This window comes from Stegodyphus dumicola, chromosome 10 (genome assembly GCF_044657685.1).
Source record: "Stegodyphus dumicola isolate Sdum_Otavi_A_Nest chromosome 10, ASM4465768v1".
Taxonomy (NCBI): domain Eukaryota; kingdom Metazoa; phylum Arthropoda; class Arachnida; order Araneae; family Eresidae; genus Stegodyphus; species Stegodyphus dumicola.
In genome coordinates this window covers 168430064-168561208 of record NC_140777.1, presented here as the reverse complement: position 1 = coordinate 168561208, position 131145 = coordinate 168430064, and the positions used below count along the sequence as shown (strand labels likewise).

The 131145-nt window shown below is 31.3% G+C and overlaps 1 protein-coding gene across 1 annotated transcript; it reads right to left on the bottom strand.

Annotated features, from left to right (window-relative positions):
• Window positions 1-28056: 28056 nt before the first annotated feature.
• Window positions 28057-125573, bottom strand: LOC118203531 (protein FAN-like). The gene is made up of 33 exons (XM_085825840.1): window positions 125216-125573; window positions 122013-122111; window positions 121204-121282; window positions 115745-115800; window positions 112295-112385; window positions 99585-99653; window positions 87848-87892; window positions 87457-87509; window positions 83381-83513; window positions 81903-81974; window positions 79279-79387; window positions 79096-79189; window positions 78792-78874; window positions 77824-77903; window positions 77601-77691; window positions 74272-74335; window positions 74049-74157; window positions 73742-73811; window positions 63087-63218; window positions 61158-61200; window positions 60670-60839; window positions 51748-51844; window positions 51575-51633; window positions 48110-48177; window positions 47948-48015; window positions 45101-45162; window positions 41325-41386; window positions 38800-38850; window positions 35850-35985; window positions 32256-32294; window positions 29398-29500; window positions 29093-29202; window positions 28057-28778 (listed from the first exon to the last, which is right to left on the bottom strand). Exons 1-33 carry the CDS (start codon window positions 125245-125247, stop codon window positions 28681-28683), a joined length of 2727 nt encoding a protein of 908 aa, XP_085681966.1. The 5' UTR covers window positions 125248-125573; the 3' UTR covers window positions 28057-28680.
• Window positions 125574-131145: the final 5572 nt, after the last annotated feature.

Below are 131145 nucleotides of genomic sequence, written 5' to 3'. Positions count from 1 at the left end.
GCGACTTTTAATTTGTGGGAATTTATTTAATTTACTTAATCCTTAATTTTATTTTCAAGCAACTTTTTCTATCGCTCTTGCTTTCAACCCACGCTTTCTTGCCAGAATGTAAATGAATTACCTCGCGTGTATTTAAATGAGGTAGAAAGTAATTAGTATTTATGGGAAAGTTTTGGAGGGTGAATTTAGATGAAAAATGATGTGCACTGTAGAAAGTTAAAATCAACGCGTCCAGTTACAATTTCTGATTATTCGGAAACGAAAAAGGAACTTTCCGCTTTAAAAAGGACTCACTTTTTTCAGTGAAATTGTTCCTGTCGTCTCTCAAGCAAAATACCTTGGAATGTTGTTTGACGATCGCCTCACATTGACTCAGAACGTTAATAACGTGAGAAACGGGGCACTAAAAACCATTAAATGTCTTTATCCCATCAATTGGAAAAATACTCTTAATTAGATTCTGATAAGAAGAGACTCATTTATTTTTCTGTTATTTGGCCAACAATGGCCTACGCTTCACCGGTCTGGATGACAATTGTTGACTAACTTATTCTGGATGACAATTATTGGAACTTAAAAAATTACAAGTGGTGCAAAACAGGTATAAGGTATTTCTCCCGCCTTCCTAGAATGCCTTCGTGGTGTGGTGGTCTGCACGCTGGGCGCGTATTCCAGAGGTCCGTGGTTCAATTCCCGGCGAAGGCTTTACTAATTTTTCATCTTGCCTGCTTCCAAAAATACCTAATGTCGCTACAGTGGCGCCCGAACTTAAAGGGTGTTGGATGATGATTCTCCACACCCAGGATTTGGCAATTGGGTCCCCTAAAACCCCACTCGCCCTTTAAAAGGGGGAGTCTATAAGGTATTTCTCCTGCCTTCCTAGCATGCCTTCGTGGCGTGGTGGTCTGCAAGCTAGGCGCGTATTCCAGACGTCCATGGTTAAATTCTCGGCGAAGGCGTTGCTAATTTTTCATCTTGCCTGCTTAGTGCTTTGGGATTCATACATTATTTGATAATCAAAACAGTTTTAATAATAGTGCTGCATTAGCATAATTTGATTCTTTTTAATATGTCTATACTTTCACACTAGATCTTAAAATCTCTTAATATATTTTGAATCTTGTTAAACGGAAGGTGGTGTTGTTATTTTCAACCACTTTCCGACCCTATTGTCGTATTGTCACCACAATTAATTTGATTTTTATAGGATTAACATTAGGATTTTCATTCAGCTGATTCATATATAATAAGTTTGAGTGTGTATATGTTTTGGGGAATACTGAAGATTATCGATTTCTTTGTGCATTAAACTCTTTAATTACTCTCTTTAGTTTGCTGCTAAAAGGCTTAATGGCTAATTTCTATTAATGGTATATAATGCAAGTATTATTAGTTGTTTTGTATTTCGCAGATATGTAGATTTATTCTATATGTAATGGTACGTTGTAGTATATGTAATAGTTACTTAAATAGCACTCGACAATAGTATAAAAAGTAATTGGCTTAATAATATTAATAGCGTGGTTAGGTAATCCTAAATATTTAGTGTATATGTACTATTCAGGGTTCTTTGTATTGACTTTCTCATGTACTTATAAATGTATTTGTGTATTGTATGTATTTGTATATAATTATTTAATTGCTTATGTATAAATGCATTAATGTGTTGTCAATATTTATGTAATGTGTATTTTATTATTAGTTATTATTGTTGTAAACGTATGTTAATTTGTAAGATTAAGTACCAGAAATACTTACAAGTGATATTATCTCAAAATTATGTATGAACTGTTGTTACTGAATATGAACTATGTGAACTATGGGCAAATTAAACTTGTAAAAATTATGTAAGAGCTGTTGTTATTGAATATGAACTATGTGAACTATGTGCATATTAGACTTATACTACTACTGTAATAATGACATTGTGTACTATTGGCAATGATGTATATTACTGACACTATTGTTAATGTAACATCACAGTTACATATAGGAATAGAATGTTAAAGTTGCATATGTATATTTTTCTAAAATCGTATATAATTCAAAAGGTGTAATTTGTATATTACTGTGTATAATATTTGGAAAATTGATAATAAATGCCGTTGATCAGCTAGCCCCTACCTTGGCGGGGGAAGGCTGCTAGTTGTAGATATTTCCGCTGAGCTGATATATTCTGTTTGGTATATCACCTAAGGTCGGAAGTCAGCTCAGTGGTATAAAATAAAATAAAAAATAAAATCTTGCCTACTTCTAAAAATATCTGATGTCTCTACACAGGTACCCTGAGTATCATTACAGATGCCCACTTTTTTTGTAAGGAATAAGTGTCTTTATGATGACTTCAAAGTAGAATCCCTGCGAAGTTCTTACGCAAGATAAATAAGCAGTTCTATCAGTATGCACAAGATTCCAACATTATGAATCACTTCAATCTCTTCAGCTATGAAATTCTGGATGAAGATCGACACTTGCACCCTTTCACAGCTTTTATATTAAAGGAAAACCAAAATTTCCCTGCATAGGATTTAAAATTGTTATTATAAATCCATTGTGATTCTAAATTCAAGCATTCTAAATTTTTTCCTACTCTTCGTAGGACTTTTTACTGTTTTAGCATGACATATATTTCTAAATATTATGTAAATAGTGGTTTATTTTCTGAGGAAAAGTATGCATTTTATGTTTCATGTTCTTTATAATTCCGTAAAATGTGGTTTTTCACCTATCTCGCGTGACAAAGGAGTCACCAACTTTCCTCCTGTTCTTTGGACCCACTCATGCATTTCTATACTTGCATCGCTCCTTGAAACACCTATGTTACGATAGCCGATATACAGCTTGCATATTTAAACAAGCTAGCCGCGACGACAGCGGCAACTGGAACTGGTGAATTTAGAGTGTTCCCCCTGCCTGAAGACTACGTTTTTATCTTTGATTTAATAGTGATTAGATTTCTGTGGAATTGACAGCTTCTTGTCATTAAGCTTGGTTATGCCGACTTTTATGAGTCAGTGCGTTAAGTAACTTATGAAAAGCAACTTAATAATATTTAATTTTAAGTTACCCGTTACCTTTTGAGTTAAACCAAAACTTTTGGCTTTCATAAGCACAAGTTGGTGCCATCAGTGAATCATAACTGAGTTAATAAAGTGTTCTTTACATCCTTCTCTGTACATTCTCGTACTTAGGGGTAATTCCCTACACAATCTGTTAATATCTGTTAGTTTATACGAAACGTTACAAATTTCATTCATTTTATCTCACTTCGTCGTACTTAAATGGATCTTTCTATTGCAAGGACAAGCAAGTTGTCTCTGAATTTTATTTTTAAAAGAAAGTTATAATTTGGCGGATTTAAAGATGTGTGAAAGATAATTTATGATTTACCTTTTTCTGAAGTTCTGAGGTAAATAATGAAGCAAATTTGAACTTAATAAGAGATGTGATACAAAGTGTGGCGTAGAATTGTATAACAAATTTAGTTAAAAATTACAAATTTGAGAATCTCTCTCTTCATGTGTGCCAACGTTCTTCTCTAAAAATTTGTTTCTACATTTCTTTTACAAATTTCATGTCTAGTGAGTTGAGGTTATGTTTTTTTTGAACGTAATACTTCCGCGAGTTCCTTATGTCTTTCAGAAACCATACTGAAAAGCAAAACATTCGAATGAATATTGTTTAAATCGAGATCTGAAATTTACTGATTCTTAGTAAATAAAGCAAATAAATTGTATTTATTTATTTATTTTATCGATTTGTAAACTTTGTTTCAAAAATAAACTTTCATTTTTCCTTTATTGAAAAGCAGAAAACGTAATACAGAAAGCTGCATGCATATATTTTAAATTTTATCGATGTATTTTTCTGAAGGTTTCCTTTAATTATATTTTATCCTAAGTGTATAAAACTATTCTCATCATTTGAGTCACGTTTCTACTGAAATACATAATTTTCGTTTCACAATAGATTGTTCAATCATTGCCTTTATTTCTTTTATGCACCCTGAATGTGTAAATTTCTATTCATGTGTAATGATTAATAAAAGCAAAGCTTCGTATTTAAGTTGTATTTATATTCATGTGAAATTTCAACAGGACTCAAAGAGAACACTTGAATTAACTAATTCAACAATTAGTATCAAAGAGCTCAGCAATTTTTTCAAAAAATGTGTTGAAGGTTCAGAAAACGGTCATTGGTTCAGGAGCAATAACATGTTTCTGAATTCGATTCGGTTTCTGAATTTTTAAAAGAATATTCATTTTCTGAACTTTAAAATTGATAAATGATCTAAAAAGAGGAAATCGTTAACCCTTTGTTGCATCATGTCCACTCTAGTAGACAAAAGTTATATTTGTTTATTCTTCTGTAAATGCCTTAACAGATTTCATTCCCGTTCTTATTCATTCTATATTATCAGAACTTTCAACTTTCGATCATAGATTGCTGTATAGCATCACTAGGCAAAGCATTGCTATTTGGAAAATGGCTGCTACTTCTGTTTCCAAGTTAGTACAATTTTTCATAGTAAGCATTATATAATATTGCTTACATTTTCTTATACTGCTATTTTTTATTCATAATTAGCAATTTTAGACATTTTATTTTAAATGTCAGTTTGAGAAAATTCTCTAGTGGGTAGATAAAGATCTACCGAAAAGAATGAATTGAAACCCAAATGTACTGCTTATCAAGCCAACACCACTGGAAATGTTTATGTTTGGCAAGGAATTTCTAGAACATTTGACATTTGAATCCAATAGGTACAGGTTACAAAATCGTAGCAAATGAATTCAATCACAATCGACGAAATGAAGGTATTTTGGGGGATCTGTACGGACATGTCAGTTCTAGACTTACCACTTAGAAGATGGTAATGATCACTGCAAACAAGGCAGGAAATAATTTCAAATGCAATGACCTTAAACCGTTGGGAAGAGATTTGTGTGCATGTACGTATATGCATGCTGTCCACTATAGTGAACAAACTGTAGCAATTATTTAAAACGAAATTTGAATAAAATTAATTTTTTTATTATTATTAAAGTTATTTTAAGTAGAAAAAATACAAATTAATTTCGTTTAACTTCTCTAGATTATTTGTATGCAACAAAGGTTTAAAATTTCAAAAAAAGTAATTGTATATGCTTTTTCTAATCAAATGTTCAGCTACCATTTCTTATGAAGTGATTGAAAAATAAAGGGCACAGAATTGTTGAGTAGCTTCTAAGGCATCGAGACCAATGCGATTTATGATTCGCAGCTCTGATGGTCGTTTTCTTGCCTGTTAATTCGGAAATCACTCAAGAATACCAGAATAAGCAATTCTTGTTTACATTAGATAAGTTGGAGAGAATCACGAAGTCGTTTGTAGAGCCAACTCATTTAGCTCATTGGAACCCAGGTTCAACTACAAATATTTATTTGTTGGGCCTGTCCTTTTCAGGAGACGCATGCTGTGACTATGAGCTTAAAAAGGGTTAGAAATTAATATTAAACAAACCAAATGCTTCTGAGATGTCCTTGTTGAGCAAGCTGGAAATCATTCTCTAGGTTTCGCGGATGGCATACTTACTATCTTATACAATCGTTTGGAGAAAGTTGAGCAAAGCATTGAAGTGCTACCCTAAAGCAAAATATTTAACTACTATCATATTAAAACTAACCATTACCTAGAGATTCATGCTGCTAACAAACTTCTAGAAACATATGTAATGAAAGAGTATTAGCTGTGGATTATCTTATGGGAGGATGAAAAAATCTGTGGAATCATAAATACGCAATCAATTTGAGTCTCTTACAGTCTTACACCAAAAAGGAATCAGCTGCACTACTTAAAGAGAAAGGGTACCCACAAACCGTAACCTAGCTATTGCTTACCACAGATGGTTCCTCTGACTTCGACCTCAGTAAAGGAGACGTTGGCGTCTATTTTTTACACGTAAACGGTGAACATGAATCCCATAACATTTCTATAGGAGAAATTGCATCAAATTATACCTGCGGACTGGCAGATATCAAGGGTGGATATTTTTCGGATATTTTGGATATGTTTCGCTGTTCAGAATTACAGGGGCATCATCGCTCCAGATGATACAGAGGGGCAACTCTCAACTTGCCCAGGGCATTGTTGTCCTTATAAACACAAGAATAGCTGTCCCAAAAGCTTGCAGTCTACAGTGAATTCCAGCGCAAGTCGATACTTCTGGCAATGATCAAGCCTACTATCTCCCCAAAGAAGGGAGTTTAACATTTTCTGATAATAACAGCCAGCCGAAGACTCATCTCCTAGCAAGTTAAGAAAACTTCTACTTCCAAGCTAAACTGGAATATTCAGAAAATATTTTTAATTAAAAAAAAAAAAACTTTACGCTATTTATATTTTTAATTACAGCAAAGTATATTTACATTAAATTTAAACCACAGAAAATAATTTATAAAATCACAATACTAGCTTGGGGAGCAAGTGTGTTGAGGTCAGAGAAAAGTCTCTGGAAAAGAAAGACCTTTTTACTGGGCAGGTGCATGTATTGTTTAGTAATAAAATAACTCTGTGATTTCAAAACCCCTTATCTATATCCTGGTAAAAATGAACATTCCTATTTGAGAAGCAAGCAAACGCCATTGTGAAGAGCAGTGGTTTCAAGGCGCGACCACCGAGTCTCTAGAGCATTGTGGCACAATGCTCTAGTGGGGCAGTGGTCGCGCCCTGAAACCACAAAGTAAATGCCATACAGATAGAGGTTTTTTTATATATATGCAGTTTAATTATTGCTATTTTTTATTGTTTATGATAGAAATCGTGATGTGGGATGAATAACTTTTGAAATTTAAAGTTGTTTATATTAATAAAAGGAAGTTATTTTGTCTCATTGAAAGCGAATTTTAAAAGGCATCCGATTTGAAGTATTAAGACCTAAAACATGTAGGATTTTGTAGTCATTTTGTGTTATTTAGAGGTAAAAGATCAGTAATCAATTGATTTTCACTCAAAAATTTTGGAAGGAAGAGGAGAAAAAAATTCGAAAATTGGTGGTTTCAGGGCGCGACCACCGCGCGTCAAAGGGTTAAAACCATAGCTATACTGACAGCAAAACACTTCGAAGGAATAGAATTCCTGAATCATCATGATATCCCCTCATGATGATTCAGAAAGTTAAAATTGCTGCCCTCACTGCATGTCCTGGTACACAGCTTTCTCCAGTATACGTCTTTGACTGTCCTGCCATACTGGCCAAGCTCTTCAGAATTGATTTTGTACTCCTGGTGTGCCAGATCCTACATTCTTTGCGGATCGTCGACGTATCCAGGGCTGTTTTAGATACATTTGGCCCGATTTGACCTTTCCGCAAAAACTTTTGGATAAGGCAACAACATGAAAACGCAAGATGTTTGTAAATGTATATATGTTTTTATTAGAAAATCTTCATGTCACATAAGAAAGGATGATAATGAGTGACCGTCATGCATTCCGGTATGAAATGCCACGTTCTACTGGATCGTCCCGTTACCATCTATTGATTAAAATGCAACTTTTCTGACAAATAAAGTTTTCATTATTATAAAATCCAATAGCTTTCTGCGCATTTTTGTGAAACCCGCTCCGTATTACAATTCATACTTTTCGAAACATTTAATTTTTCTTTTTCCGATACTTTTGGATCACCCAATATATATGACAAATCTTAGTAAAATTATCTCCTTATAGAAAGGAATGCTTTCGCGAAGGACGTTCTAAGTCAAACTGGCTCTATTCGCTTCACAAACAATATGTGTAATCAAATCATTTCACCAGGAAAAGAGCCTCGACTCGAAACTCGAACGGGCAGCCAAAATGTTTGCATTTATATTTTTATGCAAAATATTTCATACGTATAATTTCACACATATTTCTTTAAAAAATTATAATTTACAACGTACTCTGAGGCTGTTGTTTTCTCCTAATCTAAGGTAATTTATGATAATGTAGCAGGAAATTATTGCTGCTTAGAAAATTTAAAATGTTTCATACTAATAGATAATGCAAATAACATCTTCCGTCCCATTGTAGTGTGTGTGTGATTATGGCAAAGCCTCGAGGGCTATCTACCTAAGGAAAGGGATGCCTTCGTGGAGGGCTTTCTAAGGAAAACTAGCTCGTATACATGTCACACATGGGAAAAACCACGAAAAGGCCCATGCAGCCAGCCCGTTCGCGGGATTCGAACCTCGGACCGAACTACCAGTTTTCAGCGACTTTACCGCTTCAGCCGCTGGTGAGCACCCGTCCAATTGCAGAGACATTAGGATTTTTTTTTTTTTTTTTTTTTTTTTTTTTTTTTTTTTTTTTTTTTTTTGGAAGCCGGAGATGAAAAATAAGCAAACGCCTTCACCGGGAATCGAACCACGGACCTCTGGAATACCGGCCCAGCGTGCAGAAGGAATTAATGTCATTAAAAATGAGCGTGAGAAATCCTAAGCTAAACCAATTCGATAATACCACAGGATTTATGAATAATATTTGCAAGACTAAATTCAAAATGGAGATCAAGTAACCAAATATGATTAGCTATCGATACTTGTTAATTTCACCTTTTCGAACGTACGATTCTTGTTCCTTAGTCCGAAAATACAGAACTGTCTTCATGTGGCCAATATAAGACAAACTATACTGACAACATAATTTCCCAAGAATTAAAATCAGATATGAGATCTTTATGAACTGAACTGACAACTTAGAAAGTAACCTGAACTTGAGTTCCTCCGGGATGAACACAAGCGAAGTTTTTACTCATAGAAAAATGAAATGAAATAAGGAGAAAGATATTATGGTTACTTCTAACAACGGAACTTTTTTTTCATTGGCAATGGAGTTTCTTTTATGTTTGTAAGAAGAAATCATTTGTCAATAGTAGAGTAGTTGAGACGATTTCGGAAGGCATGCACCACCACAAAACTACAGGTGGTATCTTCATCGATGTAGCGAAGGCTTTTGACAGAGTATGGCTGGACGCACTCACAAAATCCCCAGCCTGGGCTTCCCAGGCTACATCACCAACATCATTAAATCTTACCTTACTGGTAGACACTTTGTCGTTCACATCACTGGTACACTATCCACCCGCCGCGCCATAAGGGCCGGTGTCTCTCAAGGTAGTCTTCTAGGATCTACCCTATTCGATATTTATGTGAACGACATTCCTAAAACACCAAACACAACATTAGCTATGTACGCGGATGACTAGCGATCCTAGCGCAAAGTGCATTTGTTCGTCCAGTAGTCCAACACTTACAAGAACACATACAAGCACTTGAGACTTGGCTTAAACAATGGAAAATTGAAGTCAACATTCAGAAAACTAAAGCTGTGCTCTTCACCAAAAAGAAGAAAAATCAACTGGCACCTATAAAATTCTATGGCACTGACACCCCTTGGTCTAAGCAGGTCCCTTACCTTGGGGTGATCTTCAACAATACTCTCACATGGGACTCACACATTTCACATATTATTCATAAGTTTTGAGTGCGTAAAATGAAACTCTGCCCCTTAGTTGCTCGAAACAGTAATTTATCCTTAGAAAATAAGTTACTTGTTTACAAGTCCATTTTGCGTCCCATGTTGTGTTATGCTTGCTCGGTATGGGCGTTTGCTGTAAAAACCCAACGTATAAAGCTCCAAACTGCACAAAACGCAGTACTTAGACAAATTACTGACTCCACATGGTATGTGAAAAATAACAGAATTCATGAGGAACTTAAAATTGTTTATTTAAGATCATTTTATTATAAACTTTCTAAAAATTTTCACGAAGTTCAAAATAATATTCTGACAACCCGGCAATTAAAATCTGTACGTATGATTATAATGATATTGGTAATTTGAATCGGCTACTTGCCATTCTCAATGTATGGAACATGTAACTTTCACTTTTCTCTTTTTGATGTCCGTGTATTTTTATTCATGTACATGTAACTAATGTAATTGTTATGTATCTCACTTGGCACTGAGAGACTTGCACTGACCATTCCTATTACTGATATATGTATGTATATATATATATATAAAAGAAAAAAGAAAGAAAATATTTAAATATTTTTATAAATATTAATATAATAATATATATATACATATGTTAAAAAATCTTCAAAAAATGTTTATTATTATAGTTATGCATTTTGTAATGCTTTATATAAGTATATTTCTCTTTACAATCAAGATTCGAAAATACTTATGTTCTACAGGGGATAGGGTCTTTGAACCCAGGTACCCCGGTGTTTGAACACCATTACACTGGATCGCTTTGTCAATAGCAGTCGATTTCAAATAAGTGAGTTTGTAGAGACATTAGGTTAATTGGAAAAGCCGGAGAGATGAAAAATCAGCAACGCCTTCGCCGGGAATCGAACCGCGGACCTCTCAATTACGCGCTGAGCGTGCAGACCATTACACCACGAAGGCTCGCTAAGAAGGTGGGAGAAATACCTTATAAGTTCATGGCAAAAAGAAGGTTCTTATGAGCGAACTTTGAGAGCACTGTGTACATAAGAGTAGAAAGAATCCATTTCTACTTTCTTGTACGAAGTAAAGCAAGTATTGTAATCACGAAAAATTTCGGTTATCATATTTCATCGAAAATATCCATTTCAACTGCTCACGAAACCATTTAAACGATGTTTTTGGATGATATCTGTACGTACGGACATAATAAAAGACTATTTTTGCCAAAAAGGTTTGTAAAATGGATTCAGAAGAAATTTCTTTTTGATGTCTGTACGTACATACCTTTATATGTGTCTTGCAAAACTCAAGAATGAGTAGCCGTAGAACGTTAAAATTTTGTATATGGGACAGCTATAATAAGTAGTTGTGCACCTCCCTTTTTCGTTGCAATCAGCTGCACCAATAATATATATATATGTATATATATATGTGAATTTAAGATCATACAACATTATATATATATATATGTTCTCACTCTGTTATCTGGCTCAGTGAGCTTAGCTGTTTTATTCTCATATGTTATTAAATTGTGCATTTTTTCCTTTAAAAGGTATTGAATTATGTTCCGGTTATGGTTTTATACCTTTAGTTAATCTGCATGCAATAATTGTAGAAATGTCAACAATCTAAAAGTTTAAGTGGCGAGTTAAGCCCAAATGAGAGGCCATTTGTTTACATTTGAAACTCAGTAGCATAGTGAATTATGTCAATTTCTGGACCTTCAATTTATTTTTGCCAAGTGAGACCAAAAGTAAACTTTCAGTTTTGTGCACCGAAAACTCTGCCTCGCCCGGTGGCCAAATAGCTTGTTTGTAAAAAACAAATTGTAAAAATTGTTTTTTTAACTGTATTTATTGTTTTATATCTTTCTGTATTTTACAATTTTTAAGGAAGAGGTTTTGAGTTTTTACGTATCTTTGCTTTACCGCGAAGTGGGAACTGAATTAATTGAATGAGAAATATATCTCTAACGCATTCGAGGAAATAAGTTTAAATAAAATGCAGCAAAAAATATGCATAATTTAATAGGCCATAGAAGGAAGTCATATGCGGTCTCCGTTTCAGATTTTTGTTTTAGAAGATAACATGATTTAGCATGGAAACGTAAACAGATAGGTAATGGTTTAGCATGGAAACGTAAACAGATAGGTAATGGTTTAGCATGGAAACGTAAGCAGATAGGTAATGGTTTAGCATAGAAACGTAAGCAGATAGGTAAAGGTTTAGCATGGAAACGTAAACAGATAGGTAATGGTTTATGATAAATAGTAATGCTGAAATTAAATTCATTGCCGGCAAAAAAAATACCAAGGAAAAGAAATATCACAGTTAATTTGAAAATTGAACTAGATGGCTGGATCAGTCTAATTCATCACATATAAAATCTCGTTTGTTAAAGTTGTAAGATCTCATTTAGTTTATTAACCAGTTATTTTATGTTAAACTGCTTTCCTATCGTCTTTGTTTCCCATTTTTCTGCCAGAATATAAATTTTTAGCTCGCGTGATAATAAAATGAGATAGGAAATGGTTAGGGAAGTCTACTACGGTACCGAAAAGCCCGATTTCGAATCCCGGAGAAGGCATGAATGTCTTTAAATGTATAGTGTCTGTGCGGCATGGCGGCACTCTAAATATTCGGCGAGCCGAAAGTCTTCTCGAGTGGATTGGTGGGAGACCACCGGATCCTCTCCGGGGTGCTCTCTCTCTCAAAATTGCTGGTGGAAAATAGAAGTCCAACCTCTGTTCGGAGTATTCTTTGGCAACCATTGTTCCACGTATTATGGACAAAACAACAACAGGAGACAGTATTTAAAGGAAGATCTCAGAGGGTAGAATCAGAGAGGATTCTGCCTGCTGAAGACTACGTTGTGAAATTAATTCCCTTGAGAGTAGTATTCTGCTGCGTTGCGTTTTTCTCGTCATTAGGCTTGTCACGCCGCCCTTAGGTCAGAGCCTACTTGCGCGTTACTGTATTTGTGTAGCCGTTAGACCGTTTTATTTAGTTAAGCTTTGATTTAAGTTATAAATGCTATAAAATGTAAGAATGTGTGTTTTCTTCTGTTGATTTTTATTTGAGTTAAATAAAAGGGACCTTGACACCCTTTCCCTGTCGTTGGGGTACTTTCCAAAACATAATGATAACTAACTTATAACTTAAGTTATCTCTTAAAATGAAAATTTTACTGAAAAAAAATTAATTTCGAATTAAAATTAATTTTATCATGTATTTTTTTTCTAGATGCATTTTTTGGAAAGGAATTAATGACCGGAGAAAGGATATATCTACGGAGGGTATTCACATCAGAGTTTTGCTATTATTTTATTTGCTTCATAATAGTGCATAAAGAAACAAATATTACACAGCTAGATTATTTTTTTTATCTACAATAGATTTAGCATCTTGCAATTAGCTGCAATAATCACATAGAATTACAATAATTTACTATTTTCTATAGGAATACGTTAAATATGCAACATATAAAGATAACATACATAAAATTCTTCGAAACCGTCGATATGGGCTGCAAGATGTTTTCTTCCCATCTGATAAGAGATTCTTTGTAAATGTCTGAAATTCGAATTAAATTTTTATTTTCCTTTTTCGTATTCAGTAACTCCATTTCTTCCCTGTAATAAATAGCTTCTGTCTACGGAAGAAATAAAAATATTTTAACTAGTTTTGAATTCGCTTTATGTATATAGCTTAGACTATTAAAAATATTCGGAATATTTTCCTTTCACAATTCATGCTTCTAAATACTACTAGTACATGCCTGAAAATCCGTCTCTTCAGTTTTTCGCCTTAAAATCATTTTTTTTTTTTTTTATTTGTGCCTTACTTGATTTTTACCATAAACAATTAATTACAAAATACAGCAAAGTACGGGACTTGTTTTAAAATTTACTTTTAAAAATCAGATTTTGGCCCAACTATGCATGATATTTTTTTTTTTTCTTTTCCAGCTGACCTTTTCTATACTTTTTACATTCTGTAACTCTAAATTTGTTCTTTGCTTAGACTATTATTGAGAAACAAAGGAAGGCTACTTTGTATTTTCCAGACTTCGTCCTTTAGTACTGAAGAAAAATTTTAAAGAAAATAATAGATTCATTAATGTAAGAAAACTAAAAGAAATTAACAGAATCGTTCCCTTGAAAGGCACTTTACAGCAATACGAGGATGACTTTTTATCAGTAATGGGGAAAGCTTTATATTTATAATCATAGATATATGTATTGTTACGAAATGTACAGGCGCGGTAGGATGCCTTCCCCGCAAAGCAGTTTTAGGTTGCCATAAAATGGCAAGGGAAGGCAGCGTTGCAACATTAGGCGAGAGGTCGCCCATTTGGCGACAAAATTGGCGATATACCATGGACGGATGGAGAACCTTCTGGAACGAATTCTTACCCGTTTAGTCCAGAGTGTTCTCGCACACAAGCCGAAAGCTATATAAACCCTGCTGGTCCGCAGTCAGTTAGTGTGTGTGTGCCTCGTCTAGAGTTCGAGTTAGTTAGTATCGAGTTGGTGTATCGTCTAGCGAGTCGATCGAGTTGACAGCCTGGCAGCGAGTGCCGAGTGCGTCGTCGAGTGCACCGAAGGAGTCTGTTAGTGTATTGCGGTTAGTGCATCGTCGAGAGAGCGTGTTTAGCTCCGGGAACGACTGAACCGAAGAGTCGGGAGCTGTGCTCGTGTGTCGTCGAGTGCATCGCGAGTTGTAGCGTGGAGAGTCTCGAGAGTACGTGGAGTTCCGAGAACGACCGAGCAGAGTCGAGAGCTGTACTCCGGAAAGCAGAGTCGGGTACTTTGCAGGAAGCTCTCTCCACCGTGATAGCCTGATAAACTAGAGGCTGCGCCGCTGATCGTGTCAGCGTATTTATAGTAGATCTTCGACGACTGTAAAAGTGTTTTGGAGCTATCCTGATTAATACTGGTAAAAGTGTGTTTCGATACTTCATCAAGTGTCGTCGTTATTCATTCCAAATCTACAAACCCTGTACGAACGTTAAGGAAGAAAATAACGTAACAACTGGTGTCAGAAGAATCAGAAGAAAAACGCAACAGTGTATAAAAAGTACAGATTTTTTGTTTAAAATAGAATGCTTTCTTGTGATTTTTAAAACATTTAAAAATACATTTGTATTGTTAAATATCTCATTGATCAAAAAAAGGGACATAAAAATTTATAATGCATTCATAGAAATGTTTATTTAAATATCTCACGTAAAATTCCACCACTCTTTTTTAAAATGCATAATACATTTTGCATACTTCGTTATTGTGTAATATCTCTAGAGAGAGCTAATTAAAAATAGCTTATTTTTTTTTAAATACTGCCAGGAGTTTTCTAACATTTCCGATAAAACTTTGCGAAACAAAATTCACGCTTTTTTATGCATATGTGTGATTATTCGATTAATTTCAGTATTATTCAATGAAAGAATGTATCCCCATATTGCGCTGTAGAGTCATTTGGATTTTTGATTCTGAAGAAGTGAAAATAAGTGGAATGCCCTCGCCTGGACTCGAACCCTGGATCTCTTGAATACGCATCGAGTATGCTTCCAATTACAGTATGAAGGCATGCGGAAAGGAAGGAGAAAATACCTTATCGTGCAATATTTTTAAAAAATGAAACCGATGAGAACATGAAAATACTGAATTTGAAAATTGTACAGCGAATATGGCAACTTATTTGTCACTATAGCTGCTCCTAACAATGCACAAAAAGAATCTGCTTTCCATCTGGATAATTCTACAGACTTGGCGTTTCTTAATTAGTTACAAAGATCACCTGATATTACACATTGTAATTAATTTCTATGGGGATATCAAAAAAAAAAAAAAAAAGATTCATTGTATATTTAATATTATGCAATTTCTGCAACACCTGGCACAGCTAGGATACGTACGTATATTTTAATATTATGCAATTTCTGCAACACCTGGCACAGCTAGGATACGTACAACAGATACACCGAAATTATTGACGTATATTTTAATTGAATCTTGTGTCGTAGTTTCTCGATTACTAGTGGCCATAAAACAATTTATAAATCGTTGTAATGTAAGTAAAATTTTCGCTTTTTCTTTCATTGTTCCACTATCGAAAATAGTTTATGCTAAAAGCGGCCCATTAATCAAATGCAAACTTCATTTTATTTATATTTATAATCCAGAAAGTGTTACTAGTCAGAACAAATCTCTTTAATTGTTAATTGTTTAACGAAATTAATTTGAACTTAAATTGTTGCCTTTCTTACGTCTTTATAATAATTACGTAATACGATCTTAAAAGTGGCACTTAATACCATGATGTACTGAATTTTTAATTTCCTTTTCAGACGTGAGTTTTGGTCCTCTTTTTAAATTCCTACTATTAGCTCACACTTTCCCTATATCTGTTCAAACTTTCTGTCGTTAATAAAATACTTTTTATTCATCGAGTTCAAATACATTTTTTTTAAACTTGTAGTGAATGGCACTTGATGTTAATGCAGTTTTTTCACAAATTAAAGTCAATTCCTACTTATTGATTCCTGTTTATCAGAACTAAAGATGTGCTGTTTTTTAAGTATTATTATAAGACTTACAAATAATGACCGTTTATTAGGAATTCTCACGTGCTGTAAAAGTTAATTTAATAACAACTTATAAATAATAGTACACGACTGTGATCAATGGGATTGTAATATTTAACAAAAAATAAGTGGCAACAGTAAGACAGAGTTCTAAAGATTTTTAAAGTACTTGGAATTAAAGAATTTTGCTTTTATAGAGTTGGATGAAGCGGATGGAATGTCCCATTATGCAGCGAAAATTCTCCCCATACAGCTATGTTAACATGATAACAATATATGTTTAAAACATAACCCTTTAAGCCAAAAGTGTTGGCTTTGTTAAGCACGAGTCAGTGCCATCTGCGAATATATTGAGTTAATAAAGTAATAAAAGAATATACCGAGTTTATTACTTTACACCCTTTCTCTGGACCTTGTCTTAATTCAGACTCAAATAACTCCTAACACAGTCTTTTAAGGTCTAGTTAGTTTACACTCGCTAAGTTTTTGCTCTATGACAGTGGAAAGTTGACCGAGATGTTTAATTTTGAAGCTTGGGTTAACCCTTTCCGGCACGCTACCTTTTAAAGTTGGAGTTTTGATTAAAAAAAAAAAAAAAAAAGGTAGGCAGTCTAATTAGGCCTAGAGGAGTACACAAGTAAAATTTTGTGAAGATAGCACTTAGCTTTTTATTCTGTGAGTGTGTCCAAAGTGGGCACACTGATTAAATACAGCTTCGAAAAGAGTGCTGAAACGAGCATTGCTGTCAATGAACTGACCGATGAGATGCGGAGAAACAAAGAATACAGACTCTCAGTTGTCCTAGATTATCGGTGAGCCGGTCTGGGCACAGCTAGAGTTCGCCGTTTGATTTTAGGCAATATTTCAAGGTAAAAATTTAAAACTAATATAGAATAAGGATATCAGCATACAGCCAAAAAAATAACATAGAAATTTCTTTTCAAACAATTCCTTTCATACCTTAAAAAATTCTGGAAGATTTCTTAGAAAAATGAGGGTCTTAAAAAATTAAACATGGCTAAAATATATGGACTGGTTTGTGTTGAGCTGCCATCTACTATAAATAAAGAAGGTTCAGAGTAACCTATAAATCCTTTTTCATTCAGTTTTTCTGTGCGTATAGAAAGAAATTTTTAGGTGTGTCCAAACCGGACACACTGTGCCGCAAAGGGTTAAATTATCTTGTAAATTCAAGGGCTGTATGTGGATTCAAAAGATCAAAATTTGAAATTGCATATAACTAATAATAAAATATCAGCTTAGAAAATACTATACGATATTAATAGGTTAGATCAGCATATGCAACTTTTCACAGAAAGTTTTGATGAATACAAAACTACTCAAATGTACATCTTAATTTTTAGCAAACAATCCATTGCAAAACAATTCTCAAAAGTAAAGAAGCAATGTATGCATTGTTTTGAATACAAAGAAAAATAAAAGATGGAACGATATTTTTTACTGATTAGTAATCACAATGTTGGCTTTCAGAAATTGAAAGAAATAACTCTTTGTAAGATCAGATATTAAAATCAACAACAAAAAATCAGTCCAACAAAATAATTGCAAGGACACAGTAACAAGAAATAAATAAATAAGTATGTCATGAAACTAAGAAACACAGACTCTCTTTCAGTTCGAAATAAAATCAGAAAATGTAATATTCGTAGATAATAAAACAAAGGTTTCACTAATCCACTGATTTTTTTTTTTTTTTTTTTAATTTTTTTCTACTTTTTACGAGCTCCGCCCGTAGGCACGACACGGAAAGGGAGGGATGCCCCGTGGAGGTCTTTTTAAGGGCAATTGGCTCATATCCATGTTACACATGAGGAAAACCACGAAAACGTCCATGCAGTCAGCCCTTTTGCCAGGACTCGAACCACGGACCGAACTAGCAGTTTTCAGCGCTTTTACCGCCGGTAGGCCTAATCCAATGATTTTAGTTTAATATTTTTTCTAAATGTCCTCAACTGCTACATACAATTACACAGATTACGTCTATAAATGAAATATTTGAGCTGTCTATAGCATAGTAGTAGTTGCTGCACATATACTCGTCATTAACATATGACTGAGCAGAACTATTCCATTTCTTTAGTCTCTTTAAGAAATATTAGCTTTTAAAACACCCCCGAGGAGGTTCAAATCCCGTGAACGGGCAGGCTGAATGGGCGTTTTCGCAGTTTTCCCCATGTGTAACGCCTATACAAGCCAGTTGCCCTTAAAAAGTCCTGCATGAAGGCATCCCTCCCTTAGGCAGAAAACCCTCGAGGCTTTTCCTTAATCAAATAAACCAAACAAAATCACCGCAGAGAAAACAATAAAGTGGGTTTAAGTCTGGTGATCTTCGCGGTTATTCCACTGAAGCACCATGTCTAATTATTTAATTTGAAATATGACGGTTATTCATTGTGATATCCTCTAGAAAATCAGATAATTGTTCATTTAAAATATCTGCGTATTTCTCGCCAGTTAAAAACAGCAAAAATTAAATTCCAGAATCAGCATTTTGATTTCATAACCTCACGTCGGCATATTTTGAAGCATAGGATCGAAATATGGTCAAAATCGGTATATCATTTCAGAAAAAGCCCAGTTTTGTGTTAAAATACTTATGTCAGAACAATGCTATATATAAATCTAATCTGTATCCTAAGTTACGATTTTAAGACATGAATAACCTCAAACGGCCCAGCAGAATTATGAGATAAAGAACTGCCGCCATCTTTTTCGATCAAAAAGGCTTTAGGCAGAATGTGCTATTGGTCTTTACACGGGATTTGGCAGTGTATCATTTTAAATGTCTGAATCTATTTTCAAATTGTTGCAACAAAATATTATCACCCTGTATTTTAAAGAAATTAAATAATGAAGAATATTATGAACGTATGTATGTTTCTAGCACTCTCTAAAAACAACGATACCTATAGGGCCATCAAATTTTGAACAATGTAATCCTCTACTCGACTTGTACGCCTGGAAGGCCGAATTTCGCATTTTACATTTCATATTTTGTAAACATTCAAAGAATATTTAACAAACTCCATGACCTGAAAGTGAGCATTGGTAACAATGTATGGATTAAAACATTGTTGTCTGCAGCTCCGGAGACTGGCTGCTGGAAATTCTGAAGATATGTGTTTTTAAATATTTTGTGATTTTGCTAGTCAACTGAATTTTGTGTGGTGTGAGAACATGTTTAATTAATTTAATTTAACACAAGAAACGTTAATAATTAAAAGACAAAAAAAAAAAAAAATTCTCGCAAGCCATCTCACTAAGAAAACTATATATTGATATGCTAAACTGGAAAACAAAGAAAAACTTATGGCAACACTAAACATTGCACAGGGAATTCTAAACATATTCTGCTTTTAAAATTTTTGCGATTTTGCTTTGGAATTATATATGGCGTTAAGTGCAAAGAAATTTATGCTTAATAACAAAGCTAAAAAGACATAATGAAATTGATTATAAAGAGGAAATGCAACAGCAGACTGGTAGACCGCAAGCTGAGCGACAGTGTAGAAAACCTTTAACAAACCGTTTTGGGCGACTGATAAAATCTGAGCCCTTTCAGAATTTTTTTTTAAATTTAATTTTTTAAAATTAGCCCAGAAGGCCTATTAATTTCGTTTTGGCATCTTGAGCTGAAAACTTTAAATGTCGTTCACTTTTCAAATTGTTGCCACCAAATATTATCACCTTGTGTTATATTTAAATAAATTAAATAATGAAGATTCTGCATAAACATATATATGTTTCGCGCAATGTGATAAAATAATAGTACCTAATGCCATCAGATTTTGAATAACATAATCTTCTACCGAATATGGGCATCTGTAAGCCCTAATTTGGAATTCGCTTTATTATCGATTTGATAATATGTAACACTTCAACAAATTTTCTATTAATAAACTCAACGATTTCAAAGAGAACAATGGCAAAACTGTACGGAAAAAAAAAAAATTTATCTCCAGCGCGCGAGAGTGTTTATCGAAATTCTAGAGATATGTTGATGTTAAAATTATTTTGTGATTTTGCTGTTGCATTGAATTTATGGTTAAGTGCAAAGAACATTTAATGTATAAAGGTAACACACAAAAGGTTAAAAGAAGTCCCTTTGGGCGTAATTGTAAAATCTAAAAGCCTTCAGATTTTGTTTAAATTTTTTTAATTATTGTAATTATTATTACTATTAGTTCAAAGGGGCAGTATCCCAGAAGGGCTATTAATCTCAAAACGGCATTCTGTAGCTTTTCACTATAAACGGTGAATCACTTCTTAAATTTTTGCCCCCAAATATTATCGCCCTGTATTATATTTAAAGAAATTAAATATAGAAGAATCTACATGAATGTATATATGTTGTCGCATTGTGAAAAAATATATATGCTTCATTCATGCATATAAAGAAAGCCCCAGTGATCTTTCTTTATCACAGTATATTGTTCTTAACCATTGGGGGACATAAATAAACCAGTTTGTATTTTTTAACCAGAAACTTGCAAAATCTGGAATTTTATTAATATTATCAATGATAGCTTATCCTATGCAGAACGGTGTAGGAAGCACATAACTCTGAAGTTTTACGTTTTGGTTTTGGTAGGCATGCAAAGTTTATATATGAAAGCTTCCTGGCCGAAAAATAGTTAAATGTTCAATTTATCGTTTGGATTTGGCATTATTATCGGACAGCGTAATTCAGAAAAGCTCGTTAATTGTTATGATGATATTACGGTTGCAATTCAATAAACAAATAAAACCCATAAGTAAACACATATATGAACTCTGAATATGTAATTATTGGGCAATCACCCAACTCTGTACTTGAATATTTAGGACAAAATGTTAGCAATGGTACACATGAAATTTGCATTTAATTTGACATTTCTTCAAGTTTAATATATCAAAGTATCAGTGCGTCACATTTTAAGTGAAGGCACACATTTCAACTTACTTCGTTTAAAGTATCTCTTTAAACCGAATTGTCTAAGTCTGACTTGCCACTTAACCGAATTATTTGGAAAGAGATCAGTGCTAATGTATCTCAGTACTTAAAAGAGACTGTTTTTTTGTCATCTAATTTGATATTGCATCTTTGTATTTTAATGTGTCTCATGTTTTTGATTTTACACCTACTTCACATCTCATATCATTATCTAAATTCTATATAACTTCATCTCAACATTCATCTTTATTTAATTATTTTGATTTTGTAACTCTTCTATTGTTTTGAATTTGTGACTATGTAGAGACATTAGGTTACTTCGAAGCAGGAGAGATGAAAAAATGAGCAATGCCCTCGTCGGAACTCGAACCACGGACCTCTCGAATATGCCCCGAGTTTGCTGTCCATTACATCACGAAGGCATGCTAAGAAGGTAGGAGAGATACCTTATAAACTCCCCCTTTTAAAGGGCGACTGGGGATTAGGGGACCCAGTTGCTAAATCCTGGTAGTGGAGAATCATCATCCACCACCTTTTTTTGTTCAGGCGCTACTGTAGAGACATTGGGTTAATTCGAAGCAGGAGAGATGAAAAATAAGCAATGCCCTCGCCGGGACACGAACCTCGGACCTCTTCATACGCACTGAGTGTGCTGACCATTACACCATGAAGGTTTGCTAAGAGAAATACCTTATAATATGCAATTCTTGCATGGATTTAATTGTGATTATCTGTAATTAACATGTCTGATGCTAATAATCTCTCCAGGCTGTTGCACCATAAAATTTACTACAAACACCATCACCTTAAACCCATCAAAATTTTTGGGCCTTAGATATTAATCACCCTGTTGTATAATTAGGCAGTGTCTATGTTTGCTTGGAATATTATCTTCTTTGAAATAAACTCCTTTTTTTGCGTTATTGTAATTGCGACAATATTTCTTTTCATAGCTGCAACTGTGACGAAGGCACCGAGTGCTTATACGACAGAGATATTCTGACCGACTCTGAAGGAAATAAGGATTGCTTACACAGCAGGAATCTGTTTTTAAATTTCAGTCTATCTGCCTACCAATATGTTTGCAAACCTACGCAAAATCTTTGCACATTGGACAAAACAGGAAGCAGATTCCACAGTTCTGGGAAGCTCCATCTGGAAAGAAATAGATCACCTCTGAAGTACAGCTTCAGAATTTTACAATTCACCCTGAGAATAAAGCAGCTCATATGAGAATCAAACAGCTTGTTTTGAAAACTGAACAGTTGAACTGGAACGTTGGACAGGTTACGATGAGGATTAAAGAATCTTCTCGAGAATGAAGGGACAACTTATTAACCCTTAAGAATATTTCTCATTGAATCACACTGCTTTGCCAGCTTTTCAATAATCCTTTTTGTTCAATATTTATTATTTCGGCTGAAATGCTATTTAGCTTACTGCTTTTTTTTTTATTTATTTAAAGAAAAAGAAATCCTCGTGCACCACAAAGTATCGCACGAGACTTACAAATCGTAAGTGAAAAAGGCAGAATAGTAAGTAATATCATCAGTTTTCAACAATGCAATGAAATCATAACAAGGAAAAAAAAAAACACAAGTAAATACAAAAGTATAAAAATGTATAAAGAAATCATTAACAGTGTTTAAAATAAAAGTCAACAAAATCATTGAAAGCTCGGTAGGCCGAAATCGAGGATACAAAATCATAACATTTCGGCGGCCAATGAATTCCAATGAATTTCAATCTACATTTCAAAAGATTTCTTGCTTTATCAAGCAGTGGGCAATCAAAAAGCAGGTGGAAAACACTTTGCTCAACGCTAAGATTGCAATTACACAAATTGGAAGATATCAGCTTAAATCGTTCAAGATAAACATTAAACTTACCATGTCCAGACAAAAATTGCGTAACTTTAAAATTGAGCAACAAGTCCTTACTTTTCAGTCTTTCAAAAATAGTTGGGAAGAATGCTTTTGTAACAGATCCCTTATCAGAAGAGATATAATCACAGTTCCACCACTCAATCATTTTAGCTTTGAATGTTTTTTTTAAATAAGATTTTGGAATATTTACATCAACGTTAATATCATTTTTAGTTGCATTCTTAGCAAGCCAATCAGCTCTCTCGTTTCCATAATTACCCGAATGACCACGGACAAATGTAAAAAACACTGAAATACCCCTCTTCTCCAGATCTCCGAGAGACTGCTGTATATTGACAATAATATTACATAAAGAGGTATTTTTAAGAGATTCCAGGGAAGAGAGTGAATCCGTACAGATTAAAGTAGCTGGAACCACTTCCATTCTGGCTAATTATCCACTTGATTGCAAAATTAATACACAGAAGTTCAGAAATATATACAGTACATTCATTTCTAATGCGAAATTGGTGACACTCAATTTCAATATCATCTTCAAAAATAATATAAGCAAAACCAACTTTATCATCAATCCTACTACCATCCGTATACAGCACAAATGAGAATGAATTAACATCAGTGTCCGTACTATCCAGAATCTGTACTGGTTGTCTTACAGAAGGATGTGGTAGAACAGACAAGGGCAATAAACGACCAAAGTGAGAATTGGAGTAATTTGCAAGACTATTCTTATAATCTATAAAAGTCAGAATAAACAAATCCAGTGGTGGAAATCCGGAAAGAGAGAAAACAGCATTGTAACTAATAGTTCGGTAACCGCTTATAACTCGCAGCAAAATTCGTCTTTGAACTCGAAGCAGGCGTTTAGAGTTAATTTTCTTTTTTAGAGACAATCCCCAAGCTCTACATCCATATGAAATAAGGGGTACAATGCCTTGTTTATAAATAATTGCGCTAACATTCGATTTAACACCAAAACTATTACAAGCAATTCGATTCAGCCCACGCTGAAGTCTCTCACATTTATTAGAAATGTAGGAAATATGCTTTTTCCAGTTAAATTTGCTGTCCAAAAAAACACCTAGATATTTAATTTCATTCACCCTCTCAAGGGGATTGTCATTTAAAAGCAATTGATATCCTTCATAAGTAGTATTTTTTCTATCAATAAACATGGCCTTGGATTTTGCATGGTTAAACTTTAACTTAAAATCTATTGACCAATGATAAATGAAATCTATAACATCTTGGGCGAGACGAAAAGCTTTTTGCATTTCTTTTCCTTGAAAAGCTTACTGCTTGGTGATTTTTTTTTAATGGGCAATAAACGTGCCAACATGGCTAACCCGATATTTTGAAGCTGTGTTGTTATTCTGTTGCCACTAAATGTTATTGGCCTGTGTTATATTTAAAGAAATTAAATATTGAAAAATCTACATAAATTGTTCTTGCATTGTGAAAAAACGATAGATACCTAGAGCCATCAAATTTTGAATAACATACGTTTCCAAAAGAATATGGGCATCTGGAAGCCAAAATTTGGAATTTGTTTTATTATCTGTTTCATATCTTGTAATGAATTTTTTAATCTTAATGAAATTTTGATTAACAAAGTCAAAGATTTCAAAGCAAGCAATGGCAACACAGTACAGGGGGGAAAAAAACAATTTTATCTCCAGCATGCGAAATTGTGTATCGGAAATTCTAAAGCTATGCTCATTTAAATATTATTTTGCTATACTGCTGTTGAATTGAATTTAATGGTTTAAGTGCGAAGAACATGATATTTGATAAATAAAGATAACACACGAAACGTTAAAAAAACGCCTCTTTGGGCGTAATGTAAAATCTGAAAGCTTTGATCATTTTTTCTTTTTTTTAAATTTTTACTTGTTAACTTGAGCAGTTAATTCAGTTGCGGTTTGAATGTTCTTATGTGGTGGTTCTTAACCAAGTGTTTTTTTTCCCTGTGGGTATTTGCCATTTTTCTACATATATTATGGAAACTGTGAATAAAATGTTAGTAAATTTTCTTACAGATGGGGGGAATGGGTCTAAAAGGGTTTCTCCTCCGAGATAACTTCAAAACATATACATATATTGCTTCAAAAGAATAAAGTTAAATTTAATTTTAAATAATTCTCTTGCATCATTGCTGCAAGGAATGAAATTTGAATTTATGGTTAAATACACACACACATATATACATATATAAACCCCCTCAAAAAGACATTTTTCCTGAAAAGGGTAAGTGAAAAAAATTTTTCTTGTACGCTTTGTTTTAAAGTCGCTCATGTTTAAAATTTTGTTATCTTTTTGGCTCAATCCTACAAGATAAAGCTGAGGTTGCGCAATTCTCTGATGCTTTTTAAGTGAAACTAGATCGATATGTACATGGGTAAAGCCAATGCAGTGCGCAATGCAAAGGTTGTGCACAATGCCAAGTTTGTGTAATTCTCCGATTTTTTTTTAAATGAAAATAGATCGATGTATACATGGACAAAGCCAATGCAGAGTTTGTGCAATTCTCTGATGTTTTTAAAGTGAAAATAGATTAATGTGTCCATGGCCACGATGTCAAGTTTGTGCAATTCTCCAATTTTTTTTTAAATGAAAACAGATCGATGTGTACAATAGATTAATGTGTACATGGGCAAAGCCAATGCGGTGCACAATGCTGAGGTTGTGCTCAATGCCGAGTTTGTGCAATTATCTGATTTTTTTTTTAGGTGAACATAGATCGATGTGTACGTGGGCAATCCCCTTGGTGGTTGACTCAGGAGAATTCCTGGGAAGTACTGGCTAGGATCTGTACTTAGACAGTCTCAACCACAAGGGTATAAAATCAGTCTTCACAGAATGTGTCCGAGTGTACTCGGGACGGTGTAAGGCTCGGCAGGGACCGTGCTAGTACTGCCCCTGTGCTGTGGGTTCGAAACATTGTAGATTGTATTAAGTGCAGGATGGCATTTCATTTCGATTGGCAATAGCCTGAGGCCGGAAGTTGTCCTGTCACCAGAGTTGTACATGGGCAAAGCGCCAATGCAGTGCACAATGTCAAGGTTGAGTGCAATGCCAAATTTGTGGAATTCTACGATTTTTTAAGTGAAAATTCATCGATGTGTACATGGGCAAAGCCAAAGCAGTGCACAATGCCGAGGTTGTGCACGATGCAGAGTTTGTGCAATTCTCCGATTTTTTTTAAGTGAAAATAGATTGATGTGCACATGGGAAAATCCAATGCAGCGCGCAATGCAGAGGTTGTGCGTGATCCCGAGTTTGTGCAATTCTCTGATGTTTTTTAAGTGAAAATACATTGATGTGTACGTGGGCAAGCCAATGCAGAGTTTGTGCAAGGTCTCTGATTTTTTAAAAATAGATCGATGTGTACATGGGCAAAGCCAATGCAGTGCGCAATGCCGAGGTTGTGCAATTCTCTGATATTTTTTAAGTGAAAAGAGATCAATGTGTACACGGGTAAAGCCAATGCAATGCGCAATACCGAATTTGTACAATTCTCTGACTTTTTTAGGTGAAAATAGATCGATGTGCACATAGGCAAAGCCAATGCAGAGTTTGTGCAATTCTCTTAATTTTTGTTAAGTGAATTGATTGATGTGTACATGGGAAAAACCGATATAATGCGCAATGCTGAGGTTGTGGAATGCCGAGTTTGTGCAATTCTCTAATGTTTGCTAAGTAAAAATAGATTGACTTGCACATGGGCAAAGCCAAGGCAGTATGCAATGCTGAGTTTGGGCAATTCTATGATGTTTTTTTAAGTGAAAATAGATCGATGTGTACATGACACCAAGTTTTTCGAATTCTTTGATGTTTTTCGAGCGAATACAGGTCGTTGTGCACATGAGCAAAGCAAGGCTGTATGTTATGCTGAGCAGTAATGTAACGTAGTTTGCGCATTTTAAATTTGTATTGTTGTTTTAATTGCAAGTTATACTTTAGACATCTTTTTTTTTTTATTTAAATTGTATGGTTTTTAAATGTTGATAATGCTTTCCGAAAAATATCGATAATGCGATGGATCTACTCAATAATACTTAATTATAAATTTAATCATTTTATCTTCATGTCATGTTGTTTATGTACAATAAATATCTTTTCTTTGTATTTGCTTTCCTTCATGGTGTTGCAATTTTAATGGCCAGCAGTGTAATTTCGTTTTGTATTGTTCGTCTTAAATTACTTTATGTTTGACAAATTTTGTCGAGACAGCGAGTTTCAAGATTTAAGTGTTTGCCTATGTTAAAGTTTGTTTATATCCAAATAATAAATACAGACATAAATAAGGAGAGAGATATCTAGTACAATTAAGTATCTAGCAGTTCGGAAATGCTAGCATTGAAGAATGTACAGATCTAACACCAGATTTAATGACGCAGAGCCAGATTAAATGACAATGCTATCAAATCTTCTATTCAGTTTTAATAAATGCACTCTGCATTTCTTGTAGGAAGTACTAGTGCAGCTGTTTCTACTAATTTTGCAACTCTGTAAAACCCTACACTGCTTACAAATTTAATCATTTTATCTTCATGCTATACTGTTTATGTACAACAGATTATCTTTTTCGTATTTGCTTTCCTTCAGGGTGTTGAAATTTTAATTGCCAGCAATGTATATGTAGCGCATATGTTCGAAAATATATTAAAACAAAATTTCATACTGCATAGTAATAAATTTCACAATTTTTATACTCAAAATTAAGTTTCTTTTCTTTAAAGTAAATTTCAATCTATAAAATGTATTCATTAGATAGATTATGTAACTGCAAAAGAAAATAATATACCTGCTTTTCACAAGTTCAACTGACTACTTGTATAATTACTCTGGCTGAAGTTTGCTCATAAATTTATGCCAGTCATGTGTATATTATAATACACATTAACTTGCACAAATTTTCCTGGAAAACTATAAGCAAGGCTATTTTCAAATAAATGTAAATCAGGTTTAAGAAAAACTAAACACAAAAAGCAATACATATTCTGCATTTTATTATAACAGATCAGGTTTGTTCTTAAGTTTGTTTGCTAGTTTTTCTGGGTTTTATCCATCAGATATGATTATTTTTTCATATATTAATATCTGCAACTTAATATTTATTATATATTATACAGCATGTAATCAATACAAAAGGAGTTTAAATTCCTTTATTTACATAATAGATATGAAAGACATTTTATTAAATAAGAGCATTTTAAATAAAAAAATCTTATACAAACAATAAAAGTATTTCAGTATCTCTCACAGACCTAATGACATAGGTGCAAACCATTTGCATCATGATTTTAATAAAAACACAAAAAGTATTCAGTATAATATCTTTATCACAAATGCAAAAGGCACAATATTCTAGATTTTATGCAACTAAGCTGAGTGTGTGCAGATCCAAATGAATTTACCTCCTTTCATCTGAATTTCATCTCAATTATGTGACCAAAACAAACAAAAGCACAGCTACAAAGACAATTACTATTAAATTTAAGATATGTCACCCTATTTCAAATGTTATCAAAGTCTACAGAATTAAACATTTATGGCCTTCGGAATAGTAAACAGAAGTCATATCTTCTATTATCATTAATACATTAAAATTTACAGCAAAATTAATACTGCAAACTTTTCATAATACACTTCCAATATACAGTATGAGAGGAAATTAGCACAATACCAAAGTACTGCTTTATCACATAAAATTTGATTTATTGGAGCAAAATATACAAATGAGTTCACAATTCATTTAATGGCATCAAAATGCTTAGCTATCTTGGATTCGCCATGCTTTCATATGCAAGTCTTCTCCACCGGTAACTAATATTTCACCATCATCTGATATTGATATGCAAGTAACAGCACCTGCATTAAAAAAATTAATTAAAACAATTTTTTTTTTTTTTTTTTTTTTTTTCAAAACTGAAATCATCATCTGAAAGGTTACAACATGCTTGCAAAGTTAGATTACTTATCTATTTCAAAAAATGTTTTGTCAGATATAAATGTTTTTGAATATAAAACCTGATGCTTTTAATTCAAAAATTTTCATATATAAGCAAAATGTTTTTCTATTATAAAGGAATGAAAATAAATATTACACAACACAAAAAATATATATAAAATTCAGCTAAAATGAGAGTTACAAACGATTTAAATGAGAATGTAAAATATTCTACCTGTATGAGCAGGCAGCGTATCCAACAACTCTGCTTTGAAGAGATCCCACACAAATAGATTTCCACATAAAGAACCAGCAACAGCAACACTCCCAATCCAGCAAAGACATCTAAGTAATATAACAATCAATAAGAATGTACTGTGGGGCACACTATATTAAATAATTGTTGTTTACAAATACATCTTTAATCTTGAGAAAGGGAACAATGATGCACTTGATAATTTATTTAACTAAGAAACAAAATGAAAACACAGATAATATGCTGATTGAAGAATAAAAAATTTAATATTAAGGAACATTTACCTCAGCTCTTCGTCAGATTCTGTATTGAAGAGCAAAGTAGCTGTCTTTACATCTATCACTTTTAATGTTCTATCACTGCCACATGTTGCAACATTCCTGCAATCTAATGGAAAAATTTAATAAAACATGTTAGGATATAGTAGCTCAAATTATATGCTTCTTAATAAAAATATCACACTTTTTACTGTATTGGTGAAGTTTTACACTACAAATGAAATCTATGACTTTGATTAATTAGAGTAACATCAAAAATGATGTCTACAATTAATATGATGGAAGTTAAAATATATATTATACTTAACTTAGAAAAAGTACTATTAAGAATTTTAATGATATTAAGCTGTTCAATCTGAAGACGAAAATTCATTTGATTACATAAATTAATATTAAAAAAGCCAGAAAACAATGAAAAAATAAACATAAGAAGTTTTAAATGATTATGATGTCATTTGCTATCACATAAATTTTCCTTTTTTATATTTTTCATAGACAGTTTTATTTTATGATGGTTTCTGACAGCAATTTTTTTTTTATCATTTCACAACAGAAAACTTTTTTTTTTTTCTATTTCCTTTCTTTTTTTTTTAATGGTTGTTAATACTCCCTTGTCAATCAGGAACTGACTGTATATTTAATAAGACTGGATAATATAAAATGTTACTATATTTTAAAAAAATTTGAGATACTTTACATTTGAAAAACAATAAATAGTCATAATTACATTTTACTTATTCAACTTTTAAAATACATTAATAAATCTTTAAAACAATACTCAGAGAATGATACATAACAACAACAATATGCAATGTAAAAAAAAAAAAAGCCAAAGTATATGCTCAAGAAAAGTTGTAAATGAAATTTTTGATACATCTTGTTTTAGTTTAACTATCTTAAGAGCAGTTCACAAAAGTAGTTTGAGTCTCGAAGACTAGTTATTATTTAGAATTACCACAACCCAAAAGGAGACAACCTCAAAAGCTAGTCAGACTGGATGACAAACTTTCCATAACTTCTTTAAAGAAAGGTATAAGGAGGATTTTTTTTCGTATCACATAGAGATGCTACACATTTTGGGCTTGATTCAGTTAGAGTCTTCATGGCTCAGTTTTCAAATAACCAAGCCCCCACTGTTACACCCTTATTAATTGCGATTTATGAGTGGGACACCAAAATGGATTAAACAGTAAATACCACATTAAAACCTTTTTTTTTTTTTTTTTTTTTTTTTTTTTTTTTTTTTTTTTTGTGTGTGTGTGTGTGTGTGCTGATAATTTAAAGAGTGAACACAATTACTTGTGAATGAAAATTCCATACTTTTTAATTTGTGCTATTTTTCTCATACACTTTACAGCACAAAGATACTTAACAGTATCTATGTTCTTTTAAAAGTAAGGTAACAGATAATGATGAAGTAATGAGATGAATTTGACACTCTCTGCCTTGCTTGTTATGGATAACATTGCTGCATAACTTACAGAACTACAAGATGACTTCCTTGATGAACTTAAATTCATCATGATCTAGTTTCTTCCTCATACCACTACTTTACTACAGCCCACGGATCAGCAGATCGTTTCAAATTTTAAAATGCTCTACATCAAATAATCAACCCCCACTGTTACATAAAAGCAATCTTCAAGCATTGTTTTAGAGTAACTGAGAGAGGAGGTTGCCAAGAGAATCATGGCAGAATAATGTTTCTGCATAAAAGAAGCTTTCCCTAAACAGCATTGTCTAACACAGCTCTGAGGTTTGAGCAAGTGCTTGTGGAGACTATAATTATTGAGACTGTGTAACTAGCCAAGATTAAAAGGTTAGAGGTGGACAGCAATGACATTGATGAGCTACTGAAAGAATATAGCCTACAGCTGATCCTTTAAGAGCTTCTGAAGCTGCATTATGTATTACAAGAAGTTATGGAAGAGATTTTGTTCTGGGATAATCAAGCTGTGGGGGAAGCTGTTGAAAACAGCCTCAGCAAAGGAACAATTTTCCAGGAAAATAAGGAGGATACTGGAAATATGGGAAACTTTTGTATTGTAAGCTAATAAGCATCATCAAAATAAGGCAGTAGCTATGTGCACTAAAGTTTATTTAATGATACTGGGTCCCATTTTCAAAAAATTTTGAAACATATGCAAAAAATGTCTTTAGACAACTTTCTTATATATATATATATAAAATAGATACATTATAAACAATAAATTACATCATTATAAATTTGTTTGAGTATTTTTGGGGGAATGAAATAAATTATCTTATTTTACATTAATTCCTATGGAAAAAATAGTTTTGCTTAATGGGTGTTTTGTATTATAAGATTTGGAAACCAATTATGCTTCTTAAGAGAGGTTCGACTGTACAAAGTATTATATCTACAGGGTTTCTGAGAAAGATGTAATGGAAAGGAATGATAGTATATCTGAAATCAATATGTTCATTGCATTATGGTTCACAATAGGACAATTTTGCTCACTGGGAACACTGGAGCTGAGCAGATTTGACTTCTTTAGATATGCCCAAATTACAGATACAGAAGGATTCAATCACACCGATGATGCTTTAGAATGTGTGAAATGAGACACAGCCTAAGCTACAAATAACAATCACATAGAGATATACTAAAACTTTTTGAGTTCTTCTTTCCAGCTATGTAAACCATTATACAATAAATACATTAATTTTAGATATATGCATTGCTTTTTCATCAGTTTTGTCCTCAGACACAATGTATTTTAGTAAAATCTGAAAAAAATTTAATATCCCACATTTTGCTGTCATAAACAGAAAGAAAAACAAAACATATACACAAAATAAATTATTAGAGGGTAATTAAAAAACATTTATTTCACATTTACCTGGGCTAAACAAAACAGCGTGTATAACACCAGTGTGATCTATAAATAAAGTAACACTGTAAAATTTCTGAAAACAGCAGACATAAAAGTAGAGGAAAAAATATTAAAAAATTCACACATATGTACAAAACAGTTATAATAATTAAGGACTAATTTTGATATAATATGCATAAAATTTATTTTGAATAAGAAATATTTAAAAAATATGTCAATTTATTAGCAGTATGTTAAGTTATATGTACTAACATAGACTAATGTGCTAAATGAAACTACATTTCACATTATGCTGTGATAGCATTCTGAAATATAATAACGATATAGCAATGCACACACACAAAAAAAAAATTCACCTTAGCATTAACTAATTTATATGCAGCATTATTATGAATCAAGAAAAATTATTGATGATGGTGTGACTTTAAGAAGATACATAAATGAATTAAGTGCTTTTCTCGGTTAAAAAAGTCACTTTTTATTTAGATTTTTACCAAAAATACTGAAAATAAATGTATTAATAGTGAAAAATATGATAAAATATTAAATTATGAAACCTTGATTTAAATACCAAGATTTAAAAAGCTTTTGTTTGTTTAACTGATAGTGCTCTGGAATTAAATTATACTTTAAATTTTGTTTCCCACATTAATAAATATTTTAATTTTTACATAGTTTTTGAATCAGCTCTATTTACACATATTTATAAAACGGAGTATAAGTCCGTTTACGGAGTTAACGGAGTCCTGCAACCCCTACTAGACAGCAAGTTATGGTTATGTCTTAAATATTCACAAAGTGCTGAAGAAAATTTAAAGTAATTTTTAAATATAATTTAATTAATTAGTCTTACATAAAAGCAGAGCTTGTGGTGTAGAGGAAACTACCATCTGTGGCTATTTAACTTTACAATGACAGACAATTAAATCCAAATGCTGATAATATATTCAATATATGCAATAGAACAAGCTGGCTCAACATGTCAGACACATATAATTGCCAGGAGATCTTTCAACTAAGTTTCAAGTGTAAGTTTCAAGTGTTTTCAACTAAGTTTCAAGTGATCTTTCAACTATGTTTTTAAGTTTCAACTAAGTTTCTGGTGAAGAACACAGAAAGAGGAAGTTTTATTAAAGACCAAAATAATAATAACTGGTTAATTAGCATCAAATACTCTAAGAGGTATTTAAAATTTGTATAGTACAAAGGCTGAAATCCAGAAACGTCAGAACTTTGGCAATTGGAGTTAAAAAAATTTTGGATTTTAGATTATTAATTTACGTAGCGTATTCGGAAACTAAGTACCGTTTAATTCTAGCCTCGTCGCAGCGCTGTGGTAGGCGTCCCGCGCATGCACACTAGTCTTGTTCACTGACTTTCAATTGTCGCCATTTTGGTTGCTCTATGTTGTGTTTTCAGTTTGCTGTGCACATTCAAAATGTTTAAGACAATTAGCTCTCCTGCTGACTGTGAGATTTGTGCCGTGATTAAATTCTTGAACGCGAGAAATGTTAAACCGGCCGAAATTTATCGTCAAGTGACAGAAGTTTACGGTGAATACGCGATAAGTGATGGAATGGTGAGAAAGTGGGTAAGAATGTTTAACGCAGGTCGAACAAATGTCCACGCCGAGGCTCGGAGCAGTCGGCCTTCTGTTGTCACCGATGATTTGGTAAGGAAAGTTGATGAAGCAATTCATGAGAACAGACACTTCACAATGTCAACTCTTTCAGAGGCATTTCCACAAATTTCACGTACTGTTTTGTTCGAAATTGTGTCTGACCGCTTGAATTATCGCAAACTGTGTTCCCGATGGGTTCCAAAAATGCTCACTGATGCTCACAAAACAAAGTGACTTGGTAGTGCCTGACATTTCTCACGTGGTACAGTGATGAAGGAGAAAACTTTTTAAACCAAATTGTGACAGGTGATGAAACTTGGGTGTGTCATTTCATACCAGAATCGAAACAACAATCAATGGAGTGGAGACACACTCATTCTCCGAAAAAACAAAAGTTCAAAGTGACAATGTCATCACAAAAAATCGTGCACTGTCTTCTGGGATAGGAAAGGCGTTTTGCTTACTGAATTTCTTCCCAGAGGTGAAACCGTTAATGCAGCACGATATTGTGAGACTTTAACAAAACTAAGGCATGCCATTCAAAACAAACGAAGAGGAATGCTCCGTAAAGGAATTGTGTTGCTCCATGGCAATGCTTAGCCCCATACTGCTGGTGTCACTCAATCGTTAATTCGACAGTTTCATTGGGAGCAGTTCGATCACCCGCCGTACAGCCCGGACTTGGCGCCGTCCTACTATCACTTGTTCCTGCACATGAAGCGCAAGCTTGGTGGCAAGCACTTTGGATCTGACGATGACACGAAAAATGCTGTGGAGTTGTGGTTATCAAAACTGGCGGGAAGTTTCTTTGACGATGGTGTACAAAAACTGGTCACCCGCTCTGACAAGTGTATGATCATTGGCAGAAACTATGTTGAAAAATAGTTTAATACATGTATTTTCATGTAAAAATAAAATTGGATTCGAAAAAATTGTTTTACTATTTTTTTTTTTTTTTTCAAAACGGTACTTAGTTTCCGAATACGCCTCGTACAATAAAAATAATCGTGTGTTGCTCCATCTCTGAAACACAATCACAGAAAACTTCATTCATTTAAAAGTAGAAATAAATTGTTTTTAGCTTTTTACGAATAGCAGGAAAATTAGTGCTTCATTTACTGTTTAGGTCAGATGGAAAAATGCTACCCTTGCACAAGGCCAGTGACAGAGAAGGTGCAACTCGTGTAGCTGCATCAGGTGTTAGAATTTAGGAAAGTAAAAATTTTAAATTTAAAGCAGCACCAAGCAACAAAAATTAGAGAAGGAAGAATTTTTAGAATTCAAGATAAGCACTAGAATTTATAGAGGCAATAAAATTTTTTGAATTTTGGGAGGTACCAAGAAACAGGATTTGGAATCTGTAGAGATTGCACCAGGCAGCCCCTTCAACAACTCTAGAGCCTAAATTTTTTTACTATTTACCTAATAATCATAGGGTCAAGTTTAGTCTTAATCTTTATCATAGTCTTTAGTTTTGGGAATAATTTGGGAATTATTTGTGAAAACTTGCATATAGCTCACACATTCTTTCATAAATCAAATCTTTTGTACAGGACATTCATCAATTTTATCTCTAGACTGCCAATACATAACTTATGAATAATTATTCTGAATATTTATTATTTTCTGCGAATTAAAAAAAAAAAAATCCCTGAACATCTATTTATAATAAATGATAATGCACTATTCTTTGCTTAAACAAATTATTTTAAATGATTTACATTCTCTCAAATAAAAATTAAAATAAATTATTATATATAATCTGAAAAATACTCAATTTAAATATAAATTTTACATGAGAACAATAGCAGGATAATAATTACACAACTTTCAGCCTTATGAATAGAGAAAAGGGAAAACAGTTAATTCTCCTAAATTGATTTAATAAAAATCCAGATGTTTTACTTTATTACAAAATAGTTTCCCAGTAGGTATTTAGAAATTTTAAAAGCTAAATAAGCTGAAGTATGAGTACTTACAAAGATGTTGGCCCAGAAGAGCATATGAGGAAAGATCCCATATATATATGTGACCATTACATGTTCCCGTAACAAGCAAAGAATTTTTTTCATTCAGGGTCAAACAATATACGCTAGCTTCATGATCCAGTTCAGCCTATAGGAGTAACACATTTGCTTCATAATATACATACACAATATTAAAACATATTTTGACTAATAAAAATAAGTTAAAAATTAAACATCAATAGCAGATGCTATGTTTTGTTTTGACTTGAGATATGTATAATTTTGTTTTTACTTTGAAATTTATTTTTAAAATGCATCTGGGCTAAATCCTATCACTATGAAACCATAAATTTAGATTTAAATTTTTGAGCAAAATATTGGGTAATGGTACGAAGTTACCAAGGATGATGTAAAAGGAGTACATGACAAAAACAATCACAAATTTGTAATTATTAAGCGAATCAAAGCAGCAACATGCATTAATTCATGTTTATTACCTCAGAAAGTCAGAACATTTTAATATTTTTATGAGGTCACAGATAAGAATAATGATACCTCAAACATTTTACTCTCTTTCAGCCTTAAATATTTTATAGTAAAATCTTAAAAAGCAGTTTAGGTAAAGCAAGTTTTAAGATTATAGAAAAAATTGCATCAAGAACTATAATTCTGATTTTGCAAATCTTACAGATCATCTTCATGAATAACAGTTCCTTATGAATTTGTGCTCAAAACACCCATGGTAATAGTAAGATTTGATTACCTAATGACACATACAAATTATCTACAACATAAACAGACTTATCCATGATTAATCAAGGAACTGTCAATATGGCTAATGCTACACTAATTCAAAATAAGAATCATCACAAGTCTTTACAGAGTACGTATTTTTATCTTTTTAGCATAATGCAGCGTATTTCATATTGAATGGGACAAAAAGAAAGCACATCTATGAATACTGTAATTACTTTATTTTGATGAATCAAATTACTGTAAAACTATAATTATTCAAGTTTCTATAGATGATGTATGTGTACCCATATAGTGACATGTAGCAAATATATATGTGGTATTAGAGCATCTGCGGTATTTGTGATTGGATATCCTTTGTTAATGATTCCAGCCCTTCAGTTATCCCCTGCTTCAGCTGCTGTTAAGTTCTGGGGAAATGCAGGCACAAATACTTTGCCTTTAACAAAACCCCAAAGGAAAAAATCACAAGGGCTTAGATCTGGAGCTCCAACAAAGAAATGCATATTGCTTGAAACACTACAGCCAATCCAGTGATGAGGTACACTAGGGGTTGGCAACCTTGTAGCTATGGTGTGCCAAACCAATCTACCAATATAATTCAAAATGCACATGTAATAGAAAATATTTGAGAAGATACACAAATTAAAATGACAGATTATTCAGCTACTGCTAATTTAGCTTATAATTTTGAATTAACAAATTTTTTATTTTACATTAATGGAGGTAACAAAAATATCACATGCATGAAAGCAGGACGATATATTTAAGTTGGTGATATGTCAATGAAAGCAAGGAGTTTAAAAAGGCCAGACTTCAATATTTTCAAGTTTTGAAAATGAAGACGTCAAAAATGAAAGTATATCTGAAGAAGATTCTAAATAAATCAAGTAGCTTATTTATATTAGAACCTATTTAAACAAATAAAAAATTTTTACTATTTTTTAATACCTTGTTAACATTTTTTATTTTGTATTTTGTCGAAAACAACTAACATGAATAATTTAAATAAAAGAAGAAAATGTATGCACAGTTCACTATGGATATTTCTTATATCTCAGAATGATCTTATAAACTGTAGTTCAAAAATTCATATTCAAAAATAAACTCTAGTTTCTCGCTTTGTTTCAATCAAAAGGCACAGTTATTCGGTACACAAAGAACCCTTCCCCTGTAATGAGTAGTGAAATAATGAGAAATCAATTAGTAGTATTGTAAGACTGTAATATGTCTAAATAAGAACACCAAAAGCCTGATTCTTATAAAATAAGTTCAAATTTATGAACTTTCTGATAAGTGAAATTTCTTTCTTCTAAGTCCATTTTCCTGAAATTTTATTAGGTAAACTTATTCTTGCAGGTTAAACAAGTTTGTAAATTATTTAAAATGAATGTTCTCTATTTTCATTGAGAGAGGGGGAAAAAAACTCTTACATGAATTTATATCAATATATATATATATTGAACCAGCACCAGTATTTGTAAACTAAGAACGCTTGTAAAACCAGTATTTCTAAAAAACTTTAAAAACCAGAATCTGTAAACTAAGAATGTTTCACTAATGTTGCTAATATTAACATCAACTCTACTAGACTCGATTTTTGTTAGCACTAAGATGAATCACTAATTGGTCGTTCAGTTACGCATAATGCTATCTGTATAAATCAAGCAAAACTTAATTAACACTCTCCAGTATAAATTATTTTTATACTTCAAGTGAAAAATTTTCAAATTCAGACCTTAAAAACTGGCAAATTTTAAATTTTCATAGTGTGCATTCTATTATTTTATATGCTTCGCAGTAATGAACAATATTAACACAGAAACACTACAGCCAAATTTTGAATACCAAATTTTAACTTCCATTCATCAACAGAATTTTTTTTAAATATTTGGTATTCAGCAGAATACCCTTTATGAAAACTCAAGAATTTCCTGCATCCAAGATAAGAACAGCTCAAGTTTATATTTCATTTTTACTACTGTAGGAAAAAAAGATTTTATTTAGTATATATAAATGATATTAGAAAATTATAAATAAATCAGCATAATGGCATTTAATACATACAACTTAAAGTCAGCCCTAAATGAATTCAAAACTTTAATTTAAATTTTAATAAACAAATAAAAAATGCAATTCAATTAATAAAAAATTTGAACACATGCAGATTTAAAAAACAATACACTAAATGACTTAGAAGTCTACTCACACTTAAAGCAAATGCATGGCGCACACCTTCTCCAGGATTGTAGTGCCAAACCTGAAATGTATACAGAATTCTAAAACTAAAAATAAAATAAATTTGCAAGAATGCTTTTAATAAGAATATTTTCTTTTCCATTATTATTTCTGTGACTGAGAAGTGCAACTGTCTAAATAAAAACTTGGAATATCCAGGAAAATTTCATTAACCCGTTCGTGACCAAGGTCGCGTGGACGCGACGCAGCGATTTCACTCTTATCAGCCCAGCGTCGCTTCCACGCGAAGAGCTCCGATTGATATGGAGAGACCAGCGTCGCGTATGCGTAATCGGAACGTTTTATTTGAATTTTTAAATGCTACTAGATGGCGTTAAACGGCAACGGGTTTCACAACGGTCGACTCATATGGTATTTGACCTTCATGAACGGGCATTGGTTTCTGTTCTATGCTTCTGTATTTGATATATTTATTGATGTAAACAAAGTGAGAATCATGGCTCTTTAAAGGGCTGGGATTTATTGCTTGCTGTGTTTATATTTTGACAGATTGTGGAAATTTATGGAACGTTTATTAGTTGAAATGTTGGAGTAGAATTGCGTTTGTCTTTTGAGGTTTGACAGAGCGAGATTTCGAAATAGATGAATTAATCAAATAGTGAAATGGAAGAAAGAATTTCTTCTAGTTAATATAAACAAACTGGGAAACACGGGTGTTTGAAAGGGCACGTGTGAGTTCAAGTGACTTGTTTATTGCTTTGTTTTTTTCATTAGGAGAATATGGGGGAGTACATTCAGCGGATTAGCAACGGGTAAGAGTAAAATATTTATGTTCGGTTTTGGCACCGTTTTTTTTTTTTTTTTTATGTGTGTGTTTCGTAGAAGTTTAGGGATATGTGATCGGAAAATTCAGTGAATTTATTTGCATTTAATGACAAAAAGAAAAAAGTGCTGATGTTATCAACTATACATGACGGCGTTATTGTGCCAATTGGTAAAAAAGACCGAAAGACTGGAAAGGACATTTTGAAGCCACTCTGCGTTGTGGAGTATAATCACAATATGTGGGGTGTTGACATTGGCGATTCTATTATTCATCACTATCCAGCATTTAGAAAAACCGTAAAATGGTATAAAAAGCTGTTTCTTGGTTTGTTAGATATGGCACTTCTAAATGCAAATGTAATATATTCGAAGGTAAAAGGCGAGAAAATATCTGCTTTGGAATTCAGATCCAGAGTTATTCATCAAATAATAGGAAAATTCGCTAAACCAAGGAGCTCAAAAACTTGTTCAAAATTACCGGGCATTCAACCATTTCGTCTAACTGGTAGACATTTTCCAAAAATTTATATTGATGGGAAAGGAAATAAAAGTAGAAGAAGATGTGTCGTATGTGCTAAAAAAAATTGAAAACAAACATCATATTATAAGTGCAAAATATGCAATGTTGGACTCTGTGTGGATCCTTGTTTTGAACTATATCACACACAGCAGAATTTTTAAATTTCGATTTTATTCAGAATATATTATTATTCTTAATTTCCTCTTTTTTTATTTTGTGTTTGTAATATTTGCAGCTTTGTTTTATTGTGTATAGTATTTGTTTTCATGTGCATAGTAATAATTTTAGCTTTTTGCATATTTCATTCATTTGTATTAACGTTATATTTTTTATTTTAATACATATTAAATAGAAGTATAGTATATATATAATTTATAAATTTGGAGTCTTTTTATTAAAATGCTGATTTTATACGAATTTTTTTGTAAACTTAGGCTTAACTGCTTAAAATGCGCGGGCCGGTAGTGACGCTCCGTTTCAGAGCGTTCGTTCCCGTGACTGAGTTTTATTTCCGGCGCGCTGGTCCTCAATTGGTTAATGATAAACTAGACTCCTAATCTACATAGAATATACTAATTTATTGAATATCTTAACATATTAAGACAGAATATGTTTAAAGTATTTTACATCAATGAGTCTGAATGTTCACAAAACTAGCTAAATGTAACTTCACCAAAAACTAGTGATAGGGAGAACAATAACAGCTACTTTTATCTAAAATTTTTTGTGGAGATCTAGACATTTTAATGAGAAAAATATTTAGTGTGCATGTAAGGGAGGAAGAGAGGGAAAAAGTAATTAAACTAGCAAATATTTATAAACAGTAAATATTAAATAGTAAATCCAAAACCTCTCTACAAATAAACAAAAATTATAAATTGTTACATACTAAGAATATGCATCAGTGAAATAAATACCACAATACACGACAAACAGCAATATTAACGCAGAGAGCTTGAGACTTTGAATACATGTACATAAGACATATATCTATCTTTATGCTGATTTTCACAGATTTACACTTCTAACACTGAGTAGATTCTGTCTTCATTCAAATAACAGATTTTAGAAATTAATAATTTAAATTTAATTCTGGAGAACAATTACACAGTTTTATAAAATATTAATACTATGTTGCAGCTATTTCTATTTTTTTAAAAACAATTTGAATATATTTAATCCCAGTTTACCTTTGCAGTAGAATCCATTGATGAAGTAGCAAGAATTCCTTTGTTGAAACAAATGCCTGTAACTGAGAAAATTAAAGCACAATTATTATTACTCAATTTATAAGCACACAAAATTATTTATTGCATTATTCACAATATTATTCCTTTTCCCAGTCATGCCTTTCTTCAAAATCTTAAATTTCTTGTTCATCGAATTTCCTTTATATGCATGAAAATATCTGCTTCATACTTCCCTTTCATTTGAATACATGATGTGTTCTGCCAAAATCATTTACATAGTTAAACTGTCAGAATAAATTCAATATTTCTAATGCAGGTCAAAAAACTGGAAACTCATGCAATATTCTCTTGAATGATTCGTTAAAATCCTAACTGAAATAAAAGTGTTTCTCATCAATCATCTTTGCTGTAGCAAAGCTTTACTTATTAAGACTCTCTGGAGTTCAAAAACTTCAGACAACTCTTCCTTTTTCCAGATAATTAATAGTCAAACCTTGTTTCCATTAAAAGACTAATTTTGCATGCATTATTTTCGATAATAAATAATAAAAACTCTAACATTTCTGCTGTTAATTTCTAAAACTGTTATTTTTACGAATCTACCCTTATTCACTGCTGATGTAAACAAGCTTGCTTGTTGATAAACGAATTGAGTATAAACAAATTAATTGCTATGAGGTGAACTCAAATTGAAACCCAAAGTTTGAAAAGTTGTTTAGCCTATCTACTGTTGATAAGTTCGACCTTTTTGAAATCTAGGTCTTTTGTTCAGACATATCAGAAAAACTCTTGTTAAATTTGTCACATTGAATTTTATAAAAAGCGAACTTTTGTTAGCATTCAAAAATGAATGCAAACAAAGAAGTCTTACCAGAATTCTACTGTATAACAATATTAATAAATTAATGCATACCAAACATCTACATCATTATTTTTTTTAAGTTACAGTTTAGAATAAGGTAAATCCATAATGCTAATTAGTAATTGTCTTTACCAATAGCCATCTTTTTACAATCACCACCTCTGCACAAGATCAAATTTCAGAACTTTTCTCTGCAGAAGTCTGAACTATGGGTAATTGTCTTAGACAGGGTTCATTATTTATCTTGAACTTAACCTCTGCAATTGCAAGTTATTGACCGACAAATAGGCTAACTGCACGCAAGTCCCCCCCCCATGTGTTATGGGAATACAAGCCAGTTTCCCTTAAATCGCCCTCCATGAAGACATCTTTCTCCTTGGAGGATGCTCTTGCATTGCCATAATAATAGCAAGACATGAGCCTGAAGAATTTGTTATTGCCACCGAAAATTCATGGTCATTTTTAGTAGCACGGTTTGTACGATTTTGAGGATTTTCTTTATGGAAAGGACTTATATTTGAGCTATTTAATGTTTTACATACTAAAAGAACCCATGATCGAGCCACATCTGAAATTTCAAATCGATTTTCCAACTGACATTTGCATGACAAAACATAAAAACCTCCAGACAAACTTTCATTTTCATATATTAATAGCCCAGAAGGGCTATTACTTTTGTTTTGGCACTTTGCGTTGATTCACTATAAATAGCGAATCACTTTTTAAATTGTTGCCGCCAAATATTAGATTATTATATTTAAAGAAATTAAATAATGAAGAATGTGCATAAATGTATGTATGTACGTTTCTTGCATTGTGATAAAACAATGGTACCAAGAGCCATCAAATTTTGAATAATACGTTTCCACCCAAATATTGGAATCTAGAAGCCCAAATTTGGTATTTGTTTTTTATCTATTTCATATTTTGTAAAGCATTTATGAGTTTCTGATTAAGGAACTCAACTATTTCAAAGCGAGCAATGGCAACAGTGTACAAGGGGGGAAAATTATCTTCAGCGTGCGAGACTGCATATTGGAAATTCTAAAGATATGCTCTTTTAAATATTTTGTGATATTGCTGTTGAACTGAATTTTATGGTTTAAGTGCAAAGATTTTTTTGGATTATTCAGTTGTGGCAAAGCACATGAGAGCTATCTGCTTAAAGATAGGGATGCCTTTCGTGGAGGAATTTCTAAAAGAAACTGGCTCATATACACGTTACACATGGGGAAAACCACGAAAATGCCCATGCAGCCAGCCCGTTCGCGGGATTTGAACCTCAGACCGAACTACCAGTGTTCAGCGTCTTTACTGCCCGGCCGCTGATGGGCTTAAGTGCAAAGAATATGATATTTAATAAATAAAGGTAACACATAAAACGTTAAAAAACACCCCTTTGGACGTAATATGAAATCTGAAAGATTTCAGATTTTCTCATATAATTTTTTACTATATTTCTGTATAGCATTATTCTGCTTGGAATTGCCGGGTGAATCGGACAACACACAACAGCGTCTGAAAGTCATTACCAAACAGCCAATGTACAGCATTATATTAACACAGACTTTTCATACAAATATTGAGTAGATAATGGTAAAATGGAAACGATATTTCATTACTGGATGGATGATTAAAGTGGCCGATGATTCTCTTGAAATGATTTAGTTTCTATAATTTGAATGATACATCTATAGAAATCAGTTATATACATTTCAGATTCAAAAATTACTTTTACTTATATATATGCTTCACACAAATATAAAATAGTTTGGTTTATTTATGGCAAAGCACTCAAGGGCTATAAAGGGATGCCACTTTAGAGGACTTCCTAAGGGAGATGAAAATGAAGCCATCCCATTTATTGGGATTCTCTGAACCGAACTGCCAGTGCTCAGCAACTTTAACACTCGGCCGCTGGGCGGGGCATTCACACAAAAATAAAAATGTCAATTAAAGAGAAAAATGTAAACAACTTAAGAATAAACTAGTTTAAAAAAGATGATAGACCTTGCATATACTATAAATTTTGATGCAGAATATTAAAATGTTGGCCTCATTTAAACATATGCTTTAACAAACCCGTAGAAAAATGAAAACTATATGGGTAATCAATTAGAATCAGTATGATTTAAGATATTGTTCCTTAGATATTCATACTTTGATATTTGCTGCCACTGTAATGCAATAATTATAAAAAGGTGTTTCTGAGGAGAAATTTGGATAGGGGGGACCAGAATTCATATGTATTTTTTTCCACTTTCATATTCATTCATTTAATAAATTTTATTTTTATTAAATTTTAGAACTTGATCCTGCATCCTAATGGCTTGATTAAATTTTTTAACCATATTTCAATCATTTTTATACTCTCATGTGTCACTATACAATAATTTGAAAATTCTATGCCCTTTTAATCAACCGTTAAAAGGGGGTGAGAAATTTCTTTTCATTTCAAAAAATAAAATATTTTGAACTCTTATAAGTACTTTCCCTTATCAAGATCACAATTCTCTCTCTCTCATACATACACCCACCAAAAAATAAATAAATAAAATAAGATAATAATAAATAAAATAAATAAAAATAAACAAAATAAAAAAATAAAACAAATAAAAATAAATCTAAATTATGACAATTTATGAAAAAAACTTCAATGCAAATGCATGCAAAGCAGATATAAGTCAAGCTTTAATCATCAAAATTTTTAAGATACAAAACATAACAACAAAATATCATCAAATAATTAAGCAGACCAATTAACTTTGATTACATCAAACAACACGATTTACATATAGCTCAGAGTATATAAAGAAAAACATATGCCAACTTATTTAATTAGTAATCATCAATAAACGAACGTAAAAGAAAAGAATTTCAGGCAATATTGGAATGAAATTAAATATTTACATACCAGCATCATCATGAGCCATAATAGCACCCAGTAATTTTCCATATTCAACATTATACAGATAACTGAAACAGAAAAAATTAAATAAGGAAATATATATGTCTGTAAAAGTATAAATGCAAATTTTATCAAAACAATGCACTAGTGTCATATGAGACATGGTGAATATTAGTTTTAGTATTTAATTCGAGTGTCTACTCTTTCAAAGCATCTCATAATTTTGCCAATTCATGTAGAGACAAAGATTTATTTTGCTAATTTCAGTTCTGCTTTATTTTCAGGACACCCGATAAAAAGTTGAAGTGATAGTGAGCAAATATTGCTTATTAGTTTGCTTGAAATTTCATTTTCACATGAGTCATTTTTAACTGAGGCCACTGAACACTGGTAATTTTACCTGGACTCTAATACTGGCAAATGGTCCAGCTGCATAGGTGTTTTCATGGTTTTCCCCAGGATAATGGAAATATGAGTTAATATCACTGATATATATATATATATATAATTTATTTACTAATGGATTATTTAGTATATTATCTCCTTTGAGAAAGTTAATAGAATTGTAGCTGAATGAAGTAACATCATAATCCTTACTTGAGTAAAAGACGAAATACCTTCACATTTATTAATTACTGTTAACTGATTGGAGGGGTTATTCCCCTTGAAAAGTCAACCAATTTCTGATCAATGATGATAATTACTTGGTTTGTTGATTAATTTTCACAATTTTAAATTTTCCAAGTTCAATTTTTTTCATGATTCATATCTGATGTTCCTTTAAAAAAATTTTTCAAGATTCATTTTTAAATGCTTCTAAGTTACTTCCAACTACAATTCTACTAACTCTCTCAAAAGATATAATATACTCACTAATCCATTAGTAAATAAATTATTATTATTTTATTACTTTGCAGCTTTTGAGCAAGTATTAGGCAATTTATAACGATTTATTAATATACTTACTTTAATTCAATCTTCAATATATACATATATATATATATATATATATGTAAGATAAAAAATATAAAAGCAAACTTCTAATTTTAATTGGCTATAACCTCCTTTATTTTTTTATTTAATTTGGGGACTTCATCTCTCTGTCTCAAAAATAGCGCTGAAAGTTTAAACTACATTAAAATTAATCATGCGATCTTGCAAAATACTTACAGAGGAAATGAAACTTAAATCATCAGACAAAGAACAGTATTTCTTTTTATAACCATCCACTTTCAGCACAAACTCTCCCATTACAGAACTTAATGGAGAATATAATTCTGTAATTCTCTCATGACAGAATTTAGCTCTAACAAAACTTTTTTTATTTGAAAAGTGTTGTTTCAGTTTGTTTTCAATTCCTTTTATACAATTTTCAGACTTTACAGTTTATGTTTGAATAAATAGTGCTCTGTAGCTTTTCATTTATAAAATAATAATGTGTAACTAATATAGGTATAGTAGGTGCTGTTAAACATGATCACGTTTGTCCACTACTATTTTGATAACGTTAAGCAATGAGAAAAATATGAATAAAATTAAACAAATTTAATATAAACATAACTAGAAACATATAAATACCTACTTTCAAAGCATTTTAATTTGGAAAAAAAAAGTATGGAATAATTGACTGCATGCAGCCGTCACGTAAATTTTTATTTATGAACTGTTCATATTTGTAATATTTCAGGACTTCTTTCTAAAAATTTGTAATATTTCTTGAACCATTAATCTTAATACTCATAGAATATCCTCATCACAGCAAAAGAGAAATTTAAAAAAAATTAAGAGCAGCATTCCTCTGACTCAGTTCTGGAATTAGTAATAGTGGTTTAACAAGTCAATTTTTTTTTCTTAGATCATTATGCCTTTTATTGGACTCCATGATAAAAATGTCTAAACAGAAGGAAGAAGCCATGATGATATGTATACCCCCACAAAAAAAGGTGATATAAATACCATCATGGCTTTTCTCTTCTTTGCAGAAATTTTTTTAGTTCCTGAAGAACAGTGACCTGTACCTGCTCACCCTCAAAATCAATATAATCTAATTGATTAAAAGCTACGTGCCTCATATTATGTTTTACATTGACATGTTTCTCTTCTCTCTTGAAGTAAAGATATGTTGTGAGATGAAAAAGCAAAATCATGTATATATCCCCCTTGTCATTGGCTAATTCTGGTAAGTTCAGTCAATCTTCCTAAACTTTAGGAAACAGGTTCTTTGCATATAGTTGCCTTAAATCAAAATTAAGCTGCTCATTGACTTAATCTTTTATTTGGCAACATGCCTCTATCATTTGGAATTCACACATTTTTATGTTATTTGGCAACTCTGCCAAAAAATTCATTTTATAATGATTTGATTAACTAACATTTTGATTAGAATAAATGATATAATTTCCATGTTTTTTTTTGGGTATGCAAAGGGCAGGACTTTAGCAATTTGATAATTATATTTGAATAACAATATTAACCACAATCATGTTAACCAGCACCTATTGCATATGTAATAATAATAAACACTGCAGTTTCTTATTAAGTTAAACTGAAGCAATTTGCAAACTTGACTTAGAAGTTTACGGGATGCATTATTTTTGTAACTTGGCAATTACTGCAAAAACTCTTTGTGCAAAACAGTGACAATTAAGTAAATATAAACATACTTGCTTTCCTGTAATTTCTAAACACTTGAATGATTTCATACATAATTTATAAATTTATATTTTAATAAATATATTTCCCAGATATAGCACACAATGCAATTTTACTGGTTTCTTAGGTTAACAAAATGATCACTCTTGATACATGAAACTCTTTGAGAACTGCAATAAAATATCAAAAATTATATCTTACACATAATTATCCCATGATCCAACAATAACTGTTCGATCATCTTCCATAAGAGCACATGATGACAATGCCTACAAAAAGATTCATGTTTTGATAAAGGTTTCCACTAAATCATAAAATACCAGCTAAAAATTTTGTAAATTTATCAGATTACAAAATAATTACCATAGTGGAAACATTTATACTTCTCAGTTGTCTCTTTTCTTCTAAGGAATACATTTTTAACAAACCATCTGTTGAGGAAGGGGGAAAAAAAAGCATTTATTAATTTAGAAAAATATACCTCAGATATATAAGAATAGTAGTTAAAACTTTTATTACACCAAATGATGTCCAGTTTTATTTAACTGTCTAGTGTCTGATGCCTTTTGATGTTAAGGGATACAGAGCACCTAGCTATCTCCGGGAGCTCAAAGTTGGTCTTGAGGAAAGTAGCTATAAATCGATTAGATTTTTAGGAATACAGTAGTTGTCCCATGAAAACAGATGCATCCTAGACATATCAACTAGTTGTTCAGTGTCAGCAAACATGTATCTATGAAGTTTTTGTCTTTGATAGACATATACATCGCAGAAATATTTCGAAATTCTTTTTATATAGATACTGCATCACCTCCCTTGACACAAAGGAACAGCTTAAGAACTTTATGGAAAAATCATAATAGACATTTTGGCAGAAGTTAGGATGGACCTTTAGATGTGCATATTTGGTCCTATGAAGGGCATTAGTAAAAGTTTGAGCAATGACTCAGAGTCCATTTCCGAGATTCAGATTTCAATCTTGAGTGTTCTATGGGGTAGATGGGATAATAGTCTTTTCAATATCTTAAGCCTGTACTTAATCTAGATAGCCTGTCAAAAACAGATATTTTTGTCTCTAATACAAGGGTTTTTTTATGCTTTCAGGATTTTTAACTCCTGTGGTATTACCAGCTGATTCAGGAAGTTTGGGCTACCTAGGTGGATTGGGATTTTCCAATGTAAGAGAGCTCAAAAAAAATTTTTTTTTTTTTTTTTTTTTTTTTTTTTTTTTTTTAATAGTACAGTGAATTACAGTTCTTAAATCTGATTTAAAACTATCCTGTAGACTATTATATGAGAACAAACAAACTTTGACTTAACACACTTTTTGGTGACTAGAGTTTCTTACAGAGCAGGAATGACAGTCCACTTTAGTAAATTTTCTGGAAGAGAAATCTCATGTTTCACCATTAAAAAAAAAAAAATGATAACTCCCTATACTGAGCTTTTAAGCTGTGTTTTATGCATATAGCAAAATATGTTGTATAAGCATTATTCCAGACATATCAATTGACTAAATTGAAAAATATTACTGGTCTGATTTGACTACAATTCTGTCATGGACAGAGCACAATGATCAATGATGAATATTTGATGGGAATTATCACAAATATTTGTGAAGCATATCAGTCGTCTTATATATTAAGCAAGTTAAACCCACCAGATGTACCCTCTTGGGGTTGTATCCCTCATCATATTCTAAAAACATTTTAGAGGAAGGGTAAAGAGATTAAAGGAATTGAAGGTTAGTTGGCCAAGCCTCAAATTTAAACCTAAGGAGATACATATTTCTTCAGAAATCAGAGAAAGTAGTAGTATTAAACATTAGCATAAATGCTGACATGCTTAACTAGTATGACAAGTTTTCTAAATTCTCAGCAACTGTACGACTTTTAATATGGATTCAATGATTTATTATAAATGGTAAATAAAGCAACATTCTCATCATCAGTTGAGTTAAAGCCTTCTAAAAACACTTTGGGTCTACTAATGGAGAGAGAGAGAGAGTTTCTCTCAGATTGGGGATGCAACAAATGGACTCTCAGTCATCAGGAATGAGGCAGGACTAGAGAGAGTAAAAATAAAGATATTACGAAGACATAATGAATTAAGATTTAGATATCCAACTTGCTTCTGTCAAAGCACCATACTGTGCTATGTCAAATACGATTAAAATAACTCTCATGCGAATTTTAAATATCCATATCTATGATAAGAAAGGAGTACTGGATTATTTCAGCTACATAGACAATTAGATCAACAATAAAAAAAATACATTACATACAAGAGATTTATGGCAAAATTAACTTATTAATTTCCTTTTAAATGAGTACAGGATGCCCAAACTTTTGACATTACTGGTATTGACTATTGATATGTGTCATTCTTTAATTCCTGAAAATAAGACTAAAACATGGGTAGTGCCCGTCAATTTAAGATTCTATACATTTAAAGCCTGTGACTTCCTTAAGAGCAGACTGCTTTACACAAGCTTTAAAAAGATTCATTGCCCAATGAGGCCATCCAACACTTGTCTGTAGTGACAACAGCACAGATCTCACTGGTGTTTCTGGCAAAATGAAACAAACTGAGTGGCAAAAGACAACTGCTCATGAAATTCTAAATCTGACTAAATGGAAGTTCATTCCCCCAACTGCAAGATGGCGAGACAGTTGTTGGAGATGACTCCTTCGCATAATAAAAAATCTACTTGCCCAAATTTTTGGTAGGTTGTTTGTTACCTATGAGAAACTGCTTACAGTTCTTTGTGAGACAGAAGCCATGGTAAAGAAACGCCTGCTAATATACAACTCCGATGACTCCGGGGAGTTAAAGCCTTTGAAACCTTCCAACTTTCCAGAGGATGTGAAAGAGACTGGAACTGTCAATTTTGGTCACATAGATCAGGAAAAAAAAAACTGTTAAATACAGCCAGGAGCTGTGTGAACAATTCAAACAGAGATTCCAAAAGAAATATTTATGTCAGTTGGTGCATAAAGCTAACAAAGTTTTAAAAGTTGAAGAAGTGGTCCTCATTGGCTCCAAAAACTGTAAGAGGTTTAACTGGCTATTTGTCATGATTGATGAACTGTACCCAAATGGGGATGGCTCTATGAGAGTTGTCAAAACTCCATTTTGTCACCTTGGTCATTCAATTCAAAAGACTACTCACTAGAAGCTGATTCTTCCAGAAATCCAATTGCATCAGATGCAACAGCCCCCTCCATACCGAGACCAGTTAACTTATCTTTTCAGCATTAAGTGACTGCTTACCAATGCTGTCACTGAGTGAAAGCTCAATTCAGGATGATGTACCTAGAGGTTTCGAATATTAAGATGTGGCAGAGTATTCAAGGCTCCAAAGAGACTGGATTGTTAAACTGTTGAACTATGATATTTACCTCAAACATGGTCAATCAAGTTAGGATGATAATATACCTTAATATCCATAGATGGTGGAAGCTGTCTACAAGACTGTTTTATGAATAACTTTTCAGATTTGCCAAAAAGTGTGCACAGTACCCATGTAGAAGGAATGCATTTATTATTTCCCAAATAGTGAAAACATACACTCTGATTAGTAGACTCAGTATGTCTAGGTATTTTTAAATTTTATTTTTATTATGTACCTGTTCAGAACAACTGCTGATGGGGAGTCTTGATTTTGGGGGGGAGGGTAGATTTTCTTACATGCTCATTATTTAAAAACAAAAGCTGCAATTAACAGAGTACATACGATGAAACTTATATCAAGAGGAAATTCATACAGCTTAAATAAACAGAATTATTTTCATCAAATATATAATACGATAACAGAAATTAACAAACCTTTAAAAACTGAAAATATAGATTTTTGATCTTTTGTAATGCAGATATCAGTAATGATTCTAGAAATAAAAGAAAAATTATTAATTTGAAAACCTTTCCTCTAAATAGTAATAAATTGCACACAATTATAGCTATAGATTTGATATTACAAAAAAATTTGTAACTGCACATACTCTTTATGAACTTTGCAATCAAGACAAAGAGAAAGCTTAGTTACATTCTTAATCCACTTAGAAGAGTGATCAAATTTTCCACTTGATAATGAACCACCTGTGCAGAAATAAATTTTAAAGCACTTCACTCATAGTAACATAATTTCAGGCTTTAATATTGCTTTGCCTGACAGACATGAAAACACTTAGAAAATATAACATTTTTATGCAGTACACTTTAGGAAAAAATACAGGTTACTAGACTTAAAAAATCTGGTGATTTAGAACAATGGAATTGAAAAACAGTAAGAGTTTGGAGCACTATATAATAGAATTCTAAAATAATTTCCATATGTATATTTCACTACTATATTTTAAAACTGAAATTTAAAGTTTTTGCATTTAGAATTTTATGCCCTTGAAAGAGTATTAAAACTTTCAAAAGGAATTATAAATGTTTTCTCTTATACTGATTTCAGATGTGCTATAATCAATTATTGCACAGAATAATGTTTTTAGATAAGAAGAGCCAACTGGGATAGCGGTTAGTGGCACTGACTGCTGCACCGAAGGGCTTGGGTTTAAATCCTGGAGAAGACATGGATGTTCGTAAATCTAAAGAGTCTGTGCGGTATGGGACACTCTAAATATATGGCCATCCGTTAAGTCCTCTCGAATGGTTGTAGGTAGGGAAGGAGGAATGGAAGACCCTCGGGTGCATTCCCCCAGGATGCTTTCCATCAAAACTGGGGGCAGAAATGAGCAAAAGTCGTACTGTCACCTGTAGGAGCTCAAGAATCTTGCCAACAACAGGCACAATCTTGCATTCCTTGCCCTGATGAATTTCGCGGGCTTGTTCTGATGTTACTGTTACACAAAGATAAGTCACAACAACAGATAAGATGAAAAAAACATATGATAAGAATTCTAAATTTATCTTCACATATAAATTAAAATGGAGAAGGGGAATATTAAGTATATCAAAAAACACAAGAAGGGGGAAAGCTAACATTAGCTTCCACATTAAGTACTTGAATTTATTTTTTGTACACAAACTTAAATAAGTTCATTAAAATAGTTTTACACATAAATATCACACAAATCAATAATTAGCAATAGGAATTGGCATAATATAAGTAACTTTGCAGCACTGTACTTTCAGAGATCAAACAGAATAATCTTTGGCAGTAAATGTAAAGAATGCCAGAGGGGGAAGGGCTTACTTGAGGATTCAGAAGAAACATGAAGATTTTCAAGCCAAATCATAGATGATATAAGCAAAACTCTTCATTAACAGACACACAAGTGAAAAGTAACTTAGAATCAAATTCTTTAAAGATAAATAGTGAACTCAAATTAGAATTTAAATCATAACTGAAAACACAGATTTTTTTAGATGTGTAAAGTTTCCAGATAATCTACTTTACAAACAAAAGACATTTTTTGAATAATTTTCGTTATAGAAAAATGAAAAGAGTGGATTTCTGAACAGAAATGGAGGATTGAGCAAGATGGTTTGGCAACAGAAGACATGGAGATTTTTTTTTTTTTTTTTCTGAAGATAAGTTTCATACATCTTGGAGCAAAATTACAAAACTTGCCTTGTTTGACTAACCTATATCAAGAATCATTGGCAGAGAATGCTAGAAACTCCTGCCGCTAGAAAATGCTGAAACTAGGAGTTTACATACTAAGATTCTTCATTTAAGTTCACAAAAATTTCTCTTTAGTCAGTCATTCTGTTTGAATTGAACCATTTTGCTCATTCTTTCAATATTTCTGATGTTGAAAGACATCTCAATTCCTTCTTCAATTGATTTTCAACTATCATAAAATTGCTCAACTGATCATAAACTTTCTTCATTGTCAATGCAGCATTACTATAAAGTAATATTTTGTATGAATTGCTCAATTACTTTAAAACTTTCTTCATTGCTAATGCTGCATCACTATAAACTAATATTTTGTATATTTTAAAGTCCATTTTTGTAGTTTGATGAAAAATTTCATACTTACATATAGCTGATGACCCAGGGATTATGCTATATATTAAAAAACAGCTTTCCTCAATCTTTGTCATGTATAATTACTAAGATTTAAAGAGCTATTCCCATAGTGAAGATCTCCCCTTTTCCATTGAAGAGTATTTATCATATTTTTTTATAACTCACACAGAAAAAATAGCAAAACATAAAAAATGCCCTTTAAAAAAAAAACAATGCGCAGAACAAGTCTATCTAGCTGAAGTTCCCCAGTTAAGTAAAAAATCCCAAACACAATCCATAATATGAGGGAAAAAAAGCAAAAGTTTGAAATATTTTTGAACAAGGATAGAAAGTGACAGATTTATGCTATCTTAAGGTTGCAATAATATAAGGTAATTAATTACAACTTATCACCAAGTTTATGTCTTAATAAGTACTACAGAAAATGATAAAAATTTATAATTACAATCAGTTTTTTTTAATTAATTGGGATATAGTAATACTTTAAATTTCCAAATGGCAAATCAAATTACAAGATGAAAAATATCAGGAAAAACAGATGTTGATAATAAGTGACTGAGTGATGATGATGTACGCTATGATCACAACTAAGGGAAGGGACCCTACAACTTTGAAATGCCCATTTTAAAGTATCTTAATACAACAAAAGGCTGTTAAAATGAAGACTGACACCACAAGGTACAGTTACTATGAAGTGTCTCAGAATGATAAAGGTGGGCTCTATTCATAGGATACATAATATTACAAAGATGAAAATTTGATAGTTGTAAATACCAATATAATAGATATCCTTTCAGACAGTCATAACTTGCCAGTAATTTGAATTGGGCTTCAGCTTTACATTACAAGAAAAATAGACATCTTCACATTTCCAGCACTTTGGATTAGAATATATGAAAATAAATAATAGTTATTTATTGTACACTTGTCTCCTATGTATGAATTTTTCTGAACAGAAAGTACAAGCTGCAGTGATAAAGGGTCTTAACATTGGGATAATACATGTCTCAACAGTTGTATTAAAAAGCCAGCCAATTTACAGTACATCGGGAGAAAAAAAAAAAAAAAAAAAAAAGAAGACTTATAGTAAATTGACACTTAAAAGTAGTGGTTTCTTGCAGACAAAAAAGAAACAAATTTATTCTTTGACTGAATTTGCCTTCAGTAATACTTGGCATATGATAAGATAGCACAATGCTTCAAAATTTAACATGCTGCTCATACCATTCAGTTTCACAAACAGCAGTACAATACAATAAAATCAAATAGGCATACAAATTTTCTGCAACTTCTAATTTAACTGAAATATTCTGCACAACTACTATCATTTAAATGCACAATTCCATGTGCATATATATATATATGAATTATATAAATGAGAGTATCAGAAATAAAAGTTACAAAAATTAAAATTCTAATAATAATTTTATTAAGCCAAATTTCCGTTAAAAGTTAATTATATTAAGTACAGTCAAAAGTCGTTAATCCGGACTCGTCGGGACTTCGGCGATTCCGGATTATCGATTTTTCCGGATTATAGATCATCAGTTTAAATCTCGTACATGGCATGCAGAAATTCTAAAATTAAAAATATGAAACCGTAATTTATTTAATAAATTACGGTTTCATATTTATTATGAACCGTAATTATGATCTAAAGGGTATCAAAATTTACAAAAAAAAAAAAGCTTAATATTTATTTGTTTACTTTATTAAACATTTCTTTCAATGTAAGTTGTTTAAGTTGCTTCATTTTATGTGATAATACTTTCTCTTTAATTCTATAAACAGACATAATTTCTTGTTCAGTTACAAAGTCCCGTTAATTGCTGTGCCGAGAATACCGACTAACTTGTCAATCGAAATTTTTTCGTTTTCACTAACCTCTCTGTCACATTCTTCATGTCTTTATCCATTTTTTGCAGCAATTCCACTTTTTGTTTGTTGGACATCGAAACATACTTTCGTTTTGTAGATCCTTTGGAAGTTCTAGCATCGGAAATTCTATTTGACATAGTAATTGAAAGTTCAAGTTTACTTTTATAAAATTGCTCTTACAGTCTGCAAAAAATAATAAGCGGGATCCAATTCGAAGATTAAGGAACAACGCAATCATTAACATTAACTGAAATAGATAATTAGATAATGTTAGCTTACACCGTCCGTTATACATTAAACGCACAGGCGAAAAAGTATTCTGCACTTGCGCATACGCATGTGCGCAGTAGTCAAGGTCTTATGCGCATGCGTAAAATGCCTGTGCGCATGTGCCAGCGCGGCACATGCGCAGAAAGTTTTTAGCTTTGAGGTCCGGATTATGGGTGTCCGATTAATGACTTTTGACTGTATAACATATTTTGACAGAAGCACCACTATTAGTTAAATAGGTTTAGCTAACAGACCCTGCATCATAAAAGTCTCCCATCTGAATAATGTCATGAAGTTTCATTTCACATCATCAACATCATCTCTGAATTATTTGAGGAACATATTTCTTTAGGTGAAATAAGTAAAAAATCACTGGGCACTATACCATGTGCAGTCTGAAACTAGATTGAATTTTTACAGAAGAGACATTAAAACATGTATCAGCAGTGTGCTGTTAACTGAACAGGCAAAAGTTGTGTTATCAAACTTACTTATCTTTTTCGTATACCCAATTACAATCACCGAAAAGTTTACTGTATGCAGCAGCATTAATCGTTCCCAGGAGGCATTAACTTAATCAGGAGAATTCTGTGCCTTTTCCAGAAAACTGCAGCCATAATTTTGGGGACCAAAAATTGTGAAGGTTTGAATTTTTGTTGTTTGAAGTAATGCTGTTGCTTGGTAATAGGTAAAGCACCCAAATTTCACAGCCAATCACAATACAATCCAAAAATCCAGCGTTTCATTTGCAAAGTACATGGGATAGTTGGGCATGTAATCCTTTTTTTTTTTTTTTTTTTGTTTCATACTCTGGGAACAAAATTATGGATGAAAATTATGAGTGTCAGTGACTTAATTTATAAACTCTTGAACTTCATAAATTAAGTCACTGATACTTAGAAAAGATTTTATGCATATCTTTATTCATCTCAAACTGATCAGAAAAATTCTTTTTCAGTTTTCAGAAGAAAATAAGATATATACATTGGATAACAACTGATAAGATATATGCATTGGATAACAACTGTACGTTTTATTTAATTATTACTCATGATCATCCCCAGTTCAACACGAGGCTAATCCGGTTCTTATAAATCACAACGTCAGAGATTAAAAATAAGCTGCTGCTTCTTTGTTGATCAAGAATACCGTCAACACCTTCAAAAATTCATGACACTACTTCCCAGTCTGTTAATTCATGTCGCCATAAATAGCCATTTAAAAAAATTTAAAAGCATTCATAAAAAAATCAGATTTAATAGAATTCTGCAATAACATATTTTATAGAATAACAAAATAGGCTTACAAGGGTATTTTAAAAAAGTCAATATTTTATAGCATTTTTGATTTTATCACTGCTGTAATCTGTTATCCATATTATAAATAAGATATTGGCAATAAGCTTGAGAAATCTTTGTACACCAAACGTGCTTTTATTGCTTCACAATGGTGTAGTATTAGATAGGCGCTTTACTGCAACTTTATTTTTCACAATGCACCACAGATTCTCAATGCTCTTCAATTCTGGACTGTTACTTGGCCAGTCAAGCAATCAGTAGCACATCTAGTAGCAGATATAGAAAAATTCTGCACACTTAACTCATCAGAAAATAACACCTCATTCCACTGTTTTCCTTGCAAGTTTATACGATGATAAAGCATAATCTGTGGTCCAACTTCATCTTGAAATAGTATCCAAACTAATTTTGGTGCTCTTTGCTGCCACAATAAGTCGAATCTTATTACCAGGGTTGCCACTCAAAGAGGAGAATGAAATTCCCTGACTTTTCCAGGTTTTCCAGGTATGTTTCGAGAAAATTCCAATCTATCCGCGTAATGTGCGTTGGCTGTGCTAAGAGGTAAATTAATTATGGTATTACTTGTACTGTGTAGCAAATTCACTTAATTATTCAATAAATCCCAGAGGACATTTATTCTTAATTATTCTTGGTACACTTTGTTTGATAATTTTGTTTACTTTTCCGCTTAAAAAACTTAATAAAATTTAAGATATATACATTGGATAACAACTGTACGTTTTATTTAATTATTACTCATGATCATCCCCAGTTCAACACGAGGCTAATCCGGTTCTTATAAATCACAACGCAATGCTAAAAGTTAGGTTAGATTTTAGGTAAATTTAATTTGTGTGAGGTGTATTCTTAAAAGGCACCTTAACACTTAAAACACAAATATAATTATAATGTTTTCTCCACTGAAGATTGAAATTTGAATCTACCCAATCTGGAATAAAATAAGGCTTTTTTTGCAGACATTCTGCAGCTAAACGAAAGAAAGAAATCTATTTAATGATATTTTTTTACTAAATTGAGGTATTTTATATTTATTTCGCAGCATACATAAGGAAAAAATATGTGCATTAAATTCCGTGATGTCATCATACTGCTAGAATTAATTTCAGGATTATGCCAGAGAAAATTTTCTGAAATTTGGAAATATTATTTACTAATGATAAATAAATTAAGAGGGAAGAAGCAACATTAAATGATATGAATAACACAAAAATAAAGATAATTACTTAAAAATTTAATTAGAAAAATCAACGATATTTTAGCGAATATAGTTATATATGGTTATCCTAGATGATTGATTACTATTTTTTTATTTTACTGCAAAATGACAAGGTATTTATTAAAAAGAAAAGAAAAGAAAAAAAAGATTTTGCGGTAAAATCCTAGTATATGATACGGCCTTCGCATGATTTTGAAAATTGTCGCCAAGAACAAAATGACCCGTTTACTGCTCATCATCATGTCGCCAAATCCCGCTGTACCATACATGGAGATTATTCTGACCAAAGAACGTCTATGTAAAAAGTGGAGGGAAAATTTGCCAAGGGATTTGACGACGGAACGGCCAGAATTTCCCTCTCCGCGATGTGTACAGGAAATTGTGAAACACGTGTTAAGAAGAATTGTTCTTTGACAAAAAAATAAAACTACGAAAATCCATTTTTAAATTATTGCGAAAAATCCAAGAAGAAACGTTTTATCAAAGAATGTTTTTTCTTGGATTTTTCCCAATAATTTTAAAAATGGATTTTCGTAGATTTTTTTTTCCTTCGACAAAATAACTAATCCATGAATTAATTTACTTGCGCCAAAAAATATTTTCTTTTCCTTTAGAGTTTAAAGACATTTTAAACGATATTCATTTTATGAACTCTTGATAACGTGACCTTCGAACTTCGACACCGGTTTCGAGCTTTGGCGACAGATATATCGCGCATGCACAGCTGTTTCCCGCTATGATGGAACCGAGCCACATCTGTTGCAGAGAGGTTTTCCTTCTTTACAATACATATTTTTTAAATTCTAACCTTCATGGTACCGTATACTAGAATTAAACCCATTTTGTTTTATACGAGAACAGGTACTTTCTTTAGTTCATGCACTGCACTTGCGATTCTCGAGGTTACTGGAAACCAAAAGTTGCGGGAAACTTGCTTGCCTTTCTAAAAAGACAATCAAATTGGAGCTGCGAAAATTGGCTCTATGCTAGCTTCCCGAATGACACTCACGTGATACACAATTCGCCAAAAAAGTTATCTCTTCCGACGTCGGCGCAAAACTCACCTTTTTTGGCGGGATCATTGTATGAAATTCCCTGACTTTTCCAGATTTTGACTAAAACACTTAAATTCCCTGACTTTTCCCTGAATTTTTTGGTCAATTTCCAAATTCCCTGACATTTTCCAGTTTTCCAGGTAGCGTGGCAACCCTATATTACAGAAGGTTATTGGAGACCATGAGACCATGTTCTTATGACACAATTAACATGTGCACTCGTTTTTCTTGAAAGAATGCTTCTTTTAAGGTCCATAAATTTTTCTGAAATTTTTAATTTACTGACAGCTCGATTAACAGATGTCTTACTAACATTTACCCTCTTACTTATCTCATGTTCAGAAAAGCCAACTTAATGCAAGGCCACAATTTCTTCGCTTGTTTTTTTTTTTTTTTTTTTTAAGTATGCAACAGTTTGTTGACTATTATAATAACTACACAACAGCATTGTCTACGGCAAAATCCAATAAACAACTGGCAATAAACAAGTCCGGTACATATATTTATAGTAGTACAATGCGTCTGATGCAATCAATACGAGCTGATGCAATGATCTGTGAAAATAATGGAATATGTTAAAATACTAAAAATCAGCTACTGGTCTTAAACTTTTGCATGTAATAACTTACATCTTACTTTTGGTAGGATTTCACACCACTGCTACCAATTCAAACATGTTTCATTCAAGTGAACATAGATGCAGGAATGTTAATTAAATAAACAATAATGTAACAGGTTCAAGATTTCCACAACTTAGCCATTCTAAATGAAAGAACATGCTCTGGTGACCAACCAGTGATAAATTCTCACATACATGTAAAATCAAATTAATATAAAAATCAATAAATGGTACTTTTCTGACTACTAATGAATATAATGCAGAGGTAATTTTTTAAAATATGCAACACAATTATAAAATTCACAGCTAAATAAGAATTTAAATACACCTGTAGTTATATGTGAAATAACTAAAGAATTATTGTAGTCTGTGAAAAGGAACATAAACAAGAGGGAAAAAAATTAATACTGAATTTTGTTTTACAACAGAAAACACTTTGGAACATGACAGAAAGCATTAGAAAATTTGGCAAATTTTGTAAAATATCACATTCAGAGAAAAACAAAAGTTAACATATATATATATAATCATGCATATCAACATTGATAGATATTTACTTAAAAATGCAATTTGATCTTACTCCTGCCACTCTTAATTGTGACTAGATTTTCAAAGCTATCCTCAATAAGATCGTCAGTTGGTGAAGGCATTCTTCTGTGAGGATGAGGTTTCACAAATAACTGCTTTGGGATTTGTCCAAATTCCATAATCTGAACTTCCAGAGAGTACTTCTGATTAGCATCACAAATGCTAGAAAAGTTAGGAGATATTTTTAAAAATATAAACAATAACACAGCTGATTAAAAAAATATATCATTTAACACACACAAAACCAACACTTTAGTTAAATCACCAAATTTTATTCCAAATGCATATGCACATCTAGAAAACAGCATTTGTTCATTAAAGTATACCCTATAATGACCAAAAAGTATCTTTAACAACAGTTGTCATAAACTGCAAAAAGAAAACTATTAAACAATTTTTTTCCCTCCTTAAGTCACGGTGAGATAATGAAAGAATGCTATTTCAAAAATTATTATACATAAAAATTTTAATTTTCATTACCTGTCTAAATCCACAGAACCTTCATACGTAAGGTAGTAAAATACTGCAAAATAAAAAAATTAAGATTCATGTTGAGGTAACATTAAAAGGAATCAATAAGAATCAATAATCTATAATGTAAACAAAATAGATACTTTCTTAGCAGTTCAAAGTTCAAGTAACAGGGAATTCAAATATGAGCCAGATTTTTGTTATGTGCATGTGCGTATTTATTTTTGTTATGCGCATGCATGTGCACATGTGTACTTCATGTAGCATATTGAGTTGACCTTGGATATTCTGTCTATTCCATTACCTATAATGCAGTGGGGGCTCAATCTTGCCAGTCATAGTGTTTGTAAGTGATAATCATCCACAAATTGCTTTGCAGGTAATATGAAGAACAATGTCTGTCCCAAACTGAAATATTTGAATGATCCAAAGCTTTTTGGACCAGAAGAACTGTTTGTAAGTTTGAAATTTAACCTTTATGCTACAGAAAACACTTTTTACATGTGACTAAAGATCAAGTTACCACTGCACTGCTGGTAATATGTGATGGTAGGAATGTCCAAGATTACCTATTGCACCACATGAACCACCATGCGAATATCCAGGAATCTGGATCATATTTGAATGGATTTTGGTATTTAATCTTAGATTTTGCTATATAAATTAACAGGTCATCCCATATGTAGTACAGTTTTTCAGACATGACTGATTAATACATTGTTCTAACACATTTAAACAAATGATTTTCACTGACTTTAAATACTACTAAGTAAAAAGAACGTCATTTAGATAAATTCTGCTTACAAGCACATAGTACTTATTGGTTGCTTTAATGATCTTTTATGAAAAGAGCAGTAATGGAAAAGGACATCAGATACATCATAGTTTATAAGTATAAAAAAGGCAACAGCACAGCAAATGTTGCAAAAAATTAGAAGGAAATTTTTGGTAAAGGTGTATGCCAAAGATGTTTCTGCACATTTCAAAAATGTGACTATAGTCTGAAAGACGACAGCTACTGAGGGCACCTTGTCTTTATTTCTAATGATGCGTAGGAAGTTTCAGATGCAAGAAATCCGTGGCTGCTCATCATCATTTGAAAGAATTCGAAATTATGTCTAAATTTGGCAGTATGTTCCACATGAATTTGTTAACGTTAATCAAACAGAATGTGCAAACATCTGCGCTGGTAATTATTTATGGAAAAAGAATTCTCCTTATTTAAACTATCTAGTGACCAGCAGTTCAAAGCTTGCAAAATTTCACTGACAGACAAGAATACAATTCCCATGTGGCACCTGAAGTGGACTTTCAAGATTTTTCCTCCAATAAGCTAGCTTATTTCTTTAGAAAGCTACCCAGACAGTATAGTGGTTACGGCAACCGAATATGATACCAAAGGGCCTGGGTTTGAATCCCGGAGAAGGCATGGATGTAAATTGTCTGTCTCTTCATAGGAGATAACTGTGACTGCCTATTAGGTTCCTTCATAATAACAAAATGACTACCACTTCTGACCTTAGTAGTAGTAAAAGACTAAAAATGGCTAGTGCCTGCTATGAAAAAAAACTATCACAGCACTGAAAGAAAGTCACTGATTTAGATTGAGAAATACATAATTGATCAAATTATCATCTTACTTATTTCTTCTAAACTTATTCAAAAAGACTGCATAGATTATTGCATGACTTAACTTAAAATAAGCAATAATTCCTCAATATTTTTGAAATCTTATATAAGGAAACTCTAAATGCAAACACTTAATTCTTAGTTTAAATACTAATTCATGAAGAATTTAATTATTATTTATTATATATTTTTGAATTATTTCAACATATTTATAATTAACAAATAACAGTTTATATCACGTTTACTTCACTCCCACTTCATATTTTAAAAGTACCCATTAAATTGCATAACATAACTAAGAGGTGTTACCATTATCTGCTTTGATGGCTTCTTCACCTCTTTGTTTGTAACCAAAAATCAAATCAATCCAATGATTTAAATTAGATGAGACAAAATCTGATTCTAAGGCCTCTCTTAATATCCTCACAAAATCAGCAGGATCTGTAAAATATAGGTTGCAAATTTTATACCAAATAAAAATGGGCCAACAAATTTACAATGAACTTATCATAAGCAATAAACAAACTCTTCAGTATTTTATGAACATTACTGGATCATAAAATTTACAATACACTAATAATAATATAGTACAAAGTCCCAGATCGGGACTTCCGCAATTCCAGATTTCTCTGGATGTCAGATCATCAGTTTAAATCTAGTAAGATGGCATGCAGAAATAATAAAATTAAAAATATGAAATTGCGATTTACAAAATAATGAAGTATTTATGATCTAAAGAGAATAAAAATTTACAAAAAAAGCTTCATATTTATTTTTTTACTTTATTAAACATTTCTTTCAAGTTGTTTAAGCTGCTTCGTTTTTTGTGCTCATACATTCTCTTTAATTCTACAGACAAACATAATTTCGTATTCAGTTACAAAGTTCCATCGTTGAAGTCTTATAATTGCTGTGTCTAGAATTCCGACTAACTTGTCAATTGAATTTTTTTCATCACTCTGTCTGCAGTGGTATTTTCTGGATCTAGAATCATACTACAGATTTCGCCATCCAGTAAGTGATTGATGATTCAGGACTATTATCATCAGAGTGAAAAACTTTTATATCCTCTTCATTTAGTACCACTTCTCCACATTTCTTTACAAAATCTGTTAATTGGAAAATTTCACCTTTGGTTTACGATATTCGAAAACCTTCAGTTCGCGGCTATTATCATAAAATTTAGCTAGTTAGTTAACTATACAAATTTGGCTATGTATTATGAGATTGGCGTCTAAAGATGATTACTGAGATTGACGACTTGTTCCACTAAATTTTATCTTGCTGCTATCCCGCACTGAGACAATTAAGCCTGAATTGTATTAGTTTAGATATTTATTATACTTATGTCTATTTCTTGCACATGCTTAATGCTTATCGGAGTCCCGAAAAAATAAATTCATACATAAACTTAAGGCTTATTGAGGGCCGGAGCCTGATGCAGTCTCTGTGGCGCTTAAATTCTGCTACTAAGCGCCTCCCTTTGTCTTCTGCCACCCGGTGCAGCCATATAAACTCTGGTGCTGGTTCTGGGTTTATGTGAATAACAAATCAGTTATTCTTTATTCAGATAGCACTAAATATAATCTTTTGGCCTATGAGTATCATTAACAAAATTTATTTTTAGCATATGGAAAGAAATTTTTGTTAAATTTTTCCTGTCAGCATTTCTTAGCGCATTTAACTTAAGTCTGTAATCATCACTAAGCGTATTGTCAACATAAAAGGTTGCCTTGCTGTTTCTCAATTACTAATATAAAAAAATGTTTAGATATCTCTCCATGAGTCATTACTCAATTTGTCATGTGTTGATAAACATGCAGTGATGAAAGCAAAATATAATAAATAATGATTCACCAGGTTGGCGTCAGGGGTATAAAATATTAGTAGGTGTAAAATCAATGATGTATCTGTAGAATGTTTCGGTTTGAGATGCAAGATTGACAGCTATAGAGCCAAATTATTGATCATACAAATTTATGCTAAAATGATCGTTTCTTCAATAATGAGGTATTTTATTTAGTACAGAAGTGAAATTAACCCGGGTTTGATCGCGCTGGGTGTCTCACACCCAGTGACTCCTATTTCTCACTTTTTTTTCCCAACCTTTTTTCTAAAATGGACGAGTCTTCATGTAGCTGCCTCAAAGGTCATAACCTTGGAAGGGGAGAATCAGCGAAAGAATTCTAAAAATAGATCTTCTTAAATCGCGGGGCTTGGGTATCTCACACCCAGAGCGAGCATTTCTGTAACTGTTCTCAATACAGGCAGATGTATCTAAATCGTTCTTTCGTTATGGCGCGTTACCGCACTTATAACGAAGAAATGCGGTATTTGAAAAATTTACTGGATACTGTTTCTTCTAATGAAGAAAATATAGAGGAAGATAGTGATTTTTCAGGTAATCAAGAGCCATATGACGAAGAATATTGTAGTGATCATGATTCTTTAACAGAAATTGAATCTGATTCTGAAAACGATGTTTCAGATTCAAGTGAAGATAATTATTTTATCAGAAGAGATAACATAACAAAGTGGAATAAAGAGAAATTCAAAGCTAATGCTAGAATTTCTGCGAAAAATATAATATCAAAACTCCCAGGAAGTACACCCATTTCAAAGAATGTAACTTCTCCTGTGGATGCTTGGAACCTCCTTATATCTTCTGATATGATAAAGAAGTTATTGCATTGGACTAACAGTTTTATAGAATCGATTCGAGAGCGTTTTTCACGGGAAAGAGATGCAAAAGAAACTAATGAGGCTGAAATTAAAGCATTTATTGGATTGTTTTATCTCATTGGTTTGCATAAATCATCACATGTTCACCAATGTTGAATAGAAATATTCCGTACAACCATGTCATCAACACGTTTTTATTTTTTATTGAAATGCATCCGATTTGATGATATACAAACTCGCCAGAGCAGAAAAGAATTAGACAAATTGGCCCCGATACGTGAATTCTTCGAAAATTTTGTAGAAAACTGCCAAAAATCGTACAACGTTGGAGAGTACGTAACCATAGACGAGAAATTAGAATCTTTTAGAGGGTGATGTCCATTTCGCCAATACATGCCAAAGAAACCATCGAAGTATGGAATAAAAGTTTTTGTACTCGTCGATTCGAGAGTGTTCTACACTTGGAAAATGGAAATATATGCCAATAAACACCCGAAAGGTCTATTTCAAGTAGATAATCCTCCCAGTAGAGACGTAAAAAGATTGATGGAACCTCTGTATAATTCAGGAAGAAATCTAACAGTGGATAACTGGTACACTTCTTATCCACTTTCACAAGAACTTCTGAAAAAAAAATATAACAATTGTTGGAACATTGAGAAAAAATAAGAAAGAAATTCCTCCAATATGAGTACAAAAAAAAGGGACGTTTACTCTTCCGTGTTTGGATTTCAGAAAGAAACGACTATTGTTTCGTATGTACCAAAGAAGAGTAAAAATGTTCTTCTGCTCTCAACAATGCATAACGATAATGCAATAGACATCACTACTGGAGAATCAAAGAAACCCGAAATAATAACTTTCTATAATATAACGAAAGGAGCTGTCGATGTCGTCGACAAAATGGCTGCGCCTATGACGATATTTTATGCAATGTTGAATGTAGCTGCTATAAATGCACGCGTTATTTTGCTATCCACTAAGGAACCACCGACTCAGAATCGAACACGACGTTCTTTTATGAAAAGTTTGAAATTTAAACTAATCGAAGACTACAAAAAGATCAGAAGCCAGCAAACAATGCTCCCGCAAAGTTTGAAAGTAAAACTGGTAAAGAATGAGGACTCTCAACCATCTGCTAAGAAGGCAAAAGTAATAATTAAAAGATGTGCTGAATGTGGATCTAAAAGGGACAGAAAAACAAAATATATTTGTGAAAAATGTCAAAAACATGTGTGTATGGAACACATGGCATGTATTTGCAAGAAATGTACAGAATAATTGTAAGTTATATTTTAAATATACTATGTTTAAAACTGTTTCGACTTTTATCTTTTTCTTCTGTTTTATGTTTTGTGTAAATTTTATAGTAGAAAATAGGAAGAGACCACCCTGGGTATGACACACCCGGTGCTTGTAATGCCAGGTTAAAAATATGACTTTCCACATGTTTTATTATGCACGGGGGGGGGGGGGGGGATCAAATGCACATGCATACAGCACACACATAAAAAAAAATATATAATAAAAAAGTTGGTAGTGGCCTTTGATGTCTGGATTTTAGAACATTCCAAATATTAGACGTCCGGATCTTGGACATTGTACTGTACCAATATTTAAAATAAATAAGAAATTAATATAGTAAATTAAAATACTACATCAGTAACTCCCATCTCATCTACCAGTGATCAAGTAGATATATATGACAGTTGAACACTAATGTGCATCTGAATGTATGAGCATTTTTATGGGGGTTTTTTTTTCCTATCTATAATGCAAATATAAGACAGTTTTTTTTTTTTTACAAAATCTTTCACAGAGGAGAAACTTCCCTTGCCACTTTTTCCTCATGGGCTTTGCCATAAATAAAGCAATTAAAACAAATAAGTTTCCTTCAGTAACTTTGTGTAAAAACAGGGTCTACAAAGCTATAAAAATTACTTAAGAAACCTCTAAATGCAGATACTTAATTTCAATTAAGGTAATAATATCAAGTCAGTTTGATGGAATTTCACAAACAGGAGGAACTGTATGTGCAATTTATTACACAAATTAGAAATTATATTGGAAAATTAATACAGCTTTTAAGACAACAAAATGAAAACAAATAATTTATAGGTAAAAGTAATGATTATGCAATGAAATACAATACAACAATGATACCATTATGCAATGAAATTTGAACAGCTGTTTCCAATACCACAAGGAAAAAGAAATTCACCTCCTATTTATTATTTTATGTAATATAACAGAAACAAAAATTATGCTTGTGTAATTTTTGAATGAGAAATAATCCAAATAAGGAGCAAGGGATTCTATAAAATCACAGCACAGATATCCATAATCTCTACTATTAAATAATGAAGAATCTATACGTATGGATTTTTATATTCTCCGTATGACAGAAAAACAGTGACATCGTAGCTATCAAATTTTCAGCATATGTTTTTCTCCACCTGAACATGTGTACTTAGAAGTAGAATTTTGATTTTGTTTTTGATTTATTTCATATTTTGTATGAATTTTATGACTTTTTTATTAATAAACTCAGCTATTTGACAGTAAATAGTGACAACACTACTTAAAATAAAACATTTTTATCTCCAACAAAGGAGGTAAGGAGATTAGAATAAATGGAGTAAGCCTTCCCCGTACATTCCGTGCAATAAAAATGAAGCCATGAAACATCACAGTAATCACAGACATCACGGCTCATCATGGCCGCTGTGATAGGCAGACTTCTAGTTGGTTTTATTTACATTCTAATTGGCATTGTATGTTTGCTATTCATCAGCAAACATTTCTAAGTCTTCCATTCTAATTTTAATACTTAACAAAAATGATTTTCTACTTAAGTATATGGAAAAATCATAAGTTTTGCAAATAATTCTTTCAAATTTAATAAAATCTATGCACATAAAAATGTTTAAATAGTGCCTATAAGATAAAAGTAAATATGGTAAAATCTATATGACCAGTAGAAGTTTCAAAGGTATTTTATGCAAATGATACCTAAGGACACTTTCCTGAGCCTGCGAATATTGATAGTTACTCTCAATGTAACTTAGCAGTATGTTTCGTAATCTTATCCATATGCTGTATGGCAGCCATGGTACATGATGTTCATGGTGTTGACATTTCTTTGGCTTCATTTTTGTGATGTCATGCTTACTCCATCTATTTTAACCTCCTTATCTCCAACACATGAGACTCTTGCTATTTGCCAAAATAAAATATATTAGTCTTTCAGCTTTAATATATGTTTCTTGCATAGCAGAAAAGTAACAACAAATTGAGCTACAAAATTTTAAACATACATACTCTTATAACTGAACATGTGCACCTCAAAAGCAGAATTTTGAATTTTAGATTTATTTTATATTTTGTATAGATTTAATGAATTTTTGATTAACAAAAACTCACTCAGCAAAACTTAAGATATTAGTTTTTCAATATTAATTAACAAACTTTGCTAGTTAAAAGCAATGTGCTGTCATTGCCTAACATACAATAGTCTTATCTTCATATAAGCATTCAGTAAAGTGTAAGATGAACTTTCAAATTTAATCTCTCTGCTATAATATAGCAAGCAAAGAGATTTAAAGGCAATACACACAGTTCTTAAAAACACATTTCTACTTTTTTAAACTGACTTATTTAAATAAAATGCATTAAAATAATTAGATGCCTAATTATAAATATAAAATATTTTCATCCCTTTTTATGATAAGTATTGTAGGTACTGGCCGTGCAAACAGTTAGTACAGTTAAACAGCATAACTCATATAACAATAATTTTACTCAGAATGAATACTGATGCTGAGTAGTTTTATCTACTAAATCAACAGGAACATTAATTTTTAATGCAAGTGAATTTAAAATGTATTATATGCTACATAAAATTTTAAATATGACAAAGATAATACATTTCCATACAGAGTAGAACTTCACATGGTTATCATATAAAAAAATGATTTTTAAAGTTCTGAAATAAAATTTAAATAGTGTTTCATGGATAATATAGTTTTCATGGATATTAAGTTTCTGCTATTAAGTTTATTTTATACACTGTGTTTATTAAAATTCTTGTGCTACCATTATTTTGCAAGAGGTTGTAGATATGTACTTCTAATTATAGAAATATTTTAAATGACACAGATATGATGGCAATTTGAAATTAAAAAATCATTTTTTTTTTAAATTACAAAATCTAACTTTTTTATATGGTCTTCTGGTTTAAACTGTTATATTTAGTAAAAGATTATACTCATTCTATAAAATAAAGTACAAAAATTGATTACGATATTTTTTTAAAGCTCGGGATTTTTTTAAATTTTTCATTGTCTTAAATCCAAAATTATTGTTCTTCTTGAGGAGCTGGCTAAAAGAAATTTGGAAAATTAATGGCACTCAGTGGTATTTCTTTTGATTTACTGTTGTATAAAATTTTTAATTCGCAATTATTTGATAATTGCGAATTAAGTATTTTCATACTAATTTTAAGGTAATTTATAAGTTTTCAAATATAAAAAAATACATTAATAACACTGAGCAATTGGTAACACAATTTCCGTTCAGTTCGATTTTTGAGGTTTTTTAGAGTTTAATAAGCAGGCTGATTTCAAAACTGTAGTTAGTTTTCTTCCACTACATCATTTTTTTTTCTTTTTTTTTTTCTTTACACCTTATGTGAATGTAAGTGCTCTCTGTGGCATTGAGTGCAGATCATAGGAAGTACTACTTCTCTTCTACTGGCTGACATAAACCCTTTGGATGACACCAAGTGAATGACAGCATAGGAAACCAGCAAAAGGTGCATTCTTGTCTAGACTAGTTCAGTTACACCTGAGATAGAGCATTGAGATGTGTGTTGCTCTGATATAGCGAAGTGATTCTGACATGGAATCCAAGTTCTTGTTTACACACAAGGTAGAAACAGTTTTTATTTATATATGAACTGAAACCTTTCCTTATGTCTGCTTTTGCTAGTTTATGTTGTAAGTGCTTAAACAGACCCAATTTTTTTTATTATACATGTAGTAGTTTTATCATTCGTAGTTAAAGGGCAAAAATCAGTACATTTGTCAGACAAGCCTATTTTGCCTATTTTAAAGTGAAAATTGATTATCAAGATAAATCATGAACCCTTCACAAAGTGTGCAAGCAGTGTGTTCAGTTTATGGATGTGGATGAATGGAGTGTTCTAAATTTCCATTTGGTACAACTATGACTTCACGATAACCTAAAGATTACTCAAGTGGTTGTTACTGTACAGTGAAAACATCGGATTTAAAAAGAAAAACAAAATGTAAAATAGAGTATCCTAGTTTACTATCAGGGCTATATGCCCAGTGCCTAACTCAGTTGAGTGCCTAACTCAGCACCAGCTTTCAAAGAATTACCCTCTTTGGAAACACAGATGTATGATTCTGGTGAATACTGAAATGACCCCAACCACATAGATTTTGAAATTGATTCTGTTCATAAGGGATTTGACCAGAATGAGTTAAATGATTTAGCATGAAATTTGGGAACTATCCAAAAAAGCTTCACAGCTGTTAGCATCAAGACTGCACATAAAAAGTTGCTTGAAAAAGGAGCTACGGTATCATACTTTCAATCAATTGAAAGTGTGTTTCTGCAACACTTTTGAAGTGATGATGTATCTGTGTATTGTCATAATGTACATGGTTTAATGGAAGAGTTAGGAATTTCAGCCTATAATGCAACTCGGTGACTGTTCATCGATAGCTCAAAATTAAAGCCTGTCTTCCCATTTAATAGAAATTTATTAAGTCAAAACAGTCATTGATTTGTTGCAATATTACATGCACTAATGGATTATATGTAATGACCTTAAAATGGTTTGCTTTCTCCTTGATCAGCAACATGGATATACCACTCATCTGCCAAAACATTTGCCAGTTGAAGGAGGCTGTTTCAAGTACTATATCATTACAAAATTTCCTAGCCTGTCATTTGAAAAGACAAAGGTTGAAAAGTTTTGATGGTCCACAGTTTTGGCAGCTCCTTTAAAATGAAAATTTTACCATAACAGTGACGGAGCTTCAAAAGAATGTTTGGCTGGCATTCAAAAACATTGTCAAAAACTTTCTTGGAAATACACTAGCATAAAATTATAGCAAACGTATCCAGCAACTTTTGGAGAGCTTCAAAATGCTTGGTCACAACATGAGCATCAAACTGCACTTTTTATATAGTCATCTTTAATAATTTCACAAAACATCTTGGTGCTGTCAGTAATGAGCAAGGTAAATGATTCTACCAAGATCTGAAGACACAGAGACACAGTACCAAGGTAGATAGGATGCACATATGATGGATGACTATTATTGGAGGATTAAGCAAAAATATCCACAGATTAAACACTCCAAAAAAAGTAATATATGAAAATTTTTACCTTAATATATATATTTATTGTTTGTTAAAAAAAACTTCACTATTTGTATGAACAAAATTTAACTTGCATTAACTACATATAGCTTTTCTATAAAAAAAAAAAAAAAAATTATTATTTGTGAACAGAACATTTGGTCTGTTTTCTCTTTATTTTTCTTTACATGTACACTGTGCATGACTTTTCAGAAAAAGAGAGGGTATCCTGTAGCTTAAAAAGTTGATGAGGTACACAAAAACTGACATAATTCTTGGATTTAGAAGCCAAAAGTTAGTCAAAAACAAGTGACAGATCTAAGACAATGAAAATGTTGTTCCCCAGTATATGCAATTTTATTATTTCAGGACCATAATCTAATAATCATACAAAAAATTTTGTATGATTACAATTTTAAAAGACTCTACATTTAACATCATCTTATTGAAAGAAATAGCACTGTTAATTGAAAATGTGAAAAAAATGCAACATATAATCCAATTTATAAAAAAATCATTGTAATTAGAAATTTACAAATGGAGATAAATTTTATCAATAAGACAAACATCTTCTATAACAACACAGTACTACTTCAAATGTTTTCCAATAAATTGGCATTTCATTTTATCAGTATTTTAAGATTAACTTCAGAATCTTAGCATACATACATATATATATATATATATATACACACACAAATACACATTTAGATTTAAGTTTGTTTATGTAAGCATAATACAAATATATTGTTGCAGGCTACTGCTTCACTGATCACTTTTAAATAATGACTCCAGATAAACAGAAAGAAATTAGTTTTTTTAATAAAAATTAACTAGAAACAGCACAATAAATAATAGTAAATAGCTTCAGCAGAATATGGACAGTAAACAATTCCTCTTTGATGTACGTGAAATATCGTCAATAGCCAAGATCACTTACAGAGTAATCTTTAAAACACAATTCAGCTAACATTAAATATCACAACTGAATAAAAACTAACAACTTCGGTCTGATGTAGCATTAGCTTCTGGAAGCTTTGGGAAGAATCAGTTACTAAGGCATGTGAGGGATGCTCACATCTTATGATCTATTTGAGCTAGTTTTCACAATTTAAATATTGCACTATCAGAACTGGAAGATGAATTCCATACAAGAAACAAACTCTTATACTATAATGAAAACTTCCTTTTATGCTTATATACGCAAATTTAAATTTATATTATTAGTTCATCTTACTGCAAGTATTTTAAAAAGTCAGTTATGTTTTTTTTTGTTTGATATTTTTGTTATCTTTTCCTTTTCGTATGCACACACATACACACATTAAATACTTTTAAATATATCCACCTGAAGGAGTTCCATCCCTATTTAAGTAGCTTTTAGCATCAATTGCAATGAATAATAAATTTCATCTTATGCAAGTAAATTTTATGGAAACAAAAGATCTAACATAATAAATAAATCAATAAATAAAAAATGATGTCTCATACAGAAACATGGAAATATATGTAATATGAAGCAAAATTACGTATGACTAAAAAACACAGTATTTCCTGCAATATTTAAATAAAATCTTTAATCACATATATAAAAGTAACAGAATTTCTTGGAAAAAAAAAAAAAAAAAAACTACATTAACTTTGGCTTTTTTTTTTTTTTTTATGGCCATCCTACAGTAACAATTATTCTTTTTGATAACTTTTGATAATTTGAATATTACAATATTTCCTGGCAAAATATTTTGTGCATTGAAACCATTAATTATTATTAAATCAGATTTTTAATTAATTAGAATTAATGAAAAATTTATTTTTTAAAACTTTCTTAAAATTTATACAGAGTTCTGAAGAACAGATATTTTATTCTACTAAATTTAAACTACACTAACCTTTAGCCCAGGGAGGCAGTTCCACATCACCAACTTTGGATCCATCCATTCTAGTTCCAAAATCCAAATTCTAAAAAAGTCAAATGGCAATAAACTGGACAAAAAGAAGTTAAAATGACATAATTATATTACACTTAATACATATTACACTTAATTAAGAATATGGATTTAAATTTAACTTTTGACATACTGACCATTTTACCAATTGACATGAAAATATGCGTAATAAAATTTAAATGAACATTTGAAAGTTTCTCATTTTACTTTTAAAATTATATGCAAGTTTTAAAATGTAGTAGCATCTCACTTTTAAATTGACAAGAAAAGATCCATTTCTCTCCAAATCATAAAATTGAGGAACAAGTTCTTTAAAATCTGAGGTGTTGGTGGTAATATTTCTCCAAGTATCAGGAACACTGCATTAAAAATAAATAATAACTAAAATGAAGCTGTTTTAGGCAGATTAGAAAAAGCACAGAACCAAAAATGTAACTAATGAATTAAAAATACAGAGCAAAAATATAACTAACCTGTTGAACATGCGATCTGGATGATCGAAACGACCATTTTGTAAACACAACATATATTGGGGCACTATACAAAATAAACTCGAGTAAATTTCTATGGAATTTTGATATTCACTGTAGAATATTTCACATTATATTACAAACAGATCAATATTACAAACAGATCTCTGAGCATTTTGAAAATATGCAGAAATATGGAAGTAACAGAAGATAATATTAACATAAAAATTACACACAGGACATTTACAGAACCCTAAAACAACAAACACCTAATCAGATAGTAATTAATATGCACTTTTAAAATTATTGCATCACTTAATTTTGTGTGTGGCATTTACTTAGCATTTACTTGAGAAATATCCTGTGCATATGAAAGTTTTAATGCAAATTAATACATTTTATGAGATAACATCAGAACATTTTAAAAATTTATCACGCAAATACACATACTTAAGACCATTTATGCATCTTTCACACATATATATTGTTTCAATTTGGTCCCAATGCATGCCTAGTCATATTACTAGTAAAATATTTTAATGAAATGCTGCATTATGTAGGTCATATATTATTTTTACAGTGAACTACTCCTCCACATTTATTTCACACCACAGGCCATTTTTTCAAAAGGAATTTCTCTCTTTCAGTACCATTTAAAATTTGTATATGCATACCCTCTGTGGATAAGGGGAGTTGTTAGACATCTCAGAATAGAGACGGAAATCCAGTTGGTGGAGTAGCTGAGGGTTGCTTGGGGGGAGGGGACAGAATAGAAAATAGGAGTGTTGACCAAACAAATTTGCTGATGGGAGATATTTCTTTCCTGCATTATTTAACACATTTGAAGTTGACTGATATTTATCCACCAACTCTTATTTAAAACTAATCTGCTAAAATATCTAGAGAATGAAAAGCACTTTTCAAAGATACTGAAATCTAAAAGAATTAAACATTAAAGGTTTAAATGACAGACCAAAATAGAATTGATGGAAAAAACTTGGTATTCCTGTGCCAATAATGGAAATCATTGTTTTTAACAGAGAAAAAGTAAGAGACTGCAGAAAATCCACTTTAGTGAAGTTATATGTCAGGTGATACATTTTCAGAGGTTAAGGATACACACTTATTTTTTAATTAGGGGAATACATACTTTAAACTATTCCATGAAATTTTATTCATGTCATAAGCAGAGAACCTGAGGTGTAGCTAGAGGGGATATTTGTTCCTGGACGCAGCATCCACGAGAGGGGAAACTGATGTTACAAAATTTTAGAATTAAAAATTTTCCATTCTTAGCAAACAGGATGGGTGCAAAATCTTCATCTGTGTCTGAGCGCTGAAAACCTATCTATGACTCTACAGAGAACCTAAGAATATCTCAACAGAATCCGTCGAACATGGTTTAAAAAATTATGCAATAAAACAGACTGATATAAAAATGGTCTCCTTTTCCAATCTAATACCTACAAGAGCCTTAGCCTTTAAATGCAGTCACTCTAATGGAATCAAGATAAAGGTTAGGTTAGGTTATTCAATTACGGCAAAGCCTCGAAGGCTATCTGCCTAAGGGGAGGGATGCCTTCGTAGAGGACTTTCTAAGAGAAACTGGTTCGTATACACGTTACACATGGGGTAAACCACGAAAACACCCATGCAGCCAGCCCGTTTGCAGGATTCGAACCTCGGACCGAACTACCGGTGTTCAGCGACTTTACCGCTCGGCCGCTAGTGGGCCGAAATCAAGATAAAGATCCCTTCACTATTTTGTTTTGTGCATTAATAAAAAGAAACTATGATATTTCTAATTATGATGCTTAGAAAGGTTAAAATGTTACCAACATGGCATGAAATGCATACAAAAAATACAGATATTCTAACAAAATGGCTCAGAAAAACAGACAAAATGACAAAAAGATAACATACAAAATTTCTCTTGGTATGCATATGCAATGTAAATTTTAGACCTGAGCTTAATAAAAAAACTTTGAAAAATGTTCAACATGCAAAGATTAATTCAATTTACCCTTTAAAACAATTATAGAAAATGCTCTGAGAAAAATGAATGCACTTATGAATTTGGCTTGTATTCAAATAAAATTAGAAGCAAAAATTATTTCATTAAAGGATGCTTTTAAATTCCAGAATCAGAAGATATCATTCAAAATGAAAGTAATGTGATTTTAGGTGATGAGGACTAGATTCTCCTGGAAGCAAACATTACACCTGAGGAATATGTAAACTGTTATCAGAGCCAGTGTCAGTACTAGGCAGAACATAACATATTTTAGAATTTACAAAAGCACTCAGCCATAAAATTACAAATGGCAAAATTTATAGAATTTAGGGGAGGCACCAGGCAACAAAATTTAAGTCACACATAAGGCTGGCCCTTACTGTTATGCCAAGTTAATGATGTCAAAATTAAGTGCATTTTAACTGATTGCAACCAGATTTCCAAACAAACATTTAAATAGTGAGTATGAAGAAGAAAGTGAAGAAAGAATGCTACCTTTTCAGGATACAATGCATTGTATTGAAACAATCAGAAAATTCTTTATTTTTCAAGATAGTAATGAGAAAACTTTTGAAGAAATTAATTCAGTTCATAGGAGTTTGTTTTACTCAAAACAAAAGGTATGCAAAAAGACAAGAGAAGGCATTTTTTCCAAAAAAAATTAAAACTGAAATAAATTTTTTCTTTTAAAAAATGTGATCTTCATCCATGCTAAAAATCTTTTCCAAAATTTTTTTAAGATGATAAATAATTGACACGAAGGTATGGTTGCTTTCATTTTTATGTTAAATTTTATCTGTTTTATAAGATATGAATTTACAATATTTTATTTTTTTAAATACAGGTTAAACAAAAAATAATAAAATTAAATTTGTTTAACAGCAGTTGTATGGTAATAAAATTTAAACTTAATAGTTAAGGTATATATATATATATTACATCTTATATTACAATTTTGATTATACATCTTTCGCATTTATACATTATGCTTGCTTGGAAACACATTTCATAATAACTTGAAAAATGTATAAAAGTGATTTACTATATTTATTTTGTATACTTCCAAGCTATGTACTTTGCTGTGTAAATATTGTTAGCTTTGGAAACTGTTTTCGAATTTTAGAACACTGAAATAATAATGTAAAATACTATTTGATACTTTGCATTTACTTTTTTTCACATCAGCTAAAAGAGGGGGAAAGGGTGGGTGAGAAAAAGTTCATATTCAATACTTTCATTTTTACTTACAAAAATATGTTAAAAAATTTTTTTCATTGATAATGAAATAATTGATAATTTGAGTGAAATTCAAACGTACTTTCTCGAACAAGGTAATATAATACAAAGCCAGGCGTGGAGTAATGAGATCCATATAAAAACTTTGGTTCAGCCATTTCATTATACCTATCCTAGTAAAACAAAATTACTGTGCATAGTTTAAAACTCCTGTAATACTTTCAATAATAAGAGAAAAAACATAAATGCATTTAAAAATAATGACAGCATAGTTAATTATATATGAATTTTAGAGCAAATCTAACCTTCAGTCGTTCTAGTCTTTCTTCATTCAGTGCTCCTACTGGCTTCTTTAGGTCCCTATAGATTGCAGGATCATTCAGATCTATAGGAGAAAAAATATTGTTTCAAAATCTGAAATATAAGAATGATGCAGCTTATGAGAAAAACTGGAATAAAGTGCTGTTCTATAAGACATTAATAACAGTAATGTAGTTGTAAAGTTTATACTGTTTTTAATATGAACAAAATTTTTTTAACATGGAAATTAAATAATTTTCACTCAATAAGTATTCACAGAAACAGAATTTAGTTTACACACATTAAATGCTAAGTTTTAAAAACACAGCAAATTAAGTCAATTATCTGAACTACAATATATTTAATAAACTTAAAGAAGAAGAAAAGCTCTCAGATGTGGCCACATAATTTTATTCCTTGATAATTAATTCATAGTACACAGACTTGTTTACACATTATGGGTGCAATATGCACCCTACAATTTTGTATTCTTTAGCACATGTTTAAACAATGATCGAAACGAACAAACGATGCAAGCAGCAACCAAAGTAGGAAAAATAGCCGTGAATTAGTTGCAGTGATATTTATAGACAGAAGTTTTTTTAATCTGATTGGATCACAGCTATCTGCATTGCAGAATTACTTAAGCAAATATGAAATGGATTAATTCAGAATGACACAATAGAAAAAAATTTATTATAAACAATTTAGAACAGAAAGGTGAGATAGCTAAATTAAAATGGGAATAAAAAAAAAGACTATTGCCAAATTAAAGTTAATAATTTTCATTTATATTTCATACCTTACATGCATATATGATTAAACATTTAGCAAAAATGCAAAATTTAATGCTTTTTAAAATAACTTAATAGTTATTACATATAAAGTGAATGCTTATACTATGTAAAATAAACACACATTACAAGCATTTAGTTAAATAAATACAAAATGTAAATAAATAGTTACACTTTACCTATTGATTCTGATACATAGTCAGATAAAACCCAAGGAAATACTGGATACTGAGTGAGATCATTAAAACTACGGTCTGCTAAGCTAAAAGAATCAAAAAGTTAAATTTCAAACAAAATGTGTCAGATTAACTAAGAAAACAATTTTATTTGAAAAACCAAACAAAGAACACCAATTTTAGACACATTAAGAACATTTTGATATATATTATCTTAGCAAAAAGCTACATTATGTACTTAAAAATAAAAATAACATATATATATATATATATATATATATATGAAAATATGGTTAGAGGGTATGACCTGTTAAGATATAGAAGATAATCATAATTAGATATCACACCATTTTGCCATAATAGAGTCATATTTTCTTGTCCAGTGTCATCCAGTTTTACAGCTAATCATGAAACGAAAAATTTTGAATTAATATTAAAGAAAAAATATTAAGAAATGGCAAGAAAGATATAACCATTAAAAATACTTTACCAGGCTCATGCACCAACTTTGTACATAATGCATCACATTCACTTCGAGTTTTAAAAGACAAAAACAAGTGCTGTACAGGAGAGGTTTTAGAACAATATAATTCTAATCCCTAAAATTAAAATATATATATATTTAATGTTCACTGGAAATTCTGTCATTTAAAAAATTTAGCAACAAATTTTATAAAATCTTTCTAATCTGTCTCAAGTCATATTAACAAATAAGTACAAAAATTTAAATTCATGTTGTTTTGATAATTTCTGTATTTCTTTAACTGAGGTTTATCTTTTCCTCACACAAACCTCTTTCACAGTTCTGATTCATTCTTTTTATGATTTCTTGCAGCATGACTAGTTACTACATGATGTTCCAATCAATGAATCACTGAATATTACATTAGAAGTGAGTCAGTTAAAATTTCACTTTATGTTAAATTTAAAAGAAGTAATCCTGTGGTCATTCCATATGAGCTTATTTAAATTTTTAAATACTTTACTTTTACTTTTTATCTTTCTGCCTGTTGACTGGGGGGGGCGGAATCTACATCAAAATAGTAATGGTATGCAAATGGGTATCAAAAACTTGAAGTAATGTTAATACATAAAGAACAGTGCAATATTCTTTTTAACATGTCACATCACCAAAGATTTTGATGGCTCAGAAAGACATTGCATTACAGAATAATAATGATATTGACAATTTCAGAAGAGACAATATTAAAATGTAAAGCAGACTCTGGTATTATGATGGAAATATCAACAACTCAAATTCTAATATTGATTTTGATAACTCACGTACTTTTTTTTTTTTTTTTTTAATTCTAAAATGCACCTTTTCTCCTCTCCCCTCTGCCATATAAATTTTTATAACAACATTGCATCTTAGAAGCATTTTACACACTTGTTTAGAAGTGATTTCCAGTAGCATACTCAGCCAACTTCAGCTACATATATATCATTTTATTACCCTGCAAAGTGATAGTGATGCATATAGTAAGAATCACTTAAAACTGCACTTAATGTTAAACTCACAACGAAAAGTTTTGTGCTTTGTTTCATGTTAACCCCTTAATGATTGCATACTTTTCAATAAAACAGTAAAAAAAAAAAAAAAAAAAAAAAAAAAAAAAAAAAAAAATGCTTATTTTTTTTTATTTAATGAAATTGTTTAAAATTAAATATATAAGCAATATACGTCTTCATTTTTAATTTTCGAAAATTTTTTAGACTTGAAATCAAGGGTATTGCCATCTGATATGTAAAATAAGAAATGAAATTTTTTTGAACATAAAAAATTGATTGATTCTAATCTTTCTGAAGAACTTCTTTTTGAACACTCCAGCCCAGAAATATCATGGGCATGAAAAATAGAAGGCAAAGCCTCCTCACCCTATGATTTTGGCAGGAGCAAAAAGGAAGAGATTAATCCATTTTATCATTATTTCAGTTTTTTAACATTTTTTAAAAACTTTTTCTAGTTCTAAATACTTGTTAAAAATGGGCAAGAAACAAATCATGACTTTGGATTAAGAATTACTTTGCTAAAGGAAATTAAATCCTGACTTCTGGGTGCCAGTCTCTCAGAAAAAAGGGGAAAGTGATGGCTTTTTTGTAGAACAATGAAGAACAATTTACACAGCAAATAGCTGGCTCAAAAAAAAAATCATGCATTCTTTCTTCTGTCAGCTATTCTGTTTACTAACGTATGGTGTTAAGAACTGAAATTGCTAGAGTTCTCTCAACAAGGATGAGTGAATCAGTACATAACTGTCAATTGAAACAGTTACATGCATTCTTATTTGTGAATTTCTGTATTCTTTTCTCCTCATTGTATTATTTTGGTTTTAATAAAATAGCCATTCTTTTCATGAAGCTGTAGGGTTGCTGTTTCTATCTCCAGTTAGATGTTGCACTAGTATTTATGTTTAGTGCCATCTGTTGTCCTGTTAAACATAAGTACTGTATTTTCTTTACTTATAAAGTGAGAAATTCACTTCGAGAGCAAAGTGCTTAATCACTTCACAAGCTTAGTGATTTAGCTATGATTAATACAGTTACCTATAATATATAATTTTTTATCAATTTTTAATGTAAGAATTGAAAATCAAACACAGGCAAGCTTTATTAAAATTTATACCAAAATAATTTTCTGAAAAGAAACTTTAGCAAGAAATCTCCCAAATATATTGCACAATAACACAAAAAACTAGATTTCACAAAGCAATAACATTAGATTTGTTATTTGGATATGCAGAAATTCTTCATATTCTCTGTAATTTGCTTGAACACATATAAGTCTTTCCTGCATTTTTCTGTTACCTCATAAATTCACATTATGAGGAGCCAATCAGGTTTCTATTAGTAGTACATTTTTCCTTATTTCTACTCTTGCACAACTTGTGGAAGAAGGATGATACTTTGTTTTATTGAGAGAAAACGGAAAAAGAGTACAAATATATTTAAATCAGAAAAATGTTATCATAGTTATTAAGTTTCTTCAAATTTTATGCATATTAAGCACTCATAAAACTGCAAACTGCTGAAAATATTTTGTTAAAACTTATAACATAAAAAACACAAAAAATTCTATATTTTAAAAATGATTGGAAATTAGCTAGTATTTACCACATGTTTTAATAAAAACCTTCTTTTAATTATCCTCTTAACATCAGAAAGTTTGATTTTCAGAACTAGCCACTGAAATTAAAATGAACAGTTTATCAGCATTAGAGCAGTCTATATATATAAAACTACTAGTAATTCATCCCCTTCATTCTAAGGGGAGGGTACAATACTCCATTTTTCAATCTTATTATGAATTTCACTAATGATTTAAAATTTCAAAACTGATTGCTTTATTTACTTTGTTTATTGAGAATATTAAAACTATAGATTTCAATTTTAGCTGAAAAAAATTGAAGAATTCTAATACCATACACACGACTCATACTTTTTTAAAAAATAAGATTTAAATAACTTTGAAAAATAATTAAAATTTTAAACAATATACAAAAAATCAAATAATGTTATATTATGAAATAAGTTATATTATGAAAAGTATTCAAAATAATGATCAAAATTTAGACAACCATTTTAAGTAAACCTGAAAAAACTTTGTTATTATCTAAAAAGTATATATTTTAATTTATAATTACACTGTACATGTATTTTATAAGATACCTAATTTACAAAAAAAGGTAATAATTCTAATACAGCTAAGAAACTGACATTTTTAATCCAGACTAAAATAATTTTTCAAAATCAGTAATAGCATTATTTATGAAGAAAACATGTAAATTATAATTGTTAAGATTCAGCTTTGTTTACCACATATATTTTGAATGAAGAGAGTCAATGAAAGAAGCAAATCTGATTCTTCCTTTTTAAGAAACAAATTATGTTATTAGTTTTTTTTTTTTTTTTTTTTTTTCTGAAGAAGAAAATGATTATGTCATTTTAATTCAGTACACAAAGGATTTTTATCTAAAATTTATGAATACCAAAAATTTAAGTTTAATAACTGTTAAAATTACATTTTCACTGAAAAGAGTTTATAGATTTTTATTAATATTAATACTTAAAGTCATAAAATATGGAAAACTAAATAGAAAATTAACGGATTATGATTAAGATAAAATAAATACGTAAGATAATTGTTCTGTTAATAATTTTTTTAACTAATGAGTAATAATGGAAGAACTGCAAAAGTCGAGACATTCTAAGGGGAGGGTACAATACTCCATTTTTCAATCTTATTAAAATAAACAGTTCATAGAGTGATATAGTATATCATTTTCTTACGGAATTAATTGAATATCAGTACAAGGAATAAAGTAACACTTGAAAACATTATTAAATTGTCAACCAATAAACACAGATAGGAAACTGGTATAAATATTGAAATTCTGATTAAAATGTAAAATTTTTTAATCCTAAAACTAACAATGATTTAAAAAATATTACATATATTTTTAAAATATTCATAATTACATTGGAATTTTCATGCACATTTCATGATATAATGCATAATTATTGTATTGTTGCTACTGCTACACATAATTCTTTCAAGACTGTAAGCAATTAAAAACATTTAGTTAACTCACCGGTTCAGCATTATTGTAAGGTTGAAAATACAAGCGACTTGTGGTTAAAAGAATTCTTCCAGGATTAACAACCAAAGGAGTAATTTTATTTCCCATTGTTTCAAGAAGTATGGTTTCATGCAAATCTTCTAACCTACAAATACAATATCATAGTGCTAAATCCTATTTAGTAAAATTCTATTTTTTTTTTTTTAAGAAAGATGAGCATTAAATAAGTCCTCAAATTAAATTAAATTAACCTCAGATGTCAGTAATTAAATATATTATATAAGGACTTTTCCTACAAGGTTTTTTCTTCTTGTCCAGGAAACTGGTTTTAAATTTTCCTTTTAAAAACTGGCTGTATTGCAGGTTAGCTTCCTACTAAAACTGAAATAATAGAATGTAAAAATTCTAAATGAAAAACTTGTAGTTTTAATGTCCTGTCTAATAATAAATAAATTAACAAACAGCAATTTCTTTAAAAAAAATTATAACTGTAATCCAAGCAAAAAATAGCTGGTATTGCTATTTGCTTCAAATGTTGATTTTCTTTCCAAACAAAGTTCATGAATTAATTTTACTAAAACATCAAATCAAAATCAAGAATCTGCTTTTTTTTTTAACAGTAAAAATATTACTTTAAAAAAAAAGAAAAAATTATTTTCACTTATTTAAGACTAGTCACAATAGTCAATTCAATGGTGTAAGCTTTGCATAAGTAATAAAAGATTAATCTTTTGAGAAAATGCTCTTATGAATTCCAAGAAAGAAAAAATGTAGTGAAATATCCTTAAAACAACAGTTAACAGTCTAGACAGTTTTGTCTCCTGTTGAAGTTCTGTTCTGTTTTTTAATTACGTTCTCCATGAAAGGAATTTACTTTTAATGAAACTAAATAGCACACATAATTCATAACATGGACTATAATTTAATGAATAGTATTTGTTATTATTATCCACTCTTTATTACTATCAGTTGAATGGAATTTTGATCATTAAATTCATGCTATTTCTCAGGTAGAAATTCCTGGATAAGGTATGAATGTTTATAATTTTGATGTATTTGCAGACTTGGGTACCTAAAATTTGTCAATGCGAAATTACTTTTGAGATTTGGTCGTAAATAGAAATCCCAGCATATGTTGAAATTAAATTCAGGGGTGCGGTTTATACATGCAAATCATTAAAAATAGATGTATACAAACAACTGGCAACACAGCAAAATGTATTTAATGATTGAGCATAAAATACATTGTTGGGTGAACGTTTCCTAGTATTGTACTACTTGTGGTTGCTGGTCATTGCGACCAGTTGTGGGATACTAGTACTAGTGATAATTGATACTGGTAGTGCAGCAAACTACTATAGTGATCGACACGGGCAGTGAATAAGGAGTGCTAAGCACATGTTTCACTGTCACAGAAACATGTTCCTTTTGATTGAAAATTAAAAATAATAATAATAATAATAATAATAATAATAATAATGTATGGTAAGTACTGTTTTTAGCTTAACTGCTTTCACACCTACAAAATGGAAAAATATTATATACAAGCTATCTCTTAGTTATCCTCAAGATTTTTTTTAATTAGACATATTTAGAATATTGTATTTCTCCTAAGAGAAATTATATATAAAAATTGAAGAAGGTTTTATATATATAAATATGCACGTGCATGTTTATAGTATAGAGAGTACTACAGTACAATGCAGAAATATTCCATACTGCTTTGCACAGAAAGATATGTGCCAACCAAGTATTGGTCTTTCAAAAAAATATCTCTAGACCATTTTGTTATTTTTCTTTTTTTACCTTCTTCCGTTGCCTCTTGGCTTATAAGAAGGGCAGACAAAAGAGCATTCTGTTGAACCAGTAAAACTTTGTGTTGAGCTGAAAAAGCCATGACACAAATTAACGAAAACAAGCAGAGCGAGTGCGAGAAATCAATTGAGCTAGAAAACAGCACGCGAAAGGTGTAGACACATCCACGCATGCGCCAATTTAGCTTCTCTCATTGGCCACAGCTTAGACCCCCATCTCGCGGGTGTCAACGGATGTCCTGTATTTTATGCCCTTATGACTATGCGCTTTACGCCCACATCTACACGCAGCTTTAGGGTATTGCGAGTTAGTGCATCGTCGAGTTTTATCTTAGTGTATTAAACTCTGAGAACGACTGAGCAGAGTTGGGAGCTGTACTCTAGTGCATCATCGAGTGCATCGGGAGTTGTAGCATGGAGTCTCGAGAGTACGTACAGTTCCGAGAATGACCGAACTGAGTCGGGAGCTGTACTCTAGTGTATCATCGAATGCATCACAAGTTGTAGTGCGGAGAGTTTCGAGAGTACGTAAAGTTCCGAGAACGACGGGAGTTGTACTCTGGTGCTTAGCCATAAAGCTGTCTTCACCGTTATAGCCTGAAGGTGTCGCTGGTTGTTTCAGCGTGTTTATAGTAGTTCTTCGATGATTGTAAACATGATTTTGGAGCTGTTCTGAGTAATAATGGCTAATAAATAGCGTTTGGATACTTCATCAAGTGCTGTTGTCATTATTCACTCCAAATCCAAGAACCCTTATAACATGAAGAAAATTTTGTAACAATATATATTCTCTTCACACCCGAAATTAAAATAGTTAATTTAAAAAATATTAGCAAAGTTTATATGGTTTTTTGTCTATAAATGAGGGGGGAAAAGAGTTTTTTTTTTTTTTTTTTTTTTTTTTTTTTGTTGTTGTTTTTGTTTTTTGTGTGTGTACATGTATATTTAGGGACCAAAAAATTTAGTACACATATGTGTGTCTCGGGTTTCAAAAGAGTAAATAATCTCATTTTACCATTTATAAATTTTAATATTTAGAGCAGTCATCAGTTTAAAATATCAAACATGATACACAATATAAATTCACAACATCCCTAATTTATAAAAATTTTTTATTAATTTTATGTAAATTTAACTAATATTTTATCTTTACAGACACATTATTTTGTACGAAACTTTTCAAAACAATTATTTTTTAATACACTTAAATGCATTTTACATTTGGTACAGAATACTCTTGTTCTTAATGTGCACCTGGGCATTCTACGTTTGGATGCATTTTTGCCATCCATGATTCTTGGTAAGTGATTTACACCATCAAGACGCATGTCTTTTACCAGTTGTGAAAATACTTTCCACTGCATTCTGAGGAATTCTTCCTCATCTGAACTTGAAGAGTCTCTTGAAGTCTTGGCTTTCCTCTGTTGTTAAATTTTCTTCATATCTGCACAATGCAGATGCAACTAGCATGCATCTGCATTGTGTAGTTCATGAGGGATTTAGCACCCATAAGATTTTTTTTGCCTGTGATAGCATAAATGCATCACCCAACAATTTGATATCACCAAATCCACAAAATGGGAGACGACTTGAACTGGCCTTTTTTTTTTTTTTTTTTTCCCACAGTACATCAATAGTATATCAATAGTAAATTTCAACTTAGAATCCTAGAGAAATTAACAATGGAAAAGAGGAGATTAAATGTGCATTAGCCACCTCCGTAGGTAGATATGTGAAAAAGTGATTACGAATTTCATCAAAAGAGTGTGGTACTGCAGAGCAAATTGTGGATGACATATGTCAGATATTATTTTTCATTCTTAAATCAGAACATTTACCTGTTGCTAATATGTAAAACTATTTCCCATTTTCTAAAAACAAAGTATTTTATTGGGGGATATTAAATTTGATGCTTTTAAATTAGTGATAAAGGATGATATTAAATCTGATCTCTGTCGCAATGGACACCCTTTATCACCAATTTTCAGAGATGAACGGTTCGTTACTTTTCTGGATCTTTTTATGCCACGCGAGGGGGGAGGGAAGGCATAGAAATAATTTGATAAATACATTTTTGTACATTAACAGCAGTAGTTCTATCCAATCTTGTACAGCATGTCCTAAAATGCATATTTAATGCATCAAGTACAATATTTAAAGGCATAATGTAAAACCAAAAGTGAAACACTAAACAGTTGCAGATGAATGTCAATTATGACAATTATGAAAAAGAGATAATTTTAACTCCTAACACAAAATAGATAAAATACATACCAGCTAGTATCAAACTTGACTTTTGCTTGTCGAAAATTAACAATTGCTCCAATCTATATAAGATTGAAAATGATTTCAGAGTTCATAATAGTCAAGCCAATGGATTATGAAATAGATCTAACTTCTAATACAATCATTAAAAGTATCAGATGCAAATTAAAATCTTTGCAGAATTTTACATCAGATAATAATTTATTCTATGATATATTTTAAATTATTTTTTGGTACTATTTAGTCATTTTAATGAAATTTGTGCAGTTAAGGCTATGCAAATGAAGTAAAAAATGCTTTTTTAAATGGATGTAATTATTTTCAGTAAGCAAAAACTGCAAAATAAAATAAATTCTATACATAATTAAAATACCACTTTCATCATTTTATTAAAACCTACCATGGAAGCTTGATCTGCACTAGGTAGCATTGCTGCTCGTTTTAACTGCAAAGAAAAAAAAAAAAAATTATTATAGTACAAAATCCGAGATCCAAACTTGTCGGGACTTCAGTGATTCCAGATTTGGGATTTTTCCAGATATTAGATCATCAGTAAATCTAGTAAGATGACATATAGATATCATGAAATAAAAAATATGAAAGAGTAGTTTATGAAATAATGAAGCATTTATGAAATTAAGGGAATAAAAATTTTTAAAAAACTTAATATTTATTTGTTTGCTTTATTAAACATTTCTTAATGTTGCTTTATTTTGTGTGCTAGTACTTTCTCCTTAATTCTACAGATAGATATAATTTCCTGCTCAGTTATAAAATTCCATTATTCAAGTCTTGTGATTGCCATATTAAGAACTCCCACTAAATTGTCAATCAAAATTTATTCATTTTAAATAACTTCTTTGTTATTTTTTTTACAGTTGGCAGTAATATTTTCTGGATTTAGAATCATACAACAAATTTTGCCATATGTTAGTTGAATGATGATTTGGACATGGTCACAGCAGTGAAAACCCTCAGTTATATTATCATTTATTACCACTTCTCTGCATTTCTTCACAAATTCCATAAAGTGGAAAACGTTGTTTCAGATTTTCAATTAACTGGAAAACTGCAATATCTGAAAACCTTCAAATTCAGTGATTTAATGTTGTTTTGGCCTCCTCGGTGATTGCGGTGATTTGTGCCCAGAGGGCGCACCGCACAAAAAGTTAGTTGCGTTACAGAACGTAAGGGAAGCGGACACGCCAAAATGTCGGGCGTATTACCGCTAATTGAGGTAATTGCATCGTATCTGTCAGGTGGCAGAAAACTAGTATGATGTATCAATTCACTTGCCAGGTGGCAGAATATGTCTATCGTGTACATGCCAGGAGGTATAACGCTTGTAAACATGCCAGGTGGCATACGACTTGTAAATAAATTGTAAATAAATGTACAGTAAAATATCTTGGTGCAATAGATCAAGGAACAAGCATCAACAACCTTCTGATCATTTGGATACGTACAATTTTTTTTTTGGTGACACCGGACTTGATTTGCGGAGATGAAGAATGGACGAAGAAAATTAGTGAGTTCATGACTGAAAAGCCAGGATTTAACGCGAAGAAATTCGAGGTAGGCCCTTTTTCATTTTTCCAGTTTTTAATAGAATTGTTGTATAAAAATCTTGGTGATTATTATAGTTGATAGACTCTAATGTAAAATGGAGGCTATGAATAAGGCAAAGAAGTTGTGTACGGTGACGCGTAACTTAACTACCAAGTTGATGAGTAAAATAGATTCTGCATTGTTAGAAGAGGGTGAAACCGCGGATGAGAAATTAAAAGAATTACTCGAAATGTTACTTGAAAAATCGCAGTTGTTGAAACAATACAATTCTGAGATTGAAAAACTTATAATTACGGAACAGGAGTTAGAAACAGAAGTAATTTCCGCGCAGGAATATCAGTTTTAAATGTAAAATTCAGGAAAAATTAAGAAAAAACGCGTGTAAAGTTGAATCTAGAAATTCTAGTGAGGAAACTATATCTCCGAAGTTGAAAACTTGTGAAGTTAATACTTTAAAATTTCCAAAATTAACGATTACAAAATATTACGTGATCCTTGTTCTTGGCTTGAATTCTGGAATCAGTTTAGTAATTCCATTCACCAAAACGAAAGTCTCAGTTCGGTTGACAAGTTTTGTTATTTAAAATCGCTTTTGGGAGGTTTAGCTTTAAATGCTATTAGTGGATTAACATTTACTAGTGAAAACTATACGGTGGCTGTTGATATACTAAAAAACCGTTTCGGCAGAGATGACCTGCTAATTAATGTGCACATGAATAAATTGTTGAGTTTAGAACCTGTAAAATATTCGGGAAATACGGCTTCTTTGAGGAAACTTTATGACGATATAGAAATACAAATAAGGAATTTAAATTCTTTAAATGTTACTAGTGGTTCTTATGGACATTTATTATCCCCTATTTTGTTAAAGTTAATACCCGAGAATTTAACTCTAGAATTCACTAGGAAAAGAAGTGATAAACAAAATTTCGATGTTAATGAACTACTAACGTTCTTGAAAACTGAAGTGGAATGTAAGGAAACATCAATGATGTTAGCGTGTTCTAAGAATTTTGATGTAAATGAAACATCAATACGAAACAAAAGTTCCCATTAAGGTTATCAAAATAAATCTTACATGCATTCTAAAAGAAATGATTACAGTACGAATAAGCAAGGTGCTTCTGTATTAACTAGTCAAAGCGAAACTCCCTCTAAATACTTTCAAAAATCACATTTTAATCCAAATCGAAAGTTCTCTACCCCGACTAAGAAAGAGAATCAAAATGTCTGCATATTTTGTTTATCTGCTTGTCATATGAATCATGATTGCGCACTTGAATTTAAGGCTCGCCGAAAGGCATTAATGGATCGAGGTTTATGTTTTATTTGCTTTTCGAAAGGGCATCCAAGGCGTTTCTGTGCTCATAAAGATGAAAAATGCAGACTGTGCAATGTCCAAGGTTTACATAATTCGTTAATATGTGATGCCGCATCGAAAGATTTAGAGACGGATACTTCCAATCAGACAAAACAAACGCCAATCCCTGAACCTTCTCTTTCGCTCTTATGTAATGAAAATAATAACAAAATTAAACTACCGACTTCCGTTCTTTTACAGACGTTTTCGGCAACAGTTAGGTGTAAAGGGGGGAACGAAAAGGTATTACGTTGTATGCTAGATTCAGGGTCAACAAAGTCATTCATCTTACGAGAAGTGGTTGATTCACTGGGGTTGAAAGTTATTAATAAAGAAGCGCTTATTATTTTCACATTTGGATGCAAAGATGCAAAAGAGCGCTTGTATGATATCGTAGAAATCGTATTGCAAAATGTAAGCCATCCCAGTACAAAGATAAAAATTAACGCAATAGTCATTGATTCTATAACACTAGGGCAAGTAAAAGTTCCTTCTCGGTCGATACAAAAGATGGCGTTTGAGAAGGGAATAGAATTAGCAGATGCTGGTACGAGTGACGAAATTCAAGTATTAATAGGTTCGGATTATATTTGAGAAATTTTAGGAGAACAAAACGTGAAGATTTGTAAAAAATTAGTCGCAACAGAAAGCACTTTCGGTTTTGTGATTCAAGGCAAGGACGAAGGATCAAAGTGTAAGGACGCAAGAGTTAATCATATAACCGTTGTAAATGAGGACTTAGATTATGAAAGAGTTAAAAAATTATGGGAATTAGAAGCAATTGGGATAAGTTCGGATAAAGAAATATCTCTATCAGATAAAGAAATTTTAGAGTCATTTGAACGAAATACAACTTACAAGAATAAAAGGTATGAAACTCGATTATTGTGGAAAGAGGGTGTTGAAGGTTTAAATAACAATTATGAAATCGCGAAACAGCGTTTACAATTTTTAAATAATAAGTTTCAGAAAAATAGCGAGCTATATTTAAAATATAATGAGATAATTAATGAACACTTGAGAGATGGTATAATGGAATGGGTAGATACGTATTTAAATAGTAGTTTGAAAACGGGGTATTACATGCCTCATCACGCGGTAGTGCGCGAGCAGAAGGATTCTACAAAGGTTCGAATAGTTTTTGACGCTTCTTCTAAAAGTAAGGGAAATTTATCACTTAATGATTGTTTGGAAAGCGGACCTAATTTAAATCCTGATTTGCTAAAGATTATCATTAAATTCAGGGTACATTCAATTGCGTTTTGTGCCGACATTCAGCGTGCATTTTTAGAGGTAGGCTTAGCTAAAGAAGACAGGGATTTTTTAAAGTTTTTGTGGATAAATGAGGAAGGGTCAAATCTCGATCACAGTAATCCCAACTTACAAGTTCTCCAACACAATCGAGTTCCTTTCGGGGTCAAGTGCTCACCTTATTTATTAACAGCTACAGTAAGACTGCATTTAAAAAAGTATGAAGATGCCTACGAAGAGGCATGCAGTATGTTAAAAGAGCTTTACTTAGATGATTTAATTTCTGGGACAGTTAATGTAGCAAAGGCCTTACATTTAAGCAAGGACATGATTTTCATTCTTAGCGAGGCCAGTATGAATTTACGTAGATGGGTTTCAAACTCACCTGAGCTGAATGAACTATGGAAACTTAATGGAATTGACTCTCGTGAAACATCTGAAGACTCTTTGGTACCGTTGAAAGTTTTAGGTCTTATCTGGGACAATGTCAATGATAATTTGAAAATAGATGTATCTCAGTTTGAGAAGTTACAAAATCTCAAAGTAACTAAACGCATCATTTTAGCAGCATGTGGTATGCTCTTTGATCCCTTAGGAATTATGAATCCATTTAATGTTCGAATTAAACTCTTAATGCAAACTATGTGGGAAAAGGGTATTCAATGGGACGAAAGTGTTCCCGTTGATACAGAATTCATATTTCAGGAATGGTTAAAAGAAGTTGAACTTTCGAAATTCCCAGACAGTACTTCAGTGATATGTGTTGGAAGTTAATAGAAGTTCACATATTTTCTGATGCCAGTCCCAAGTGTTATGGTGCCGTAGCATATTTTAGATTTAAGAAGAAAAATAAATGTAAAACAAGTTTCATAATGTCTAAATCCCGTTTGGCTCCATTAAAAGGGGTAACACTCCCTAGGCTTGAACTTTTGGGAACATTAATTTCTGCAAGATTAGGTTCGTATTTGCAATCGATATTTCCGCAGTTGTATAAGGGAAATATATTTTACTGGACAGATTCCCAAATTTGCATTCACTGGATCAAGGGATCTGCCAACGAGTGGAAACAATTTGTTAGAAATCGTGTGGTAGAAATCAAGGAGAAAACAATTTTAAACAACTGGTACTTTTGCAGTGGGAAGACAAACCCTGCTGATAAACTTACGAGGGGGATGGATGCTGAAGCTCTAATTAATGATAGTGATTGGTTTTCTGGGCTACCCTGGCTTTCAGAAGTAGATATTCGACATCACATAAACGAAATGAATACCGAAGCTGACTTGCAAAACGTTAGTGAAGAACGTAAATGTGTTACTTTGAAAACACTTGTGGAATCTACAGAACCGTTACTAAATCTTGAACTGTACGGAAATTTAACCAAAGTACTGAGAATAATGGCTTATGTTCTGCGCTTCGTGAACAACTATAAATCCGCTCGTGAAAAGCAATCTGGTGTGCTTACCGCCTATGAGTTACGGAAGGCTTCAGAATTTATTATAAGAAATGTTCAACTTAATGAATTTTCAGAAGAAATTAAGGCTTTAAAGACAGAACAACCAATTAAAACTAAAAGCAAAATCATTTCACTTAATCCATTTCTAGATGAAAACGAAATTTTAAGAGTAGGAGGTAGATTAAGAAACGCAGAAATTACCAGAGAAAGTAAACATCCCATTATATTGCCAAATAATAATCACTTCACAAAATTAATGATACAGCATTATCACGAAAAACATTTACAAGGAGGGTTGCATTTAATGTTATCCGCAATAAGACAGAAATACTGGATAATAAGTGCAAAGAATGAAATTAAAAAATGCATTTGGAAATGCATAAAATGTTGCAGAGTACGAGCAGTAACATCTATTCAATTAATGGGAGAACTACCTGCAAGTAGAGTGATTCCAAGTAGAACCTTTTCAAAGGTTGGCGTTGATTATGCCGCCCCATTTTCTGTGAAAATGAAAAGGGGAAGAGGTATAAGACCAATTAAATGTTATATCTGTATTTTCGTTTGTTTAGCTACAAAGGCTATCCATTTAGAGATTGCTAGCGACTTATCAAGTGAAGCATTCCTAGCTGCTCTAAAACGATTTGCTTCGAGGAGAGGAAAACCTCAAGAAATAAGAAGTGATTGTGGAACTAATTTTATAGGTTCAAATAAAATCCTCAAGGAAGCAGTTTCATCTGTCCAGTCAACCTCAGAATTTCAAAGGTGGTTAGCAAATGAAAACATAAGGTGGATATTCAACCCGCCAGCTGCTCCACATCATGGTGGTATAGGGGAGGCAGCTGTTAGATCTATGAAGCTGCATCTAAAGAAATGTGTTGGAACTCAAATTTTGACTTATGAAGAGTTTCTAACTCTAATTGCACAAATTGAAGCATGCTTAAATTCGAGGCCAATAACACCGGTCTCCAGTGATCCCAATGATTTGACAGCTTTGACTCCTGGACACTTTATTATAGGGACTTCTTTAACAGCTATTCCGGAACAAGATTTAACCGAAGTACGAGTGTCTCCATTGCAAAGATGGCAACTAACACAGCAGATGTTCCAAGGGTTTTGGAAGCGGTGGTCTAAAGAGTACCTGTGCCAACTACAGCAGCATAGCAAATGGAGAAATATTCTAGCCTAGCAGAAATATTCGCCTAAATGAGTTGGTTATCATTAAAGAAGATAATATGCCTTCATTACGTTGGAAACTCGGGCAAGTAATAAAAGTGTTTCCTGGAAGAGACAATAATGTCCGAGTGGTTAGACTAAAAACTGTGCACGGGGACATTAAATGTCCTATTACCAAACTGTGTCTTTTACCAGTTGAAGAACATTAACTTAAGTGTTTGGTTTATATTGAATATGTTTTATTATTTTTTCATTTCTTATTGTACTAATAATTTTATTTGTTTGTTCTAGTTTAACCCTCATAGTTAACGTTTCAATATAGTAAGATATAAGATGTTTTGCTAGAAGATTGGTAAGTGTGATATGTAATTTTATACTTTTTGAAGGTTTTTGTATGTTTTCAATTTCTATATTTTTCATTTACTTGTTTGCATATATTGAAGATTGTATTAAGATGAATGTAATTCATCGGGGGGGGGAGGATGTTTTGGCCTCCTCGGTGATTGCGGTGATTTGTGCCCAGAGGGCGCACCGCACAAAAAGTTAGTTGCGTTACAGAACGTAAGGGAAGCGGACACGCCAAAATGTTGGGCGTATTACCGCTAATTGAGGTAATTGCATCGTATCTGTCAGGTGGCAGAAAACTAGTATGATGTATCAATTCACTTGCCAGGTGGCAGAATATGTCTATCATGTACATGCCAGGAGGCATAACGCTTGTAAACATGCCAGGTGAAATACGACTTGTAAATAAATTGTAAATAAATGTACAGTAAAATATCTTGGTGCAATAGATCAAGGAACAAGCATCAACAACCTTCTGATCATTTGGATACGTACAAATGTCTTCTGTCGAACTTGGATCCTGAAATTTCTTTAATCTGTGAACTATGTTTCATTAGATGCACTTTGATGTCCAGAGATTGCACAAAGCTTCTTAACAGTCTGTGCATAATAATAATAATTTATGGATTTATGGCTATTATCTTAAAGTTCAGCTAGCGTCCACTGTACACTATTGGTAATGTATTAAAAGACTGGTGACTAAAGATGTCGTTTCATAAAATTTTGTCTCACTTCTTTCAGTTGTTGATGAATATAAGACTTGAATTACACTAATTTTACATTATTTCATTTCATTTCTCATTCTTATTATACTTATGCCTATTTCCCACACATGCTTTTAAGGCTTATTTGAATCCTAAATAAATAATTTCCACATACACTTGATGCTTAACTAAGGGCAGCACTAGACATTTTTCAGCCCAGTGCAGTCTCCTGTGGGTCTCTGTTGCCAAGTACCTCAGTAAATCCTAAAAATTTTGCATCCGAGTGCCTTCCCTAAATTCTAAAGATTTTGCCATCATGTAATGTGGCTCAGTGCTTCTTTAAATTCTAAAAATTTTGCATTTCCTAAATTCTAGTGCTGGTAGTAGTAGTATAGTTCTTACATATGGAAAGAAATTTCTGTTAAATTTCTCCTCGTTAATGCACTCAACACTTCACAGTGCAGTTAGCTGAAGTCTAATTATCGGCAAGCATTATGTCCACATATAAGACTACCATGTTCTTTGGTATTCAATTACTGATATTAAAAAAAAAAAAAAAAATTCTTTGATATCACTGCATGAGACATTTCTTAAACTGTCATGTGTTAATACTCATGCAGCGATGAAAACGAAAAATGATAATGAAGTGCCAGGTTGGCTTCAGGGAATGAAAGTTATTCAATAAATCATTAATACTTCAATGTATAATGTTTCAGCTTGAGATGTACATCAAGCAAAAAGGCGAGGCCGAATCACACAAATTTATGCTAACAAATGACTGTTTCTTCGATATAGAGGTATTTTATTTAGTGCTGAAGTGAAATTAAGAATCGGGGCTCTTTACATTTTATTAAATGCACATGCGTAAAGCATACAAAAAAAATTCTAAAGTTAAAAAAAAGAAAGCTGGTGGTCTGGATTTTAAATCATTCCAGATATTGGACAGCTGGATTTTGGAATTTGCACTGTAAATATCTGAATTTCCAGAACGATTTTCAAGAATATTAACATATTAACCAAGCATACATGATAATATTAAAATCAATCTTTTCACCCCAAGAATAGAACCTGGGCCTCCTAGGTGAAAGCCAGGAAGATTATGAAATAATAATAATAATAATAATAAACTATTCAGTATATGCCTTACATTCCTAAAGGTAATTCCTTTAAAAAAAATCACTGAATTAATTCCAAAATGGCTAGTTATGTAACAAAAAATATTAAAATCAAATTTGATGTGATTTTAATATTTTTCATTATTGCATAAAATCAGGCTATATAGGTTGTGCCCATTTCAGAGTTGTTCAGATTACGGGTCATTAATGAAAAATAATTAAATTAAGATTAAAAAATACAAGAAAAATAAAACTGAATTGAAAAAAAGCATGTAAAAGAAATTTTACATAAATTTTACTTTTCTTTTTGATATTTTTATACAAAAATATCTATTAAATTTATATACAATAACTTTTTATTTCTTTTTCAGAGAAATATAATTTTCTATTAAAAATAAAACCTAAACAAAAAATTATTTTTAACATTTTCCAATCATCTGTTTAATAAGTCACAAGAAAATCACAAGCTTAGAAAGAAATGATAAGATGAAAAATAAGATGAAAATTACAATTTTTATTATTGTGAAATATTGTTTGGTAATATTAAAAATTTCCAACAACAACAATCTTATCTGATTAAATCAGAATAATTTTCAGTTAGTGATATATGTTTGGCAACTTTTCGAAAAATATTCGGTGACAGTCAACATAATGTGGCAGCTTGAAATATGTTAACAGTAATATCATGATGTTGCCGAAGACATGCATGGGATTACTTCTGAAGTACAATTTTAATTCAGTCTCTTCCCATCACCCTCCCTCCATATAAGTAACAGAAAATATTTTGTACATCCACTGTTTCCCTCTGATACAATGTCATTTGCTACATATTACTTCCAAATTGAAATTTTAAACTTTTGCAGTTTAATGGGCAATAGTTAACAGGAGTTTCCTTATTGACATCTAAGAAATTACATGGAATTCAGATGATGGCAAATTTTAAAAAATATAGTGCATAAATTTTTTTGCAGAAATAAGCAATCTTACATTTTGAAGCTAAGTCATGCACAGTAAAGATCAAATAAATAAAAAGGCAAAGTAGTTTCAGGAAAGCGATGCAGTCAGCCTATTATTTACCTGTTAATTATGCAGTTTAAGTTTCAAAAACTATTTTTATCATATGTATGCTTCATTATCATTTAAGTTATACGAGGTTTCATAGTTGTTCCTTTAATATCTGGTTGTAACTGAAGTTTTCCGCCGAAAAATGTTCTTAACCACTTGCATTATGACTAAACTTCACGGTTGCGGTGCCGTGCGCTACAATATAACAAGCAGTAAAGTATCTCATTTACGTCGCTCCGCGTCTGCGAGTACAGTCCAGAGCTGTAACTCGAGAAATAAACAATCTCATTGTTAGGCGATGTCTGCACCCCGTTATTTTCATTTTCGCGATAAATGCCTATCGACATGGTGTTCACGTCGCTCGTGGTTTGAGACAAAAGCATCTCGACGTGCGTTGCATGTCTTTTTAGCACAAGTGGTTAATAAAGTCAGGGGAAAAAAAAACTTAGAGGTTTCAGATTTTAAATTACGTCCAAAGGGAAATTTGTTTAACATTTTCTGTGTTCCCTTTATTTATTAAATATCATGTTCTACATACTCAAAATATAAAATTAAGTTCAACAGCAAATTAATTTTAAAATGAGCATATCTTTAGAATTTCCGATACAGAATCTCGCACGCTGAAGATAATTTTTTTTTTTTTTTTTTTCCAATTTCCAGATAGTGTTATTCCTCACTTTGAAATCGTAAAGTTTGTTAATCAAAAATTTGTTAAAGTGTTACAAAATATGAAATCAATAATAAAACAAATTACAAATTTGGGCTTCCAAATGCCCACATTCTATGGAAGATTACGCTATTCAAATTTTGATGGCTCTATATACCGTTGTTTTATCACAATGTGAGAAATAGACATACATTTATGCAGATTTTTCATTATTTAATTTCTTTAAATATAAGACAGAGTGATAATATATGGTGGCAACGATTTGAAAAGTGATACAGCCTTTTAAAGTTTTCAGCATAAAATGCCAAAACAAAATTAATAATCCTTCAGGGAAAATTGCCCCTTTGGACTAAAAATGAAAGCAGTATTTTTAGTATGGGTAGTAATTACCACCCAAATCTATGACTTTCTGCCATTTTTTTGGTAGTTTTTCAAAGCCTTCGACCCAGAAACTTGGTAAACCGCGAGTCCAAAAGTGTATCATAATGAACCAGCAAGATGTCACTGTAGGTGTGAAAAAAGGTAAAAGTCTGAAGGACTGATTTCAGGGTTATATGGTAAGTATGCCAAAGATCTCATTCGAGTCCATACAGAATCCAGCCAGTGAATGCAGACACATGTGGTCTTGCATTATCTTGATGGAACATTACCTTTTTGCTGTGGAACTCAATTCGACGCTTTTCACTGATAGCAGCATCAACACCAAATTACCATCTACCTTACTGTCGAGGGTTTTACCTTTTTCTTGCGTCAGCTCATGCAGCACCCAATGACTTGACTTGTATGTCATGTTCATCTTGTACGATCATGACACTAATGTCTGACTCCTTAGCAAGCTCTCAAGTGGTTGAATACTGATCTTCTTCCACTAGTTCTCGCAGGCAAACCTCATTAACGTTAATAAGCCGGCCAGAGAGCTCTGCTTCGTAATGTTATAGTCCTTGGTTTTAAACTTTCCAAACCAAAACTTCACAGTGTCATATGATACAACATTTAGTACCTAAAGTTGTACACATTACTTGGTGACATTCTGACTTTTTGCAACAGAACTGGAAGTAAATGATGGTTCTAATCTGGTAGCATGATAGTTTCATTTCAGACACCTTATACTTAATGATAGCGATATTTTTTAACAAATTTCGCAACACAGTGTTCTAAAGTAAATTTCTTTCTTTAAAATGCCAAAAATCGTTTGACAAAATATGATTAAACACGTCAATGTGAACTGTTTGCACAGACTATATTTGCAGTGGCAGGAAACTTTCATTAAAACCCGATATTTCCCGCCAATGTAATATCACAATACTGAATGATACTGAATAGCTATACACCTTGAATTACTATAGGTGTAAAAGCGAAAAACATATAACGCATCATAAATTTCATTAAAATATTTATAGAACAAATATAACATAAAAACAAGTTATTCACTTACTTGTGATATCTGAGCTAAGCAAGTATTTGCTGTTCCATATTGTAGAGCAAAGAGAAATGTTAGTTTCTCCTATATAATTAAAAAATATATATATTTTTCTGTTTAACACAATATATTACTAACTTTTAAGATAACTTTTATAACTTTTTAGATATAGTGAAGAAATGATGAGTTCTACATAAATTAATCAACAGTGCAAAAATATAAGTTATTAAGCATTGTTAACCTTAGTTTTTATTTTCTTGAATAAACTTTTTGTTAGAGAACAGTACAGAGCAGAAAAATGTTGAATATTAAAGTAAAAAACGGAAAAGTATACGTTCTGTGGACTGGAATATTCTTACACAAAATATTTTTTCAAGGTATGAATGAGTATACTTATAAAAATTGAGACTTTTCATCATGTAACTCTCAGTACTTTGAAGCTATTGAATATTACCTAAATACACTTTTGGAGAAATGATTTTGCTTTTTTAATTTTTACATGCTATGGTCTAGAAATACAGATCAGCATTTACTTGTATATGCTCTACAGTAACAGCTAGCTTTCATTTAGCAGAAATAATCTTTGCTAAGCTGGTAGCAGAAACTAGAAAAAGGCCTTTTAAGATTGTCAGAAATTAATAGAAATACTTTAAATGTCCTATTACATAATAATAATTCAATAAATTAGGAAATGTCCTTAATAAATAAAGTTGTATATATTTTAACTAAAATAGACAGAATTTCAGTCAAAGCCTAAAAAGAAAATATTACTTTAAACAACGTGTAATTATAACTGCTGAAAAAGAATAAGTTTATTTATTATTACATCTGCTTGAAGAGTGCCATTTTATCATTTGGTAGGGCAGTAAACATAATCTAGACTTTTATACACAGAAATAAATTAATAAGAAGCCTATAATACAATATATCAACTACAAACAAAAAGTGCAGGGGTTCTCAAGCAGAGAGGAATTTTATAGTTTTGGGGGCGTGTAATCAGCCTATTACTTACCTGTTAATTACGTAGCTTTAGTTTATGAACATAAAAAAACTATTTTGAGTTTTGGTATTTACCAACATTTTCTATATTTTTTTTACTTAATTTATAAAACTAATTAAAAAACTAATCTAAATTTATATACATGTATTTTTTTCAAGTTTTGGAAAGGGGGAAAATGATCAGCAGCAGTGTGAAAGGTGTACAAAGGAGAACCACAGTCCTTGAGAATGAAAGAGAGTCCAAAAAAGAGATACTACTATTAGAAGTAAGAATAAGCAATAGGTACTGCATACTACTGTACTTTCCAACAAGGAAGTTACAGTAACATCTATTCATTTACAGAATATTTTAGTTCCACTTGCAAACAAAGTAAAACACAGAGAAAAAGAATATGAACAAAACATACATTAAAAATTTCAGGCCAGTACGATTTGACAATAAAACAGCTCCAAAGAACGTGGACCTTCGATGTAACAGATTTTTAACAATTTATATTCCATTTTCTGGCAGCATCTATCCATCATTTATTTTCATGATCAGTTTACCCAAACTAGATCATACAGCTGCAACATGGGAACAGCTGACTGGAAACCTGTTACATAAAGCATATTTAAGTCAAAGACTGAAAAGAAAATTGGTAGTAAAATGGCTATTATGATTCCAGACATTTACATTCCTAATGATGTTGCTGATAATGCTTTCATACTGGTACTTATGCATTTCTTTTCTTCAGTTACATTAATATAGGGTTGAAAGCAAAATACTACAAGCTACTGGGCACAAATAGCTAAAGCAACAATGACAGAAGTAGAAAAGGAATATAAGTGTAAAACAAAAACTTTTATAAGAAATAATTAATATAAAACTTAATCAGCAAGATTCATTAACACAATACTTAGATTCTTAATTCAAGGACAATCAGTTCATTATCTTAATTTAGCTCTTTAGTTCTGTAAGCTCTTACAGGATGACCAAAATAAAACTGGCTTGGAAACTCTATATAATTCAGACACTAAACTTACCTTTGTTAATGAACAGCAGAACTGCTTTTCACTTGAGAGTTTGGTTTCTACCATTTTGTTGCTAAGATTTTCAATGAATACATTGTAGGAGGTTCTGTATATTTAAAATCTTGAATGAACAGTTCAGTGCATGTTTTTCATGAATTGAGCTTCACATAACACAATAAAGAACCCATGCTATTTTATCATTAGCAATATTTTGCGTTTCATTCAACTGATTATCAAACACTATCTAGTTGCTAATGATCTCTTTGCTGCTTAGAGTGTGTTTCCACAAAATTCCAAAAACATGTTTTATGGCTAGTTTTATTTTTGTTACCCTGCTGATATCTTATTATTATCTTAGCCTTCTTGGGCAGATATTACAACAACACCTATTAAATTGTATGAGTTATCTTTTCAGAAATCCTCACAAAAAGACACATTCCTTAAAAAGTATAAAAATGCTGTGAATCATCTAATATACAATATAAAAAAGTGTAAGAGATTGCTTAAAAATGGTATTTGATATAGATGACAAAGGAGTTACTGAAGGAATAAACAATATTATAATTACCAAAGGAGTAAAATTATTACAACTGTTAAAACAGTTACACAAGATAAAACCCTTTGTAGAAGCTTGTATATGACTCTAAAAGCTGATATTAATCTTATAGGAACATAACAGAAAAAAATTAAAACTAAAACCAATCAGGCACAACCTATATGTCACATTAAAGTAAAAGTAATATGCCAAATAACAATTATTAGAAGTTCAAACACCAGAAATCCATGTTAATTTTTAGAATTTGCAGTACTAGTTCAGAAGGTTTCACTACAGAACTTAGGGAGTTAGTGTTGCAAATTCTAAAAACTACTGATGGTTAATATCATTTAAACTTATAATAATTACATGTCATATATTGCATTATTTGTTTCACCTTAACGAGTAGAAAGAAAATGCATGACTTCATAAATACACCCACCTGTTTGCACCTTATTTTATGGCTTTTATAACAAATTCAGCTCCCTCTCTATTTTCCAGAGGAATCAGAAAATGTTAAAACCTTTATGTAGACTTCATAAATCTTATTTATATAATGATGACACAGTCTACAAGCACTGTTGGCTTGAAAGTATACTCTTAGGCCTTCATCTATTCATAATAAATTAATAAATTTTTTGGATTTTGACACAGTAGTGAAATTTGTCTTTCATTCTAAGCAACTTTGTGCAAAAAGTCAAGATGAACTTGAATAATGAATATAACTTTCAAATGCCAAATAACCTTAAAATAAATAACAATACTGTAGTTGAACTTATTTTAAAATACCGTTCCCTGTAATACTTAAGAGTATTTCTGTAAATTTTCAGTTATTTTATAAATTTTCCACCAATTACTGCTACTTAGTTGATGTTGCCCACTTTAGTAGAAACCTGTCAACACTGTTTACAACAAGGAAGTTATCTACAGCATAAAGTTGTACATGAGATTAATAAAAACACTTCGAAAAAGAAGTATTTAAAATACAGTATAAGACAGTCTCAGTTGTAAGTTTCTGTTGATAATCTACACACATAAACATGTTCTGAGTTGGGGAATAATGTGAAAATTTATTCACTCAGACTGCAACTTATTTTTTATTGATAACTCTACATTTTATGCTCATTTATCACTTCAGTCTGTTTTGCATTCATCTGCGGCACAAGCATTTGCTTATGCACTGCTCTCTGCACTTAACTAGTAAAGTCGAAATTGAATTTTGTGTGAAAATGCATTTGAGGCACCGTTAGAGTCGAAATTACACTTTGTGAATGCATACTAAGCTCAATAGCCACATTTGCTGCAATGGTCTTCCCTTTTAAGTTGACAATCATCTTTAAAATTTTCCTCTGTTGTTGTGTAACTGTTACCTAATTAATTGGTGATTTGTGGGGTTGACCCTTAAGGATATTAATTTAAATTTTTGTTTTGTTACACTAGTGATATTTAAATTTTATTGTTTTTCTAATTTAATTCTATTTAATTTTTACCCCTCTTTCCTGTAAAGTTAATGAATCTTTATTTTCTGACTCAGGTGGTAATTTTCAGCAATTTATAAATGAAAGAAACTCTGTGCAATAGAATTAAATTTCAGTACTTATAATTTGTTTAAAACTATAATTTTGACAATTTGTAAAACTTCATGTAATGGAAAGATATCAATTTCTAGAACATGTTAAAACTATTTTCTTATCTAAGCTGTAAACAGCATTTTTTACTCTTCAAGGTGACTTTACTTGTTTCAGTTTGTTTGCCATATGTGCAGGTTTGAATTTTTGCATCCTCCTGTGAAGCTAACATTCTGAATGTGGTTATTATACAACATATTCACTGTGGCAACGACATTTTGGGATGTTCAGTGACTGTCCCTGTTGGATTAACACTTCAATGCAAAAACTTTTATAAGAAATAATTAATAATTAGAGGAATTCTGTTTTCAAAAATCAATGGAAACAGGTGATTTGACCTCAGCTGGTAGCCATAGAGTACAGCGGTGGAAGATGAATGATTTGTGGCAATTTTGCAAGACTACTGACAATCTTTGCCCTAAGGAGCACAGGAGAGGTGCATGGAAGATTGTAGATGCTTGGCAATCCTCCTCCTCAATTCTTCATCAAGCAAGAGAATTGACACCACGAGAGGAAAAATGTCAGTGGGTGATTCAAAAGAGAGATTTCGTTAGAACTACATGTTTTTTTGGAACCACCTGAAGGAAGCCTACAACAACATGGCAGCAGTGGACCCTCCAGACGCTCGGAGGAGAACTGACCACGGAAGACTGTCATGCCAAAAATAGATATACCAACTAATCATCGTTCCTTCTTTTTATTTCATTCCAGATATTTCATAAAACCTTAATCAATGGCTTCAAGCTCTGCAATGTGTCAAACAGAAGTCACTTTGTCTGAAGTAATTATCACCACCTCTAATTTCATTCCTCTCCTCCAGTGTTCCGGTGCGTCGGAACAGAACAACTCAACCTCACTCTTTCGCATTTAGAACTATGCCAAAGAACATTTAATTCAGTTGAACTGTCAGACTCAGACGAACGCATTCGCAAGGCAGCTGCTATGCTGTCTTCACTGTTTTTTGTTCTGTTCTCGTACTTATAAGTGTTATATGTTATTTTCTTGTTTATACTTGTATTGTGCAGTTATTTAATATAAGTTTCATGTTTAAAACGAGGACGTGTTTTGAGTTCCTTCACATTTACATTGCAACATCCAGGTTCACTTTAATTTTAACCTATAGTAATAAGATTATTTGTGAATGGAAAATAATGGATGTATCATTGTTTTGATTTATTTCACTCCAGTGACAGCCAATTTTATGTCGTATTTTTTTGTATGAGAAATGAATTGAATTGAAAACTAATAATTGCTGTAATTTTATGTGCTCCGGTGTTATCCGATCATTTTGTTTATAGATATTGTTATGTTGCTTATTGTCAAGCAAGAAATTATTTTTGGCAATGCTAAATACAGATCTTTTGGGGCCCAAATTTCAACATATGTTAAAACAAAATATGTTCTTACTTGTTTCCTTCTGTGCTAAATTTTTGTCCAGCCAATTTCTGTTATGCAACTCCAAATTTTAGATTTACTTAATAAATGTATTGAACTTACTTATTTTGTTTCCTTTAACAGTTACACACTGGAATAAATTAAATTATACTGGGTTCTACTTCTAATTTAACACAATGTAAATGTTATTTTTTTATATAGTAGTATATCACTGTAGGTTCCACATTCAATATATTGCATCAATTGTATGTTTACACCAGATTGTGAATGTATGATATTTATTAACAATTACAATGTTTACTTACTAGAATACCAATAAGCAGAGCATACACTTAATAATAATTTGGTAACTTAAATTTGTACCTACATTATTTATATAGAACACTATCTCTATTAGTGAATTTAATTTTCATTTCCTAACTTCATTTTGCAGATGTTACTTTGTTACAAACATTATATTCTATCATAATTTTGAACACTCTACCTTTGGCATTTTTACAATTACTCTGATTGATAAACTAGTTAGATGGGACCTATAACACACCTTCATGGAATGGTCAGACTAGGCTTTTTTGTCTTCACAGTAATGTTTGAAAACTTCAAAATTAAACTACACTCAAATTTAATCTTGAGAGCACAAGCAAAACAAAATTACACAAAAATAAAATTGGGGGGGGGTTGATATTTTTAAGTCGGTGTTCCCAATACTTTTTGTATTTATCCACAGATCTATAGAATGGATTTTGAACAACAGCATTCAGAGGAGTGAAAGAATTATTTGCAAATAAAAGCATGTTACCTTGAATTCCAAAATCATATCTAATAATTTCAGATATAAATGTTATTTTTGAAAACGAGATTGCAATAATATACAGTTCTATAAACTTTTTGTTGAAAATTACTTATTACTGATTACAACCATAAGGTATGCTGATTACCAATAATTTAATTTTTAACAAATCTTTTAAAAGCATGAAACTTTACAGTTTGAGATTCTGATATTATTACACTTCATGTAATTCTCGGACATTTTTCCCCCCTCCTCCTTTAAAAATAGTTTCTTTGAAAACCATTGTAAATATTGCCAGTAAATGTAGCAATATAGCAATATTAAGGATGACATTGAAATTTTGAACAAGCACAATACTATGTGAGATACAACAGTGCAGAAGTGGTATGAGAGCATTCAGAAATTTAATACAGAGTGAAATGGCAGAATTAAAAAAACAGTGTATCTGTATTTGTTTTAATCAGGATGGGTAAGATGGCCACCAAATTAAATATGGATAATAAGAATTAGCAAAAAAGCAATAAGCTGCATGATATCAAGTAACATCTATATTTAAAAAAAAATATGCAATGTCTGTGGATGATCCTCAGCTTGGTTGTGCTTCCATCAGTTGGAATGCAGAAGTTATGATCAGTTGGAATGAAGAAATTATGACATGACTAAACCAAAGCATTACTGAAGTCAATGCTTTGGTTTAGTGAGATCATAACTTTGAGAAATTACTGCAGAAACAAATATTTCAATTTGCTTATATCACAAAATCTTACAGGAAGATCTAGGATCATGTGGTCCAGATTTCTCACAAAATATCAAAAGCATAACTTTTCAACCATTTGTACAGAATTAGTGGAAAACTAACACAAAATATTCCACATTCTTCTTTAGCATCGTCACAAAGGATGATTATGGACTTGAGAGATGCAATACAAAAATGAAGAAAATTTTATCTCGATGGAAGATACATGAAATCTAAAAGACTGAAAAAAGGTAGGCAAGTCCACTCCTGTAGAATAATCATGCTGATTGTGTTTTTCAGCAAAAGGGATTAGAGATCATGACTTTAGGTTTTTGGGTTAAACTAAAGAGTTTTATAGGGATGCGCTGCAGTGACTAATATTTTGAAGAAAATGGTCAAACATGTTTCTGGAAATTAAAATGTGCGGCATTACAAAACTCCATATCATGTATCAATATTCATATTTGAATTTCCATATTCCTATACTCCATCTGATTTGGCACTCATGATTTTTTCTCGTTACCTATGCTGAAAACCAACTTAAAAGAATAATGATTCCAAAATATTAAATATAACATGACCAGAAAGCTCTACAACATTTTTCTAGCATTGCTCTGGAAAAGAAGCACCAACAATGGATTAACAATATATCCCCAGGAGAAAACTCCTTTATAGGAGACAGCATAAGTTAGTTGTTAAATAATTTCTACATACTTTGACATGGTAATTAAATGAAATAAAACTCATACTTGGACCTTATAAAATACTCTTATAAAAGTCTGTAACATACCTTTATAAAAGTCATATTTATACCATAGCCTTATAATATTGTTCCATTGTGGTTAGAATACTTTGGTCCAGCATGTTTAGAAATAATATATTGGTAAGAAATGAATTATTCTTTAAAATTTTTTAAAAAGGTAGAGTTCAAGTGCTTAATAGAAACATAATACTGAAAAACACAGAATTTGGCTTTTTAGTTACAGGAGTTCTGCCTACATTTAATAAAAAACCTACTGGTGTTTGATAAAGGAATAATATCTCGATAATACAATCAGGAAATTTTTTCAATTAGAATTCTTTCCGCGAAATGATAATGAAGTCAAAGAATGAAGAAGTATTTTGAAGAATGAAGAAGCATTTGCAAACAGTATTTTAATGAAAACACACTTACATGATAAAAAGGGTTGATATGTAGTAAAATTACCTATGAAGAATGATGCCACTTCTATGCAGGGTTCATCTAAAGAAACTACTATCAAGAGATTGAACACATTTTGGAAGCGTCTTGATGCTAATAAGACTAATTTGTATAAGGAACTTATGAACAAATATTTAAGCTTAAATCATGACCATGGATAACTGCAATACTTATTACTACATTTCTCATCACACAGTATATTACCCACAGAAAATTTCAATTCAATTAAGATGCATTGTGTAAATTATCCAGTGGGTATTCCCTAAATTCAATTATATTAAATAGAGCCGCAATCCAAGAGGATTTTTTTTCTTTTTTCCAGATTTAGAAAACATTGCTTTGCCTTCCACGGCAATATTAAACAGATGTACTGACAAATAATCATAAATCCATTGCAGAGAGGTTTCCAACGAATTGTTTGGAAGTCACGCCAACTACAGTTTTATAACTTATAGGACTATAGGTTATGAACTTTAAAACTTAGGTTACAAAAGGCAACATATGGTATATTAGCATGCTATTCTTAGCTATGAGAAACTTGAAGGCACTGGCAGCAGACGAACACAGCCATATTCCCAAGGCTGCTGCTGTCAAATCTATAGGTTAATATATAGATTTATGGGTAATATATGGATGATATACTGACAGGAGGGAATACTTTAGAAGAATCAAAGAAGCTTCGGTCTGAATTAATACAAATGCTACATTGTGGAGATTGTAACATTTTTTTTGCAGTATTTAACGAAATAACTGATAAGCTTCTTAATAAAATATAGATTTCATTGGAGGCAGATAATTTAAAATACAATTCTATTTGTTACAGCATCACACACCAGCTCACTACTTCATTTTCTTTCTTGATAGATTTTTACACATCTACAAAACAGTAATCTTTCAGAATCACCTTTCGCAAATGTTTTCTGACATTGCTCAGCAGCGGTTACACGATACAAAATATGGCATTGCCAATCCAATATCAAGGACAATATATATATTTTTTAAATAAGAAAATATTGCAAGTTATGGAGCTACATAAATGGGTGTCCAATCATCCTAAGCTGCTTCATGTACAAAGAAATATTCCTTTGAATCTCAAGAAAGTGTAATGAAAATGCTGGGTATGCTCCGGAAATTAAAGGATGATCACTTCACTTTCAAAACAGCTGTGAACAATGAAGATACTAAACGTCAGATGTTGTCTGAAACAGCTTTTTCAAACACTTTTTTTTTTTTTTTTATCCTTCGGATCTTATCGATCCCATAGCAATGGCGGCAAAGATATTCATGCTGAGACTATGGTCACTCAGACCGGACTAGAACATGGAATTACCTCCTAAGGAGTTGCATGAATGGAAAAAATTCCTTTTCCAGTTTCAATTCATCAATCAACTGAATATTCTTAGATATATTTTAACTGGACGTTCCCAGATATATTTCATAATATAAATTCAGATAACATAAATATAGATAAGTAATTCCAGATAACATTCTGTAAGAACTGAGATTCATGGGTTCTTGGTTTCATTCAACGAATGTAAATAGCTGCACCATAGGCCTTTTTCAAAGGCAAAAAAAGGGCCTATGGTGCAGCTATTTACATTTGTTGTATTACCAATGATGGAATGAATTATTCCAGTCCAAAGTAAAGAGTTTCTCCAACAAAGCCTATTTTAATTCCACACCTTGAACTGTATGGAGCACTGTTTCAATGAAAACTTGTATCAAAGATATTAACAGTTCTACAACTAAGTATAGTTTATCTGTGGTGTGATTCAACTTTTGTTTTAGCATGGAAAAACACTCCTGCGTACAAGCTCAAAACTTTCTGTAAGCAATCAAATTCCCTAAGTACAAACTTTGAATAACCAATTCATGTTGCCTCAAAGGAAAACACAGCAGACATAATATCTCAAAAAGCAGATGCTTGTAAACTTTTGGCTAATTCCTTTTGGAGGGCAGGTACTCAGTTCCTCAGTCAAGTTCCTCCTTCATTGCCAGACTGCAATCCCTATTCTTCAGATGAGGAGTATGAGAAAGAACTAAAACAATTATTGAATACAGTTCTGACTTATTCACTTTACAGACGCTTTTCTGAACACTTTACAGACGCTTTTCTGAAACTTTCTAATAACTTTCTTAAACTAATCAGAATTCTCATTTTTATTTTCAGGTTTATCTTAAATTAAAAGTCACAGGAAAAGAAGCAGGGGTATTTAACTCTAGATGATGTGCAAAAGGCTGAGGACTTTAACTTCATGTCCAAGTAACTGCCTTTAATTCTGAAATTACAGCTCTTCGATGAGGTAAACCTATTCTGGCATAAAGTAAGTTAAAAGGCCTTGACCCTTTTCTTGATAAGAATTCTATTTTAAGAGTTGGAGGAAGATTAAAAAACTCAAACTTATCCTTTTATTGTAAATAACAGTAAGTTTTTAATCCTAGTCATAGAGTCACTGTATTGATTTTTGAATATTTTCATCAGAAGTATCTACATATTGGGGCACAAGGTTTACTTCACCAGGTACATTTGAAATATTGTTCCATTCATGGCAAGAGCTTAGCTTGTAAGATAATTCAAGCTTGTGTTATTTGCTTTAAAAACAAGCCAACTGCAGCAGTTCAGGTAATGGGTAATCTTCCCACTGAGAATGAAACTCCAACTTCACCCTTTCTTAATTCTTAATTTCTTTTGCAGACCCTTTCATGTCCAATTCAAGGGTCAATGCAAAAGCATTTATCCTAAAATTTATGTTGCTGTATTTATCCACAAAGGCAATACATTTGGAAATTGTAACAGACTTGACATCTGAAGCCTTTTTATTGCAGCTCTTAGAAAATTTTGAGCGAGCAGAATAGAAATTTCTTCTATCATTACAAATACTACTACAAATTTTAAGGAAGACTGTACTAAGTTAAAGTGTTTGCAAAAATTAATTAGAAAACCAGATGATGCATTATCCAGCTATTTAACCTCAAAGTTAATCTGGAAGTTAATTCTTCCTAGATCACCTAATTTTGGTGGATTGTGGGAAGTGAGGGGTTAAATCCTTTAAGTACCATGTTAAAAGAACTAAAGTCACTAAGAAAGAATTTCTCACAACCATTACTCAGATTGAAGGAATTTTAAATTATCGCCCTTTAACTCCCATGTCTAATGATACTAATGAATTTGAAGTTTTAATGCCAGAGCATTTTTTAGTTGGCCATTCAATCACTTCTACACAAGAACATGAACTTATTGAAATTACTTATAGGTTATCACGGTGGCAACACACAACACAGTTTGTTCAAATAATGTGGATTGGCAAAGAGATTATCTCAATCACCTACAACAGTGCAATAAATGGCAGTTTCAGAAATCCAATTTACAAATAGGTGAAATGGTTCTATTTAAGGATGGGAATCTGCCTCCTTGTCAATAGGCCCTAGGTAGAATTTTTTTGAGATGGTAAGGTATGCTTAGCTAAAATTAAAGCTGCTTCAGAAATATTTACTAGATCTATTTCAAATATCTGTTTATTGCCAATTTAAGATTCAAATTTCTAAAAAATTTATGCTTATTTTTTCCATAATTACTGTTTTCAAGTTTTTTAATGTTTATGTGATTATCAGTTTTGAAATGTTATAAATTGTAACTAATTAATTAATTGAAATGTTTTGTATCAGATTTTTGTATCAATGGCATGGCTAGAATATTTTGTCTATTTGTACTGGTGTGACAATTGCAGTGCAATGCAGTTTCAGTGTCAAGAAACTAGCACTAACAAGTAAGCGAAAAGCACGCACTCGGACCACAAAAGAGTCACTTTTCCTCTGCCCAGTCAAAGTGGCAGCAAATTGTTATAATTAAACCGTAATCCTTACTCACTCTTTTGCCTGTTTAAGCAGCATTATTATGTGTTAAAGAGAATAAATACTGTTAAGTTTTTCAACTTTTATGAAATCATATACAGCTTACAACCACAGGCTATCAAAGTATCTTATAACAGTTTATTTATAGTGCCTCAGAAAAGTCACACTTGAAATAATAAAATTTTTTAAATATGAAATGTGATATTGAAAGTGCTTTGACTGCTTAAAAATGAAGCCATTAATTACAACTAAAATTTTGTTCTGATTTATTATAAGTGAAACTTTTTATCACCTCTTCTCTCTATATACTAACAAAATCCTTAAGAAGGTCCATACATAATTTGCAAATTTATGATACAGAAGCTCAGTAAAAAAAAAAAAAAAAAATTATTCATAGGAAGAAGTTGAAACATTTCATATAATGAATTTCTTCAGCTTATAAAAGAAGACTTCAATGACAAAACTGACCAGTTACTTTCCTTTTTGTCTTTTAAATATTCACTAGATTTCATTGCTTCACTGCATTTCAAAAACTTTAACCAAAATAAATCTAAAGTAAAGAGAAAGTAATAACATACTCTTTTGAACTTATATGGTGCAATAAAACATCCTTCTAGCATTTCAATAACTTGTTCACATTCTACAGATATTACATTGCCATTGTCAATTCTGGAAAAAAATTGATACTCAATACATTAAAAAAGCTCAAAGCATTATATGCTACAAATAAACTATTATTTAATAAAAGGATCTGCAAGCAGATTAACTTTGTATCTGCATCACAAACTAAATACTAAATTATGATTAAAAGGGGTTATGAATTTTATAGCTCAGATTTTTTTTAAACATAACGAAAACAAAAATAGAACATATAATTTGCACTAAAATAAAATAGTACATCATACTGACTATATAAGAAAAATAGCATTTTTTACCACAAGAAAAATACTTCAGACAGTAAAAAGTACAATGAAATTGATATAAAATGAGTTTAAAGCATTTTATAAGAAAATATTTTTTTTTAAATTCTTTGTTTCTAAAATTAAATGGTAGAAAATTAGATGATTATATAAGAAATTACTAGATGACTTTCATGTGCTAAATTTTCTTATACGTCAGTCCACTAAGATTTGAATATTTCTTCAACAATTTTTATATGAAGCAACACAAAACAAAATTCCATGAACAGATTTCAAAATATGTTAAAATTAAAATCAAATAGTAAGAGTCAGAGCATATTTTTAATTACAAAATTAAGCAAAAGCTAATTCAGCTTTCAACAGAATCAAAAAATCACAATTCGGCATTTAAAAAGAAAACATTTTACAAGCTGACACAGTAATTTTTTATTCCTCCTTTTTAATAAGAACAGATAAATTTGCCACTAATAAGAAGGAAAGCAGGATGCATGCTGGTATTTGAACATTTAGCATACATTATGTCTCCGAAAAAATATATGCTTTTAATATACACTGTATCCACAAAAACTTAAACTTTTAGTATACATCGTGTTTGTCTCCTCAACCAGCTTTTAATTTTGAAATTTTTGGCTGCAGGTATTCACTTCAAACTATAGAAATGTTTCAAATGATGGAAATATGCATGTTTAGATTTAAATTAAAATATATATATGTATAATTAAAACACAATAACACGCCGAATAAATACTAATTTGGAAGTCAAACAACAAAAATCAGCATTATATTTTCAAAATTTTCGCAGGACTAGTATCGATGGTTTTACCGAACCACCATCCTCAGCTGCAAAACTGCATTTTGACTTCCGAATTAGTATACATATGTATGTTATCAAAATTTAAGACATCAAACTTTTTATACATTCTCCTGGCCATTATACATATATTAAGGAAAATTTTACACTCATTATAAAAAATAAAATATGACTCTTATACAACAAAAACCAACTAAGCTATTTCCTTTTTAAACTGGAAATATATTCAAGAGCAAAATGTATGAATTTGCACATAACTGAAAATAAAATATTAGTTTAGAAAATGATTTCTGGTGCTAATGGATTAAACAGACAGTTCTATGCAGATAGTCATCAAAAGTATTGATCTTTTTTTTTTTTTTTTTTTTTTTAAAGACATTGTTCATAAAATCTTATAGAAGTCATGTTCCAGAAAACACTGGCAAGTTCAGTATTTCAAGGATTTAATTGCCTGGATTTTCGATTCCATAGTCCAGGTAATTCGACATTTTTTCTTTTACGAAATTTGATGTTTTTCGATTATTTTATAAATTATTCACTTTTACTACACCACACTTAATGTTACATCAGAAGTTTTTTCTAAATATTTTTATTATTATTAATCAGTTTAAAATTTGTAGTTGATTTTATTTCACTACTTAGCACATATTAGGCTTAAAAATGATCATTTGTTACTTGGTACGTCGAATATATATTTCCTCATTTTAAAACTTCTGTCCCTCTAATGAGCTTTTAAGAACCAACTATTCTTTTTATTTGTTCAAAGGGGCAATTTGCCCAGAAGGACTATTAATTTCGTTTTGGCATGTTGCATTGATTCACTTTTTGCATTGTTTCACATTTCAACTTGTTACCACCAAATATTATCACCCTGTATTACATTTAAAGAAATTAAATAATGAAAAATCTGCATAAATGTACGTATGTTTCTCGCATTGTGATAAAACAATAGTACCTAGAGCCTTCAAATTTTGAATAACATAATGTTTCACTGAATATGGGCATCTGGTAAACCTAATTTGGAATTTGTTTTATTATCGATTTCATATTTTGTAAAACTGTAACAAATTTTTGATTAATGAACTCAAGGATTTCAAAGCGAGCAATGGCAACGTTGTACAGAAAAAATATTTTTTACCTCCAATGTGCGAGACCATTGCATCTGAAATTCTAAAGATATGCTTATTTTAAAAATTTTTTGCGATATTGCTCGAAACTCGATTTTATGGTTTAAGTGCTAAGAACATGATATTTAATAAATAAAGGTAACACACAAATCATTTAAAAAAATGTTCCTTTGGATGTAATTTAAAATCTGAAAACTTTCAGATTTTTTTTAATGTCTTTTAGATCAAATCATAATTTATTATTGTTTCATATGCTGGATTACTTCTGCTTACATGTTTTGTTTTTTAGACTCAGTTGACTTAAATAGAAAATAATTTTTATTAGATTTTAAAGCTTTTTTGCTCATTTATAATTTTGATACTATAATTTTTCAAAATAAAATTTTATTCTGGTCTGTATGATTTCAAATTTGATGTTACTATATTTGTTTTGCTTTTCTTTTTTTCCTGACTTTGTTTGCCCCCCCCCAGCCAATTTTTTTAAAACTTCTTTTAAGCTTGTTTATGATTGTTCTGCCATAATTTTGCAATTTTTTTGCACTGCTTACTATGGCCTGTTGGAGTTGAACTGATAAAGACACAGATTGCTTTGTTTAATTTCTGATAGTATTTTGCTATGGCCTGTAGGGGGTTAGAGAAATAAAGACATACAGTTTCTGAGATTATTTTAAGAATTAAACTTTGTCTATTTGTTAGTTCAGAAACAGGTTGATGTATTTACTTCTTTTGTTGTACCAATGTCCTGATTTGATGATGTGGTGGAAGATGTAAATTTCTTTTTTCCTTTTTATTTTTGATTTCAGCATCTTTTGTGCCTAGCATGCAGTTACCACTGTGTTTCTTCTTCTTCTTCTTCTTCTTTTTTTTTTTTTTTTTTTTTTTTTTTTATGGTTTGTTCCAAATTGAACATGGGATGGATTTTAAACATACTTTTATAACTTTAATATAATGGATGGATTTTAAACTTTAATATAATGTTACATTTAGAAACTTGAATTTGATGGGAAGAAGAGCCAATCATATGACGCAAAAAATACTTCCACTCATTACAAATATTCTGCTTTTGTTTATACTTCCTTTTAAAGTTTAATATGGCAATCTAAATATTACCATCAAAACATAAAAAAGCCCTAAATTTAGAAAATATATATATCAACATTTTACACTTACTTTGAAATCAAAGGACCCTCCCACCTTTTAATTGTTAGACAATCTCGTAAAGGAAACTAAAAATTAAAAAAAGCTTAAATATATAAAGATGTTAGTCACAAAAAATTGTTAAATAACTTTTATTGCACATACCATGGAGGTAGGAAGTAAGATGAAGTAGCCCTAAACAAGTTTCTCCCGTACCCTGCTCTGAAGCACCGGCGATCCCTAAATGGTGACCAAAACATTGGGTATTTTACCATTGAGTTCAATGGGATTTGATGCGTTCAGATGTAAATATTTTGTAATTACGTCGTAAATATACATATAAATGTATATATTTTCTTTTTCTACAACACTTCAGACTCCTAAGTATATGAAAACAACATATTTTTAAACAACATTTCATTCTGAAAGGAATTAAATGCTATACTTTTCACAGGACAGTTTTCGCAGAATGGTTTAATTTGAATGAAATATTTTCACAAGTTTTCGTTAATTACATTAGAAAAAAAATTAAGGTAATTTGATTTTATTCAGTTAAGGTACAAAAATTAAGATCAAAGTTTATTGTATTATTAATATTAAAATTATGCATTATTTCTTTTCTATTTATAGAGCTTCTTCCTAACTTTCTTAAATATGACATGATTTTTTGTCTTCTGAGGCATCTTTTATATCAAAAAATGTAAGTCAATTTATAATTAATGCTCTATTCGGTTCATTTTAAAATAGAGAATTATTAGGAATTAGCAAAATACTTTAAATAGTACTTGACTTTCTCTGAACATTACTGAAAGGGAATAAAAAAAGTTTTTTTTACCATTAATTTCAACAATACATATTCCAAAACTCTTTATTACTTTCTCAAGTGTGCATCTCATAGCGTTTTCTTTACAATGTCTTTTAACAGATTGCTTTCCAGTACGAACAATTCTTGCTTAAATAGTTTTTATAACGTATTTGTCAACAGGATTTCAATTTATGTTTACAATTCAATATTAAGGTTATTATATATTTAGATAACATTTATAATCATTATAAATTAGATACATTTAATAATTAGATTTCTTCACAGTTTTTTATAAATGAATAAATTCTTCATTTCAAATACATTTATAAATAATTTAATGAATATTTATGTATTTTGTTAAAGGCAGATACATGCTTTTTGCAAGCATATGCATAAATACCCATACATATTTCATGTTTTTCATTTCCGGCATGTGCAAATCTTTAATTTCTGTGCATTCACTACATTTTATTTTTAATTAACCCAAATAAGTAAAATGTGTAAGCCCAAAGGGATTATTTTTCAGATATATAAAAATTAAAATGACAAGTTTAAAATGAGCAACAGTAAAGCCTCTTCTCTAAAAAATTTTAAAAGGTACATGTTACAATAATATATGGATGTGAACAAAATTTATTTTATTTAAAACATTTTGGCGTTTAAACATAAAAGTAGCGAATACTCTATCAAGGGATCGAAAGATGTATACAATTTTAAAGGTACCGTAAGGTATTTTTCATTCTTTAAGCATAACATTTTTGTTAAAATTTATATTTTTGTAGTTCAACAGCTTAGAATTTTATAAAACAAATTCATAATCAAAATTGCTGTTGTTAGTTATCGAAAAATAACCAAGATGTGATTTTTGCGTAAATGTCACTAAACTATACAAACTTCTATTATCCATCACACTATGAATATTTCTTTCATGTGAAAGTGTCCCTTTTTCGATTTGTATGGAACTGTCGTGTGTCGAAAAACTATCAGAACCCTGTCAAGCGAGCTTCTGAATGTATACAAAGAACACCCCATCTGGTAACCCAAGCTTCAAAGCAGTGCTTCACTTCTAGCACCGGTTGGCCCCTCCTTCCTTTCCTACCTCCATGGCACATACCATAAACCACATAAATAAAATGTTATTAGAAAAATTTTGGTAACATTGAAAATTTTCAAACTTTTGAAAGGACTTCATAATGTGGCTATCTACCTACTGCAAATAAGTTTTTAATTATATGTGCATTCTTTGAAAAGTTTATATAGTTTTTTGTTTAATGATATAATGCTTTGTTTCAAAATAAGTAGCAAAAGACAAGAACTGCTTTACATTTACATTGTAAGTGAAATTTCAACAATATTTAGTGGAAGGGAAAAAAAGAGAGCTGGTCAATAGTCTGTAATTGTTACCTCCAACATTGATACTATAGTTAGCTTCAAACAATGGAAATGATTGTTACTGAAAAGTTGCCAAAGTTACCTAACCAGCTAATAAATAAATGCTATAAGTTAAGACATAACTGAATTGTTAAAACTTAGCATTTTAATATTTACATGATATTTAGAACACACATGAATTACTAAATTAAGATGCATTGGGCAAACAAGAAAACAAGGACATTTTTTTAAAAAAAGCTATATAATAACAGCAGAAAATAACTAAATTATATAAAAACACGTGAAAATAGAAAAGTTCCATAAAAGACAAAACTTCCTCTGTACAACTTATTGCGTAACATATTTATTATGTACAAAATGAAAAGGGTTATAATTTGAAAGTTTGAAACAGCCAGTCATTACTGTAATTAGAAACACAATGGAATAATGAATTTACAAAATGCCTGTAATGAATAATTTATAGTTTAATCATATCATAACATACTCACATTAGAAATGTTTATAACTTATTCTTTCCATATCTTATGCACATTTACATAGCATGACATTATATTATGCTTTTATGGCTTTATCATTCACATGACCTAGCAAATGTTGCTATTCAATAGAGCATAAAGTTTCCTAATAGCCAGTTTTCAATTATGCTGCCATTTGATGTAGCAAAAAGGGTTTTTGGTTTATGTTTCAACTTAAAACTATGCTTAGCTAATTGAATAATTTAAAAGAAATACATGCACTTAAAATTTAAATTTTGTTTTCCATAATATTGTTACGAAATGTACAGGCGTGGTAAGATAGCTTCCCCGCAAAGCAGTTTCAGGATTGCCATAAAATGGCAAGGGAAGGCAGTGCTGCCACATTTGGCAAGAAATTGCCCATTTGGCAACAAAATGGGCGCTATACCACGGAGAACCTTCTGGAACGAGTTCTTACCGGTTTAGCCCAGAATGTTTTCAAACACAAGCCGAAAGCTATATAAACCCTGCTGGTCTGCAGTCAGTTAATGTGTCTCAGTGTGTGTGCCTCGTATAGCGAGCTGATAGTCAGTCATTGAGTGAGTGTCTCGGAAGTCTAGCACTGAGGTGGTCGTTGAGTGGTCTTTTAATGCATCGAGAGAGTCTTTTAGTGCATCATCGAGTTTTGTCTTAGACTGTGCTGAGTTGAGAGCTATACTCTTGTGTATCGTCGAGTGCATTGCGTGGAGAGTCTCGAGAGTATGTAGAATTCAGAGAACAACCAAGCAGAGTTGGGAGCTGTACTCGGGTGCTTTGCAGGAAGCTGCCTCCACCACTATTGCCTGACAGTGCGAAGGCTGTGTCGCTGATTGTTCCAGCACGTTTATAGTAGTTCATCAATGACTGTAAAACGTGTTTTAGAGCTGTCCTGACAATACAGACTAATAAAGTGTGTTTCAATGCTTCATCAAGTGTCGTCGTTATTCACTCCAAATCTACGAACCGCGTACGAAAATGGAGGAAGGATATAACTAACAACTGGTGTCAGAAAAGAAAAAAAATGCAACAATATTTTTATTCAGCATAATTTCTTTTCAACTGAATGTCTAATTCATGTGATTTATAAAGAATTTAAAAAACAAAATTGTTATAAAGATTTACACCATTAATGTAATTCATACCAGCCAGCTTTGAAATACAGAAAACTGGGAAATGTCCCTAAAAAAAATCCAGGAGTTTTCGGGAGGTTTTTGTACTGCATGGAGAATTCACATTGAAAGCACTTCAGATTCACTTTATAATGTGCAATTTGTATTATTGAACTATCAATATTCTTCTGATGTAAAATATATTAACATGTATAACACATCAATAAATGGTAGTACATTAGTAATGTACCATAAAATTAATTGCATATTAACTAATTAAACAATGGTTTAATCTACATAAAAAAATTCCACCAGTATCTACAGAAGATTAGGATAATTCATGTCAAATAAAATTTAACAAGAAAAATTATGCTGAAAATTACACGATGCGGAAAATAAAATTTGTAGTTTCATAAAAAATTCTACATATGTATATAATAGATTAATATATAAACCAGATCAAACAAAATTTCAGAAGAAAATTTATGTTGAAAATCACAAGGGGTAGGAAATGGAATTAGCACGCTATGTTTCTTTATTTCAATACATTTCATGTAGTGCTGAGAAAAATCTTCTTTACTAAAATTAAAAATCAGGAGTTTCAGCAATCTCCTGTGATATTTGATGAAAAACTGGGAGTATCTTGATAAAACCAGAGGAGTTGGCAGCTATAGCAATTAATAAGATTTTTCTAACGCCATATATTATGTAGAATCGTACAGAATAATTGGTACTCTCTGATTATCCACACACACACCAAAAAATTGCCAAAAAGTTATCATGAAGCAAAGCAGTAAGTATGTTGTCAAAATAATTAGGTGGGAATATATGATATTGCCAAAAAGTATTTATATATAGACACCCAGTTATGCATGTAGAGCATGCCTGTTTTGGCCAGCATGCAATGATGATGTTATACGATGTCTAGTTTGTTCAATTTTCTGATTTTTTTTAAAGCAAAAATGGATCACCATGTATGTAATGAAGACTACAGTGCAGAAAAGAAAGACTTCTCAAAAAGAAATGCATTTTATTATTGACGTCCCTTGTTTTTAAATTTAATTAACAGATTGATCTTGCATGGAATTTTGAATGCACTGCCATTTTCAAAATTACTGTTATCCTTCATGCATTGGCTTGGTGACAAATTAATTATCACCGAATTTGTGAATGCTCTGCAAAGTCGTTAATGTGTTCGGGACTTTTTGGTGAGGGCTGTGGATCATCAGAAAATGCCTACTAATTATTTGCATATTACTAAACAAGTTTCTTGTTAACTACTGGTAATCTTAAAAAATGGATAAATAACATAGTAATTACAGACCACTAATTACTTAAACAGTAAGGCAGTAGCTGATATTTAAAAATTACCAATATCAAATTTGCACTAATTTCCTGCTTTTATAAAATAAGGTGAAAAATAGCATTAAAAAATACAGAAATGATACTTGAAGATTTAGAAAATAAAATGAAAACTATTTTTACATCTTTTACATGATAAATAAATTTTTAATTCACTATTCCAGTTATCAATAAAAATACATTAAATAAAAAGCAGCTTCTATGCATAATGACTACTACATAACTGTTAATTATGAATCAAATCTGAAATTAGTTTTATTACATTATACAATTAAATAAATTGAGTTAACATATCAAGATCTAAGTAAATTATTTTTCAACAGGTCTTACTTTTAGAATTGGACGACTGACATCTTTTGGATCAAATACTATAGACTTAGAACAAACTTTTAATCTTCCTTTTTGTTGCCTGTTTTAAAGAAAATATACACTTTAAAAGTTTATCAAAAGTAAAAGATAATTCAAATAATATTTATAAAAGCATAATAAATAATAAAAAAAAATCTTACTTTTAAACATAGTGCACAGCCTAGTAGAAACATCAGAAGCTATTATATTGATTAATAAATTCAAAGGAATATGAAAACTTTTAACTAGAAAGGGATATCTTAACAGTGGAGTTCCGAAGGGAAATTAGTTTGTATCTATGCAATGTAGTGCGCAGTCCATAGAGAACAGAAAAGAAAACTGACACTATAAAAATTGATTAAATCTCAAATTTCAGCAGACAAATAATTTCTTAATTTTCAACAATATTTAAGTCTCAGCCATTATGAGCAAAATTTGGTTGCATCATTTAGTATTAAAAGCATAAAATTAAAGATCATACAAAACTTTTAAGAAATACAATCTTAACACTATGTGATAAAAACTTTGGTAAAAAGGTTAAAAAAAAAAAAAAAACTGGTTCTGTATGTGATAAGATGCAAATTAAAAAGATATACTTTTATATATTCCTCTCAGAATACTTTTATATAAATTTCCATTTTTATGAAAATTTTTAATTTTGAAACAAAATCATGCAAGTCAAATTAAAAATAACAGCCAACTGGACAACTTTCTAATATTGATTTCTGATGAATTATATTAAGATTTCAAGTTTACAAAGAATATGCCACAAGATAACTATTCAAGTATACCTTTTGATTGCTTCAACCTCTGTTGTTTGACCTGGGTAACAAAAACAGCTGTAATCTTCAAAATAAATTTCACCAGGTTCAAGAAGCAACAGAGAAAATCTGAAACACAAAGTATGCTAACATATTAGTAACAGCTCACAATTTCAGGAAAGTTGTTAATTACATGCAGCATATGATATTATACATAGAACACAACTATGATTGGTAAAAGTTTACAGTTGGGAGCCCCTTGTTTATTGGCGATTCTTTTTTGACGCCAAGATCAGCGCCAGGAAGTCACAATTTCAAGATGGCCACTACACAAAATCAAAATAAGAAGTCGAAGAATTGCACAAGATCTGTGTCCATGTACACATCGATCTGTTTTTACTTAAAAAAACATCCTAGAATTGCACAAACTAGGCATTGCACATTGTCTTAAATATGTCCATGTACACATCAATCTATTTTCATTTAAATAAAATCGGGAAGCTAAAACAAAGTTAAAACTATCGTGGTAACCAGAAGTGAGGTTTCATCGCCAAAATTTTTTTTTGAATGTCGCCAATCGAAGGGGCACCCAATTCTACACTAAAGCTCTATGATTATTTTAGGATACTAAAAAAATATCTATATTTGTAATATTGAGGAGAAATTAAAAGTATTACAACACAAATCACAATAAATAGCCTGATACACTTTTAAGGATTTTTCGATACTTTTTGATTATAGCGGTCCACAGTCTTATTTGGTGACCTTAAAACTACATAAATATCCCAGCTATGATTTCTCCAAGCTTGTAAAATGCGAATGTAAAAATAAACAACACAATAATAATATTCACATGTTCTATCAAAAGAATGTTTTTAATAATCATTATGACAAGGACCACATTTTCGAAATTGCTTTCAACAATTCATCAAAAACATTCCTTTTTTCAATGTACTTCGTTATTAACCTCATAGAATTTTAATACAGGTGCTTTTACAACCAATTCTTTGTGTTTCAAAAGCATTTTGATGTTTTCCATTCCAGTGCCAGAAAACACTTTTCTCAAATAATTGCTTTAATGACGCACTAATAGCAGTTAAGTTAGGAAATCTGCCCAAATAATTAACCATTCCTAAAAACCTTTATAGAAAAGGCACATTTTATAAATTGTTTTCACTTCAGAAAACCCATTTTCACTTAACATTAACCTAATATAATTCACACAATTAACATTTATTTTACATTTATCCTTACTGAACTTCAGATTATTTTCTTATGCTCTCTGGAATACTTTTGGTAATGTGACTATAGCTTCTTCAAGCTGTTCAGTTGAATATACCATTGATCCATCTTGCACATATTGAATAATTTTCTCCATAAATGTATACAGAATATTACCAGAATATTCCTCCAAAAGTCTACTGTTATGGGAGTACTCTGCCACTGTTGTCCTTATTTCAGGCTAACAAACTTTCATCGATTTTAACTATTCTATTGGGTCTGTATATTCCCCACTGTATCTTTATATCAAATGTAAAAACACATATCCCACATGTAACTGTTCCAATCAATTGTAGCATTTTCATGCATATTAAGCAGTTTGTCACATCATTGGATGGATGTCAGCTCCTCTGTGCAAAAATACGTAAATCTAACAGCAGTGACAAGCAATATTATGGAACTACTGAAGCAATTTCCAATACGGAAACCCTTTTGCCTTTTACAATTTTTAACACTGCACCTCCAAATGGTTTTGTTGTTTACATATAGTTTCGTGTTGTTTGCATACTTGTTTGCCAGGTAAAAGACCTCTTTCTTCAAAAAATGATACAGCATCCATTTCTATATTTGGTAAAGACATATTCACAAAAAAGCAAGGAATATTTCTAAAAAAAGCCAATGGAATTTTAAAAAATACAACACAGTGTTAAAATAAGAACACATGGCAAGATTTTGGTGACATTTCTCTTGCTTAGCAATTCAACCTTGGAGTCACTATAATAAGGAAGTACCAACTTTTCACATGAAAATATTTCTTCTGGCAGTTTAATATTTGACTGGCATACATATCTGAACTCTAATTAAAAATCTATTTTATGATGCTTTTAGCATCTGATGGCTATAATTTTTACAATTAAAAAATCATCAATAACAATGCAAATGAGTTGAACATAAGCAAAACTGATAAATAAAATGCATTATAGTTTAATGTACTTAAATTACAATAACTTTAATTTACTGATTTTATTCTTATGAGCAAAATAAGGATTTTATGAAATAATAATTAAATAAATTTATTTTATTTAAATTTTCATATTTAAATAAAACAGCAATAAATAACTGATTAAGAATTAAAAATGAAATTTACAAAATGAAAAATTATAAAATGAAATTTAAAAAAAAAAAAAAAAATGTTTGATGTAATGCTGAAACGTTTTTCCTCACGAGGAAAAAGCAATGGGATAATACATGAGTACAGAACTGTTTTTCAATTATGAATGTCATATATATACACAATTCTGTGAATCTATAAATATGTTACAACTAAAAAGGGGGGGAACACATAATGCAGCGATAGTACTATTGGTGGGTTTTGGGCATGTTTGGTTTCTTTTTCAGAGACCAAAAGAAGTGCACAGCAGGTACCTAATGAAAAAGTACCATGAAAAAGGTTTTTCCTCACAAAAATACTCTATGCACTTAAAAATGCTTTAGAAGAATGAAGATACTAAAAAAAATTAAGAACCAGAAACCAGACTTTCATTAATGGGACATTTTAAATATTATTATAGTAAGATTTATTATCTATTCTGCTACAATCCTTTTTGAATTCACCTATGCCCACAAAGGTTTTACTTTTGCAAATACTTCATACTTTTTCTTAATAGGAGAAAGAAATAATCTTCCCCCAAAAGTATCAATTCTTATAAACTGCCTCCAGACAAATTAATAACAGTGCAGTTTCTTTTTTTTTAATGTTTACAACTTACATATTTAAATGCTTACAAACTTCTTTACCTTTTGACATAATGGCCAAAGGTAAAAATAAAAAAATCTCAATTCATTGAAAATTCAGAAGATACTTCATAAAAGTATTTAATTACTACACATATTTGATAAATGCAAACTGAAAAACAGTAAGGTTACTAACCATATTTGATAAATACAAACAGTAAGTTAACGGGGCGTCATAAAATTTTATCGCTAACTGATCGGTAAAAAATTTTAACTACCTTTCTTTGTTTGTGCTTTCCATAAAGGCCATAGAGGGTACTGAATTGTGGCTTTTCTTTAAAAGTTCGAGGCATAAAAGTTTTAAATGTCTTAAGTCAAAGATGTGTTATATATTTTTAACACATGCATTTTGGTACAAACGGGAACAAATCAGTAGATAATGGTCATACTGTAAATCGTAAATCAAGCAAAATTTCTAAAGTAGTCAATATGACTTGGTAAGAAACAAATGTGTCGCCAGTCATGTCATAAAATTCTGACAACGACGAGTATTTCGCACCCACGTAAGAATATCATATGAGTATGAAACACCGGCGGGCAATTTACATTCTGAATAACAGACAGACAAGACAGACAAAGTAGACAGAGATGTCTTGTTTTGCACCTGCTAAGTCTTTTTGCACTAGAACTGGAGCAAACCGCATGTATTCGTTACTGAGTAACGGGTACATCGGTTGACTCGAAGTACCGATTCGGTACTCACAAATTCATTTCGTTACTCGCATCTGTTCGTTACTCGCATCTGTCGTACGATGCGGTTTATTCGAGTCCGAATGATGCGGTTGCTATACGAATACGAATGATGCGGTTTCTAATGCGGTTGCTGTTCCAATACGAATGATACGGTTGCGTCACAATGCGCTCATATTTTTCATAGGTAATTTTAAATTTTTCGGGGAATCGGGCAAACTCTTGTTTACATTATGTGTTTTAGTTGAAATACTATTTAGTTGTTGATATTTAAGAAGATGAGCAACTTTGATAGCGTGAAGCGTTATTTTGTATTTGCTTTTTACATTAAGATTTATGTTTGTAATTTGAAAATTTAGATGATTTTTTTTTTTTTTTCCTTGAGCGTGCCATAGTGAGATTTTATTGATTTGAAATATTTACATACTGCACTTGGTATTGTTTATATAAGAATATGTAGGTTAATATAGGTTCTTTACTTCTTTGTACCAAATAAAATGGTAGTAAGTATTGTAATCGAGAAAACTTTTGGGTATCATATTTTAATGGAAATATCCATTTTTGGCGATTACGGAATCCATGTGAATTATTTTTTGGGATGATGTCTGTACGTACGAACACAATGAAGGACTCTCTCTTTTTTTTTTTTTTTTTTCCAAAAAAAAAAAAAACTGATTGTTAAATGTAATCGCATTTACTCTAAACTGATACTTATGACTAATGATTATGACTCTAAGTTGATACTTGAAAGGGATATTTTTCGTGATGTGTAAGTACGTATGTATGCATTTCGCATAACTCAAAAACGATTAGTTGTAGAACGTTGAAATTTTGTATATGGGTCCGTTATAACATCTAGATGTGCACCTCTCTTTTTATTGCAATCGGTAATACTACCAAGCGTAAATATGTATATATATATTAAATAAATTATAATTAAACGTAAAGTACATATATATATGTCTTTATAATTAAATGTAAAGTACACACGCTCACATATATATATATAAAATAAAAGCCAAGTAAGGCGAAAATAAAAGCTTTGGCTTTTATTTTATTTAATTATCACTAAATAAGTTACTTGACTTTTATTTTCGCAATCATCGGTTGTAGTCAGGACTTAATTTTTAAAATTAGAGGTGCTGGAGCTCTATGGAAGGCCATCAGGAAAGATGATTAAATAAATAAATAAAAATAAAAAATAAATAAAATAACTCTTACAATAATAAAATAATTAGCAGCTAAAATATTAAATGATTATTACTATAATTTAAAAAAAATTAAAGACAAATGAAAATGTAATTAATTCTTAAATTAATGAAGAATAACTAAGTATTGAAATAAAATACCAGACATCGTCTTGTTTAGGGGCTGTGCCTGAAATTGCAATTTCAGAACTAAGTCGAGCATTAACTAAATTTAGGCTTTTGATGAGCAAATAATGTAGTGTTTACCAGAATATAGATAGAAATTTGGTTATGTAGCCCATTCTTCTAAAACGATGTTTCGTCGCTGCCTTCCACCACCAATTCCTTTTTTTTTTTTTTTTCGGTTTCGGTTTATTCGGTTATAGCAAAGCACACTTGGGCTATTGCCTACGGGAAGGGAGGCCTTCGTGGAGTATTTTTTAAAGAGAACTGACTCATATGCAAGTTACACACGGGGAAAATCACGAAAAACCTGTGCAGCTAGCCATTAGCCGGGAATTGAACCCCGGACCGAACTATTAGTGTTCAGCGACTTTACCGCTCGAGCTCTGATGGGCTCCTTTTTCGTTTCATTAGCTGTTGGAAAAACAGGTGTTCACTTTACGATGAAGTAAGCACCTGTTTACTTCAATTAAAATGGGTTGGACAATATGACTCTTACTACTTTAATCTCAATTAGCTTTTGATTTCTAATATTGATTCAATATTTTCAATACCAGATTTTTGTTGTATTAAGCAGATTTAAGTTCTCTGTTAGCTAGTGTAACATAATTTCGGATTTTATGAGCCTTCCAGAATTATTAGCAAAATAGTGGAAATGTCTTTACAAAGTGTTTTTGTAAGCAAATAGCAGATGTACACTGAGCAGTGATCAACTGATATATTTCTTAAATGATTTGGTTTGGTTGATTATGACAAAACACATTGGGGCTATGTGCCTAAGAGGAAGAACGCCTTCGTAGAGCACTTTCTTAGGAAAGCTGGCTCGTATGGTACGTTGTAAGCTGGCTTGTAAGCTCGTACGGGAAAAAAAACCACGAAAATGCCTTTGAAGCCAGCCCGTTCGCCTGAGATAGAACTCAAGTCGGAACTAACAGTGTTCAGCGATTTTACCGCTCAACCGCTGGTGGGCCATTTCTTAAAGGAATAAAGGTATACTCTTAGCATTATGAAATAACACTGATTGAAATATTTAGTGCTTCACTATTATCTCTAGTAAAGTAACATAAAAATTTCCTTACCTTTTATAGATTTCTAAATTTCTTTTAAGTTCTTTCTTAATTCGTACTTAACCTGTACATGTGCGAATGTTTTATCGATCATATTGTTAAGTGTAAAAAGCAAGTTGACGTTTATAATATAGCATTCCTTGTCTCAACAAATAAGTCTCAACAAGGAGTTTTTAGAAAGGGGATGAATCGGGGAAAATTCACCCTTTCGGTCATTAGCGGTTCTGATGAAGGGAATGGGGGAAGCAGCGAACGAAATAACGAATAACGGACAAATAACGAAAGTTAATCTTTAATGCGGTCTCCCAGTTTCTGTATTTGTATTTGGGAAAGTTTTATGCTCATTATGAAAAAGTAAAAATTTGATATGGATTCCGCGTGACTTTCTTCTATGACTATTTAAATTATGCTTATTTTTGCTGCACTTCATTTAAACTTATTTCCTCGAATTATTCTAACTTAATTAAGCGATACCCGAAGGCAAGTTACAAATGGCATCAAACATTGCAAATTTTGAAACTAAATTTCTCGGTCAATCTTTGTCCTACGGGACTCAAACTTCTTGTATTTTTATTTTTTCATAACGAGTATAAAACTTTGCCAGATATAAATATAGAAACCAGAAGACGACATTAAAAGTTGGATTTCATAATTTGTCCAAAATTAATTCTTTTTAAAATCTGACATTGACAAAATCTGAATATTTTCGTCATTTAAAATACTTCTGCATTTTTGTTGCACCGTATTTAAACTTGCTTCCTCGAGTTATTGACATTAAATTACATTAATTCCATTATCTATTGGAAAATAATTATAGCTAATCATCTATTTACGACATCTCTAAGAGGTCACTTCTTAAGAGATCTCTATTTTTGGGAACATAAACAAACATTGGTAGTGAACATCACTTTTTTAAGACCACCACATGTAAAATCCTCTAAAAGCATGAATGGTTATATTTAAAGAGGACCCATTACTTTTAATAAGGAATGTAACATTAATCTTATTTATACATGTTTTTGATGTGTGGGCCAAAATAGTGCTACCGTACTTCTGTTGTTTTAGAAATGTGTGAAATTAAAAAAAAAATACTGGATACTGGATACTGTATAACAAAAATGTTATTATATTCAGATACACATCTTTTGAACATGTCTGAAATTCATTATCCTGCTCAACATAATTTGTCTGCATAAAATATTAACTAGTATTAAAAAATCAAAAGTCGATGTAGAAACAGTCATCTCTTCTAAACCATTTTAATTGAAGTAAACAGACGTTCGCCTTATCGTAAAGTAAACACCTATTTTTCAAACAGCGGATGAAACGGGAAAGAGGGAATTGGTGGGAGAAGGCAGCAAACGATATAACACTTTTTTGAGCTGGGAATGAAATGAGAAAGGACGAAACGATACTAAGCCAATAAGACAAGATCTGGTATTTTACTTTATTACTTAATTAGTCATCATAAATTTAAAAATTATTTTAATTTTTATTTGTTTTTACATTTTTATTAAATTTTACTCATAAGTATTTTATATTTCAGTTGCTAATTATTATGTTACTTTAATTATTCATTATTTTAATCACTATTTTTTATTTATTTTAATTAAGTATTTTAATAAGTAATTTTTTATTATTTTAATTACTAATTAATGTTATTATTGTAATATTTATATTCTTTCTTTCTTTTTTATTTTATTTTTTCCTATTTTCCTGACGGCCTTCTGTAGGCGCTTCTGATTTTAGAAACTAAGCCCTGACAGCAATAGAAAATTTAATAATGAATCATATCCAGTGCACCAAAAAATAATAGCCAAAATAAAGTGAATTTTTTCTACCCAAAAATACGACGCAAAAGACGACGAGGAAAAATACGACCTATCGCAGCACTACTCAGTTCCCGCGAGGTAGAATAGCTCACGTGATTCAATGCGATGCGACGTTTCAAGGCCCTTTTTAGGGCCGTAGACCGATAAAATAGGCTCAGGATACGGATACCGATCGATTTTACCGAAAGTAACGAGTAACGATACGATAGTAACGTGTACCGGTTCACCGAGTAACGAATACATACGGGTACACAATTTCTCGTTACTTCTACAGCACTATTTTGCACCGATGGGCGAAAAATCAAGCACAGGTGCGAAGGAAAGGTATATAGAAAGAGGGGCAATTTCGTATTTGAGGAGAGTAAAAAGGAACTTCGTACATCTTGTGCCAGGAAGAAAAGATGGGACAAAATAAAATTTAAAATAAATGGCCCAAAAATAATAGAGGGGGAAAAAAAAGGCCTATAGAAAGAAAAGGAAAAGAAGTAGAAAATATCCTAAAATACGATTGTGTCCATGAGTGTAGTTAAAAGGAGAAGAGACTGTCTTCATTTACAATAAATAGTGTCTCACAGGTGTGTTTGTGTAGTGAGTGTGTTTGGTAATGGTGAATAGATGTGTTACTGGGGAAAAAACAAATATTGATGGTGTTAAAATTCTTCGTATCAAGGTATTTAGCATGGAATATAAAGTAATATGTAGGCTTGCATCCTGAGATATCAACAGAGGTCATCAAACAAAAGTATATATTAATTTAACCAAAGTAACTTATGCTACTTTCATTTTCAAAATTTTCATACATTTTTCAAAAAGCAGCAGCAGACTAACAACATAGAACCATATACAATACAAGACCACAACCGCATACACCCAAAAAAATAAATAAATAAATAAATAAAACAAAATATATATATATATATATTTATTTATGTGTGTAAATTACTGAGTATATGTATTAAAACACAAATTAAACAGTATTTATTAATTTAACTATCATAATTTATTACAAGATTAATTATTTTACTATCATAATTTATTACTAGTTAAATAATGTTAATAAAACACAATGAGGCACCCTGTTATTTATATAAGCTCATAGTTCTAAAAATTCATTTAAGGCGGTGAAGAATAAACCATCCCTTACATATGGACATTTAACAGATAGCAAAGAACAGTATGAGAAAAAATC

Bases quoted from the DNA above. Each gene is read 5' to 3' on its own strand.
- LOC118203531 (XM_085825840.1), bottom strand. From the start codon at position 125,247: ATGGCCTTTATGGAAAGCACAAACAAAGAAAG. The intron at 79,388-81,902 runs GTAAATACTAGC...TTTTAATTTTAG, and splicing joins GGTTTTTATTAAAACATGTG to GGATTAGAATTATATTGTTC. The intron at 61,201-63,086 runs GTAACACCTCTT...TTTATTTTGCAG, and splicing joins AGCCATCAAAGCAGATAATG to TATTTTACTACCTTACGTAT.